The sequence below is a fragment of the Syzygium oleosum genome, unplaced genomic scaffold, assembly GCF_021117445.2.
Source record: "Syzygium oleosum isolate NSW1041296 unplaced genomic scaffold, Sole_v2.1 Sole_v2.04, whole genome shotgun sequence".
NCBI lineage: Eukaryota > Viridiplantae > Streptophyta > Magnoliopsida > Myrtales > Myrtaceae > Syzygium > Syzygium oleosum.
The window spans coordinates 2,597,982-2,739,117 of NW_026607488.1; the positions used below are offsets into that span (position 1 = coordinate 2,597,982).

Below are 141,136 nucleotides of genomic sequence, written 5' to 3' on the forward strand. Positions count from 1 at the left end.
AATGCAAAACAGTAAATGCTAGCAACAGACACAAGATGGTTAATAAGAAGGAAACAAATTAATCAAAAGATATCCGATTAGTCTAGTAGGTTACGAGTTGTTTCATTTATTTCTTTTTGGCATCATCATTAATGAAGAGCTACAACTGCAAAATTCATGCAGTACCTAATTCCTATATAATCCATTCGAAAGTAAATACAATCGCACACTGATAACAAAATCAAAAGAAAAGAAAAAATGACTTCACCGTATGCAACTCTTGTGGCATTCCTAGTTTTTGGCATTTTCTTTGCCCACAACCCATCCCAGACCCATGGCTTCAGCATCAACTTTATCCCAATAGACCAAATTGATAAATCTCTATATTCTGAAAACCTTACCCTAGAGGACAAATTCCGAAGAATTGCCGAGATATCTAGAGCTCGCATCCCACAACTTGAATCTGCCACTTCTTTGAGTTCGGTAGAGTGGAAGCGGATAGCTAAACATGAGCCTTATACCTTACAACCTCGAATTACTACTATTCATAAACTCGGTTACTTCGTAACATCTTTAACTGTTGGCTTGTGTTCTTATACTCCCTACTTGACAGTGGATACAGGTAGTGACGATACATGGATGCAATGCGAAGGGTGCTCCGAATGCTTCCGGGTTAGTCAACGTAACTTCAAGAGACGTGAATCACGATCGTACCGACCCTTACCTTGCAATGATACCCGATGTTATCCTAAAGTATGTATAGATGGTAGATGCATGTACAAAAAAAATTATTATGGATCTGGATGCTCTGATTGCTATAGCAAAGGAGCGGTTGGGTTGGAAACCTTGGGCTTCCAAGATAGAAGGGGAGTCAAAATGTTCCCAAATACCGCATTCGGTTGTGGCCTTGAAAGCCACAAATTTTCCTGGGAAAAGATCGGAGAATGTAACATCGTAGCTGGAATCCTAGGCTTAGGCACGGTCCACGGTCTATCCTTTGGCAGTATAGAAACGAGACTAAAATGCGTATGTCCCACTGCCTGCCTCCACATGATTCACCAACCGGCACCTCTGTGGTCTTACGTTTTGGGCACGAAGCTCAAATTAGAGGAAGTGTTTGGACGACGCGTCTACTTCCTAACATAAACAAGTATGCAATTAATGTCATAGACATCAGTGCGGCGCGAACGCGCCTAAGACTAAGCCCAGAGATATTTCGGTTGAAATCAGATCTCACAGGTGGATTTATTTTCGACTCGGGTTGCTTGCAAACTCTGCTTGTCCGTACTGCCTATAATGCCGTCAAAACGGAGATGATTCGGTATTTTCAGAGGAATTATCATTGGCTTCCTAAGTCTCCTGAACCAAGAGATTTCAACTTGTGCTATAATGCACCTCACGGCAATTATACATTTCCAACGATGACATACCATTTCGAAGGAGCCGATCTTTTTCTTGGCGTGAGTAATGTGTTCCAAAACTTCGACCAAGGTTTTTGCCTGATAATGATGCCAATAAATGAAGGTGCAACTAGCATACTTGGATCATTTCAACAGGCAAATCATCGATTTTTGTTTGATTTTAGAGCATTGACAGTTTCCTTTATCCCGGAAGTATGTCATTACAATTAAGAAGCGAGGGTCTAGAATAATGGAAAGGGAAATCCTATAAGTCACTGTCTTCCAGGTTGCTTTCTTCTTGTTGTTGGGTTGACAAATGCTTCATTTCAGTTTCGTTTTAGTTTACAACATCAATTTTGTAAAGTGGGATTGCAAAAATTTAATAATTTGCCATATGTCATGATCTTGAGTTATTTACAGTTGCTCTCACTATTGCTTTGTCTACTTATTTGAGGAATTCCTATACTACAAAACCAAAGAGCCATGATTTTCAAAAATGTCCGAGAGTTCCTATTAAAGCAACTAGTCAAAGCAATACCAAACTTGATTGACAAGATTTGGGTTTGAAACTAGTATCCACAATTTATAACATAATTAACGGTCCTAATGAAGAGGATTGAGTTACCATAGAGGAGTCAATGTTGCTCATTTCGACTCAGCGCGAACTTAAGCCTTATTATCATATTCACACCGTTATTATCTGTTGTTTCCTTTAATTATTACATGAAATTATTACATGCTGGTCATGATTGATATACACATGCAATTATTCATTTCCGGATTTTAATTTGAAAAATGATTTTATATCCAAATAAGGATTTGTTTTGATTAATTAGTTGAAAAGAAAATGGTGTGTCAAGTTACATTGAACAAATGACTTCTAATGCATTATAGCCTGCGTATCATTATCATGTCTTATATCTGATTTGTCATACCATGCCAAATGTGATTATTGTCATGTCATGTCGTTTCATCATTGTGTCTTGCATAGAAATGCCACACATTATTAGTGCCATGTCACACCATCTCATCATTGTGTCTTGGATAAGATTTGCCTTGTCATGCTGTATGTGATTATTGTCAAGTTATATCATCTCGTCGTTTTGTCTTGTATCAAATTTGTCATATTATACTACATTAATTATTACCATGTCATATCATTTTGTCATTATGTTATGCATCAGATTTGCCACAATATGTTGCATGTGATTATTGTAATATCTTGTCATCCAATCATTATGTCTTCCATCAGATTTACCATGTCATATTACATGCTATAATTGGCCCGTCATGTTATCTCATCATCATGTTTTGCATTAGATTTGTCATATTATATGTTATTATTGTCGTATCATTTCATCATCATATTTTACATCTAATTTGCCATGTTATGTTACATGCAATTATTGTCATGTTATCTCGCCATTATGTCCTGTATCCGATTTGTCATGTCATGTTGCATGTAAGTATTCGCATATCATGTCAATTCCTCGTCATGACTTGCAACCGATTTGTCACGCCATATTACATGTGATTATTGCCATGTCTTGTTGCATCATTCTCATACATCGATCAAGTTTTGCAGTTTGACCTAAATTTGCATACACACTTTCACACACAAACGGAGTCATGCTATCATACGCGAGAAGATGGCCTCGTCGATCAATAGCGAAGTCGAATAAGTATCCTGACGACATTTCATTCCAAGATTATAAACCTAAAATATCATGCATGAAAAAGAAATCATCAGATATAAAAACGAATTACACAGCAAAAAGCTCATGTTCGTTGCCTCCATATAGGCAATCTGATGTCACTGTAGGTGAAGATTTTGGGAGAAGCAGGAGTTCACAACGTGCTACATGCTCCATGGACATCCGTATTCATCATCAATATTCACTTTCAAGACAACTTACTTGCATAGGACACCAAGCAAACGTTAGAGCTCGATGTTAAGTGGACGGACCACAAAGATCATCGCAAGATCCGGCAACTTAAGCATTCCCCATGTGAAAATCGCAACCTACTTTTGCACGCAAACCCACATGATAAATCATGCGAGATCGCACGTTCTTGGTCCCCCTTCCCGTTCAAACCTACCCAGAACGTGATCGAGCTTACCGACAGGGCGACAACCAAATTCTCGAGTCGGTACGTAACTCAAGCTGGTCAGTTTTCGAGTCACTTCAGTCTGGACCTTTGACGAACGAGTCTGGTTTCACATTCAGATCGTTTCCCTTGGGGATTCAGGAAGTCAAAGAGAAAAGTGATGCTTTGCGATGTTCGAGGTGTGAAATGGGCACGAGGGATACATTTCAAAGCATATTCGCGAGTCCTTTTCCCCGAACATTGAAAACGTTTGCTGACTAAACTGTGGCTTCGACCGAGTCGGTCACACTAAACTTGAGAACAGGCGTGACTACGTACTCTATGTGTGATTCTAGAAAACCAGACATGTATGTAGACGCTCGAGTCCAAATGATGCCTCGCGAAAATTGGAGATGCATGGGGCGAATGCTGTTCGATTTTTTATGACAGGGCGGGTTGAGGCCATCGACCCATGACACCCCCCGCTTATGCCCGTTGTGAGTGTTCCGATGCTCGATGCGGATTAACGAGCCCTGTTCGGCAAGGTTTTCCGAGGAGAAGCGGTGGTCGTGAAAAAGGGGTGCTGATATATATACAAGGCAATTGACGATCTGTCCATCATAACTGCAATGCATTTACGGTCTTAGCAGCTTACAATTAAGTTTTGGAGATTCGCTCCGCTCATCTTCGGGGTTTTAAAACTTCAAAGAATGTAGTACATATCACACAACTTGTAATGCAGCATAGCCATGGTTATGTCGAACAAGCATGAGGTCCGATCATTGGTTGGCTTCAAATTATCCCGTTACATCGAGTGAGATGTGGCGAGACAATTCAACCTCATAAAAGCTGTGAACTCATTGCAAAGGAGGATCGAGTGCCAAATCAAGTACCCACGCAACAAAACTTTAGGTTGCTAAGACATTGTTTTTAAAAGACGAGGGAATAGTGAGCAAGAAGCAAACCTGTCCAACGGGGGGGTCGGGTCGAAAAATGTCCCGATCCAAATGAGCTCATTCAACTCGTTTCGACCCATTCTTATGCAATAAAAATCTAGTCACTTATATCCGATCCATATTGCCAAAATACTTCCATATATAACAAAACATAGGATAACTCATACACAAACCGAGGTGAGAGCGTGGAGTGAGTGAGGAAGAGAGAGTCGTAGAACTGAATTAGGTCTAAGTAAGCCGTGAACCCATTCGAATTCTACCGTTCCAAAAATCATTAATAATCTATTTACCGAATATAACTAACTTATGTAAAAACTCAATTCATTAAGCACGGGTTAAGAAATTGGTCCGCCACTCGTTCCGCGACCGGTTCGACGAGAACGGCCATGATTGTCAACGAGGAGGGGGGGGAGCGACTTCGCAATTTGAGGGAAACATCGGGGCTGCTTCCTGGGGAGGTGGGACCCCCACGAAAGAAAAACGCGGAGAGAGGCACACGAAGATCACGTGCCCCCACCCACCCTCCCACCCTCCCGAGAAAAAACACGAATCGAATCAAATCAAATCAAATCGAAACCGCAAAAAGCAAAAGAAGTCACGATTCGCCCGTGACCGCTCCACTCCCACTCCCCTCCCAACATTTCCGGTGATCTCCAGGGAATCCCTCGCTGCCACGTCACCCCCTCGCCTCTCCCCCACCACAACGACCCGAAACCGACCCTCCCGATCTCGCCACGTGTCGGAGCGCGGGCCGTTGGCGGTGCAGCATGCGTCTCCAGCTCCTCTCTCTCTCTCTCTCCGCGTTTTCCACACGGGTCAAAATCTTCGCGTGTTGCGAAAAGCGGAGGAGAGAGAATACTGAACAGTACGAACTCTCTCTCTCTCTCTCTCGTCTTGGCGCATCGATCGTGTGAAGGAAGAATTTTGCTTCCCAAGCAAGTCTCCTTTGTAAGTACACACGTTAGGCTAGTCCGACCCCTCCCCCCCAAAAAAAAAAAAAAAAGTGCACACATTTTAATTCTTAATTTTCGCGCATCGCGCTCGTTTTCAGATTAAACGATACTTTTGGACCGGCGGTTCTCGAGATAAAAATAACGTTGTATTTGCAAATAAGGCATGTGAACGTGGGTACGCTACATACCATACGTATTTGGAAGCTCTGTTGTCCTGCATGTGATTAGAAGGGTATTAGATGCTCTCGTATCATATAGGGGCTCGGAAGAGCTTTCATCGTGAAATTACTTTCGAGTTGTATGCGGCCACGGGACGAATGCTCCCGATAGTCCTTATTGCTAACGAGCAATGTAAGGAGAAATAAATTACTCGTGTCTAGATTGATTTGCTTAAATGATATATAGCAGTGCTATGGAGGATATGTCGAATATTATTGAATCGGTGCTTGAGCTAAAATCTCGTGTCTTTGTTCCATCCGACACTAATAGGGACTAGCTCGATTTTCTTGTTCCCTCGCATTATTACTCTATGGATAGGCATGTTTCACAACATTGACATTGTGTTTTTAGATTACTCGGTTCCCACCTTATTAATTAACATTATTTTTAATCGGGACGACTTTTCCCACGATTTAACACGTTCATACCCGGTTAAAGTGCAAACCCGAAAGAGACGTGAATGTAATGTGTAGAATTTATAGCATAGTTAGCGAAAATTATGGTGCTTCTTAATGACCGGACCTGATATAATTATAAAAATCCAATCATGATACGTGAACACGAATTGCCGATCCCGATTTTGCTTCCCGATATCATTCATATGATAAAATATCTAAAAAAGAAAACAAAAAGAGGGATTTAATTTCTAGCTCCGCATGCGCTGGCCAAATGCGATTGGACGCGAAGCGAGTGCATTTCAGGCGAACGTGCTCTGAGCCGCAGGCAATCTTCTCCCCCGACCGACGGCCGTCGCTGTCACCGGCTTTTCCATGCACGCGCGCCACGTTGCGGTTGACGAAAAATTTTAGGGTAACGTGGGCTTTTTTGCCGTGCCGCTCCGATTTTTCGAGCCGAGGAGAAAAAAAAAAAAAAAAGAAGAAAAAAAGGAACGGAATAAAAGAAGGAGTAAAATGGAGAAGGCGCGTGGGGCACACCCGACCCATCACCGTCGGTATCAACATCCCCACACGCGACACGGCAGCTCCGAACGCAACCGTCGCCGGTTAACGGAAGCCTGAGGCCGAACGATGAAATTACATTATTACCCCCGGCCCTTGGGGCTCCACGCTCGCTCCTGCTTAAATCGAGCTCTATCCAACATTGAATTTTCTATTCAAGCTCGACTGGAATTTAATTGAGCTGCAAACGAATTACAACCCGAGCTCAATTAATTTGTGTAATTTTTCCTCATGGCCAATACATGCTTGAATTGGGTGAATTTACGGATTTATCCTCCTACCTTTTTCAAACTAGCGAGTTTAAGTGAAAAGATTGATAGAAACTCGATGAGATTAGCAAGCCTCTCGTGTTTAATCTCATTGAATTGTGTATTGACGAGCTTGAACTCAAGCTTCATAAGAAACCCAAGTACCTCAAACTCGTGACGCGACTCCAAATCAGGCAAGCGATCTCGAACAGTCATCGAGTCCTGTTCGAGCAACTCGCAGATAATCTTACTTAATTCCACCCCTATAATTTTCCTAAATCATCCATCTTCCACTAAACAAAACACACCCTCGAACGAATTCCACGGCATCGAACTTTTGAAAACGGTCAAGTCATCTATAAAAAAAAAAAAGGAAATTTAAATATTGGGCTATAAAAAATGGAATCGTACAAAATTCAAAAAGTGGAGGAAAGCCGAGCGCAGGACGACTAAAAAAAGCCATTCAGAACAGAAAATTCAAAAGGGGCTGCGCATCGCAATTCGCAATTCGCAATTCGCATTCGCACCAAATTCAAAAGGGCAGTTTCGTAAATTCGGCCGCGGACGGCGTTAGCTCGGAGGACGGGACGGGACGGGAGAAAAAGGACCACGTGTTTTGCAATTCGTACAAAAAAAAAAGCACGAACACGCACCCCCCAACCCCCCAACGAAGACCAGACATTAAAAACATCAAACCCGCAAAAAAAAAATAGGAAAAAAAAACGTATTTCCAGAAAAAACCCAATTAAGAAAAGGCGACCTAGACAAAAAACAAACAAAGCACTAGAAAGGAGACCTCGGAAGCTACTAGGAAAAGGAACCCTGTCCTTCCCCCCACTCCCACACCCAACCAAAAAACGAATAAAAATAATAATTTAATTCAATTTAATTTAATTTAAATAATAATAATAATAAAAAAGGAAAAAAGCCTCCCACATATACCTCGTGCTGCTTACTACTCAACCAACCAACCAACACTCTCTCTCTCCTCCTCCTCCTCCAATAAATCACGTCCTTTAACTTCCCCTCCCCTCTCTCCTTCTCTCAGAGCATCACAGGAAAGACAACTGCTCCCTTGAACGCCCCACGCTTCCTCCCCCCCACCCCACGAAGGACGCGACTTTTTTCCCTCGTTCTCCGTTCTGGGGTGTTTACGTCCGGCGCCGTGCGCTGTTGTTCTCGGGGTTTCTCGTCGGATTTTGGGTAGGGACAAGATATGTCGTCGGCGACCTCGTCGGAGCTCTCGGATCCCGGCAGGCTCGCCGGGGGCCGGAACCCTTCCCCGTCGCCGGAGAAGCCCGCCCCCGCCGCCGCCGCCATCAACTTCTCCCAGACGTGCAGCTTGCTCAGCCAGTACCTGAAGGAGAAGGGCACTCTCGGCGATCTCACCCTCGGTACGCGCGCGACTCTATTTTACCAAGTTATCATCTGCGCGTCTGTTTCGACGTTGTGTGGAAATGATGGTGTTTTTATATTCCCTCGTGGGAAACAGATCGCAAAATGGGGTTTTGGGCTTTGAATTCCGAGCCATCTCCTTCGCTTTCTCGTTCTGTGTTCATGAGTCTTTCCGGCCTGCGAAAAGTTATCGTTCTCTCTCTCTCTCTCTCTCTCTCTCTCTCTCTGTGGCGTTCGCGTCGAGTGCGTCGTGCGCGGTGGAGGGGTTGCTTGCGAATGTTGGGCGCTGGTGGGTAAATTTTGATCAATGCGATGCGGTGATGATTTCTCCGTGGGGTCGGTTTAATGATTCAACACCCCTCTCCGACAAACACTCGCGGCTTTGAATTTGCCCTCCGCTGGTTTAGGCAACGTGAAGAAAGTGCCTGAGCGTATTCGTTTCTGTTGAGATTATCTCTCTTCTGTTGGCTGGAGAACCGGGCCTTGGGTTTTGCTTCTATATTTGCTCTTCCAAGATCATCGCTAGCGCTCCAAGCATGCTATATAAATTTGGCCTTGGAAGAGGTTTATGAAGCTGTTTATAGGATAAGGTTTTGTGGAGAGAGAGAGAGAGATGAATTATTTTATGATGTATCGACATTACTATGCAGGCGCGCCCGAGATGTTCCGTCGGGCTGCCGCGGCGAACCCGATGAGTTTCGCGGCGCCTCGGCCGGTGAAGTCCATGGATCTGTTCCCTCAGCAAGCCGGGTTCGGCTCCGCCAAGGGAGATGCCGCCGCGAAAGTTGCTGCTGCTGCTGCTGATTCGATGTAAGCTCGCGATTTGCCCTTCTTTTAGCGATGTTTTCTCTCGTAGGAACACGATATGATTGTTAAAAATGGAATTAACATGATGATGAAGTGATGTAGACGACAAGTTACTGTTGCTAAATTTGTGATCTCTTGTTGAAGAAGCTTATCCTCGAATGAAACTAATGATTAGTTTATTTAAAGTAAAGCAATAAAGAGCTTATCCATGTTTGAGCCATATCGACATTCCTTCCTTCAAGCGAAATGCAAAGTCTCTTCCTTAAATCGTGTAGGGACATGCGTAGATATTTGTCGAGCCTATCATTCGATTTATCGAAAGTATCGTGTTTTTATTATATAGATGATTCTCAAAGTTTTGTTCGTGGTTTTACAGCGGGGCCAAATCTGCTACTAAGGAGCCAGAAACTGCACAGATGACCATTTTCTATGCTGGACAAGTCATCGTGTTCAATGATTTCCCGGCCGATAAGGCGAAAGAGGTCATGCTCATGGCAAGCAAGGGAAGCCCGCACAATTACACCCCGCCGGGCACTCCCACTCTGTCCCCCGCGAAGAATGCCTATGCCCCTGAAACAGTAAAGAGTCGGGTCGATCCGGGCCCGAGCCGTGGTCTCCCCCCACATCATCCGGTTAATAACATGATCCAAGTGTGCATCCCCGGCCTCCCTGAGCCAACAGGTTCGGGTAATGATCTTATATACTGTTATCTGTCGATTATGGAAAGAACGACGAATCCTTATCGAGCCTTTTGCTGATGTTTCATTTCCCCGTAAATTGCAGATCTGCCTATCGCCCGGAGAAACTCGCTCCACCGCTTCCTGGAGAAGAGAAAAGATAGGTACGCATTCCGGTACACAATCCGAACATCGCGATCTTCGATGCGTCGTTTTCCATCTTCAAATCGGTTGATAATCTTGTCTTTCTGGTTGCATTTTTCACAGGATTACAGCAAGAGCACCGTACCCAATAGCCGGCTCAGCTGCAACCCCTTCCAAGCCTGCTGAGAGCAAGTCATGGCTCACTTTAGCTGCTCAATCGCAGTAGTTTTGAGCATTTTCTTTTTATTATTATTATTAGTTATTAATCTTAGCAATTATTAAGTTTTGTTAATGATGATTTCCTTAGCTCCAGACTCCAGCGCCCTTCTTGTTCTTTCAGCTTTGGCTCCACTGACCATTGAGCCAGGCAAAGCTGATTAGGCCTAACTGTCCATTAAATTCTACCATTATTTTGTATTTAACTGCAGCATCCCTCTTTCAATTACTACAATTATTATTAAAGCTACGTCAATGTAACTATATTTCTACTTTGCAGTTCTCTTTTTCTGCTTGCTTTCATTTGCGCCAAGTTTCTTTTTACGTTCAATCGCAACGTAACGTGGTGAACTCGACCAATCAAAAGAGTCGCGCTTTTTGTGACACGAAGGACCACTAAGGGATGTCTTGATACGAATAACGTCACGTTCGAATCGACGCGATGAGCGCCTACACGTGGGGCACGCTTGACTGCCAAATGAGAATCAAGTGTATTATTATTCGCGAAGACACCGAATCCGTCGATTGGAAAACCCTAGGAAAAGCATACGCGTCTTTGAAAGTTGAGCACGCGGGGGGGGGGGGCCTGTCCATTTCAAGAACATATGATAATGAAATACAAATTTAGGGCAGACAGATATCTCTATGGTCCATAAATTAAGAGGGCGAGGTCAATAAGTAGGAGGAGATTAGGTGCCCTAAAGAGCAGGGATGGAATAAAATAAACCCGACCCATTTTCGAGAATCATTTCAAATTAGGGCACATGGTTCACGTCTCTGTCCCTTTCTTGGTATGAATTGAAAAGAATCCATATCTTTCCAGGACAGGCATCGATTGGGTGTGTGTAGGGTTGGACAGACAGACCCCTTTTGGGGATAGGCATCGCATGCCATGTTTTAAATGGGTGTGGTAGGGTCGACCCCGATTTGACCCGATCCATCTCTATCTCGTGACTTGTGAAATGAAATGCAGTGCATGTGTCCTTTTTCCGTTTTTTTTTTTTTTTAAAGGAATGTGGGGTGCTCCTTCTTTTCTTTTATATCTTCTTGGTGGGGGTAACCAATGCTGACCCAGATAGGGCCTCTATCGGTTTCTGGTGGAAGAAGCCTTGTTTTTGGTTTGATTTGATTAGTCAATCTTTGGGGGACAGGGTAGTATAGAGCATGATTTGGGTTTGGTTAGCAGAGTCCTAGTGGGTTTTGCTATTTGAATGCCTCGCTTTGTTCTTTACATCAATTGGAATGGCTTCTCCTGTTTGAGGAGCAAATGCATGTTGTTCTCCCTATGCTTCTTTTCGTGGGGCGTAGCGCGTGCACAGGGTATAGCATCGATTGAATCGAGAGGTGGGTATGATTTTTGGTGGGTATGATTCCTTCGGGACAAAGAAAAGGAAAATAAATAACCGTTGAATTTTAGAATTTCGATGATGATTTGTCTTTGATAAAATGCGTGACATATCACGCGGCGATACCGCCAAAAAAGTAAATAAGAATGCCGCCAAAAAAGTAAATAAGAAAACTGTCGGACTCTTTAAGTTTTTTTTTGCGATCGTGGAGGTTTAATCATGGACTTGACGAATCACGTTATTATAAAATATGGAAAAACGATCTTTTTTGATGTGATGCCACTTGTTAATCAAACTGGTAACTTGTGATTCATCATTTCTTCTGCTCAAAAGCAAGCTGATGCATGCAGTAAAATCTCAATACGATCGCAAAAGTAAAGCTGGCCTATCCAGCCGCCCATGTTTTCCACGTGTGTTAATGTCTCTCGAGATTTTTCAACCTTACTTTAGTCGTTTTTTCTTCCTCGTGAATGATCATTATGCTTTACTTGAAGAACAAAATGATCATTTTGCTTTCTTCCAAGTTAGAAGGCGGCTTACGCTAACCCTGCCAAGTTAATTACAATCACACCAACCTCAGTCACTAAAGAAGATTGGTGTCGAATTCATCGTCAAAAGCAAGCTTCGTTCAGTAGTCATCAAGACAAATGAAAAGGTGATAAAGAAGCTTCGTTGTCGGAAGACTTGCGTAGGTTCATCAAGTAAAACTATGGGCGAGCAACCGGGCTGGTTCATGCTGTAATTTATGATGAGTTAATGGATCAATGAGAGTCAGCTGAACGAGATACGTCTCTTTAATTCATGTATTTCTTGAATTCATGTATATTTCGAGTTTATATATCTCTTGATTTCAAGTATTTACTTGGTACATGACTTTTCAAACTCTATAAATTGATTTGAACTATTCTTTATTCAAGGAAGAACGACAAGAACAAAAACCCCGTATCACTTCACTTCAATTTTTTTTTTAGTGTGCCGGTTTCGAAAAGTGTTTAACAGATTCCTATTTACATAGTGCTTACTCAAAACGGGTTCGAGGTGTTGTATCTTAGGTGGCATATTGCGTGAAGCTAGTTAACGCCGTTAGAAGGAATTGATAGCCTTAAAGAGATTTAGTTAGTGGTACCTCACCTCCTGTTTATTTTTGTTACAATTTTATGGCAATTTTGATAGTCTATATTTTTGGTAACATTAGTGTGCTCTTCACTTGTTGAGAAGATTTATTCAATATTGGTCATTATTAAAAATGTTACTGCTTTCTCGGAGTTATTATTTTTCTGGTTATAACAAATAGTGTTATGTATATTTCTTCCAATACGTACATTCTTTTTTTTTTTCCAATAGTTCAACCAAAAAATCGAATTGAACCGGCCTTACCCGACCGACTCTAGACCAGTTCACACGGGGATTGGTTCGGTACCCAAGTAAAAAATTTGAGGAACCTATCTTGAGCGATTCAGTTCCTAGTTTTATACTGAGAACCATCAGTGGAAGGCGGGTTTTGATTTGAATTTTAAATCTCTTGAGCACTTTCTCATTTCTCACTTTATTATTTGGTTTTATGTTGATCTGTTTTATGGGGAATTTTATATTACGACTTACAAAATAAATATGCTTGGTCGATCTTGGAACCGGCTAGTTCAATTTCAGGCCGATTCGAGAGGGAACCGGTTTAGTTCTCGATTTCAAAACAGTGAACCAATTCTGACAGTTAAGGAACTTACCAATTCTGAAACCAATTATCCTTAAGTAAAACATGGTAAAGTATGAAGCTAGTCCACATCTTTGATCTTAAAAAGTTAAATTGGCAATAATAATGGAAAAGGAAAAATTGCTTTTGCCAAAAAAAAGAAATAATTGGACAATTAACGAAGAACATAAAAGGAATTGAGAGATTATGGCTTTCAAAAGTTAAACCCTTAAACTTATAATTTAAGTGATACAAGCGATTATTTATAGGTAACTATTTTCCAAATCATTTATTTCCGAAAAGCAAACGGAAACATAACAAATACAAATAGAGTTACAAGCACGACGGTCAAATGTAAGGAGGTAAAATAAGGTAATTATTTGATGACACTAGATAACGGGGTGATGACAAGCTAAATAACATTAACAGAGCAAGTCTTTCGATCCATAGACATTTGAACGTATGATGTCCCGGGCGCAGCGATGAGACGAATCATAATCCGAAAATGGGCAAAGTTGGGCAGGACGAAACCACCGTCGCGCCACCGTTGCCGCCGTCCCTAGCTCGGACCTTCGGCTTCCGAAATAATGACCATATAGAAATATGCAAAAGACATGAATTTTGCCAAGTTTGGGATGGGCTTCTTCATCATCATCTGAAATGTCCATTTCACACAGCCTCAAGCCCAGTCTCTCTCATATGCACATCACCAAATCACTTTTTCTATGGAAAAAAGGCCTCCATCACCAACCTCGCATTGCAATGGCAAATTTGTCACAAAGTGGGCTAAAACTTCACAAAGGCTCATCCTCTTCTTTGTTCCCAATCGGGGTGGGCAGTTTGACATGTTCTGCATTGGGGCTTTGAGGTTTTCAAATAACCACATTCTCGCAGCATCGCCCTCGGAAAGGGTTTACGCCGACTACGAATCGAGCCTAAAATCCCGCGTTTCTTGAGCCACGTGGTCGTGTGGGCCAACGATATCGACTGAGTAAGGTTTGCTTCTACTCTATAAATTTCTTCAAATGTTTAGGGCCCAGTACCCGACCGGGCTCTTGCCCAAGTCCGATATGTAAACCTGACAAAATGGGTCATAAACCAATTTCTTAACCCATATTTGATGGGTGGGTTGTTATATGGGTTAGTTGTATTCATTGAATAAATCATAAATGAGTTTAGAATAGTAAGGCTCAAAATAATATAGGTGTGGATTAGGTTTACAACTTACTTGGACTAAACCCACCTCTATAACTCTTTCTTGTCCTCACTCGATTTCGTCTCCACTCACTCCGTGCACTCACCTTAATTTGGATACGAGTTTTCTCTGATTTGGTTACTATATGTAAGCGTTTTATCAAAATTAATTGGGTCGGGTACGAATCACTAAATTTGTATTGCATAGAAATGGGTTAATTTGGGTCGGACCATTTTTAGCCCGACTCGATTCACCCGTTTGACAGGTTTACCGATCCGGACGGGTCTACTTGGACTAGGGCACTCACGTCCGGCAAATATTGACCACCTGGCCCGTATGGAAGAATTTTGCATTGATGAAACGGGCGGGCCTCTTAAGCGGGCCATGGTCCATCATCAGGGGAATTAATGGATCCCCGATGCTGCAATTCAAATTTGCTAGTTAATGCCAATCATTTCCAACAAATCAAAATCCACCTTGAACCGATTCAATCGACAGAGACGAAACCGTTTGGTTCTTGTTCACCGATGGAGCAATTTTCTTACGTAACTCGATCCAAATCATAAACATCGCCACAATATACGTCACCATCACATGAAGGCACGACGATGCACGATAAGAATTTGCGGAGACTAAGGGCGCGCATGGAATCCATTCTGGAGCAGAAATTCTGCTCCAGAATGCATTCTGGAACAGAAATGCGTTAGTTAAAATAATTTTGGAATGCATTCTGGAGCAATTTTTGCATTCTGGAATAAAAACGCGTTTGGTAAAACTTCATTCTTTTTTTTGCTCTAGAATGAATTTTTGCTTCCAGAATGAGTTTTGGCCCAAAAAGAGAAGCTACTTTTTGTAGCTTCTCTCTTCCAGAATGCATTCTAGCCCAAATTTCCTTTTTTACAAGAAATAAAAAAATTCAAAAAATGAAAAAAATCAAAAATTTCAAAATTTCACAAAATGGCTTAGAATACCTGTGGCCATCCACTTTGAGTGAAATTTAAATTTTTTTGAGGTGCCAAAAAAATCAAAAAATCAAAAATTTCAAAATTTCACAGAATGGCTTAGAATACCTGTGGTCACTCACTTTCAGTGAAATTTAAATTTTTTTAGGTGCCAAAAAAAATCAAAAAATAAAAAATCAAAAATTTTACAGAATGGTTTAGAATACTTGTGGCCACCCATTTTGAGTGAAGTTTAAATTTTTTTAGGTGAAAAAAAAAAGAAAAATAATAAAAAACTAAAAATTTTCAAAACTTCACAAAATGGCTTAAAATACCTGTGGCCACCCACTTTGAGTGAAATTTAAATTTTTTGAGGTGCCTAAAAAAATAAAAAAATAAAAAATTTCAAAACTTCACAGAATGGCTTAGAATATCTGTAACCACCCACTTTGAGTAAAATTTAAATTTTTTGAGGTGCCAAAAAAATAAAAAAAATAAAAAAATTCAAAACTTCACAAAGTGGCTTAGAATACCTGTGGCCACCCACTTTGAGTGAAATTTAAAATTTTTTAGGTGCAAAAAAAAATAAAAAAAATAAAAAATTTCAAAACTTTACAGAATGGCTTATAATACATGTGGTCACCTACTTTGAGTAAAATTTAAATTTTTTTAGGTGTAAACAAAATCAACAAATCAAAATAGATTTCTGTTCCAGAAATCAATTTCTGGAGCAGAATTAGTCATGTTTTACCAAACAGATTTCTTCTCCAGAAATCAATTTCTAGCAAGAATTCCAGAAATCAATTTCTGGCAAGAATTTGATTTCTGGAGCAGAATGGTTACCATTCGCACCCTAAAATCTCGAACACGACGTAGCCGACTCGAGAAACTCGAGCCGACATGCCTTCTCGCGCTTTCTGTTCCCGTGAAAAATAAATTTATCGCGGCCATGTCGAATTGAACTTATATTATACTGCCATGTGCACGAACAAACGTCAAGAAGAAGAATACCATTACAAATACACGAGATGTACCATCGATCTAACTTACAAAATACAAAAAATAAATAAAGAATGAAAATAAAAATAAAAAATGAAAGCCCCTATATATATGCGCTGGCACAGAGTCCACCGTTGCTTTCGCCTTTGTCTTCCTCCTCCTTCCTCTGCTTCCTGCGATTGATCTTTGCTCTTTTTTTTTTTTTCTTTTTCCCTCTCTTTTTTTCGAGGGTTTTTTCTTCTTTTTCCTTCGAATTTTCCTCCTTTTCTTCTTCTTCCCCCCGTCGTTTTTTCGTCGATTTTTCATCTTCGTCTCAGCGTCTCCTGCGACACCGAACCCCAGTGGGGGGGGGAGGTTCGATCTTTTTTGTTGTTTTTTCTTGGGTTGGGTTTTTTGCAATAGATTAGACAATCTTTGATTCGAAGATGCAGCAGCAGCAGCAGCAGAGGCTTCTGAAGCAGCAGCACGCGATGATGCAGCAGTCGCTCTACCATCACGGTCTTCTTGCTGCTCCTCAGGTGCTTTTCTTGATTTTCTTTGTTTTGGGTGTTGCTGGTTTTCGCGGCTCGTTCTTTGCTCTGATTTTGGCGTCTTCGTCGGAGCTGGGCCGATGGGTTTGCGGCTGCGATGGCGGGCGCTTTAGGGTTTGGCTTTGGCCCGAGGAATTTCTCTGTGGAATGAGTCTCTGCCAAAGTGTAATGCGCGGGGTGGGTGTGATGACTTTGGGTGTCGGTCAATCCGAGTGTTTTTGCTGTGGGAGGAGCTTCTGTATGATAGTCTGTGTTTGGTTAAATTGTCGTGTTCCTTATGGTGTTGGCCAGGAAGACTGATTCCTATGATGGGTGTTAGAATTTCTTCTTTTTGGTTTTTATTGTATTTTTAAATTCCAAAGCTTTAGAGTGGATTGAAATGCTGGTGATGTTTATCTTATAGTTTAGCAATCATTGAAGGGAATGACTAATACACCGGCTATGTAGAGCTACTCTTGTCATTTTAGTGCAAGTTGCTTTTTTTTTTTTTTTTGGGGGGGGGGAGGAGGGGGGTGGGGTTGCAATTACACTGGATATAAATGTGATATTGAGGTTAAACGTTCAAGTGGCATCTTAATTAATTCTTCATTCAGGCATGTGAGCGGGAGGCACCACTTTGCACTGGGACTTTGTGTGGTTGAGTTTATTGTTTTTTTGCCTCTTTTTATGGTTCTGAAATTTTTGACATTTGGTCTTTTAGCAGATAGAGCCTATCTTGAGCGGAAATCTACCACCTGGGTTTGACTCGGCTACATGCCGCAGCGTGTGAGTGTCTGCGTATTATGTCCTTTAGTAGCTCCTTAGCTCTTCTTTTCTGCTTGTCAGCTATTGTTTTCTCTCATTAATGTCTTTCAGCATCTTTTGGTGGCTTCCACACTTGTATGTGCCCTTAAATTGGAGGAATGATTGTGCAATGAAAACTAAGTATGGTTATGCAGTTGAAAAAGTATTCCCAAGTCATGACTTGATTAATTTTTCAGCCCAAAGTGATCTTAGAGATTCTATTTCTCACTTATCTTGCTATGATGTATTGTTAAGTCATCTTTAAATTTGCACCCTTTCATTAGTAATCTATCTGGATTTCTCATTTTCTGTCTCTTTTTACCTGATGATCTATTGCAGATATGTTGGAAACATCCACCCCCAGGTCACAGAACCCCTTCTTCAAGAGGTTTTCTCAAGCACTGGTCCTATTGAAGGATGCAAGCTTATTAGAAAAGAGAAGGTTAGTTTTTGTTTTTCCATCCCAGTGGCAACATTTGCAACTTGAGGACGTTAAGAAGCGGACTTGCATATGTTCGCTTAGGGACTACTTCAGGGGTGTTGAACCCAGTGTAGTCAAAAGCGCACAAGGCACACGCCTAGGTGCAAAAAACGAGGCGAGGCGATGGCCTTTTGCCTCTGTGATGTCTAGACGAGGTTCCCTTAACAGGGTGCATGCGCCTAAGCCATAAGCGCACGAGGCGCTCGCCTGATGCAAATTGTATGGAAACCCTAAGGAGTCTTTCTTTTGAAAGAGATTTATCCTTCTATTTCAAAAAGATAAATGGAAAAAGGGACCCCAAAAAAATTTATAGAATTATGTAATTCTTAAACCTAGAAGAAAATGGTGTTTGACTTTGTTTTCTTTTGAGTTGTATGACATTATGTTCGGTTACTTTTCACTCCATCTCTATGGCTAAGTGCACGCTTTTCTTGCACACTATCTACACTTCAGATATAGTTTATATATTAGTATGTAAAGTTTATTCTTGTTTGAGACTGTTACTGCTCAAAAGTTTTGCTTTATAGTGCCTTGCTTTGCACGGGCGTGCGCTTTACCTTCCCCTTTCATTTTAGCCGTTTTAGGGTCGCAGCACCTTAATGCGCTTTTGCCTTTGACTACACTGGTTGTACCTGGATTCGGTTGTGGAAAATTTGTGGTATGGCTAGTGGCCATTGCTTAGCTTTTGTTTTATTTATTTATTTATTGAGGAGCTTTTCACGGTTTGATTTGTTGGTAGTGGCTCATTGTATTGATTTTTGGTTTAATCGTTGTACTTTTGTAGTCATCATATGGTTTTGTGGACTACTTTGATAGAAGATCTGCTGCCCTTGCCATTGTGACTCTCAATGGAAGGCATTTGTAAGTCCAGAAAGAAATAAAGCCCACTTTATTTCTTTTCTTTTTCCTTGTATGTTGATGATTTGTTTGCAGGTTTGGACAACCAATCAAAGTCAACTGGGCGTATGCTAGTAGTCAGAGAGAGGACACATCTGGTATGTAGTATAACCAATACATCCTGTACTTTGTATGTCCATAGCATAGGACACTGCAGACGGGTAGTATGTTTCTGGCGTGCAAATGATAAGTGTGCTCTTTCAATTCAGGGCACTTTAATATATTTGTTGGTGATTTGAGCCCAGAGGTTACAGATGCGACATTGTTTGCTTGCTTCTCTGTCTATTCAAGTTGTTCGTAAGCTCTCTGCTTTGCTCCCTTATATGTTCTTTTGTATGTTTGTAATCTTTTGGTGATTTCGAATTGGAAGATATCCACATTTGTGACCTATGATTGAAAGAATGTTGTATGTATATTGATGTTACTCAACTCTTTGCAGAGATGCAAGGGTCATGTGGGATCAAAAGACTGGGCGTTCCAGAGGATTTGGTTTTGTCTCGTTTCGTAATCAGCAGGTACATAGTTCAATTTCTTTGGCATTGTTTCTTTTGCTCTACAGATATACTCCATCCTTCTTAAAATGTGTACTTTCTAACCGCGGCGTAATTTTCTGTATACATGATTTGACACCTTGTGAACAGGATGCTCAGAGTGCAATAAATGATTTGAATGGTATGTGAATTCCTTGCCAATTCTTTTATATCATTCAATTTATTTTCTGTTCTGGCTTGTGTGTAAATTTTGTGATTGTTTCGAGGATGCATTCTTTATAGGAAGAGTAATCTTTTTGTCTTCGTACGATCATGGACCCTTAAATATTTTTCTAGGCTATGTTATTCAGATATGACTTGAATTAGCATCTCTTCCCTTAATGAATTTAGTGTTAAAAATTAGTTCTGGATTTTGTAGGATAGTTGGGGGAATGAAAAATAAGTCTCTGGTTGTTCGGTATTGACATTCAATTTATTCTCGGGTGTTCACTGATGGCAAAGCATCAAGTGTATATGATTGATTTATATACTTATTATCAAAATGCCTTACCCGCTTCTTTTATTCATACAACTGGAATGGTGGAGGGAGGGATGAAGGAGCATCTTATTAATCTTTGCTTTTGACTATTATGAGTATCACTTTGGAAAGTCAAACTGATAGTCTGTATATTGTGCTATCCTATACTTACATGTGATTTCTTTGCAATCGACCCATTTTTAGTTATATGTTTCTAATTTCTATTGAAAGCAATTCATCCATTTTAATAACGCAGGAAAGTGGCTTGGAAGTCGTCAAATACGTTGTAACTGGGCGGCGAAGGGTGCTAATTCTAATGATGATAAACAGAGTGATGCCAAAAGTGTGGTTGAGCTAACAACTGGAACATCAGGTAACTTCTTTGGATGGTGTGTATAATTCTATCAATTTTATGCGATACCTTTCACAATTTTTATTCTGGGTGGATTTAGCTAATCCTGAGATCTGGATAGCTATTTTGGGATCAGTATAGTTATACAGAAGTATGATTCATTTAGAAGCCAATGGACATTGGTTGTCAATTTGTGGTGCTTAATAAGATGTTCATGATTTGGTTCTTCTGCATGGCCGGGCCAAACATTTTGTCATTCTCCCCCTCCGCCAAACCACTAGGCCTGATGCCCTTTTAAGTTTGTCATGTTACTTTCCAAGTGTGAGGTGGCAAGTCTGTTTTTTGATTTATTTTTTTCTTTTTCATTCTCCTTCCACCATGCAGATGATGGTCAAGAGAGGAATAGTGATGATGCTCCAGAGAACAATCCCCAATATACAACTGTTTATGTTGGCAATCTTGCTCCTGAGGCAAGGATTTGGTCCCTTTTTCTTAGACCATTTTAAGTTTTTTTGTCTTCTCTTTTCCCCCTCTTTTCTTACTGATCCATTGACATTAGCTACATCTTTTTCATCTTTCTCTTGCTAATCTTTTTTTGTCTTTGGATAGAAAGCATTTGCTTTTGTTTGTGGCTAAGACCACATATCGGTCTGGATTCAGTTTGCTTATGTTTAGATCAAAATTTTCTGTTAGTAGGCTTATTCATATCAATGAAGCTCATGTAGTGTAGGACAACTAACCTCATGGGGATGACAGATCTAAAGGCAGTCAAAGGTTCTAGAAACTGACCCACCGTGTTGAGTTTTGCTTTGATTTCTCGGTCCAACTTGTGCGATATTGATTTCAGTTGTATTTGCTTGCCAATTGGATGGCAATCTCATGATTTACTAGATCTGTCAAACTAAAGGGTACTAGAGCTAAATCATCTGCTTTAAAATTTTTCTTTAACCTCACATTGGTGATTTTGCAGGTTACTTCACCTGATCTGCATCGTCATTTTCATTCCCTTGGTGCTGGGGTCATAGAAGATGTGCGGGTGCAACGCGATAAAGGTTTTGGGTTTGTTAGGTACAGCACACATGCTGAAGCTGCACTGGCCATACAGATGGGAAATGCTCGCATTCTCTGTGGTAAACCAATCAAGGTATTTAGATATAAAAGTTAGCTTTAATTTTGATGTATTTCTTACTTTTCCTATCCTTAACATTTTCTGGTAGGATAAATCAACATCTCATCCCCACACTTGAACTACTAGCCCATTTCATGGGTCCAAGCCTGTTGTTATTTTACAGCTGGATAATTTGTTGAGGCCTGTCTCTTATGCCAGTCATGCATTTATGAAAAAAGTTTTGAAGACATTGAAAGATTTCAATCTTTGAAGAATAGGAGCACTGCTACGATTGAGCAGGCAAGAATTGAAGAATAGGATCTTTTTTGTCGGGGGCTGTTGAATAGGAAAAGCTAGTTTCCTTGCATGCATAAGTACATGTATCCTCTTCCTTGGTGGACCTGTCCTATTTATCATCTGCAATATCCTACTGAGTTGAATGACAACTGGACTCTACTAACGCAACTGCCTTTCTTTCCCCAATATTTCCTAATGTGACGGCCACGATGGGTATGCATGGTACTTAAGAGATGGGGACAGAGATTGGTTTGTTTGTTATTGTGCTTTGCTTATGTTGCCTAACTTCTGATTGTGGAGCAGATATACGTTGTCGCTTTGCTTGACGTTAATGATGGTTTGATTAATTGACCTCTATTCCTCGCAGTGCTCGTGGGGTAACAAACCAACTCCACCGGGAACAAGTTCCGTTCCCCTTCCACCACCGGTTGCTGCACATATACCAGGTTTTTCAGCCGCTGAACTGGCTGCTTATGAGCGACAGATGGCTCTAAGCAAGATGGCAGGCATGCAAGCCCTTATGCACCCTCAGAGTCAACACATGCTCAAACAGGCAGCCATGGGAATGGGTGCTGCTGGAGCCAGTCAGGCAATCTATGATGGCGGGTTTCCGAGTGTCGCAACGACCCAGCAGCTCATGTATTACCATTAGATTATGAAATGTGATTTTTCCCTGCTGTATAATGATCCGGAAGCAGTAATAAGTCTCGGAAGAACAAAGAAATGTTCTGCGTTTTACTTTGTTAATACCGTACTTGCTCTTTGTAGGATTCAGATTGCTTAACTTATGCTTCGCCATGGTTGGTCGACTGTTGTGATCATCGCTGCTATTAACTCTGGCTTTGGCAGTTTAAATTTATATAGTTAAAATGCGTGCAACTTCCAAGTAAACTTTTACTATGATTCGCTGTTAATTTCCAAGCTCACTTTTGAATCAAAAGTTGTTTCTCTCTTTTTGGGCTGAAGGTGGATCGAAGTTTTTGATTGCTCCGTTTGTATCCTGTCATAAATGCAATGCGTTCGGGCAGCGAATTCCAGGCAAAAACAGAGCACCTCCCTTTTCTTAAAATGTCTATTAGATCAATCGTGATTCATCACTCCAAGGAACAACATCCCAAATTGATGAACCTCGCAATGTCCATCTCTGCGTTGATGAATATTGCTTCCATACGAGCCGATGCGACTAGAGATTGTTCTTCAAATATGTCATTAAGAGAGATCAGGAGCAATTGGTGCGGAGAAGGACACCGCCATACCGCGATGTATGTACACGAGTCTCTCGATCGCCATGAACAAGAACTTGTTTCGGGTGTGTTTGAAGGAGTCAATTGTATCTAAATTTCACGTTGACTAGGTCGACTGCACCAAATTGTGAGTACTCCTGCATCAGGAGTAAAGACAAAGAAGAAAGGCTCCCGGACATGTTTGGAAAGTTTCAAGTTCACTTTATTTTCTTCCTCGGAGCCCCCTGATTTCCATTACAGAAGTTGGAGCTCTACTCTTACATCCGGGCAAAATTTCCATCCTCTCCTCTCTCGTCTTTCTTCTCAAAAGCAAAGCTAAAGATCGATCTCTCGTATAGTAGTCATTTTATGCCGTCTATATGTACGAAACTGTTGAACCATCTTCCCGGTTTCATGCACTCATGCGCCTTACGCTCTAAATTGCAACGATCCCAGTTGAGAAGATCCGGTCCTTCGTGTACGGCGAGCTCGAAAGGTCCGCCGCCTTCGACGTTTCGTTCCTGCATTTCTGCTCTTTCCGCTCGTCCATCGTTATCTGCCTCGATCTGCACTCGGTGCTGCAGAATGCTTTCTCTCCCCTGCTCATCGCGGAAACGGGAAGAAAATACACATCAATTCACCCGAACCGGAAAGACTGAAAGGATCGATACTTCATTGCCCTTGACATCAACACTAGATTGGGAAACACGATAAGAGAAACGGTGGATCTATCATCTATGGTACCTGTACATGTAGATGTCTCTGTCATGCAGCTTCTTCCCGCACAAGTGACATGCGCTGAGGAAGTCCAGCGTCTGAAAAGCCGGAACACCCGCTTCTTCACTCGCGGTCCTCCACCACGGCGCTTTCGAAACACCGTAATCACCGCCGGCGACGGCGACGGCGACGGCGGCACCATCGCGGTGAGGCCTCTCGTGCTCGCTCGGCCAATCCAGACCCCCATCGTAGTACACCTTCGTGGAGGACCTGTCGGGTCCATGACAAGTCACGTACGTGTAGCTCTCCAGCCGATCCTCCGCCTCCATGTCCTCGAACCCTCCTCCTCCTCCTCCAACAACAATCCCGGCGCACCCCTTGCCCTTCCCGACGACGGGGGCGGCGGAGGCGCGGCCGGGCAGGCCCGGGCCGCACCGCACGCAGCGGCGCCGCCCCCGGGGACGACCTCGCCGGACCGCTCGAGCGCCGCCACGATGCCGAGCCCGACCCCGCAGCCGAGGTCGTAGCCCCTCGGGCCCCTCGGCGACTGGACCTTGAAGTCCAGCGGGGTCCTCGGGCTGGCCCCCCCCGCGGCGGCGGTTGGGTCGGGCGGCGGCCCGGCCCCCCGGCCGCCGGATATCAATAGGTCCGACAGCTTCCCGATGAACGGCCTCCTGCCCAACATGACCGCCGCCGCCTCTCTTCCGGCCTCGTCAAAGGTCGGGATTTCTCAAGAATCGGAGCGACCGGGCGTGGGTGTGTTCGATGAAAGGATCTTTGATTAGAGATTTCACGTGTGCGCGCCTGCGAAGCCCTTCGGAACTTCTTTGGAGTTATATGTGAGACGTGGGAGTGGTTTGGTGGTTAGACCGAGCCCATTGGTTTTAAAAAAAAATACATTTTTTAATAAGTTTTTTTTGTAATGAATTATTATTTAAAAAATCCCGGGGATTCGGACATTATTTTTAGTAAAAGGTCGCTTGTCAGTGTGGGGCCGGGTTTTCCATAACGTCTGTGTCCAATGATTGGGACGTTGTTTAATTTTATTTTTTACCTGCTCTATTTTAACTCTCGGCTTACTCTTAAATTTTTAATTCTGTCTCGTGAAAAGCGTAAAAATCGAAATTCACATCTAAAACTATACGTTTACATCTTTAATCTCTCCTAAAAATATGAAATTCGAACTCTTCACCTTCTCTTTTCAAATAAGAAGGGTGGTCGTTAAGGTAAACTCTCGTGGTTATTTGGGACGTAATTATTAAGGGGAGGGGGATTTGACCCGGTCCGGGCGGGGGGCCCCGCAGCGAGGCGCGCGCGACACAGGAAGGGAAGATGCCAAGTGCATCGGGACCGTCCGTCCGGCCCGGGGCGGGACGCGTGGCGGGGATCCGGGAGCTGAATGATTGCCCTGAGCCACTTGAGTAGGTAGGGAGTAGGCCCCCCCTAAGCCCACTGAAACGGTGGGCCCCCTTCTTTTCCTAAGGGAGGTTGTATCGTGGGGCCCAACCTGCTTAGCTTGTGGCCACTACTGGGAGTGTTTGGCTTTCGTGATGTGATTTTCTGCTTTTTTTTGATCAATGCTAGAAGAGTCCATGGGAATGAATGAATGCTCTTTGGAACCACATGGGATGGGGTTTGGCTTGTTTTGTTTGTTCAATCTGTGATTTATTTCTTTTCCACTATTTGCAGGACTCTCTATTTGTTGGACCCCGATGCTAGTAGAAAGCCATATCTTTACGCAACTTCTGCTTTTTAATCCGTCCCGGATGGCGATCTCAGGGTATGCTGTCGCGCGGGCGATTTGATGGCGCTCGGGAGGCGCCGTGCCCTTATGATGGATATCGATCTGAACGGTCGCCGCGATGTTCCGTGGAAGCCCCGGGAGGGTACCGCCGTGCCTTCTCGGGATCGCGGAACCACCTCCATGGGTATAATGGCCGTCTCTTTCGTGTGATTATGGATGGGAATTTCGAGGGGAGGAGGGAAATTGATTTCCTCGTGCCCTTTTCGTTCCTCTTTGCTTGATTTGCATGCTCTCCACATTTTTTCCTTTTTCTTGGCCATTTTCTTATTAGGCGTGAGGGCAGGGAAAGGAGCTTTTGCCTTTTTCCCCTTTTGGGAGCATGAAAGTAAGAGCCCTTTTTACAGTCCACATGAATGAATTGGCCTTTGTTGGGATTGGAAAAGTGGAAGGGGGGAAGCTTTGGTTTTAGCTTTGGTCATTGCTCTTTGGCTTTGGACATTGAATTTGAGAGTTAGAATTGCCCTTTGTTGGGATTAGAAAAGATTAAAGGGGGAAGCTTTGATTTTAGCTTTGGTTACTGCTCTTTAGCTTATGACATCGAATTTGAGAGTTAAATGTGCGAACTTTTTCTTTTTCTCTCTTTTGAATTGAAACACGTGTATTTTAAATGAATCGATCGAATTACTCTCGATTTCAAGATTTGATTCAATATTTACCAACCTCTTCTCTCTCTCTCCCTCTCAATAAAAGAATGTCTTTTCTGAGCAAAATCGGGTTTCAAAAAATGAAAAAAATAGTGTGAAAATAACTCCGCCCCTTTGTAGAAATATGTAAAAAAAATCAGTGTTTAAGATCATTTCAGAAGAATTTTTGTAATATCTCACAAATCGAAATATCGTTTTCTATCTTGACCAAAATCGATGAAAAGACCTGCGGGAGGGAAGTGGCTTAGCTTTACACGCAAGAAGCTAAGTAGGAAGAGTAATGTTGGACATTCTAGGATTAATTTACAAAATCGATAAATCAAATGATGCGACAAATTACAAGTTGACCATCACAGATCTCGATAGGAGCATGTCATATTTCCTTGTCAATAATTTTGGCAAGCTAGTCCTCATGGTCCCAGTACTATTGCCAATACTGATCTTTGACTAGAAGAGATGTATTCATGGTGATCTCATAGACGTCAAATTCACTCTGGCTTTGATTTTAGCTCTTACGGATCAAAATCAATTATGTTTTGACAATTCATCTAATTTCAATTTGCCCCCTCTTTTTTTCCCCATTTTTTTATGTCGGGGGCGAGAAAGAAAAAGGAGCTTTCGTTTTTTCTTTTAGGAGCACGAAAGTGATGGCCCTTGTACCATCCACATGGATCGATTTGCTTTTGTCGGTATTTTAGCAGAAAGAAAAGCACAAAGCTCCATTTCCAACTCCCCAAAAAACTCGTCTTGGAGGTCACTCAACGGGAACCTTCGTCTCATCCAATTGATAATATACTTGGACAGCTTCGTGACTGCGATGATATACGAGCGTAAGCCGGAACTGCTTACCAAACGTGACTCGGCCCGCTCGGAAACGGGCTTCCGATCTCTGAAAGGATCTGCCGGAGCCGCTCGATCTCGATCGAACGGCTCTCGATCTCTCTCTACATCTCGGCCACCGTACCCACCAAAAAAAAAAAAAACGGGTGCAATTGTGATGGCGATCGAGGGGCATTTGAGTCATTTCCGTGAATTCCGAGCAGGCAATAATGTCCAAACGGAATTATTATCGAATTTGTTGCTTTCATATTGGGCCCCCTACAATTGACCAAAAATAATAACAATAATATTGGACCCCTCCTACGGCCTCAGGTTGCTATCTAACAAGTCACCGACGGAGGTCCGCTCACGTGACGCTCGACAGGTGTGGGGAATCCGACGTCTAGTCCGGGGGGGAGGGGGGGGGGGGGGGAGGTAACCCGGTGGACAAGGCAAGGCGACCCGAGGGGAAAGCTACACCCCCACGACTAGTCATGGCCACGGGCCGGTTTTGGCCCGGAACCGGCCCGGTCAAACCCGGGCCCGCGGTTCGGAACCGGAACCGGCCCGTGACCTACGGGCCCGGTTTCGGTTCCAAATTATTTTAAAAATAATAATAATAATGAATTTTTTTTTTATAAAAAATTTCATTATTTAATTTTTTTTTATAAAACAAATTGAACTCTAATTGCCATACATTGTAAGTGCATTGATCTCCAATTGCAATACTTGGCTTGGGTGTATTGAACTCTAATTACAAGGCTTGGCTTGGGTTTTATAAACAACCCCTTTGATGGTCTCTTCATTCCCATTCGATGTGGGACTCTCGGTTTGCCTTGAACGCCTTCAATGTGAGACTCTTGGCTTGTCTTCATGCAAATGCCAAGAGTCCCACATCGAATGGGAATGAAGAGACCATAAAAGGGGTTGTTTATAAAATCCAAGCCAAGCCATGAGCATGTGAAGTTGTATGCCTTTTGTGACTACGATCCTTTGCTAGTTAAGAGCAAAGGGTTCCATTGGACTGCCTATAACCGGACCGGACCAATGGTCCGGTTCCCTGTTCTATGGTTTGCCGATCCAGTTCCTAGTTCTAAAATTAAAAGACCGGTCTTACGGTTCGGTTCCTGCTCCGACGGAACCGATCACCCCTACAATTTTCATTTTGATTATAATTTATATTGAATAATTCATTATTTCATATTTTTATAATTATTTATTTTTTTATTTCATAATTTATTTTTTTAATTTTTAAATTATGAACTGGAACCGGCCGGACCGGAACCGGAACCGCTAGGGGCGGTTCCGGTTCCGGTTCACACGTGGCCACAAACCGGAACCGCCGGTTCCGAACCGTGGCCATGACTACCCACAACACCGACTCGATTTATGATTCGGACAACGTAGAGATTTTGACAACATTCTTCCCCCATTCAATGTGTAACAAATTATTTTTGGCTAGTCCCCATGTCAAACGGACGAATCGGATTGATAATGATCCGATCCAAATTAACCTATTTTGATCGTTTCCATGCAATGCAAATCTAATGACACATATTCAACTCGACTCATATTGTTAAAACACCCATATTTAACCAATTCTTGAACAATTCATACCCAAACTGAGGTGCAAGCGTAAGATCGATTGAGGGCGAGAAAAAGTGAAGATATAGTCATAGAGGTAGGTTGAGTCTTTATTATTGTAAACTCATTTATTGAATATAACTAATTCATTTAACAATCCAACTCATCAAATACGGGTTAAAAAATTAGTTTACGACTCATTTTGACAGGTCTATATAATTAGGTGTCAAAGAAGCTAATGCAGATTTACATATTTTGAGTTCAGATCGACAAATCGGAAGTGGATTATTTAAATAAGTAAATCGTATGCAGCGTCAAACGGGGTTTGGTCCGATTATTCATAGTTTGATTGACTTATTGAAAACGAAAGCGCGAGAGATGATCTGAGTGCTTCCTCATCGATAATCTCCCCCTGTTTTATGCCGTTATCCTGCCCTAATCCTAGTCCCTAAAACCTCAAAGATTGAAAAGGAGTTCTATGGCAAGTTTCTAAAGCGATGTAATGGTAAACCCCATTGTTAGCGACTCTCTACCAATGACGAATGGGAAATTTTCGAGTGCCTCAAGAAGATGTCGTCGTGGCTTCACATGGTCTATCGTCACAAACCTTCGAGTGTCGCATACTCTCAAATCGACCTATTTTTCTTTTTCTTAAATGAAAAATTAAATAAGAAAATTCATCAAACATGTCATTAGATAGGTGCCATCGACATATCACGTGCCACGATGACGTTGTGCTCTAGGAGCACCTAACTATTCCTTGAATTTCATTGAGCCCCAAAGCGAAAGCATTCCATGAAAACATACGGAGTGGTCATGGGAAAGGCTAATCCATTGTAGAGAAGATGTACACATAATCTCAAAAATGCTAATGGAGGCCCTTTAGTGGAAAGATGATGTTGATTGAGGATGATGGAGCAATTGGGCTAAGAAGTTGCTCAAAATGGACACCACCCAAAAGTTACAAACCAGGTATGTATGACACCAAATTCTTGGTAAGTTACAGCTTGCATTTTCCATCTTGTCATTATCATTAGGAGGAAACTAGGGCTATTTCCAAATTATTGCATTTTGTAGGAAATGGTTATGTATTTCAAAGAAGCCCAGCCCAAATCCTGGCGACCTGTGGACCGACTAGAGAAGAGCCGGGCTGGGCTTTATCCGTAGATAAGAAAGGCCAAGTAAGTACAGCAGCGGGATCAGAATCGGGAACGGGACCGGCATCACGATGTTGCGACGTATTAGTATTACCTTGAAGGGAGTAAATTTTTCTTTCTGTTTTGACAGGGTAGAGTAAAGGTTTAGCGTGTCATGCAATATTTTGAATTAATATTAGTTGTAAAGATAAGAATGAATATGCCGAAGTGGAAAACGAATGCTATCTTTGTCAATGGTGAAATCAAACTTTAGAAATCATAAGGTGAGGTGTAGCTTGGCACTTGCATGAGCTGTGGAGAGAGCGCACATCAAGGTAAAACAAAAGTACCCGAGTGGCCTAAAATGTATGCAGCATCCATGACATGATAAATGAACTCCTTTCTTCTGGTTTAGATCACTTAACATGAACCATGCCACCTTTGAGAGATGTCTGTTTTTTCCCTTTGGCACTTCGGATGAGATACGGATGCGAAAACCAGACTCGTATCAAGACAGCTAATGCTTCGTACCAGCTTCGTCTGTTAGCATTGTTTAAGGTCGTAATACCGGAGTTTATAATGCGGCAAGCGGAGAAGTACTTCAATGTTGCCCTTCAAACATATTGCCATGTTCGTTATCTCAGCTTCTGTAACCAGATGAAAATGAATGATTTAGTTAAGTAGTCATCATGCAGGTGAATCCTCAAACTTCTCAACTAGCGCACAATCCATCTGAAATTGATAATCGACTAACATTCTTTTGCTGATAGGGATTGATAGTAAGTGTGACGTGACCAGGTTTATTGAACTTGAGTCACAACTGAGGCGATTCCTCAACCCGTCCGGTTCAGTTTGAAATTTTTTTAACTGCTATCTAGTTCAGATACAGCCCTATAATTAGCGAGCATCATTGCATAATGTGATCCTCACCCCATGGGTATATTAATCGGCCAAATATCGGTGTTCATTTTTGCATTAGCCTGCAGTTCTCTGCACTGATGTGGCGAGATGACGGTACAGTTTCTGAAGCATTTGCGTTTGCCTAGAATTTGACAATAACTGGAGTTAAAATGGGGCAGAATTGTCCGGCCAGGTTTCTTGGACAAGAAATCAGTGAATCCTAAAACTTCGATGAAAGCTATTGGTATACTCAATAGCGCCGTTTGCTTGGCAGTTTTTCGGTCTTAAGCCTACAAGAAATGGCATGATGACTATCGGCAATAACATAGTTAATAATCTGTATAGAACTTTCCTTTACAGATTTTGATGTAACATGTATTGTAAATTAGGTAAGAGATTTTGCTAATCGCATCGGAAAATTATTTATGCTATCGAAGCTGCTCGGTTCAGATCTCTCATTAATATGCTACGGGAGATTTGTCGGCAAAACCATGGTTTTATAAGGTAAGAATAGCTGAAACTGAGCAGAATCAGGATCAGCAATTGAGCTTTTGTTACTTCAGAATTGTTCCCAGACTCTCAATCAGTTGGAAAAACTTCAGTCCCTTCATGAAAACGAGATTCTTCTGGTTTAGAACTGGCCTAAAATATTTGCAGCATCAATGTCACGATGAGAAAATGAACTCATTTCTTTTGGTTTAGATCACTGTGAAAATGAACAACGCCACTACTGAGATTTTGTTTTTAACTTAGCACTTCAGGCAAGATATGGATGCGAAAGCCGACTTGCATCAAGACAGCTAATACTTAGTACCGGCTTCTTCTGTTAGCATTGTTTAAGGTTGTAATACCGGAGTTTATAACCCGGCAAAAGCGGAGGAGTACTTGTATGCTGCCCTTCAAATGTATTGCCAAGTTTGTCATCTCAGCTTCTGTAACCAGATGAAAATGAATGATTTAGTCAAGTAGTCATTATGCAAGTGTATTCTCAAACTTCTAGACTAGCGCGTAATCCAACTGAAATTCATAACCAAATAACATTCTTTCTCTGATAGGAATTGCTAGTAAGTGTAACGTCACCAGGTTTGTTGTACACGAGTCACGAATGAGGCAATTCCTCACCTCATATTGTTCAGTAAGAACTTCTTATTGCTATCTAGCTCAGATACAGCCCTAAATATGAGCCGTCATTGCACAATGCGATGCTCCATATAAATAAGAAAGTCATGTCCTTCATGGTTCCATTTATCTGCCAAATGTAAGTGTTGCGTTTTGCATTAGCATGCCGTTCTTTGTACTGATGTAGCAAGATGACAGTACTGCCTCTGAAGCATTTGCCTCGAATTTGACAATAACCGGAGTTAAAATGGGGAAGAAATGTCCGGTCAGGTTTCTCGTACGAGAAACTAGTTAATCCAAAAATTTTGGAGAAAACTATAGCAGAACGCAGTAGCACCGTTTGTTTGGCAGTTTTTTGGTCTCAAGCCTAGAAGAAATGGCATGATGACTATTTCGGCAATGAGGTAATTGATATTCTGTATAGAACTTTCCGTTACAAATTTTGATGCAATAAGTATTGCACTTCACATAAGAGTTTTTGCCAATCGCGTCGGAATGTCATTAACACTACTGAAGCTGGTAAAAGAAGTAACGAATTCCTCTAGAGTTCGTTCAAGAGCCACACTTTCTCACGCAAATTTTGGCTGTTGAGTCGTCCACCGATGTCATGATAGATGAATAACCACTTTCCTTGTAAATGGCTGAGTCTTGATACATTTATGTTTCGTCTCCTACTTTGTGGGCGGCTCGGTTCAGATCTCTCATTAATATGCTGCGCAGAATTTGTCGGCAAAACCATGTTTTATAAGGTAAGAACAACTGAAACTAAGCAGAATCAGTTGAGCTTTTGTCACTTCAGAATTGTTCCCAGACTAGCAATCAGTTGGAAAGAACTTATCGGTCCCCTCATGAAGATTGGATTCAGTGGCCAGGACAAAGAAGCTGCATAATCCCGATTCTTGCGTTAGGAGTATATCAAACTCGGAGAGAGTTCAGGTGTGACGTTGTAATGTACTTATCTTTAGTGCGACACACCGCCATTACCTCTTTAAGGTCCTTCTCTTCTTACCAAAACAGGGCTACATGTAAATTACCGGGGAAGACAATCATCGATACGTGAGGTTGCTGTCAATTTAAACCCATTTTAGGCCTCCTCCAGTCCAGGAAAAGACTCTGTGCTAGTGGAATTGAGAGCATGGAGTCCTTCCGGCCTTCCGGCCTTCCGTCCTGTCATGCCAAAGCATGCACCAACGTGTGCGATTACCATGGTCAATACACATCTAACAAATACTCGGCAAACTGCGACAATCCAATGCAAGGATCGTCGTTGTCGTTTTTTTTTTTTTTTTTTTTGCAATATACCTTGTGATCGGTTCCGTCTATTTGGTCATGGTGAGTTCATTTTTTCTTTGTCATGTACTTTGTCCCAAGATCATCCATAGGAAATGGTAGGAAAAACACCGATTATGTTTGAGAAATGAGCGGCGGTCCTCTCCGAGTCAAGTTTCAGGTCGTTCACAATAGGAACAGCGAGCACGAACAATTATGTAGTAAACACATTATAATGTAAGATTCATCATGCATCTACACAAAGTGTTATCAAGATCAGCAAGAGTCATATATATTGAGTTGAATCGGGAGTACTTTAGCTTGAGTTTTTGAATATTTTCTGTCCATCAATCTGCTCGTCTACTGACGTTAAGCACGAAGTATCTACGAGACAGTTTCATATGTCAACTGACATTACGATCCTTGATATGAGGCAAATACTTTGAGTTGATTCTAGGATGTTGGATCTCATACATCCATTGTTGTTTTAGGGTCGATCTACACAATAATCGTTACAAGTGTTCGACTCGAGGTTTTTTAAATTTCCCAGAGAATAAGATCAACGAGCAAGACGACAATTTACAATCGAACGATTCCTATCGAGCCTACGAGCCTGCCTCATGCAAGCCGCATACAATTCATTACAGACTATCTCTTATGCTTGGCTCGTAGACTTGCATGTAAATCTCATGATAAAACCAGCCAAAATGAGAAAAGCATGTATACTCGAGTTGTGGTCGCCATCCCTTGCGAGTAACAAGCGGCATATCGTGGTTCCCTGCCCGAACTTGATTATCACACGACTAGACATTTCTTGTCCGTTTATGATCGTAAGAAGATAGCAAGAAACTTTCCTCGGACAATCCAACTTGCTCATTACGAGTCTGAATATCACTTTCGATTCGATGCTTATCCACGCAATTCTGATCTGCTGTCTGTTGTTCAAGTGTCAATATGGTTTACACAGCTGAAATAATTAGAATAACTTCACAGTCCAGAGTCTTTACCAACAGAATCAATATCAACTTTCCGCTTTCAATTGAAATCCGATGAAGGAATGAACCGAAACAACAAAAGCTACGTCAATTTACACCCCAAAAGTCAGCTTTTGTATGATGACCGTACAAAATCGGGTCCATCCCAAGAACAAAAGGAAAAGAAAAGAAAAGGAAAATCTTATAGCAAATAAAATAGTCCGCTGTCTTCATCTATCAAGGCTCCTTCTTTCAGTCCACTTCAGAAACCCCAGAGCAAGAAATCTAGAGCCAAGAACACATCAAGATTCCCCAAACTTGGGAATTGCATCCCGTTGAAATCGCTGGGACACTCCTCAATGCCCGGGAACGCCCCGAGATCGAGCTCGCCGGAACCCGGCTCCGGACCCGCCGAATGATCCGAGGATGGTACGTCCAAGTACAGGTCGTTCTCGATCGTCAGGACGCTGCTCGCCTCCGAAACAGACGGCGAAGGCGGCAGGGCCGGCAATGCGGATCCGGACAGCTCGAGCCAGGCCGGCATGGGCCCCGGCTCGGCGTACCACGCCGCGGCCGCCTTGATCTCCGGGGGCGTGAGGGACCCGCCGCGGGGGATCTCTGGTGGGCTGTCGGGGAAGTTGAAATTCGCGGTGGGGCCGCGGATGCAGAAGAGCGCGGCGTCGAAGGCGCGGGCAGCCTTCACGGGGGAGTCGTAGGAGCCGAGCCAGAGCCTCTGGCGGCTGTTGGGGAAGCGGATCTCGGAGACCCACTTGCCCCACTCCCTCTTCCTCACCCCCTTGAACTTCGGGTCGCTCCTCGCCCCCGAGCCCCCGCGCACCGCGAGACCCGCCGCCGCCGCGCTGCGCCTCACCATTTCTTCTTCCTTCCTCCAGTCAAGATTCGGTTTTGACGATCTGGGTTGACTTGTTTTTTGGGCGTGTGTGCGCAGATGAGTTCTCGTTGCTGGTGTTGAAGCTCAGATGATTGAGACAAGGAAGCATTTTGCGGCTCTTTATATAGGTCTCCGTGCAGACAGACGAGGAAAGAGAGTGAGCTATGTCCAGTGCAGTGTGCGCGTGGGGGAGGAGTCAAAAGTGCGCGTTGTCCCCTGTCCTTCTAGAACTTCAAAGTAGACGAAAAAGGGAAACAGTGCCACGTGAGGAATGACATCGGCAGAATGTGTCTGGTTTTGTTCCATTTACGCGGTTGACCCTTTGCTTGGGGAGTGAGGTTGTGCTCGTGACACGACGATGAGAAAAGCCAAGTCTCAAACCCAACCAAAAAAAAATAAAATTGGGGGGGACTCGAGATCGGGGTCGAGACATGTCGCTGAAATGTTCGGTTTAAAAGCGGCCATATGAAGTATTGGCTTGGGAAGCATTATAAGAGTAACTCATGAGTTATTGCGATATTATAGTCACGTGTCTTTGCGGAGTTTCTTTCAATGGAAAAAAAGTAAATAAACTCGATCCGTTTGTTTTTTTTTCCGTAAACAGAACCCTAAGGGTGCGCATGATCACCATTCTGTTGGAACGAGTTCTCGAACCGAAATGATTTTTCTATTTCGCTTTCGGATGAGTTTCGAAAAAAAACCCGTTTGATAACGACTCAAAAATTTCTATTTCCGCAATGTAAACCCGTTTGATAACAAAGACAAAATTTCTATTTCGAAACAAAACCCGTTTGATAAACAAAGAAAATTCTATTTCCAGGAACAGAAATCCATTTTTTTAGAAATGGAATAAAAATAATTAAAAAATCCGAAAAATTCATAAAAATCTAAAAAAAAATCAGAAAATCCCAAAAAATTGAAAAATTCCATAAAAAATCATCAAAATGTCAAGAAAATAAAAAAAAATTAGATTTCGGGAAAATAGGAAATTTGTTGAATTTTTAAAAAAAAATCAAGAAATCAAAAATTTCTAAACTTCACAGAATTACTTAGAATACTTGTAGCCACCCACTTTGAGTAAAATTTAAATATTTTGGGGTGCCCAAAAAAATAAAAAAAAATTTCAAAATTTCACAGAATGGCTTAGAATATCTGTGGCCACCCACTTTTTGAGTAAATTTTAATTTTTTTGAGATACCCAAAAAAAAATTAAAAAAATTAAAAATTTCAAAACTTCACAGAATGGCTTAGAATACCTGTAGCCACCCACTTTGAGTGAAATTTTAATTTTTGGAGGTGAAAAAAAAAGCAAAAAATAAAAAATTTCAAAACTTCACAGAATGACTTAGAATACATGTGGCCATCCACTTTGAGTGAAATTTAAATTTTTTTAGGTGAAAAAAAACATAAAAAATCAAAAATTTCAAAACTTCACAGAATGACTTACAATACCTCTAGCCACCCACTTTGAGTAAAATTTAATTATTTTTAGATGCCCAAATGGTATTTTTGATTTTTTTTTTTTTTTGGCTCCTAAAGAAAATTAAATTTCACTCAAAGTGGATGTGCACATGTATTCTAAGCCACTCTGTGAAGTTTTGAAAATTTTTCTTTTTTGCTTATTTTTATTTTTTTTTCGACACCTAAAAAAAATTAAATTTCACTCAAAATGGGTGGCCACAAGTATTCTAAGCAATTATGTGAAGTTTTTTATTTTTTATTTTTTTATTTTTTCGGCACCTAAAAAAATTTAAATTTCGCTTAAAGTGGATGGCCATAGGTATTCTAAGCCATTTTGTGAAGTTTTGAAATTTTTTCTTTTTATTTTTTATTTTTTTCGGCAACTAAAAAAATAAAATTTCGCTCAAAGTGGGTGTGCAGGTATTTTAGCTATTCAGTAAAGTTTTGAAATTTTTACTTTTTTGCTTATTTTTATTTTTTTGGCATATAAAAAATTTAAATTTCATTCAAAGTGGGTGGCAATGTATTTTAAGCTATACATGAAGTTTTGAAATTTTTATTTTTTTTATTTTTTTCGGCAACTAAAAAAATTTAAATTTCACTCAAAGTGGATGGCCACAAGTATTCTACGCCATTTTGTGAAGTTTTGAAATTTTTGATTTTTGCTTTTTTTATTTTTTCGGCACCTAAAAAATAAAATTTATTTCAAATTGGGTGGCACGGGTATTCTAAGATATTTTGTGAAGTTTTTAAATTTTAGAATTTTTTATTATTTTTTATTTTTTTGGCAACTAAAAAAATTAAATTTTGCTCAAAGTGGGTGGCCATAGGTTTTCTAAGCCATTTTATGAAATTTTTTATTTTTTATTTTTTTTTTATTTTTTTTAATTTATTTTCGGTACCTAAAAAAATTTAAATTTCACTGAAAGTGGGTAGCCACAGATTCTAAACCATTCTGTTAAGTTTTGAAATTTTTGATTTTTTGATTTTTTTTCTCACCTCAAAGATCGTGATTTCCATATGAATATGTGTGTTGAAGAAAATGAATTCCTCAGAAATGGTTCTCACTTTTGTTCCAGAAATGAAAAATCAACTTTTTTTTGGTTCTTATTTCTGGTTTCAGAATCAGTTTTGGAAGTAAACTTGTTCCGGAAATAGAAAAATGAAATTGCGTTATTAAACGGGTTTCTGGTCCAAAACTAATTCTGGGAACAAAAAATCAGTTCTGGACAGAACCAGAATGATTTTCATGCAGCACCTAAGCTTCCACGCGTGCTACACCTCTCGAGTCTTTCTTTCTTTTTTGACCGAGAACTACAAATAGTAGGAACATTACTCGAGCCAACCCGAGATATTATCTCAAAAATCGGCGCGCTTAACAGGGGGGATCCTTGACCCAATTCCTGTAAGCTCGATCGAATTGCGGCGATTTTTGATGCATGGGTTCCAAGCCTAGTTTAACGTACATATATCGGGAAAAATATTGGGTTTTTCCCTATTATAAAGTTCGAGTAAATGTGTTTTCTCTTAATATAAGACGAATCGATGGTCTTGACGAATCCACAAAATTACTATAATAAATTCTTTTTTCTTTTCGTTTAGTTTTATAAAGTCACTGATATACATTTCCCTAATTTACATTCTTCAGAAGTGGTATATTCATAAGGTTCTTTGGGTGATGATGTTGGCAAATTTGGTTCAAGTGTCGAGATAATTGCCAAATAAGGTACCAAATCTCGAAATCTTTGTCCTAATCCGAGATTAAGATTAGGATTAGGAGAAGATGGTAGGCCAGCCATGGCTGTACCAGGCAACAAGACATGCCTGCCTTTTCTGTGATATTAGTAAGTGTGATAAGCACAAGCCAAAGATGGTAAGCCAGCCATTGTTTAGTCCAACCGAAAAGCCAAGAAAGGTCATGAAAACCCTGGAATTGCTGGCTTCCTGGAAACAAGCGAGTGGCAAGTCTTCTTCTAAGGAAAAAAACAATGGCTGCGTCACCATACTCATCAACATCAAAGTTTCTGTCAAACCCACCTTTGGTAAGTAAAAACAAAAAAATATGCATCATTGCATGCCGACATGCATCTCGTTAGAAACTCACATGATTAAACCATTGGAATACATTGGACTTTCGTGTATTGAAAATAGTATCAAGAGAGTTTTTAAACTTATTGCATTGGCCATCGTACGTTGCATGGTCAGCACTGATATGGACATTTATAATAATATTTTAATAAATATTTTATAATTTTTTTAAGAATTTTTTGTTCTTTTCTTTATTTATTTATTTTTTTGGGTCAATACCACGAAAAACCCAAAACTGATACATCTATGACAGATTTACCTCGAACTAAAGTTTTGACCACCAAAAACCTTCAACCGGTATACCTATGATAAATTTACCGTAAATTAAATTTTTGACCACTAAAAACCCCAAACTGATACACTTGTGATAAATTTACTTTTCGTAAAATTGGATTAATACCACAAAAAAATCACAAATTGGTAAACCTGTGATAAACGGAGAGGTAAAACTCTAAACTGTTACACCTGTCAATTGTTACGTGTCATCCAACTTAGAAATTCGACGGTAAAATTTGACAGAAATTGATTAAAAGGTAAATTTGTTACAGGTGTACCAATCTGGGATTTTTGTGGTATTAACCCTATTTTTTTCGTTCATTTTGGCTGGCGACACTAGGTGAGGTCCTTCATGGCCTCACTGGCCGCAGGCGAGGCTGCAATGGCCCTAGATGAGGGCTTGCTGGCCCTCGCCAGCTAAAATGAAGGAAAAAGAGAAATGAAAAAGAAAAAATAATAATAAAAGAAATAAAGGAACAAAAAAATCATAAAAATTCAAAAAAATTATGTAAAAATGTCCACATCAGTGTCAGCCGTGCCACATAGGACGGCTCGCATCCACGTCAGTGATTACCGGAAGGACTGAATTGGTATTAATGTGAAAATATTTAAAACTAAATTAATCTAATTGAAAGATTTAGAACTGAATTGATACCAAAATAATAGGTATAAAACTTTTTTTTGTACTTTTTCCCACATGCATTCGAAGGATAGCTTCTTCTAACCCTTCAAGCTTAGTTGGAAACACGCAAACATCTTAAGTACTATTGAAGTAAATATTTTTTGTTTCTCCTTAAGCGATCACAATTGTTGGTTTTCAATTTTTCTGTGGGTCTCGGTGCGTTTCTCTTTGGAAATTGGTGACGACTATCCAACGACTGACCAGCCTAGGATACTGAATATTTGTCGAAACTTGCCCCTCAAAAAATTACATGCGTGTTTTTTTCTCTCCAAGTAGACGAACTCAGACACCGTTCAAAATCCCATTAACCGCGCGAATCTCGTAAGGTTTGGAATAAAAAAAAAGGGGTTGAACGTCGGAACTTCAGTACTTGGCGACGCAGAAAACCGAACACACATCACGTGACCCGATCGATACGTACAAGTCCGTTCCTTAATTGTTCGGTCCGACTCCAAGATTATTAGTATATTTTTGTCATTGATCAGTCAATGCCGGTTCAGGTCAGTCGACCATGAAAAGGCAAACTGATAAGCGCACATGCGCAAAAGGCAAATTCCAAGTCAACCCAAGAAATCATAAGTTCCAAAAAAAACATCGTCACCTCCATCATCAGCAAAACCCACTGCTGCGCCCAAGTCAACTCGCTACTCAAATTTTCGAAATAAAGAGTCAAAGACTCCAAACTTTTATTATTTTATTTTCTTAAGGGTCCCCGTCTTCTGTACCAAATGAACAGTAAATATGATATGCGAATACTATTTTTTAATTTCGAATTAGCATACGAGCATTTCTAATTGACCAGGTTTAAGTTGAGGTTCTATGGGATAATACCAATGTTGTAGTATTACTAGGTTCAAGTGTGGGAAATAAGCGGGTTGAATGCCCGAATTGAATAGCGCCGCATGCCACGAAAGGTCTATACGTTCAATGCCATTAGTAATGATTATGTTTCGAGTATATGTGAAACCATGTAACATGTATTTCATCGGCATCTTTCTACATTGAAGACCCTTTTAAATTACGTATACTCAAAACTTAATCGTTACGGTTGCAACCACATAGCATATATTTAATCGGCATATATCTAAATTGTCGAACATTGAAAACCTTTTAGAACACACGTATACTCGAAACTCGATTGTTCCTTTGTGGTGCCCACGAGGCTTCTTGGAAAGGGAAATTAAGGGTGATCGCCGGGTCCTGTTACATGCCGAAGAAGCGGGCTGTGTACCTCTAGGGTGACAACGCGCACTTCATATGCTCTGAGAAGGGCACGATCAGCATGTCGGACAGGGTCAGGAGTTGGGTTCGGTTCAGCATTGACCCCGGGGAGTATGCCCGGGGGCTCATGATGAGCTGTACCGACTAAGTCTGGAAGCAGGAGGCCGGACACGTGGACCTCAAGTCGGTCCTCGGCACGGCCTTTGACAGGGCCTCTGTCAGGGGATTGGCCACGGTGGGCTTATTGATGCTGGCCAATAATGTACGTTCCTTTTTCCTTGCAAGCCTCCAAGTCAGACTAATTAGTGTTACTAAACTTTGTGAAGATGTGGACTACGTGCACCTGGATGTGAACTTTTGCTGTGTTTTCTCGTCATAATACCATTTGCGGGTCATGAACGTGGGCAATAGCGGATTTGTGCGGATCCGAAAGGGTTAGGGCGTTATCCGATTGCCGGTCCAAGAATAAGGTTTCAACTAGCCATATTGACTTGGAGAAAGCTGGGGTACAATACTGTTGGGAATGCGCAGCAGAAACTCGATATCTTCACATGGAGAGATCGCCAAGAAGGAACTCAAGTTTGAGCCCGTCAATATATCCAGTTGAACCAACATTTACTCAAAAGCTTAAACCAATGAGTTATGGGCCAACTAGGATATATTAACTATTCAACACTACATCAATTATCCGATGTGAGACTTCTCTAACACAACTCACACATGTATATCAACAATCTCCCCTCACGTGCGATCTTAGTGTTAGGTTTGCTCATCCTTAATTTAGGTATTATTTTGCATAAACTTATTTCAACTTGAATTTACAAGTCATTGCAATGCACCTGCAACTATGCACAATAACCATCATTAATTGCTAACTTAGGATTATATCACCCATGTTCTCTATCTCGCGTCACCAAACCTAGGGGTGTGCAAAAGAACAGGGAACCACCCGGACCGCCCGAAACCGCCCGGAACTAGACTAGAACCGGCAGTTCCTAAGGGAATCAGTCCGGTTCCCACTTCTAATTTTTGAGAACCAGTGGGTATCGATCCGGTTCCCTGTTCCAGGCATGGAAACACCCGCCCATTTGCCCACCCGGACCGAACCGATAATATAATATAAAATATAAAATATTTATTTAATTTTTAATTTTTTTTTAAAAAAAAATCCTAAATCCCTAAACTAAACCTAACTTGCTCGACGTTTACAGCCTCACATTGAGCCGAAAAACACCTTCTTTCACTTTCACCTCACGCTCACTCTCATTCTCTCACTCTTCTCGGTTGATGCTTACCTCACCGTCTTCGACTTTCCATCTCCGTTCTTAGCTAGTGGGATCAGTTCCATGGACCCACCCAGGAACCGGACTGGACCGACAGTCTGGTTCTCGGGTGGATCCATGGAACCAACGGGCAGTTCCCGGTTCCAATTTTTCGGAACCGGTCCTTAGTGAGCGGTTCTCGATTTTAGGGTGAGAACCACCCACTTGAACCATGCTCACCCCTAACCAAACCAACTGTCCATGGTCACTTCTCGCCAGACCAACCGTCCATGGTCATTTCTCGTCAGACCAACCGTGATGGCAATTTCCACCCAAAACAAACGTTAATTCTTTGTTGAGATATTCACCAAACACCTGAACAGATTGAAGGCCCACCAATCAGCCATTGGCTCTGATACCATTTGTTGGAAATGCGCAGTAGAAGCCCGATACCTTCACATGGGAAGATCGCCAAGAGGAAGCTCAAGTACGAACCTGTCAACATATCCAGTTGGACCCACCTTCACACAAAAGCTTAAGCCAATGAGTTATGGGCCAATTATGATATATTAAATGCTCAACACCACATCAATTATCCGATGTGGGATTTTTCTAACACAACTCACACGTGTATCTCAACAAGTACGCCAAGCTCAACACGGGTGAAAGAGCTTGAATTTACAGATTGGAGATTTGCATCAGAAGATTTCACGTGCTTTGTTCACTAACTGAGACTATTGAGCGGTTTTAACGTTGGACATGTTGAAAAGGCAGTCCGGGTTTCGCGTGCGAAGACCACCGGAAACCGAATAAAGAGACAAAACATGAATCATAACATGATATAATCTGTAGGAACCTAATGTTTATCGTGAATCTTTATGTTTTTTTATCGACTTGAGATCAGGGTTGGGACATGTCGAGCTTGCCACTGAAATGTTCGGTTTAAAGTGGCCATATGAAGCATCGACTTGGGAGGCATTACAATAGTAACTTGTGAGTTATTACGATGTGATGTCGCATGGCTTTGCGGAGTTTCTTTCGATGGAAAATAAATAAATAAACTCGAAGTGTTTTTTTTTTCTGTAAATAGAACCCTAAGCTTCCAGGCGCGCTACGCCTCTCGAGTCTTTCTTTCTTTTTTGACCAAGAACTCCAAATAGTAGGAACATTAGTCAAGCCAACGCGAGACATTCTCCCAAAAATTGGCGCGTGTTTGGCAGGGGGATCCTTGACCAAAATCCTGTAAGCTCGATCATATTGTGGCGGTTTCCAATACATGGGTTTCATGCACAGCTTAACATACATATTTCGGGGAAAATATCGAGTTTTTCCATATTATAAAGTTTGAATAAATGTGTTTTCTCTTAATATAAGACAAATCGATGTTCTTGACAAATCCAAAAATTACAATAAATAATTCTTTTTTCTTTTCGTTCAGTTCTTTGGGTGATGACGTGGGCAAATTTGGTTCAAGTGTCGAAATAATTGCCAAATGAGGTACCAAATCTCGAAATCTTTGTCCTAATCCGAGATTAAGATTAAGATTAGGAGAAGATGGTAGGCCAGCTTCAGCTTGGGCTGGACCAGGCAACAAGACATGCCTTTTCTGTGGGATCAGCAGTTGTCATCTGATTAGTAAAGTAGCGTGATAAGCACAAGCCGCAGATGGGAAGCCAGCCATTTTTCAGTCCAACCAAATATACCAAGGAAGGTCATGAAACCCTGGAATTGCTGGCTTCCTGGAAACAAAGCGAGTGGCAAGTCTTCTTCAAAGGAAAAAAATAAAAATAGCTACGTCACCATACCAATACTTTAGGCGAGATATGGATGCAAAAACCGACTCGCATCAAGACAGCTAGTACTTAGTACCGGCTTCTTCTGTTAGCATTGTTTAAGGTTGTAATACCGGAGTTTATAACCTAGCAAAAGCGGAGAAGTACTTGTATGTTGCCCTTCAAACATATTACCAATAGTTCGTCATCTCACCTTCTGTAACCAGATGAAAATGAATGATTTAGTCAACTAGTTTATAACCCGGCAATCGCATTGGAATGTCATTAACACTACTGAAGCTGGTAAAGGGAAAGTTTTCTTGCTAACGAATTCCTCTAGATTTTGTTCAAGAGCCACACTTTCTCATAGCAAATTTTGGCAGTTCAGTCGTCCAACGATGTCATGATAGATGAATAACTACTTTCCTTGTAAATGGCTAAGTCTTGGCGCATTGATGTTTTCATCTCTTACTTTGCGGGCGGCTTGGTTCAGATCTCTCATTAATATGCTGCGAGGGATTTGTCGGCAAAACCGTTGTTTTATAAGGTAAGAACAGTTGAAACTGAGCAAAATCAGTATCAGCAGTTGAGCTTTTGTCACTTCAGAATTGTTCCCTGATTTGCATTCATTTGGAAATAACTTGTCGGTCCCCTCATGAAGATTGGATTCAATGGCCAAGACAAGAAGCTGCATAATCCCGTTCTTGTATTAGGAGAATATCAAACTTGGAGGGAGTTCAGGTCTCTGGATCAATGAAAATCATGATGTTATAATGTATTCATCTTTAGTGCGACGCACCGCAATCACCTCTCTTCTTACCAAAAAAGTCTCAATTCTTGTAGACAAATCATACTTTTGCATGTAAATTACCAGGGAAGACTATCATCAACACATGAGGTTGCTGTCAATTTAAACCTATTTCAGGCTTCCTCCAGGAAAAGACTCAGTGCTGATGGAATTGAGAGCATGGGCAAAGGCGTCGGTCACCGGTTAGAGCATTGAGGTCCTTCTGGTCTTCCGTCCTGTCATGCCAAAGCATGCACCAACGTGTGCGATTACCATGGTCAATACACATCTAACAAATGCTTGACAAACTGCGACAGTCCAATGCAAGGATTGTGGTCATTTTTATTTGCAATACACCTTGTGGTCGGTTCTGTCTATTGTGGTCGTATGTTCATGTTTTATTTGTCATGTACTTGCCCCGAGACCATTCATAGGAAATGGTAGAAAAAACACTGATTCTGTTTGTGAAATGGGCGGCGGTCCTCTCCGAGTCAAGTTTCAGGTCATTCGCAATAAGAACAGCGAGCACGAATAATTATGTAATAAACACATTATAATGTAGTAAGATTCATCATTTATCAACACAAAGCGTTATCAAGATCAACAAGAGTCATGTTGTGTTGAATCGGGAGTAACTTTAGCGTGAGCTTTTGAGTTTTGGAATATTTTCTGTTTATCAATTTGCTCGTCTGCCGATGATAAGCACAAAGTATTTGGGAGACAGTTTCGTATGTCAACTGACATTACAATCCTTCATATGAGGCAAATCCATTGAGTTGATTCTAGGATGTTGGATCTCATACATCCATTGTTGTTTTAGGGTTGATCTACACAATAATTGCTACAAGCGTTCGACTCGAGGTTTTTTAAATTTCCCAAAGAATAAGATCAACGAGCAAGACTACAGTTTACAGTCGAGCAATTCCTATCGAGCCAGCCTCAGGCAAGCCACTTACAATTCATTATAGACTATCCCTTACGCTTGGCTCGTAGACTTGCATGTAAATCTCATGAAAAAACCAGCCAAAATGAGAAAAGCATGCATACGCCAGTCATGGTCGCCATCCCTTGCGAGTAGCAATCGGTATATCATGGTTCCCTGCCCAGTCTTGATTAACACACGACTGGACTTTTCTCGTTTGTTGATGATTGTAAGGAGATAGCAAGAAACTTTCCTCGGACAATCCAACTTGCTCGTTACGAGTCTGAATATCACTTTCGATTCGATGCTTATTCGCGTAATTTTGATCTGCTGTATGTTGTTCAAGTGTCAAGATGGTCATACAGCTGAAATAATTGGAATAACATCACAGTCCACAAACTTTACCAACAGAATCAATATCAACTTTCCGCTTTCAATTGAAATCCGATGAAGGAATGAACCAAAACAACAAAAGCTACGTCAATTTACACCCCAAAAGTCAGCTTTTGTTGTCTGTATCATCCTAAAGACTAGGATGATGACCCTACAAAATCTGGTCCATCCCAAGAACAAAAGGAAAAGAAAAGAAAAGGAAAATCTTATGGCAAAATAAAATAATCCGCTATCTTCATCTATCAAGGCTTCTTCCTTCCGTCCACTTCAGAAACCCCACAGGAAGAAGAAATCCAGAGCCAAGGACACATCAAGATTCAGATCCAAACTCCCCAAACTTGGGAATTGCATCCCGTTGAAATCGCTGGGACACTCCTCGATGCCCGGGAACTCCCCGAGATCGAGCTCGCCGGAACCCGGCTCTGGACCCGCCGAAAGATCCGAGGATGATACGTCCAAGTACAGGTCGTTCTCGATCGTCAGGACGCTGCTCGCCTCCGAAACAGACGGCGAAGGCGGCGGGGCCAGCGATGCGGATCCGGGCAGCTCGAGCCAGGCCGGCATGGGCCCCGACTCGGCGTACCACGCCGCGGCCGCCTTGATCTCCGGGGGCGTGAGGGACCCGCCGCCGGGGATCTCTGGGGGGCTGTCCGGGAAGTTGAAATTCGCGGTGGGGCCACGGATGCAGAAGAGCGCGGCGTCGAAGGCGCGGGCAGCCTTCACCGGTGAGTCGTAGGAGCCGAGCCAGAGCCTCTGGGGGCTGTTGGGGAAGCGGATCTCGGAGACCCACTTGCCCCACCTCCTCTGCCTCACCCCCCTGAACTTCGGGTCGCTCCTCGCTCCCGAGCCCCTGCGCACCGCGAGACCCGCCGCCGCCGCGCTGCGCATCACCATTTCTTCTTCCTTCCTTCCTCAAGTCAAGATTCGATCTTTAGGATCTGGGTTGACTTGTTTTTTGCGTGTGTGCGCATATGATTGCTCGTTTCTGGTGTTGAGGCTCAGATGCTTGAGACAAGGAAGCATTTTGCGGCTCTTTATATAGGTCTCTCTGCAGACAGATGAGGAAAGAGAGCGAGCTGTGTCCAGTGCAGTGTGTGCGTGGGGGAGGGGCCAAACGTGCTCTGTTCTTCTAGAACTTCAAAGTACACGAAAATGGAACACAGTGCCACGCGTGGGATGACTTCAGCAGATTGTGTCTTGTCTTGTTCAATTTACGCGGTTGACCCTTTGCTTGGGGCGGAGTCAGGACAGGTCTCAAATCTACAAAAAAGTAAAAATAAAAATAAAAATAAAAATAAAAATAAAAATAAAATGGTGGGACTAGCTGAAATGTTCGGTTTAAAGCAGCCATATGAATTATCGGCTTCGGAGGCATTATATTAGTAACTCTAAGCTTCCATGCGCGTTACGTGTCTCTAACTCGAGACGTTTTCCCGTGCACTGAAATTCTCCCCAAATGGCGGCACGTGCTTGACGTGTGTATTTCGGGGAAATTATTGGATTTTTCCCTATGACAAAGTTCAAATAAATGTGTCTTAACATGAGACGGAATCGATCGTCTAGACAAATATGAAAATTACTATAGGTAATTCCTTTTTCTTCTTATTCAGTTCTATACGGTCACTGATATACAATCTCCGGAATTGGAATATGCATAAGGTTGTTTTGGTGATGATGTGGGCAAATTTAGTTCAAGTGTTGAGATAATTGCCAAATGAGGCACCAAATCCTGAAATCTTTGTCCTAATCCTAAATTTAGGATTAGGATTAGGAGAAAATGGTAGGCCAGTTAGGGCTGGACCAGGCAACACCACATGCCTTTTCTGTGATATTAGTATGTAAGTAAGTAAGTAAGTGTGATAAGCACGAGCCAACGATGGTAAGCCAGCCATTGTTTAGTCCAACAGAAAAGCCAAGAAAGGTCATGAAAACCCTGGAATTGCTGGCTTCCTGGAAACAAAGCAACGTCTTAAGTCTTCTTCAAAGGAAAAAATAAAAATGGCTGCGTCACCATACTCATCAGAATCAATTCTGTGCCTAAATTCAGCTTTGGTAAGTGAAAAAAAGTACATCACCGTCAGTATGAGTCTCGTTAGGAACTCACATGATTTAAAAATTGAAATTTACTGAACTCACAGGCATCCGATGCACCTAAAAATGTCTCATGTCGCAATCATTACCATGAACTGTACGTCGTCCATTATAACCATGGAACGCTCCTTTGAGCGTAGCCGAAAATACGTAAATAGCTGAATTACTATTGAACTAAATATTTTTTGTTTCTCCGGAAGTGATCCAAATTGTTGATTTTTAATTTCTCTATTGGCCTCGGTGCTTTTCTCTTGAGAAATTGGTGATTGCTATGCAACGACTAACCAACCCCGAGTATAGAATATGCGTCAAAACTTGTCCTGCGAATTTTACATCCACGTTTTTTCCGAAGCCTTCACCATCCTAAAGTCTCGCAACATTAATGTCTGCTATTGCTATTGAACTAATTAAAAACAAAAAGGGGATGACGGGAATGGGCAGGTAAAAAGGAAAGTTTTCTTGCTAACGATTTCCTCTAGAGTTTGTTCAAGACCCGCACTTCCTCACAGCAAATTTTGGCAGTTCAGTCGTCCACCCATTTCATGATAGATGAATAACTACTTCCCTTATAAATGGCCGAGTCTTGGCGCATCTATGATTTGTCTCCCACTTTGCGGGAGGCTCGGTTCACATCTCTCGTTTATTTGCTGCGGGGTATTTGTCGGCAAAACCATGGTTTTATAAGGTAAGAACAGCTGAAACTGAGCAGAATCAGGGTCAGCAGTTGAGCTTTTATCACTTCAGAATTGTTCCCAGACTTGCAATCATTTGTAAACAACTTGTCAATCCGCTCATGAAGATTGGATTCAATGGCCAGGACAAGAAGCTGCTTTATCCTGATTCTTGCGTTAGGAGAATATGAAACTCGGAGGGAGTTCAGGTCTCTGGAACGATGGCAATCACGACATTATAACGTTCTTTCATCTTTAGTGCCACACGCACCGCAATTACCTCATTAAGGCCCATTTCTTCTTTCCAAAAATTGCCTAATTTTTATATACAAATCATACTTTTGCATGTAAATTACCGGGGAAGACTATCATCAACTCGTGAGGTTGATGTCAGTTTAAACCCATTTCGGGCCTCCTCCAGGAAAAGACTCGTGGTTCGTTTTTTGGAGAACTTTAGGGAAATGCAATTGCATTTACAAAAGCCTTCAGCCCAAGACAAATTCGGAGGTACTTTGGAAAGTAGCATTCTTGGAATGCAAATAAACTTTTTTTTCTTCAAACTTTGCCATCGCTCAACTTTCAGAATTTGGGAAATGTCCTTGAAAACCCTAATTTGCTAGAGAAGGCCTCAGCTATCGACAAGCGGCCAATGAGCCACCAACGAGCCACCGCCACCCTCGCCTAAGGTCGCCCGACCTCAAGAGAGACTAGCCAGCGGCAGATTTGGCTCGCCAGCAATTGAATTCCATAGGAAAATAGTTTGAGATTTTTTTTAAAAGAAATTAGCAAAAGTCCCTTACAAAGTGTAGTTTTTACCAAATAGCATTTATGCCAAAGTTGCTTCCCAATGTGTTTTTAAAATACACTTTATCAAACACTGTTTGCATTTTTAAAAATCCTTTTGGCCCAAAAGTCTTTGCATTTCCCATGGATATTTCCCCAAATCCAAACCAAACGGGGCCTCAGTGCTGGTGGAATTGAGAGCATGGGCAAAGGCATCGATCACCGGTTAGAGCATTGAGGTCCTTCTAGCCTTTCGTCCTGTCATGCCAAAGCATGCACCAGCATGTGCGATTACAATGGTCAATAAACATCTAACAAATGCTTGACAAACTGCGACAATCCAATGCAAGGATTGTGGTCATTTTTATTTGCAATACACCTTGTGGTCGGTTCTGTCTATTTGGGGTTAATTCCAAAAAAAAAAAATACCAACTTTAGGTTGAGGGAAAATTTTGGCCTGAACTTTTTTTTTGTCCCGTAAAAAAGCACTAACTTTAGGTCGAGAGACAATTCTAATCCGAACTTTTTTTTGTTCCGTAAAAAAGCATAAACTTTAGGTCAACTGACAATTCTAGCCCCAACTTTTTTTTGTCTCTTAAAAAAACACCAACTTTCACCCTGATCCCAAATCTGGGCCCCCGTTAACTTAAAACCATTGATTATGCAACTTCACTGTTCCACTTTAGCAATAAATCCATGTGACTTGCTGACTTGATTTAAAGTACCGTTCATTGTCTTATTCTCTAAGCCACAGCTTGAAGAATAATGTTAAAACTGTTCGCCTCCTTCACTTCACCGACAAATCAAAAATATCTCCAGATTGAATCTCTCTGACTAGACTTCATCGTCTTGTCATAATCTGAAGCTGTAGACCACTGCCCGTCGACAAACGCCATGGATGAGATTCGTCAGGTTCACCACCATAACCTTTTTTCTCAAACAAGGGTGAATTCAGACAGAAAGTCAATGGGGGGGCTAGATTTGGGATCAAAGTGAAAGTTTGTGATTTTTTATGAGATAAAAAAAAGTTCGGGTTAAAATTGTCACTCGACCTAAAGTTGATGCTTTTTTACGGGACAAAAAAAAGTTTTGACCAAAATTGTCACTCGACCTAAAGTTGGTACTTTTTTACGGAACAAAAAAAAGTTCAAGCCAGAATTGTCCCTCGATATAAAATTGGTGCTTTTTTTTGGAATTAACCATGTCTATTTGGTCATAGTTTGTTCATTTTTTCTTTGTCATGTACTTGTCCCAAGATCATCCATAGGAAATGGTAGGAAAAACACAGATTATGTTTGAGAAATGAGCGGTGGTCCTCTTCGAGTGAAGTTTCAAGCCGTTCACAATAGGAACAGCGAGCACGAATAGTTATGTAGTGAACACATTATAATGTAAGATTCATCGCACATCTGGACAAAGTGTTATCAAGATCGGCAAGAGTCATATTGAGTTGAATCAAGAGTAACTTTAGCGTGAGATTTTGAGTTTTGGAATATTTTCTGTCCATCAATATGCTTGTATGCCGATGTTAAGCACAAAGTATATGTGAGACAATTTCATATGTCAATATGTCAACTGACATTGCAATCCATGACATGAGGCAAATACTATGAGTTTATTCCTGAATGTTGGATCTCATACATCCACTGTTGTCTTAGGGTCGATCTACACAATAATCACAACAAGCAGATGACTAGGTTTTTATATTTTCCGAAGAAAAAGTTCATCGAGCAAGGTAAGAGTTTATAGTCGAGCGATACCTCTCAAGCCTGCATCATGCGAGCCGCATACAATTCATTATAGACTATCTCTTACGCTTGGCTCGTAGACTTGCATGTAAATCTCATGATAAAACCAGGCCAAAATGAGAAAAATACGCATATGCGATTTGTGGTCGCCATCCCTTGCGAGTAGCAAGCGGCGTACCGAGGTTCCTTGCCTAGTCTTGATTATCACGCGACTAGACTTTCCTTGGTTGTTTATGACCGAAAGGAGATGGCGAGAAACTTTCCTCGGACAATCAAACTTGCTCGTTACGAATTGGACATCACTTTCGATTCGATGTTTATCCGCGCGATTTTTGATTTGCTGTTTCAAGTGTCAATATGGTTTACACAGCTGAAATAATTGTAATAACTTCACAGTCCGCACACTTTACCAACAAAATTAATATCATCTTTCCGCTTTCAATTGTAATCAATTGAAGGAATGAGCCGAACAACAAAAGCTACGTCTATTTACACCCTAAAAGTCAGTTTTTGTTGTCTGTATCATCCTCAAGTGGATGATGACCTTACAAAATCTGGTCCATCCAAAGAATAAGAGGAAAAGAAAAGGAAAGGAAAATCTTATGGCAAAATAAAATAGTCCCGCTGTCTTCATCTATCAAGGCTTCTTCCTTCAGTCCACTTCAGAAACCCCATAGGAAGTCATCCGGAGCCAAGAACACATCAAGATTCAGTTCCATACTCCCCACGCTTGGGAATTGCATCCCGTTGAAATCGCTGGGAAACTCCTCGATGCCCGGGAACGCCCTGATATCGGGCTCGCCGGAACCCGGCTCCGGATCCACCAAAAGATCCAAGAACGATACGTCCAAGTACAGGTCGCTCTCGCTCGTCAGGACGCTGCTCGCCTCCGAAACCAACGGCGAAGGCAGCGGGCCCTGCGATTCGGATCCGGACAGCTCGGGCCGGGCCGGCACGCCCCCCGACTCGGCATACCTCTCCGCGGCCGCCTTGATCTCCGGGGTTGTGAGGGACCCGCCGCCGGGGATCTCCGGGGGGTTGTCGGGGAAGTTGAACTTCGCGGTGGGGCCGCGGAGGCAGAAGAGCGCGGCGTCGAAGGCGCGGGCGGCCTTCACGGGGGAGTCGTAGGAGCCGAGCCAGATCCTCTGGCGGCTGTTGGGGAAGCGGATCTCGGAGACCCACTTGCCCCACTTCTTCTGCCTCACCCCCTTCAACTTCGGGTCGCTCCTCGCCCCAGAGCCCCCGCGCACCGCGGGACCCGCCGCTGCTGCGCTGCGCTTCACCATTTCTTCTTCCTTCCTCGGGTCAAGATTCGATTTTGACGATCTGGGTTGACTTGTTGAGCTTGCGAATCGATTCTGGAGAATGTTTTTTGGGTGTGTGTGCTGATGATTTTCTCGTTGCTAGTTTTGAGGTTCAGATGCTTGAGACAAGGAAGCATTTTGCGGCTCTTTATAAATAGGTCTTCCTGCAGACAGACGATGAAAGAGAGTGAGCCGTGTCCAGTGCAGTGTGCGTGGGGGGCCAGGGTCAAACGTGCGCGTTTTCCTCTGTTCTGCTAGAACTTCAAAGTAGACGAAAAAGGGCAACAGTGCCACGTGAGGGATGACATCAGCAAAGTATGTCTGGTTTTGTTCAATTTACGCGGTTGATCTTTGCTTGGGGAGTGAGGCTGTGATCGTGACGCGACGATGCGAAAACCCAAGTCTCAAACCCAACAAATTGGGGTTGGGACATGTCGCGCTGGCCACTGAAATATTCGGTTTAAAGCGGCCATATAAAGTATCGGCTTGGGAGGCATTATAGTAGTAATTTGTGAGTTATTGCGATGTAAGAGTCAGGTGGCTTTGCGGAGTTTCTTTTCATGGAAAATAGGTAAATAAACTTGACCCATTTTTTTTTCGGTAAACAGAACCCTAAGCTTCCACGTGAGCTATGCGTCTCGAGTCTTTCTTTCTTTTTGGACCGAGAACTCCAAATAGTAGGAACATTACTTGAGCCAACCCGAGACATTCTCCCAAAAATCGTCACGTGTTTGGCAGGGGATACTTGACCCAAATCCTGTAAGCTCGATTGTATCGCGGCGGTTTCTGATACATGGGCTGCAAGCCTAGCTTAACGTACGTATTTCGGGAAAAATATCGGATTTTTCCCTTTTTTTTTGTTAGATGGTTTTTCCCTATTATAAAGTTTGAATAAATGTGTTTTCTCTTAATAGAAGACGGAATTGATGGTCTTGACGAATCCGCAAAATTGCCATATGTTGACATCTAAATTTTGGTGATACAGTTAGTCATTTGTTGCATATAAAAATTAGGGATCGACCCTTACTCCTAAACAAAAAATTATAGTAAATTGCATAGCATATAGTATTAGGAGCATTTACAGCTAAGCCCATGTAGTTTGCGTATTAATTGGATCGGCAACAAATAGAAAAGTTGAACTTTTTGAACTTAATAATTGGACTGGTGCAAATGAACTTTTGAGCTCAATTGATTTGTTTGGCCCGTGAAATAGAATTAATTGAATCAAGCCCTTAACCGAAATTGATATGTTTTGCTCATGTGATACTTCAAGAAAACAGAATCGGTCAATGTGGGGCATATATATTTGGAATTACATTCTGACGTCATGGGCACAAGCAAAAAGGAAAGAAGCCAAAGCGTAATATGTTTTAAATATTCTTGGGAGGGTCTCTTTCTAAAAAAGGCCTAGGCATTCTCACCTACAAAAGGACCTCCTACAACGGTAAAGAAAGAGGGGCTCTTTCTTCCGTCTTTCGTTCAATAGCGTTATTCATATTAATATATAAGTGGAGAGAGAATTAAGAGCACAAGAATGGAGGAAGAAAATACGAAGAGCAATCCACGAGTCCATCTCTCGGTCGTGACGTTTATCACCAATCACAGAGTTGGCTTTCACGACTACCAACAATCATCACCGTCCTTCCTCAGAGTCCGGCGACGGGTCAATCTCACTACATCTTCCTCTATGTTCTAACGAAAACTCGGCGTCCATAGGCCTATCTCGGCGTCCTCGAAGTGCATCCTGCGGTTTGTTCCGATTAGTCCAACTTAGCACCAGTCCATGACAATTCCCTGTTTGGCGAAGTTCTCTGTGTTTGCAGGTTAATAGAAGCCTTAAAACTTTGCTCTGTTCCCTGCATTGTGAGCACCACGAAAACTGACGCTGCAGCCCACGTAGCCCTTGCTGCCACCCCCCTGCTGCCGTAGCTCACACCGCGTTCTTCCTCGGTCAGATGCTCTCATAGCCTCAAAGCGAAGCCACGACGTTCCCTGCAGCGAGTCCCATGGCCTCGTCGTCATCACATGCAGAAGACGCCACCTTTTGATTTCTTTTGAGATATAGTGGTGGTCAAAGTAGATTGCCTGGTCGAAGTATCAAGTCTTCAGTGGAAGCTCGGACAAATAGACCCACGAAGGGATTTGCAAACTGACTTGGTGGCTCAACCGTGATCCCCAGGCTCAAAAGCCGTCGTCCTAGCTGTCACAGTGATCGTTCATTGTCAGTCTTTGCTCCTCCACCGTCCAGTACCGCGAGCCACCATCTGCCGGTCCAAACTTGGAAAGTAAATATTCGAATTAGGTAAAAAGCTCATCTAATTTGACTTTCGAGTATATTGCTTCCTTGTTTGAAATATTGCAATCTTATGCGAATCTTTGAGTAATATTATCATATCCAATAAGTTCCTGAATAACCTTTAAATTATGAATTATTTCCTAATTTCATAACGTGCTATAGTCTACAGTTCGATTTCATGCCCGAAATATGGCTCGCGATTGCACGGAAAATCGTTAATCCAATCTCCCGCCCGAGATATGATTCGCAATTATGCGAAAGATTGGCCAATCCGATCCTCATGCCCAAGATATGATTCGTCAATCTATTGTTTCTAAATTTAAAGGGACATGGATAATATTTCTTGTCATTGGATGTCGTATTCATTGCTATTTTTCTGTCTTTTGTTTGAATTGAATTGATTGTCTTTCCATAAAAAAAAAATACAAAAAAGATTAGGTAAAATTTGAGTAGATAATATATTGCACGTTTAGGATAAATTTTAATTATTTTCTTAGAATAAATTAGTTTCTTTTCTTAGATATTATTATTACATGTTCAAATTAGGTTAATTATTTATTCCGAATTTAAACTAAAAAAATATAAAAAATACCACGTGCATGTCATATTAGAGTAGTTGCATATTAATTAATTCTCGTCATTAGAAATCTCACGTCTAAGTTCATTTGCGTGACATATTAGAGATAGTGCATTTAATTGTTGTTAGAATTAGGACATTTAAATAAATCGTATGTCGCATGTCATACTAGACGTAGAATGCATTGCAAAAAGTTTAGTTTTCATTAAATCAAAGAAAATCCTAAAAAAAAGGATTTGAGTGAATTTGTGTGTTAATTAGAAATCATATTAAAGTTGTCAATGTGATTTTCTAACTAATATTGCAGATGCTTTCGTTGCTCTGAGGTAAGTCCCTATTTTGCAATTTATTTATTGCTTTGCATTGTTGAGTGTTATATTATTGGTTGCACACCCGCATGTTCACCTCGCATGTTAGTGGATAGGTTTAAAATCAATCCAAGATGCCTGCAAATATTTTTTTGAAATAAAAGAGAAAATGTACCGAAAGGGCATTAGAGTAATCTAGTGTAATCAAATTCCCGAATCCATAATCTCTGGTTCGTAGGAGTAAAGTAATTCTCCCGATACTTTACTTGGGTTTCTTATTGATCCACCAAAAAATTGATTAGTAGTGACTCTTGATTGAAATGATTTGCATGTTAAGAACTTAAACCTTAAGTCGCGAATTGATAAGGGCTTGGGAGAGCCTGAGTTAGGCCTTGACTTAATAATCCATTAGCCGAACCCCTAGGTGGTGCACCCCGAGAGTAGGTCGCGACACTATAATAATTTTTTTTTGTTTTTGTTTTGTACAGTCACCGATATATATTATCCTAATATATATTCTCCTGAAGTGGAATATTCATAAGGTTCTTTGGATGACGATGTGGGCAAATTTGGTTCAAGTGTCGAGATAATTGCCAATTGAGGTACCAAATCTCGAAATCTTTGTCCTAATCCAAGATTGAGATTAGGATTAGGAGAAGATGGTAGGCCAGCTTCAGCTTGGGCTGACCAGGCAACAAGACATGACTTTTCTGTTATATTAGTAAGTGTGATAAGCACAAGCCAAAGATGGTAAGCCAGCCATTTTTTAGTCAACCTAAAACCCAAGAAAGGTCATGAAACCCTGGAATTGCTCGCTTCCTGGAAACAGAGAGTGGCAAGTCTTCTTCAAAGGAAAACATAAAAGTGGCTGCGTCACCATACTCATCAGCATCAAGTTTCTGTCAAACCCAACTTTGGTTAGTAAAAAAAAAGTACATCATTGCATGCGTCAGCATGAGTTTCGTTAGGAACTGACATGATTAAAACATTGAAATATACTGCACTCACATACATCCGATACACCTAAAAATGTCCCATGTCGCAACCATCGCCATGAACTGGGCGTCGTCCATTGTTACCATGAAACGCTCCTTTGAGCTTAGTCAGAAATACGTGAATATCTTAATTACTATTGAAGTAAATATTTTTTGTTTCTCTAGAAGCGATCGAGATTGTTTGATTTTCAATTTCTCTATCGGCGTCGGTGCTTTTCTCTTTGGAAAACGATGATTGCTATGCAACGACTGACCAGGCCCGGGTATAGAATATGTGTCAAAATTTGTCCTGCGAAATTTACATACACGTTTTTCCTGAAGCCTTTACTGTCCTAAAGTCTTGCGACATTAATGTCGCTATTGCTATTGAACTAATTAAAAACAAAAAAAAAGGAGATGATGGGAAAGGACAGGTGGAGAGTTCGAAACTCCCCTCCTCTAGAGAGGCGAGTTTTTGGGTTTATAGGGTTTGCCCAGGTGGGCTCACTAGAAGCCCGCTTGAGAAAGTTTCAAAATCCGGGAATACACGAAGATGACCAAAAAAGAAAAGCAAATAGGGCTACTATTTCTCTCCAAGCAGATAAACCTGGACGCCATTCAAAATCCTATTACCCTCGTGAATTATGTGAGGTTCGGAATCGAAGATGGGGTTGAATGTCGGAACATCAGTACCTGGCGACGTGGGGAAACTGAACACATGTCACATGCCCCGGTCGATACACACAAATCCGTATCTGTTCCTTAATCGGTTGGACCGGTTCCAAGTCCACTACTATTTCTTCGTCACTGATCAGTCAATGCTAGTTCAGGTCAGTCGACCATGAAAAGGCAAACTGATAAGCACACACGCGCAAAAGGCAAATTTCGAGTCAACCCAAGAAATCATAAGTTCCAGAAAAAAACATCGTCACCTCCTTCATCAGCAAAACCACACACTCTTTTGTCTGAGTCAACTCGCTACTAGCTTGTTGCCACCACTGAACAGGTGATTAATTTTTCAAAATCAAAACATTCTCTCTCGCTTGAAAAGAATCTCTCTATCACCTGGATAGCTTTGCCCTAATTCCCAACCTTTATCAACACCCAAGAATTCATTTCCACATCACAGCCATCATTTTCACATTCTCTCTACCTAGACATAATTCCCCAACCCTAAGTTCAGCTCCATATGAAAATTTTGGATGTACACGGCAAAAATCGCTCAGTATGTCAAGGTTCAAAAGCAAAAGAAACGACTTTGAAGAGGAAGGACAAGAGCACAGCCAAATGTCAAAGATCTGAGTCCGGTTGCAGGTTCTGGTAGTTCTCCCCCTCCTCTTGGTGACGCGATATTCCGGGTGTACACAATGATCATATTTTTATGTCAAGGTTCAACGGCAGAAGAAACGACTTTGAAGAAGAAAGCCACGATCACAACCTAATGCCGAAGAGCTGAGTCCAGTTGCAGTTTCTGGTAGGTTTCCCCCTCCTCTTGGTGATGAGATTTGTTGGGTACCTGTGTTAGAAGAAGAGATGTAAGGAAATAGCATGCTAGATACGTTAGGTCGACTTAGTCACAGAAGTTCAGCATTATGGAAGATAATAGAGAACAGGAGCTTAGAATGGCTGCCTTGTGTAAAAGGTTAGGACATCTCTGGACAGGCAGGAACATTGCTGTGTTAGATAATGTAGTGACTGAAGAGAAATTACAAGAGTGTGAACGTATTGTCTTTGGTAAACTTCATGGAAGTCCTTCCGTCAACTTCCAAGCGTTTCAAGCCACAATGAAGAAAGCTTGGAAAACAAATACTGTCATCTGCAAGCACCTAGAGCCTGGTCTATTTTCCTTTGAGTTCGAGTCGGTCGAGGAAAGAGACAAAATATTGTATTCTGGACCATGGTCCTTCTCAAGCCATTTGTTGGTGATTAAGCTATAAAAACCAAGTACGCCTCCAGACTGCATCATTTTTTACTCTTGTACATTTTGGGTTCAAATTCATGGCCTACCTATTGAGGGGAGAACTGAAGAAGCGATTCGAGAAATTGCTGAAAATGTAGGTGAAGTTTCAGAAGTGCGCATAGAAACCAAAAAAAATGCATCCATTGTGGTGGGGAGAGCTAGAGTTCTGTTAAAATTGTCTACTCCTCTCGCATTGGGCATGCTTTCCAGCTTTAGAGGTAAGGAGCATTGGCTAGACTTTTGGTATGAAAAACTTCCCCACTTTTGCTACTTGTGTGGGAAAATAGGGCATTATGCAAAGAATTGTGAACTCGTGCCTTATGATGAAGACCTTCTTTCCACAAATGAAAAAGTACTATACGGGTCCTGGCTGAAAGCAGAAGAGAACTCAAATAGCCCCTTTTGGAAGGCCTTTTATGGGGAGAGTTTGGAGGAGGAAGTAGAGTAAGAGATGGTGCCAAAAACCCCAGAAAACTCTAGACAAATTACTTTGGTTCAGAATAACGCTAATAGCACACACACCAGTCTGAACAACATACAAGAGGATAGGGGAAAGAGGAAACTAACTGAAAAGGAGCATATGGCTTTATCGAGTACTCGGGAATTCGTAGATGATGCTGATCCTGATTCAGCCGTTCCGTTGCAGATTCAGCTATCTTCATCACAGATAATGGGTGAAATACTGCAAAGCAAAAACAGAAAATTGAAGGCACGAAACTCCAAGAAGGGCAGAAGGTATGGACCTTATGATCAGAAGAGTTCGAAAGGACAAATGCTAGATGAAACACATCTCTTAGAAACTCCGGTGCACTTTGCAAAAGAACCCAAACAATGGGCTTTGGTGGCTAGCCCTAATAAGCCACCGGGTTACAAATGAGGATTTTGTGTTGGAACTGTCAGGGGTTGGGCACACCTTTGACAGTTCAAGCCTTAAGGGCCATTATGGCCCAAGAAAGGCCCGATGTGGTATTTTTAATGGAGACTAAGAATCAAGAAGCTCTAGTGCGTCGAGTAAGCAGAAATTTAGATTTTCAGAACTGTTATGTCGTTAATCCAATAGGGATTGGGGGGGGGGGGGTGTTTGGCTTTGTGGTGCAAGGTTGGGATTTCCTTGACTGTCAATTTATCCACAAATGAGTTTATCGACATTACTCTTCAAGTTGATGCGATGGGAAAACAATTCAAGGCTACTTTTGTCCATGCTCCAACAATGTTTCAGGAACAAAATGAAATTATGGGAAGAGCTAAAGCTACTGAGAATCCAGAATACCTTGCCTTGGGTATGCATAGGGGACTTCAATGAAACGTTGCATTATTGGGAAAAGGTGGGGAAGCGGCCTCCTGAACTATATAGAATGAACGCATTTAGGCTGCGCATGACAACTTGCCAAACAGTGTTTGATTCTGTTCTTTTGTTCCCAGAATCAGTTTGGGAACAGAAATGCGTTTGTTTAATTTTTTGATTCTGGGCACAATTTTGTCAAAAATTGTTCCCAGAATCAATTTTGTCCAAAATTGTTTGGAGCAGAATCAAGAATAAAAAAAAAGTAGCTTCTTGATTCTGGGAACAATTTTGAGAATCAATTTTTTTTTCTTCTTCTTTTCTTGGTTTTTAATTTAGCTTCTAATATCCGGCCCGAGGACTGCCCTCGCCGGATCTGACGAGAATAAAATATTTTAATAAAAAATATTATTAATAAAAAATATTTTACCGGCCATGGCCGGCGACCAGGCCATGGCCATAAAAAAGAAAATATATATTTTTAATAAAAATATTTTAATAAAAAATATTATTAATAAAAAAAATATTTTACCTACCATGGCCGGTGACCAGACCATGGCAAAAAAAGAAAAAAATATATTTTAATGAAAAATATTATTAATAAAAAAAATATTTTACCGGCCATGGCCAGCGACCAGGCCATGGCTAAAAAAAATAAAAATGTATATTTTTAATAAAAAAATTTTAATAAAAAAATTTATTAATAAAAAAAAATATTTTACAGGCCATGGTCGGCGATCAGGCCATGGCAAAAAAAAAAGAAAAATATATATTTTTAATAAAAATATTTTAATAAAAAAAATATTTTACCAGCCATGGCCGGCGACCAGGCCATGGCCAAAAAAAATAAAAATATATATTTTTAATAAAAATATTTTAATAAAAAAATTATTTTACCGGCCATGGCCGGCGACCAGGCCATGGCCCAAAAAAATAAAAATGTATATTTTTAATAAAAATATTTTAATAAAAAATATTATTAATAAAAAAATATTTTACTGGCCATGGCCAAAAAAAATAAAAATATATATTTTTAATAAAAATATTATTAATAAAAAAAATATTTTACCGATCATGGCCGGCGACCAGGCCATGGCAAAAAAAAAGAAAAAATGCTTTTAATAAAAATATTATTAATAAAAAAATATTTTACCGGTCATGGCCGGCGAGCAGGCTATGGCCAAGAAGGAGAAAAAGAAAAAAAGAAAAGAAAAAAGAAAGAAATATTAAAATATTTAAAAATATTATTAATAAAAAGAAATTTTGTGGCGTTACCAAACGCATTTCTGTTCTTTTTCTATTCCAGGGATGGAATTTTGGGACGTTAACAAACGCCTTAAAATGCTCATAATCAATTCCGGGCACAGAATAAAAAAAAATCATTTTTGAGCAGAATCTGTTCCCAGGCACAGAATCGTTGTCATGCGCAGCCTTAGAGATTTCCTTAATGCTTATGGTTTAATGGATTTAAAGAGCAAAGGTTGCGCGTTTGCAATATTGATTGGAGAGTATCATTCCCTCAAGCTGAGGCATTTGTTTTACCAGCCATCGGATCTGATCATAGCCTTATTTTATTGCTCCTATCAGCTGAACCTCTTAGGAGAAACAAAATGTTTAAATTTGAAGCTTTTTGGATACTAAATGAAGACTGTCAGAGGATAATCAAACAAACCTGGAATCATGATAGGCTACAAGAATATGATCTTGTGCAGAAAATACAAGAAGTTTCAATAGAATTGGCAAGATGGAGTAGGCAAAAATTTCAAAACAGCCAGAAGCAAATTAAGTTGTTGAAAGAAGAGCTGCTGGGCATAACTAACAACTAGAACTTGCATGCTGATCAGAATAGAAAGAGGGCCATTACTGAATAGATTGAAACATTGTGGAGATAGGAGGAAATGTATTGGGGACTAAGGTCTCGAATCAATTGGTTGAAATGGGGAGATAAGAACACAAAATATTTCCATGCCACAACGATTCAAAGAAGACAGAGAAACAGAATGTCTATGCTTAAAAATGCTGAAAATATATGGATTCGAGATCCGGACAGGTTAAAAGAAATGGCAGTGGGCTTTTTTCAAGAGCTTTATACATCAGAAGGCCCCCGAGACTTTGAACTTGTATTGCAACAATGCCCTGCTCTTGTCACGGCTGAGATAAACCAAAATTTGACAGCTTAAGTCACAACGGAGGAGGTTCATACTGCAGCTTTTCAATTGGGCTCACTGAAGGCACCAGGATTTGATGGTTTGAATGGTTAGTTTTATCAAAGCCATTGGGATGATATAAAGAATGGGGTTTTTGATGAAGTGAAGAAATTTTTCTATTCTGGAAGTTTAAATCCAAAACTAAACAGAACTTTTATCATCTTGATCCCGAAAGTTCCTAACCCAGAAGGATTGGATCTGTTTAGACCAATCAACCTATGCAATTTTGCATACAAAAGCATCTCGAAAATCTTGGCAAATAGATTGAAACAGTGGCTCCCGGGTTTAATAGAAGGAGAACAAAGTGCATTTGTGGGTGGTAGACAAATCCAAGACAATATTCGATTGTTCAAGAAGTCTTTCATCAATTGAGAATCAGAAAAAGGAAGAGGAAATTTCAGGCAGTGCTAAAACTTGATATGAAAAAAGCCTATGATAGAGTAAAGTGGGATTTCCTTGAGGCTTGTATGTTGAAAATGGGGTTCAGTGATTGGTGGGTACAGAGAGTAATGAATTGTGTCACTTCAGCTTCTTTCAGTGTAAAATTCAATGGGGAACCATTGCCCTACTTTCAGCCAACACGAGGGATAAGACAAGGGGACCCTATATCTCCCTATTTGTTCATTATGGTAGCCAACACACTCTCGATATTGATGACAAAAGCAGTCCAGGATGGAACAATCTTCGGCATTAAACTAAATAGGTACTGTCCAATCCTATCTCACCTCCTTTTTGCGGATGATTCCATCTTTTTCTTAGATGGTAAGGTCAATGAATGTCAGAATCTTGCATTAATCCTTACTCAATATTGCTATGCATCTGAGCAAGCAATTAACTTAAACAAATCGGAATCTACTTTAGCTCGTGCTGTCCACAAAACTTAAGAAACAACATGGTAGCTCAACTCGAGTCCCGAAATTCGAAGACGAGAAATATTTAGGGATTCCTTCGGATTGGGGTGCATCTAAGAAACAAATCTTTGGCTGGATTTTGGCAAGAGTCAATATGAAATTAGAGGGGTGGAAGGAAAAGTTAATCTCAAAGGCAGGAAAGGAAACTCTGATTAAAACTATTGTTCAAGCTCTCCCTCAATATGCAATGTCTATATTCAAAATACTAGTTTCAATTTGTCAGTCCATAGAGAAAAAGATTGTAGCTTTTTGGTGGAGAAATAGTGAATCGAGGGCTGGCCTACATTGGAAGAGATGGGAAGTTCTCAAAACCAGAAAAGATCATGGGGGAATGGGATTTAGAGACCTCATATCTTTTAATAGAGCTATTCTTGGTAAACAAGCATGGAGACTCTCTCAAAACTAGTCATCATTATGGAGCTAAATTCTAAAAGGAATTTATTTCCCTACAAGATCCTTCTGGCAGGCTGGGAAGGGGTCTCGGCCCTCTTGGGGATGGCAGAGCATTCTGATGGGGAGAGAGAAGATAGCAAATTCAGTCAGATGGTCGATTGGCACAGGGGAGAAAATCAACATTGGGGAAGATAGATGGCTAAAAAGAGGAATAATTGGAGGACCGACAACCGTTGAAGAACCAGCCACAGTTGCAGACCTCATCCAACATGAGGACAAAAGATGGGATGAAGCTATGCTTACAAGGCTATTTGATGAGCAGATAATTAAGGAGGTGTTAGCAATGCCAATATGCAGTCATGCAACACCAGACAAACTAGTGTGGACAGCTACAAAGTCGGGGCTTTTCTCGGTGAAGAGTGCGTATAATCAAATTCGTGAAGAGGAACACCTACAGAATGTAATGCAAGCATCATCATCCTTCCGGCCAACTCGCAAACTGTGGTGCAAAATCTGGAATCTAAAAATCCCCCCCAAGGTAAGAATATTTCTGTGGAGTGTATGCCAAAATGCTCTCCCCACAATAGAAAATCTTTATAGGAGGAAAATCTTACCTTGACCAGCATGCCCTTTCTGTGATCAAGAAGCTGAAACGGTGGAGCATCTCTTCCTCCTTTGTCCTTGGACAAATGCAATTTCGAAAAACCCCTCAATTCAGATCAAAATCGCACCTCAGGACCTAACACGAATTGAGGTATGGATTCAAAACTATCAAGTACAGCCACATAAATTGCTTACTCCAGATGAAATTGCCATCCTCCTGTGGTTTATTTGGAAGGCCATAAATGAATTTATGTTTCGAAGAAAACCCCCAAATCCGAGAACCTTAATCGAGTCGGCAAGGATTATGATTCAAAACTATAGCAAGTGGAATCATCAAAGCTTCAATCTGCATGCGCAAAAGAGCTTCTTACCTCTGAAATGGAACCCGCCGCAGAGTAATTCCTTCAAAATAAACATAGATGGCTCCTTTCTTGAAGGTGAAGCAGAAGGAGCAGTGTCGGGAATCCTCAGAGACGAAGCTGGAATCCTGTTGGACAGCTTCGCCATGACAGTTCCAGCAACTTCGCCATTACACACGGAATTGCAAGCTCTGCTACAAGCTCTGGAATTCTTCGTCGACAGGAGAAAGGAAAGAATTGAACTGGAGACGGACAGCCTTCAAATGGTAAAGATGCTACAACAACAAAGTCAAGTCAGCTGGGAAGTGGAAGCATTCGTTCGGGAAGCTCACATTGGGATGGCCCAATTCACTAACCTAACCGTGGTCTGCTGTAACCGATCTGCGAATCAAGTTGATGATTGGGTCGCCAAAACGCAACATAGGAAGTTGTTATGTTTTGATGCCCCTATGTCGGGTTGTGGTTCCAAGAACTCTTAAGTTTCAATCGAAGTGCTCTCTTTCGACCAAAAAAAAAATACTCGCTACTCAAACTCCATCCGAGTCAAAGTTCCTTTTGCCAAACGTCAACATCCAGGCGACGTCATCCGTGATCTCCCTCTATTGTTCGTAATGAATACTCCAAACTTTTGTTATTTGATTTTCTTGAGGGTCCCCATCTTCTGTACCAAATGAACAGCAACATATATGCAAATTTGATGTGCGGATATTATTTTTTAATTTGCCAAATTACTAAGCATGTGAGCATTTCTAATTGACCAGTTTTAAGTTGAGGTCCTATTGGATAATACCAATGTTGTAGTTTTACTAGGTTCAAGTGTGGGAAATAAGCAGGTTGAATGCGCGAATTAAATAGCGCCGCACGCCACGAAAGATCTATAAGTTCAATGCCATTAGTAATGATTACGTTTCGAGTATATGTGAAACCATGTAACATGTGTTTAATCGGCATCTTTCTACATTGTCGATCGTTGAAGACCCTTTTAAATTATGTATACTCAAAACTTAACCGTTACGGTTGCAACCACATAGCATATATTTAATCGGCATCTATCTAAATTGTCGAAAATGGAAAAACCTTTTAGATCACATATACTCGAAACTCGACCATTCCTTTGTGGTGCCCACGGGGCTTCCTAGAAAGGAAAATTAAGGATGATCACCGGGTCATGTTACGTGCCGAAGAAGCAGGCCATGTACCCCTAGGGTCATGATGCACCCTTCACATGCTATAAGAAGGGCACGATCGGCATGTCAGACAGGGTCGGGAGTTGGGTTCGGTTCAGCGTCGACCCCAAGGAGTATGCCTGGGGGGCTCATGATGAGCTGCGCCGACGAAGTCTAGAAGCAGGAGGCCGGCCACGTGGACCTCAAGTCGGTCCTCGCCGCGGTCTCCGTTAGGGGATTGGCCATGGGGTGCCTGTTGATGCTGGCCGATAATGTACATTCCTTTTTCTTTGCAGACCTCCAAGTCGGACTAATTAGCGTTACTAAACTTTGTGAAGATGCAGACTACGTGCACCTGGACGTGAACTTCTGCCATGTTTTCTCGTCGTAATACCGTTTGCAGGTTATGAACATGGGCAATAGCGAGTTTGTGTGGATCCGAAAGGGTGAGGGCGTTATCCAGTCGCCGGTCCAAGAATAAGGTTTCAACTGGCCATATTAACTTGTAGAAAGCCGGGGTACAGTACTATTGGGAATGCGTAACAGAAGCCTGATACCTTCACATTGAGAGATCGCTAAAAGGGAACTCAAGTTCGAGCCTGTCAACATATCCAGTTGGACTTACCTTCACTCAAAAGCTTAAGTCAATGAGTTATGGCTCAACTAGGATATATTAACTACTCAACACCACATCAATCATCCAATGTGGGACTTCTCTAACACAACTCACGCGTGTATCTAAACAATCTTTCCTCACGTGTGAGCTCGATGTTAGGTTTGTTCCTCCTTAATTTAGGTATTTTTCTCCATCAGTTTATCTCAATCTCCAAGTCATTGCAATAGATTAGAGGCCCACCAATCAACCATTGGCTCTGATACCTTTTGTTGGGAATGCGCAGCAGAAGCCCGATACCTTCACATGGGAAGATCGCCAAGAGGGAGTTCAAATACGAGCCCGTCAACATATCCAGTTGGATCCACCTTCACTCAAAAGCTTAAGCCAATGAGTTATTGGCCAATTAAGATATATTAACTGCTCAACACCACATCAATTATCCGATGTGGGACTTCTCTAACACAACTAACACGTGTATCTCAACAAGTACTCTGAGCTTAGCATAGGTAAAAGAGCTTGAATTTACAAATTGGAGATTTGCATCAAAAGATTTCACGTACTGCTCACCGCATACCGAGACTATCGAGCGGCTTTAACGTTAGACTTGTCGAATAAGGCGATCCGGGTTTCACGTGCGAAGACCGCCGGAAACCGAATAAAGAGACAAAACCCGAATCATAACATGATATAATCTGCAAGAGCCTAATGTTTATCATGAATCTTTATGTGTTTTTATCGACTCGAGATCGGAGTTGGGACATGTCGGGCTCGCCACTAAAATTTTCAGTTTAAAGCGGCCAAAGTATCGGCTTGGGAGGCATTACAATAGTAACTTGTGAGTTATTACGACGTGATGTCGCATGGCTTTGCGGAGTTTCTTTCGATGGAAACAAATAAATAAACTCGACGCGTTTTTTTTTTCCGTAAACAGAACCCTAAGCTTCCACGTGCGCTACGCCTCTCGAGTCTTTCTTTCTTTTTTGACCGAGAACTCCAAATAGTAGGAACATTACTCAAGCCAACTCGAGACAATCTCCCAAAAATTGGCGCGTTTTTGGCAAGGGGATCCTTGACCCAATTCCTGTAAGCTCAATCATATTGCGGCAGTTTCTAATACGTGGGTTCCATGCACAACTTAATGTTTCAATAAATGTGTTTTCTCTTAATATAAGACGAATCCGAAAATTAAAATAAATAATCCTTTTTTTCTTTTTGTTCAGTTCTATATAGTCACTTATATACATTCTCCTAATATACATTCTCCAAAAGTGGAATATCCATAAGGTTCTTTGGGTGATGATGTAGGCAAATTTGGTTCAAGTGTCGAAATAATTGCCAAATGAGGTACCAAATCTCGAAATCTTTATCCTAATCCGAGATTAAGATTAGGATTAGGATTAAGATTAAGATTAGGATTAGGATTAGGATTAGGAGAAGATGGTACGCCAGCTTCAGCTTGGGCTGGACCAGGCAACAAGACATGCCTTTTCTGTGGGATCACCAGTTGTCATCTGATTAGTGAAGTAGCGTGATAAGCAGAAGCCAAAGATGGTAAGCCAGCCATTTTTTAGTCCAACCGAAATATACCAAGGAAGGTCATGAAAACCTGGAATTGCTGGCTTCCTGGAAACAAAGCGAGTGGCAAGTCTTCTTCAAAGGAAAAAAATAAAAATAGCTGCGTCACCATACCAATACTTCAGGCGAGATATGGACGCAAAAACCGACTCGCATTAAGACAGCTAGTACTAAGTACCGGCTTCTTCTGTTAGCATTGTTTACGGTTGTAATACCGGAGTTTATAACCCGGCAAAAGCGGAGAAGTACTTTTATGTTGCCCTTCAAACATATTGCTACATTCGTCATCTCAGCTTCTGTAACCAGATGAAAATGAATGATTTAGTCAAGTAGTTTATAACCCGGCAATCGCATTGAAATGTCATTAACACAACTGAAGCTGGTAAAGGGAAAGTTTTCTTGCTAACGAATTCCTCTAGAGTTTGTTCAAGAGCCACACTTTCTCACAGCAAATTTTGGCAGTTCAGTCGTTCAACGATGTCATGATAGATGAATAACTACTTTCCTTGTAAATGGCGGAGTCTTGGCGCATTGATGTTTCGTCTCTTACTTTAAGGGCGGCTCGGTTCAGATCTCTCATTAATATGCTGCGAGGGATTTGTCGGCAAAACCGTTGTTTTATAAGGTAAGAACAGCTGAAACTGAGCAAAATCAGTATCAGCAGTGGAGCTTTTGTCACTTCAGAATCGTTCCCTGATTTGCATTCAGTTGGAAAGAACTTGTCGGTCCCCTCATGAAGGTTGGATTCAATGGCCAAGACAAGAAGCTGCATAATCCCGTTCTTGTACTAGGAGAATATCAAACTTGGAGGGAGTTCAGGTCTCTGGATCGATGACAATCATGATGTTATAACATACTCATCTTTAGTGCGACGCACCGCAATCACCCCTCTTCTTACCAAAAAAAGTCTTAATTCTTGTAGACAAATCATACTTTTGCATGTAAATTACCGGGGAAGACTATCATCAACACATGAGGTTGCTGTCAATTTAAACCTATTTCAAGCCTCCTCCAGGAAAAGACTCGGTGCTGATGGAATTGAGAGCATGGGCAAAGGCGTCGGTCACCGGTTAGAGCATTGAGATCCTTCTGGTTTTCCGTCCTGTCATGCCAAAGCATGCACCAACGTGTGCGATTACCATAGTCAATACACATCTAACAAATGCTTGACAAACTGCGAAAGTCCAATGCGAGGATTGTGGTCATTTTTATTTGCAATACACCTTGTGGTCGGTTCTGTCTATTGTGGTCATATGTTCATGTTTTATTTGTCATGTACTTGCCCCGAGACCATTCATAGGAAATGGTAGAAAAAACACTGATTATGTTTGTGAAATGGCCGGCGGTCCTCTCCGTGTCAAGTTTCAGGTCATTCGCAATAGGAACAGCGAGCACGAATAATTATGTAGTAAACAAATTATAATGTAGTAAGATTCATCATTTATCAACACAAAGCGTTATCAAGATCAACAAGAGTCATGTTGTGTTATATTGGGAGTAACTTTAGCGTGAGCTTTTGAGTTTTGGAATATTTTCTGTTCATCAATCTGCTCGTTTGCCGATGTTAAGCACAAAGTATTTGGGAGACAGTTTCATATGTCAACTGACATTACGATCCTTCATATGAGGCAAATACATTGAGTTGATTCTAGGATGTTGGATCTCATACATCCATTGTTGTTTTAGGGTTGATCTACACAATAATTGCTACAAGCGTTCAACTCGAGGTTTTTTAAATTTCCCAGAGAATAAGATCAACGAGCAAGACGACCGTTTATAGTCGAGCGATTCCTATCGAGCCTGCCTCATGCAAGCCACATACAATTCATTATAGACTATCTCTTACGCTTGGCTCGTAGACTTGCATGTAAATCTCATGATAAAACCAGTCGAAATGAGAAAAGCATGCATACGCGAGTCATGGTCGCCATCCCTTGCGAGTAGCAATCGGCATATCGTGGTTCCCTGCCCAGTCTTGATTAACACATGACTGGACTTTTCTCGTTTGTTGATGATTGTAAGGAGATAGCAAGAAACTTTCCTTGGACAATCCAACTTGCTCGTTACGAGTCTGAATATCACTTTGGATTCGATGTTTATCCGCGTAATTTTGATCTGCTGTCTATTGTTCAAGTGTCAAGATGGTTTACACAGCTGAAATAATTGGAATAACTTCACAGTCCACAGACTTTACCAACAGAATCAATATCAACTTTCCGCATTCAATTGAAATCCGTTGAAGGAATGAACCGAAACAACAAAAGCTACGTCTATTTTACACCCCAAAAGTCAGCTTTTGTAGTCTGTATCATCCTAAAGTGGATGATGACAGTACCAAATCTGGTCCATCCCAAGAACAAAAGGAAAAGAAAAGAAAAGGAAAATCTTATGGCAAAATAAAATAATCCGCTGTCTTCATCTATCGAGGCTTCTTCCTTCGGTCCACTTCAGAAACCCCATAGGAAGAAGAAATCTAGAGCCAAGGACACATCAAGATTCAGATCCATACTCCCCAAGCTTGGGAATTGCATCCCGTTGAAATCGCTGGGACACTCCTCGATGCCCGGGAACGCCTCGAGATCGTGCTCGCCGGAACCCGTCTCCGGACCCACCGAATGATTTGAGAACGATACGTCCAAGTACAGGTCGTTCTCGATCGTCAGGACGCTGCTCGCCTCCGAAACAGACGGCGAAGGCGGCAGGGCCGGCTATGCGGATCCGGACAGCTCGAGCCAGGCCGGCATGGGCCCTGACTCGGCGTACCACACCGCGGCCACCTTGATCTCCGGGGTCGTGAGTGACCCACCGCCGGGGATCTCTGGTGGGCTGTCCGGGAAGTTGAAATTCGCCGTGGGGCCGCGGATGCAGAAGAGCGCAGCGTCGAAGGCGCGGGCAGCCTTCACGGGTGAGTCGTAGGAGCCGAGCCAGAGCCTCTGGGGGCTGTTGGGGAAGCGGATCTCGGAGACCCACTTGCCCCACCTCCTCTGCCTCACCCCCTTGAACTTCGGGTCGCCCCTCGCTCCCGAGCCCCCGCGCACCGCGAGACCCGCCGCCGCCGCGCTGCGCATCACATTTTCTTCTTCCTTCCTTCCTCAAGTCAAGATTCGATCTAGAGGATCTGGGTTGACTTGTTTTTTGGGTGTGTGTGCATATGATTGCTCGTGTCTGGTGTTGAGGCTCAGATGCCTGAGACAAGGAAGCATTTTGCGGCTCTTTATATAGGTCCCCATGCAGACAGACGAGGAAAGAGAGCGAGCTGTGTCCAGTGCAGCGTGTGCGTGGGGGAGGGGCCAAACGTGCTCTGTTCCCCTAGAACTTCAAAGTAGACGAAAAAGGAACACAGTGCCACGTGGGGTGGAGTCGGGACAAGTCTCAAATCCACAAAAATAAAAATAAAATGGTGGACCAGCTGATGTACTAAATTAAACATGTATCAAAAGTTGAGGAACCATATTGAACAAATCAAAAGTTCAGAGACCATATTGAACATTGGGTTAAAGTTCATGGACTACATTGCAAATTAAAAGTTCAAGGATCAAATTGCACATTGAGCCAAAGTTCAGGGACTGTTTGTGTCATTATCCCCCGGTGCTGAGTATAGAATATACGTCAAAACTTGTCCTGCGAATTTTACATCCACGTTTTTCCCGAAGCCTTCGCCGTCCTAAAGCCTTGCGACATTACTGTCGCTATTGCTATTGGACTAATTAACAACAAACAGGGTATGACGGGAATGGGCAGGTAAAAGGAAAGTTTTCTTGCTAACGATTTCCTCTAGAATTTGTTCAAGAGCGACACTTCCTCGCAGCAAATTTTGGCAGTTCAGTCGTCCACCCATTTCATGATAGATGAATAACTACTTCCCTTATAAGTGGCCGAGTCTTGGCGCATCTATGATTTGTCTCCTACTTTGCGGGAGTCTCGGTTCACATCTCTCATTTATATGCTGCGGGGGATTTGTCGGCAAAACCATGGTTTTATAAGGTAAGAACAGATGAAACTGATTAGAATCAGGATCAGCAGTTGAGCTTTGGTCACTTCAGAATTGTTCCCAGACTTGCAATCATTTGTAAAAAACGTCCGCTCATGAAGATTGGATTCAATGGTCAGGACAAGAAGCTGCTTTATTCCGAATCTTGCGTTAGGAGAATATCAAACTCAGAGGGAGTTCTGGTCTCTGGAACGATGGCAATCACGACATTATAACGTTCGTTCATCTTTAGTGCCACACGCACCGCAATTTACCTCATTAAGGCCCATTTCTTCTTACCAAAAATGCCTAATTCTTATATACAAATCATACTTTTGCATGTAAATTACCGGGGAAGACTATCATCGACTCGTGAGGTTGCTTTGTCAGTTTAAACCATTTCGGGCCTCCTCTAGGAAAAGACTCATGGTTCGTTTTTTGGAAAACTTTAGGGAAATGCAATTGCATTTACAAAGGCCTTTGGCCCAAGATAAGTTTGGAGGTGCTTTGAAAAGTTGCATTCTTGGAATGCAAATAAACTTTTTTTCCTTCCAACTTTGGCATCGCTCAACTTTCATAATTTGGGAAATGTCCTTGAAAATCCTAATTTGCCAAAGAAGGCCTCAGCTACCTGCAAGCATCCAGTGAGCCACTGTAGAGCCACCGCCACTCTTGCCTGACCTTAGGCGAGACTGGCCAGCGGCAAATTTGGCTTGCCTGCAGCTGAATTCCACAGGAAAATAGTTTGAGATTCTTTTTTAAAAAAAATTAGCCAAAGTCCCTTACAAAGTGTAGTTTTTACCAAACAGCATTTATCCTAAATTGCTTCCCAATGTGTTTTAAAATATACTTTACCAAACACTATTTGCATTTCAAAAATTCCTTTTGGCCCAAAAGTCTTTGCATTTCCCCAACATATTTCCTCAAAGCCAAACCAAACGAGGCCTCAGTGCTGGTGGAATTGAGAGCATGGGCAAAGGCGTCGATCACCGGTTAGAGCATTGAGGTCCTTCTAGCCTTCCGTCCTATCATGCCAAAGCACGCACCAGCGTGTGCGTTTACCATGGTCAATACACATCTAACAAATGCTTGACAAACTGCGACAATCCAATGCAAGGATTGTGGTCATTTTTATTTGCAATACACCTTGTGGTCGGTTCTGTCTATTTGGTCATAGCTTGTTCATTTTTTCTTCATCATGTATTTTTCCCAAGATCATCCATAGGAAATGGTAGGAAAAACACTGATTATGTTTGAGAAATGAGCGGCAATCCTCTCCAAGTCAAGTTTCACACTACAAAAAAACTGATTTTTTCCGACGAAATTTCCAACGAAAAGTTTGGAAAAATTCGTTGGAAAACTAATTTCCAACGAAAAAAAATTCGTTGGTAATAGGTCGTCGGAAATTTTTCCAACGAAAAATTTCAATTTTTGTTGGAAATTTGCGATGAATTTTATTTCGTTGGAAAACTCGTGGCTAAATTCGTTGGAAAAATTACAAAAAAAATTTTTTGGTCGAAAAATCGTGGAAATTTTTTTTCCAACGAAAAATTTTTCGTTGGAAAAATTACAATTTTTTTTTGGTCGAAAAATCGTTGAAATTTTTTTTCCAACGAAATTTTTTTTTTTTTTGAAAAATCGCCCTCGCCGCCGGCAAGGCCCAGCCTCGTCGCGGTCGGCGACGAGGAGGCGGTCGAGAAAAGGAGGGGGAGAGGCGGGCGACGAGGGGCTCGGGGAGCCGAGGAAGGGGTGGCGGCCGGGGAGGAGGCGGAGGCCGGAGGCGCGGGGACGGGGAGTCGGGGCGAGGAGGAGGCGGTCGAGGTGGACGAAGTGGCCGAGCTGGAGGCGGTTGGAGAGGATGAGGTCGGCGTCGCGGTCGGAGAGGGAGACGTAGGTGGAGTGGAGGGAGTCGGAGAGGTGGAGGAAGAAGCCGTGGTTGGGCCAGAGGTCATCGGGGGTGGCGAGGGCGGGGACGATGCCGACGACCTGGAGGAGGGCGGAGCAGTGGTCGCCGGCGACGCGGGCGTTGGACGAGTTCATGGACTGGAGGAGCTTCAGGAGGATGCCCTGCGTGAGGGTCGCCATCTTCCCCGGTCTGCTCTCTTTGCTCTTCTGCTTCTGCTTCTCTGTCTCTGCGTGTGTACGTGTGTGGTGAAGAAGGTGAGGGACGCGACGATAGAAGAGAGAGGAGAGAGAGAGAGTGACTCTGTCACGAGATTCAAATTCAAAATCCCGCGAATATTACTAATTTTTCAGTGTGTATAATTTTCGTTGGAAAATTCGTTGGACATTTCCAACGAAAAAAATTTCGTTGGAAATTTCCAACGAATTTTCCCACGAAAATAGTACACACTGAAAAAATTCCCCGGAAAATTGAAATTCGTTGGAAATTTCCAACGAATTTTCCAACGAATATAAAAAATGCCGAACAGGACCGATTTTTTTGAATTCGTCGCAAAATTCGTTGGAATTTCCAACGAAAATAGTACACACTGAAAAAATTCCCCGGAAAATTGAAATTCGTCGCAAAATTCGTTGGAAATTCCAACGAAGTTTGCAACGAAAAAATTTTCGTTGGAAAACTCGTGGCTAAATTCGTTGGAAAAATTACAAAATTTTTGAATTGCAAACTTCGTTGGAAAATTACAAACTCGTGGCTAAACTCGTGGCTAAATTTCCAACGAATTTTCCAATGAATATAAAAAATGTAGACTAATACCGGGTTTTTTTGAATTCGTAGCAAAATTCGTTGGAAAATTTGTTGCAAATTTGCGACGAAAATTTTTTCGTCGTAAATTTTCGTGGCAAAAATCCGGTTTTTTTGTAGTGTCAGGCCGTTCACAATGGGAACAGCGAGCACAAATAATTATGTAGTGAACACATTATAATGTATGATTTATCATGCATCTGCACCAAGTGTTATCAAGATCGGCAATAATCATATTGAATTGAATCAAGAGTAACTTCAGCGTGAGCTTTTGAGTTTTGAAATATTTTCTGTTCATCAATCAACAATTCTACCAATGTTAAGTACAGAGTATCTGTGAGACAGTTTCATATGTCAATATGTCAATTGACATTGCGAACCTTGACATGAGGCAAATACTTTGACTTGATTCCAGACTTTTGGATCTCATTCTTCCACTGTTGTTTTAGAGTCGATCTACGCAATAATCACAACAAGCGGACAACTAGGTTTTCATATTTTCGGAAGAAAAAGATCATCGAGCAAGGCGACAGCTTACAGTCAAGCGATTCCTCTCGAGCCTGCATCAGGCTCGTAGATTTGCATGTAAATCTCATGATAAAACCAAGCCAAAATGAGAAAAGTACGCATACGCGATTTGTGGTCGCCATCCCTTGCGAGTAGCAAGCGGCATACCGACGTTCCTTGCCCAGTCTTGATTATCACGCGACTAGACTTTCCTTGGTTGTTCATGACTGAAAGGAGAAGGCGAGAAACTTTCCTCGGATAATCGAACTTGCTCATTACGAATCGAACGTCACTTTCGATTCTATGCTTATCCGCACGGTTTTTGATTTGCTGTTTCAAGCCTCAATATGGTTTACACAGCTGAAATAATTGTAATAACTTCACAGTCCGCACACTTTACCAACAAAATTAATATCATCTTTCCGCTTTCAATTGTAATCCATTGAAGGAATGAGCCGAAACAACAAAAGCTACGTCTATTTACACCCTAAAAGTAAGTTTTCGTTGTCTGTATCATCCTCAAGTGGATGATGACCGTAAAAAATCTGGTCCATCCAAAGAATAAGAGGAAAAGAAAAGGGTAGGAAAATCTTATGGCAAAATAAAATAGTACGCAGTCTTCATCTATCAAGGCTTCTTCCTTCAGTCCACTTCAGAAACCCCATAGGAAGTCATCCGGAGCCAAGAACACATCAAGATTCAGTTCCATACTCCCCACGCTTGGGAATTGCATCCCGTTGAAATCGCTGGGAAACTCCTCGATGCCCGGGAACGCCCCGATATCGGGCTCGCCGGAACCCGGCTCGGGATCCACCAAAAGATCCAAGAACGATACGTCCAAGTACAGGTCGCTCTCGCTCGTCAGGACGCTGCTCGCCTCGGAAACCGACGGCGAAGGCAGCGGGGCCTGCAATTCGGATCCGGACAGCTCGGGCCGGGCCGGCACGGCGCCCGACTCGGCGTACCTCTCCGCGGCCGCCTTGATTTCCGGGGGCGTGAGGGACCGGCCGCCGGGGATCTCCGGGGGGTTGTCGGGGAAGTTGAACTTCGCGGTGGGGCCGCGGAGGCAGAAGAGCGCGGCGTCGAAGGCGCGGGCGGCCTTCACGGGTGAGTCGTAGGAGCCGAGCCAGATCCTCTGGCGGCTGTTGGGGAAGCGGATCTCGGAGACCCACTTGCCCCACTTCTTCTGCCTAACCCCCTTCAACTTCGGGTCGCTCCTCGCCCCAGAGCCCCCGCGCACCGCGGGACCCGCCGCTGCTGCGCTGCGCTTCACCATTTCTTCTTCCTTCCTCGGGTCAAGATTCGATTTTGACGATCTGGGTTGACTTGTTGAGCTTGCGAATCGATTCTGGAGACTGTTTTTTGGGTGTGTGTGCTGATGATTTTCTCGTTGCTGGTTTTGAGGCTCAGATGCTTGAGACACGGAAGCATTTTGCGGCTCTTTATAAATAGGTCTTCCTGCAGACAGACGAGGAAAGAGAGTGAGCCGTGTCCAGTGCAGTGTGCGTGGGGGGGCAGGGTCAAACGTGCGCGTTTTCCTCTGTTCTGCTAGAACTTCAAAGTAGACGAAAAAAGGGTAACAGTGCCACGTGAGGGATGACATCAGCAAAGTATTTCTGGTTTTGTTCAATTTACGCGGTTGATCTTTGCTTGGGGAGTGAGGCTGTGATCGTGACGCGACGATGCGAAAACCCAAGTCTCAAACCCAACAAATTGGGGTTGGGACATGTCGCGCTCGCCACTGAAATATTCGGTTTAAAGCGGCCATATAAAGTATCGGCTTGGGAGGCATTATAGTAGTAATTTGTGAGTTATTGCGATGTAAGAGTCAGGTGGCTTTGCGGAGTTTCTTTTCATGGAAAATAGGTAAATAAACTTGACCCATTTTTTTTTTCCGTAAACAGAGCCCTAAGCTTCCACGTGAGCTATGCGTCTCGAGTCTTTCTTTCTTTTTTGACCGAGAACTCCAAATAGTAGGAACATTACTTGAGCCAACCCGAGACAATCTCCCAAAAATCGTCACGTGTTTGGCAGGGGATACTTGACCCAAATCCTGTAAGCTCGATTGTATCGCAGCGGTTTCTGATACACGGGCTGCAAGCCTAGCTTAACGTACGTATTTCAGGAAAAATATCGGATTTTTCCCTTTTTTTTTTGTTAGATGGTTTTTCCCTATTATAAAGTTTGAATAAATGTTTTAACCAAAAAAAAAAGTTTGAATAAATGTGTTTTCTCTTAATAGAAGACGAAATTGATAGTCTTGACGAATCCGCAAAATTACCATATGTTGACACCTAAATTTTGGTAATCCAGTTAGTCATTTGTTGCATATAAAAATTAGGGATCGACCCTTACTCCTAAACAAAAAATTATAGTAAATTGCATAGCATATAGTATTAGGAGCATTTACAGCTAAGCCCATGTAGTTTGCGTATTAATTGGATCGGCAACAAATAGAAAAGTTGAACTTTTTGAACTTAATAATTGGACTGGTGCAAATGAACTTTTGAGCTCAATTGATTTGTTTGGCCCGTGAAATAGAATTAATTGAATCAAGCCCCTAACCGAAATTGATATGTTTTGCTCATGTGATACTTCAAGAAAACAGAATCGGTCAATGTGGGGCATATATATTTGGAATTACATTCTGACGTCATGGGCACAAGCAAAAAGGAAAGAAGCCAAAGCGTAATATGTTTTAAATATTCTTGGGAGGGTCTCTTTCTAAAAAAGGCCCAGGCATTCTCACCTACAAAAGGACCTCCTACAACGGTAAAGAAAGAGGGGCTCTTTCTTCCGTCTTTCGTTCAATAGCGTTATTCATATTAATATATAAGTGGAGAGAGAATTAAGAGCACAAGAATGGAGGAAGAAAATACGAAGAGCAATCCACGAGTCCATCTCTCGGTCGTGACGTTTATCACCAATCACAGAGTTGGCTTTCACGACTACCAACAATCATCACCGTCCTTCCTCAGAGTCCGGCGACGGGTCAATCTCACTACATCTTCCTCTATGTTCTAACGAAAACTCGGCGTCCATAGGCCTATCTCGGCGTCCTCGAAGTGCATCCTGCGGTTTGTTCCGATTAGTCCAACTTAGCACCAGTCCATGACAATTCCCTGTTTGGCGAAGTTCTCTGTGTTTGCAGGTTAATAGAAGCCTTAAAACTTTGCTCTGTTCCCTGCATTGTGAGCACCACGAAAACTGACGCTGCAGCCCACGTAGCCCTTGCTGCCACCCCCTGCTGCCGTAGCTCACACCGCGTTCTTCCTCGGTCAGATGCTCTCATAGCCTCAAAGCGAAGCCACGACGTTCCCTGCAGCGAGTCCCATGGCCTCGTCGTCATCACATGCAGAAGACGCCACCTTTTGATTTCTTTTGAGATATAGTGGTGGTCAAAGTAGATTGCCTGGTCGAAGTATCAAGTCTTCAGTGGAAGCTCGGACAAATAGACCCACGAAGGGATTTGCAAACTGACTTGGTGGCTCAACCGTGATCCCCAGGCTCAAAAGCCGTCGTCCTAGCTGTCACAGTGATCGTTCATTGTCAGTCTTTGCTCCTCCACCGTCCAGTACCGCGAGCCACCATCTGCCGGTCCAAACTTGGAAAGTAAATATTCGAATTAGGTAAAAAGCTCATCTAATTTGACTTTCGAGTATATTGCTTCCTTGTTTGAAATATTGCAATCTTATGCGAATCTTTGAGTAATATTATCATATCCAATAAGTTCCTGAATAACCTTTAAATTATGAATTATTTCCTAATTTCATAACGTGCTATAGTCTACAGTTCGATTTCATGCCCGAAATATGGCTCGCGATTGCACGGAAAATCGTTAATCCAATCTCCCGCCCGAGATATGATTCGCAATTATGCGAAAGATTGGCCAATCCGATCCTCATGCCCAAGATATGATTCGTCAATCTATTGTTTCTAAATTTAAAGGGACATGGATAATATTTCTTGTCATTGGATGTCGTATTCATTGCTATTTTTCTGTCTTTTGTTTGAATTGAATTGATTGTCTTTCCATAAAAAAAAATACAAAAAAGATTAGGTAAAATTTGAGTAGATAATATATTGCACGTTTAGGATAAATTTTAATTATTTTCTTAGAATAAATTAGTTTCTTTTCTTAGATATTATTATTACATGTTCAAATTAGGTTAATTATTTATTCCGAATTTAAACTAAAAAAATATAAAAAATACCACGTGCATGTCATATTAGAGTAGTTGCATATTAATTAATTCTCGTCATTAGAAATCTCACGTCTAAGTTCATTTGCGTGACATATTAGAGATAGTGCATTTAATTGTTGTTAGAATTAGGACATTTAAATAAATCGTATGTCGCATGTCATACTAGACGTAGAATGCATTGCAAAAAGTTTAGTTTTCATTAAATCAAAGAAAATCCTAAAAAAAGGATTTGAGTGAATTTGTGTGTTAATTAGAAATCATATTAAAGTTGTCAATGTGATTTTCTAACTAATATTGCAGATGCTTTCGTTGCTCTGAGGTAAGTCCCTATTTTGCAATTTATTTATTGCTTTGCATTGTTGAGTGTTATATTATTGGTTGCACACCCGCATGTTCACCTCGCATGTTAGTGGATAGGTTTAAAATCAATCCAAGATGCCTGCAAATATTTTTTTGAAATAAAAGAGAAAATGTACCGAAAGGGCATTAGAGTAATCTAGTGTAATCAAATTCCCGAATCCATAATCTCTGGTTCGTAGGAGTAAAGTAATTCTCCCGATACTTTACTTGGGTTTCTTATTGATCCACCAAAAAATTGATTAGTAGTGACTCTTGATTGAAATGATTTGCATGTTAAGAACTTAAACCTTAAGTCGCGAATTGATAAGGGCTTGGGAGAGCCTGAGTTAGGTCTTGACTTAATAATCCATTAGCCGAACCCCTAGGTGGTGCACCCCGAGAGTAGGTCGCGACACTATAATAATTTTTTTTTTGTTTTTGTTTTGTACAGTCACCGATATATATTATCCTAATATATATTCTCCTGAAGTGGAATATTCATAAGGTTCTTTGGATGACGATGTGGGCAAATTTGGTTCAAGTGTCGAGATAATTGCCAATTGAGGTACCAAATCTCGAAATCTTTGTCCTAATCCAAGATTGAGATTAGGATTAGGAGAAGATGGTAGGCCAGCTTCAGCTTGGGCTGACCAGGCAACAAGACATGACTTTTCTGTTATATTAGTAAGTGTGATAAGCACAAGCCAAAGATGGTAAGCCAGCCATTTTTTAGTCAACCTAAAACCCAAGAAAGGTCATGAAACCCTGGAATTGCTCGCTTCCTGGAAACAGAGAGTGGCAAGTCTTCTTCAAAGGAAAACATAAAAGTGGCTGCGTCACCATACTCATCAGCATCAAGTTTCTGTCAAACCCAACTTTGGTTAGTAAAAAAAAAGTACATCATTGCATGCGTCAGCATGAGTTTCGTTAGGAACTGACATGATTAAAACATTGAAATATACTGCACTCACATACATCCGATACACCTAAAAATGTCCCATGTCGCAACCATCGCCATGAACTGGGCGTCGTCCATTGTTACCATGAAACGCTCCTTTGAGCTTAGTCAGAAATACGTGAATATCTTAATTACTATTGAAGTAAATATTTTTTGTTTCTCTAGAAGCGATCGAGATTGTTTGATTTTCAATTTCTCTATCGGCGTCGGTGCTTTTCTCTTTGGAAAACGATGATTGCTATGCAACGACTGACCAGGCCCGGGTATAGAATATGTGTCAAAATTTGTCCTGCGAAATTTACATACACGTTTTTCCTGAAGCCTTTACTGTCCTAAAGTCTTGCGACATTAATGTCGCTATTGCTATTGAACTAATTAAAAACAAAAAAAAAGGAGATGATGGGAAAGGACAGGTGGAGAGTTCGAAACTCCCCTCCTCTAGAGAGGCGAGTTTTTGGGTTTATAGGGTTTGCCCAGGTGGGCTCACTAGAAGCCCGCTTGAGAAAGTTTCAAAATCCGGGAATACACGAAGATGACCAAAAAAGAAAAGCAAATAGGGCTACTATTTCTCTCCAAGCAGATAAACCTGGACGCCATTCAAAATCCTATTACCCTCGTGAATTATGTGAGGTTCGGAATCGAAGATGGGGTTGAATGTCGGAACATCAGTACCTGGCGACGTGGGGAAACTGAACACATGTCACATGCCCCGGTCGATACACACAAATCCGTATCTGTTCCTTAATCGGTTGGACCGGTTCCAAGTCCACTACTATTTCTTCGTCACTGATCAGTCAATGCTAGTTCAGGTCAGTCGACCATGAAAAGGCAAACTGATAAGCACACACGCGCAAAAGGCAAATTTCGAGTCAACCCAAGAAATCATAAGTTCCAGAAAAAAACATCGTCACCTCCTTCATCAGCAAAACCACACACTCTTTTGTCTGAGTCAACTCGCTACTAGCTTGTTGCCACCACTGAACAGGTGATTAATTTTTCAAAATCAAAACATTCTCTCTCGCTTGAAAAGAATCTCTCTATCACCTGGATAGCTTTGCCCTAATTCCCAACCTTTATCAACACCCAAGAATTCATTTCCACATCACAGCCATCATTTTCACATTCTCTCTACCTAGACATAATTCCCCAACCCTAAGTTCAGCTCCATATGAAAATTTTGGATGTACACGGCAAAAATCGCTCAGTATGTCAAGGTTCAAAAGCAAAAGAAACGACTTTGAAGAGGAAGGACAAGAGCACAGCCAAATGTCAAAGATCTGAGTCCGGTTGCAGGTTCTGGTAGTTCTCCCCCTCCTCTTGGTGACGCGATATTCCGGGTGTACACAATGATCATATTTTTATGTCAAGGTTCAACGGCAGAAGAAACGACTTTGAAGAAGAAAGCCACGATCACAACCTAATGCCGAAGAGCTGAGTCCAGTTGCAGTTTCTGGTAGGTTTCCCCCTCCTCTTGGTGATGAGATTTGTTGGGTACCTGTGTTAGAAGAAGAGATGTAAGGAAATAGCATGCTAGATACGTTAGGTCGACTTAGTCACAGAAGTTCAGCATTATGGAAGATAATAGAGAACAGGAGCTTAGAATGGCTGCCTTGTGTAAAAGGTTAGGACATCTCTGGACAGGCAGGAACATTGCTGTGTTAGATAATGTAGTGACTGAAGAGAAATTACAAGAGTGTGAACGTATTGTCTTTGGTAAACTTCATGGAAGTCCTTCCGTCAACTTCCAAGCGTTTCAAGCCACAATGAAGAAAGCTTGGAAAACAAATACGTCATCCGCAAGCACCTAGAGCCTGGTCTATTTTCCTTTGAGTTCGAGTCGGTCGAGGAAAGAGACAAAATATTGTATTCTGGACCATGGTCCTTCTCAAGCCATTTGTTGGTGATTAAGCTATAAAAACCAAGTACGCCTCCAGACTGCATCATTTTTTACTCTTGTACATTTTGGGTTCAAATTCATGGCCTACCTATTGAGGGGAGAACTGAAGAAGCGATTCGAGAAATTGCTGAAAATGTAGGTGAAGTTTCAGAAGTGCGCATAGAAACCAAAAAAAATGCATCCATTGTGGTGGGGAGAGCTAGAGTTCTGTTAAAATTGTCTACTCCTCTCGCATTGGGCATGCTTTCCAGCTTTAGAGGTAAGGAGCATTGGCTAGACTTTTGGTATGAAAAACTTCCCCACTTTTGCTACTTGTGTGGGAAAATAGGGCATTATGCAAAGAATTGTGAACTCGTGCCTTATGATGAAGACCTTCTTTCCACAAATGAAAAAGTACTATACGGGTCCTGGCTGAAAGCAGAAGAGAACTCAAATAGCCCCTTTTGGAAGGCCTTTTATGGGGAGAGTTTGGAGGAGGAAGTAGAGTAAGAGATGGTGCCAAAAACCCCAGAAAACTCTAGACAAATTACTTTGGTTCAGAATAACGCTAATAGCACACACACCAGTCTGAACAACATACAAGAGGATAGGGGAAAGAGGAAACTAACTGAAAAGGAGCATATGGCTTTATCGAGTACTCGGGAATTCGTAGATGATGCTGATCCTGATTCAGCCGTTCCGTTGCAGATTCAGCTATCTTCATCACAGATAATGGGTGAAATACTGCAAAGCAAAAACAGAAAATTGAAGGCACGAAACTCCAAGAAGGGCAGAAGGTATGGACCTTATGATCAGAAGAGTTCGAAAGGACAAATGCTAGATGAAACACATCTCTTAGAAACTCCGGTGCACTTTGCAAAAGAACCCAAACAATGGGCTTTGGTGGCTAGCCCTAATAAGCCACCGGGTTACAAATGAGGATTTTGTGTTGGAACTGTCAGGGGTTGGGCACACGTTTGTCTGGTTCAAGCCTTAAGGGCCATTATGGCCCAAGAAAGGCCCGATGTGGTATTTTTAATGGAGACTAAGAATCAAGAAGCTCTAGTGCGTCGAGTAAGCAGAAATTTAGATTTTCAGAACTGTTATGTCGTTAATCCAATAGGGATTGGGGGGGGGGGGGGGGGTGTTTGGCTTTGTGGTGCAAGGTTGGGATTTCCTTGACTGTCAATTTATCCACAAATGAGTTTATCGACATTACTCTTCAAGTTGATGCGATGGGAAAACAATTCAAGGCTACTTTTGTCCATGCTCCAACAATGTTTCAGGAACAAAATGAAATTATGGGAAGAGCTAAAGCTACTGAGAATCCAGAATACCTTGCCTTGGGTATGCATAGGGGACTTCAATGAAACGTTGCATTATTGGGAAAAGGTGGGGAAGCGGCCTCCTGAACTATATAGAATGAACGCATTTAGGCTGCGCATGACAACTTGCCAAACAGTGTTTGATTCTGTTCTTTTGTTCCCAGAATCAGTTTGGGAACAGAAATGCGTTTGTTTAATTTTTTGATTCTGGGCACAATTTTGTCAAAAATTGTTCCCAGAATCAATTTTGTCCAAAATTGTTTGGAGCAGAATCAAGAATAAAAAAAAAGTAGCTTCTTGATTCTGGGAACAATTTTGAGAATCAATTTTTTTTTCTTCTTCTTTTCTTGGTTTTTAATTTAGCTTCTAATATCCGGCCCGAGGATCGCCCTGCCGGATCGACGAGAATAAAATATTTTAATAAAAAATATTATTAATAAAAAATATTTTACCGGCCATGGCGCGACTGGCCATGGCCATAAAAAAGAAAAATATATATTTTTAATAAAAATATTTTAATAAAAAATATTATTAATAAAAAAAATATTTTACCTACCATGGCCGGTGACCAGACCATGGCAAAAAAAGAAAAAAATATATTTTAATGAAAAATATTATTAATAAAAAAAATATTTTACCGGCCATGGCCAGCGACCAGGCCATGGCTAAAAAAAATAAAAATGTATATTTTTAATAAAAAAATTTATTAATAAAAAAAAATATTTTACAGGCCATGGTCGGCGATCAGGCCATGGCAAAAAAAAAAGAAAAATATATATTTTTAATAAAAATATTTTAATAAAAAAAATATTTTACCAGCCATGGCCGGCGACCAGGCCATGGCCAAAAAAAATAAAAATATATATTTTTAATAAAAATATTTTAATATTTTACCGGCCATGGCCGGCGACCAGGCCATGGCCCAAAAAAATAAAAATGTATATTTTTAATAAAAATATTTTAATAAAAAATATTATTAATAAAAAAATATTTTACTGGCCATGGCCAAAAAAAATAAAAATATATATTTTTAATAAAAATATTATTAATAAAAAAATATTTTACCGATCATGGCAGCGACCAGTGCCATGGCAAAAAAAAAGAAAAATGCTTTTAATAAAAATATTATTAATAAAAAAATATTTTACCGGTCATGGCCATGAGAGGCTATGGCCAAGAAGGAGAAAAAGAAAAAAAGAAAAGAAAAAAGAAAGAAATATTAAAATATTTAAAAATATTATTAATAAAAAGAAATTTTGTGGCGTTACCAAACGCATTTCTGTTCTTTTTCTATTCCAGGGATGGAATTTTGGGACGTTAACAAACGCCTTAAAATGCTCATAATCAATTCCGGCACGAGAATAAAAAAAAATCATTTTTGAGCGCAGAATCATTCCCAGCACGTAATCGTTGTCATGCGCGCCTTAGAGATTTCCTTAATGCTTATGGTTTAATGGATTTAAAGAGCAAAGGTTGCGCGTTTGCAATATTGATTGGAGAGTATCATTCCCTCAAGCTGAGGCATTTGTTTTACCAGCCATCGGATCTGATCATAGCCTTATTTTATTGCTCCTATCAGCTGAACCTCTTAGGAGAAACAAAATGTTTAAATTTGAAGCTTTTTGGATACTAAATGAAGACTGTCAGAGGATAATCAAACAAACCTGGAATCATGATAGGCTACAAGAATATGATCTTGTGCAGAAAATACAAGAAGTTTCAATAGAATTGGCAAGATGGAGTAGGCAAAAATTTCAAAACAGCCAGAAGCAAATTAAGTTGTTGAAAGAAGAGCTGCTGGGCATAACTAACAACTAGAACTTGCATGCTGATCAGAATAGAAAGAGGGCCATTACTGAATAGATTGAAACATTGTGGAGATAGGAGGAAATGTATTGGGGACTAAGGTCTCGAATCAATTGGTTGAAATGGGGAGATAAGAACACAAAATATTTCCATGCCACAACGATTCAAAGAAGACAGAGAAACAGAATGTCTATGCTTAAAAATGCTGAAAATATATGGATTCGAGATCCGGACAGGTTAAAAGAAATGGCAGTGGGCTTTTTTCAAGAGCTTTATACATCAGAAGGCCCCCGAGACTTTGAACTTGTATTGCAACAATGCCCTGCTCTTGTCACGGCTGAGATAAACCAAAATTTGACAGCTTAAGTCACAACGGAGGAGGTTCATACTGCAGCTTTTCAATTGGGCTCACTGAAGGCACCAGGATTTGATGGTTTGAATGGTTAGTTTTATCAAAGCCATTGGGATGATATAAAGAATGGGGTTTTTGATGAAGTGAAGAAATTTTTCTATTCTGGAAGTTTAAATCCAAAACTAAACAGAACTTTTATCACCTTGATCCCGAAAGTTCCTAACCCAGAAGGATTGGATCTGTTTAGACCAATCAACCTATGCAATTTTGCATACAAAAGCATCTCGAAAATCTTGGCAAATAGATTGAAACAGTGGCTCCCGGGTTTAATAGAAGGAGAACAAAGTGCATTTGTGGGTGGTAGACAAATCCAAGACAATATTCTGATTGTTCAAGAAGTCTTTCATCAATTGAGAATCAGAAAAAGGAAGAGGAAATTTCAGGCAGTGCTAAAACTTGATATGAAAAAAGCCTATGATAGAGTAAAGTGGGATTTCCTTGAGGCTTGTATGTTGAAAATGGGGTTCAGTGATTGGTGGGTACAGAGAGTAATGAATTGTGTCACTTCAGCTTCTTTCAGTGTAAAATTCAATGGGGAACCATTGCCCTACTTTCAGCCAACACGAGGGATAAGACAAGGGGACCCTATATCTCCCTATTTGTTCATTATGGTAGCCAACACACTCTCGATATTGATGACAAAAGCAGTCCAGGATGGAACAATCTTCGGCATTAAACTAAATAGGTACTGTCCAATCCTATCTCACCTCCTTTTTGCGGATGATTCCATCTTTTTCTTAGATGGTAAGGTCAATGAATGTCAGAATCTTGCATTAATCCTTACTCAATATTGCTATGCATCTGAGCAAGCAATTAACTTAAACAAATCTGGAATCTACTTTAGCTCGTGCTGTCCACAAAACTTAAGAAACAACATGGTAGCTCAACTCAGAGTCCCAGAAATTCAGAAGACTGAGAAATATTTAGGGATTCCTTCGGATTGGGGTGCATCTAAGAAACAAATCTTTGGCTGGATTTTGGCAAGAGTCAATATGAAATTAGAGGGGTGGAAGGAAAAGTTAATCTCAAAGGCAGGAAAGGAAACTCTGATTAAAACTATTGTTCAAGCTCTCCCTCAATATGCAATGTCTATATTCAAAATACTAGTTTCAATTTGTCAGTCCATAGAGAAAAAGATTGTAGCTTTTTGGTGGAGAAATAGTGAATCGAGGGCTGGCCTACATTGGAAGAGATGGGAAGTTCTCAAAACCAGAAAAGATCATGGGGGAATGGGATTTAGAGACCTCATATCTTTTAATAGAGCTATTCTTGGTAAACAAGCATGGAGACTCTCTCAAAACTAGTCATCATTATGGAGCTAAATTCTAAAAGGAATTTATTTCCCTACAAGATCCTTCTGGCAGGCTGGGAAGGGGTCTCGGCCCTCTTGGGGATGGCAGAGCATTCTGATGGGGAGAGAGAAGATAGCAAATTCAGTCAGATGGTCGATTGGCACAGGGGAGAAAATCAACATTGGGGAAGATAGATGGCTAAAAAGAGGAATAATTGGAGGACCGACAACCGTTGAAGAACCAGCCACAGTTGCAGACCTCATCCAACATGAGGACAAAAGATGGGATGAAGCTATGCTTACAAGGCTATTTGATGAGCAGATAATTAAGGAGGTGTTAGCAATGCCAATATGCAGTCATGCAACACCAGACAAACTAGTGTGGACAGCTACAAAGTCGGGGCTTTTCTCGGTGAAGAGTGCGTATAATCAAATTCGTGAAGAGGAACACCTACAGAATGTAATGCAAGCATCATCATCCTTCCGGCCAACTCGCAAACTGTGGTGCAAAATCTGGAATCTAAAAATCCCCCCCAAGGTAAGAATATTTCTGTGGAGTGTATGCCAAAATGCTCTCCCCACAATAGAAAATCTTTATAGGAGGAAAATCTTACCTTGACCAGCATGCCCTTTCTGTGATCAAGAAGCTGAAACGGTGGAGCATCTCTTCCTCCTTTGTCCTTGGACAAATGCAATTTCGAAAAACCCCTCAATTCAGATCAAAATCGCACCTCAGGACCTAACACGAATTGAGGTATGGATTCAAAACTATCAAGTACAGCCACATAAATTGCTTACTCCAGATGAAATTGCCATCCTCCTGTGGTTTATTTGGAAGGCCATAAATGAATTTATGTTTCGAAGAAAACCCCCAAATCCGAGAACCTTAATCGAGTCGGCAAGGATTATGATTCAAAACTATAGCAAGTGGAATCATCAAAGCTTCAATCTGCATGCGCAGAAGAGCTTCTTACCTCTGAAATGGAACCCGCCGCAGAGTAATTCCTTCAAAATAAACATAGATGGCTCCTTTCTTGAAGGTGAAGCAGAAGGAGCAGTGTCGGGAATCCTCAGAGACGAGCTGGAATCCTGTTGGACAGCTTCGCCATGACAGTTCCAGCGACTTCGCCATTACACACGGAATTGCAAGCTCTGCTACAAGCTCTGGAATTCTTCGTCGACAGGAGAAAGGAAAGAATTGAACTGGAGACGGACAGCCTTCAAATGGTAAAGATGCTACAACAACAAAGTCAAGTCAGCTGGGAAGTGGAAGCATTCGTTCGGGAAGCTCACATTGGGATGGCCCAATTCACTAACCTAACCGTGGTCTGCTGTAACCGATCTGCGAATCAAGTTGATGATTGGGTCGCCAAAACGCAACATAGGAAGTTGTTATGTTTTGATGCCCCTATGTCGGGTTGTGGTTCCAAGAACTCTTAAGTTTCAATCGAAGTGCTCTCTTTCGACCAAAAAAAAAATACTCGCTACTCAAACTCCATCCGAGTCAAAGTTCCTTTTGCCAAACGTCAACATCCAGGCGACGTCATCCGTGATCTCCCTCTATTGTTCGTAATGAATACTCCAAACTTTTGTTATTTGATTTTCTTGAGGGTCCCCATCTTCTGTACCAAATGAACAGCAACATATATGCAAATTTGATGTGCGGATATTATTTTTTAATTTGCCAAATTACTAAGCATGTGAGCATTTCTAATTGACCAGTTTTAAGTTGAGGTCCTATTGGATAATACCAATGTTGTAGTTTTACTAGGTTCAAGTGTGGGAAATAAGCAGGTTGAATGCGCGAATTAAATAGTGCCGCACGCCACGAAAGATCTATAAGTTCAATGCCATTAGTAATGATTACGTTTCGAGTATATGTGAAACCATGTAACATGTGTTTAATCGGCATCTTTCTACATTGTCGATCGTTGAAGACCCTTTTAAATTATGTATACTCAAAACTTAACCGTTACGGTTGCAACCACATAGCATATATTTAATCGGCATCTATCTAAATTGTCGAAAATGGAAAAACCTTTTAGATCACATATACTCGAAACTCGACCATTCCTTTGTGGTGCCCACGGGGCTTCCTAGAAAGGAAAATTAAGGATGATCACCGGGTCATGTTACGTGCCGAAGAAGCAGGCCATGTACCCCTAGGGTCATGATGCACCCTTCACATGCTATAAGAAGGGCACGATCGGCATGTCAGACAGGGTCGGGAGTTGGGTTCGGTTCAGCGTCGACCCCAAGGAGTATGCCTGGGGGGGCTCATGATGAGCTCGCGCCGACGAAGTCTAGAAGCAGGAGGCCGGCCACGTGGACCTCAAGTCGGTCCTCGCCGCGGTCTCCGTTAGGGGATTGGCCATGGGGTGCCTGTTGATGCTGGCCGATAATGTACATTCCTTTTTCTTTGCAGACCTCCAAGTCGGACTAATTAGCGTTACTAAACTTTGTGAAGATGCAGACTACGTGCACCTGGACGTGAACTTCTGCCATGTTTTCTCGTCGTAATACCGTTTGCAGGTTATGAACATGGGCAATAGCGAGTTTGTGTGGATCCGAAAGGGTGAGGGCGTTATCCAGTCGCCGGTCCAAGAATAAGGTTTCAACTGGCCATATTAACTTGTAGAAAGCCGGGGTACAGTACTATTGGGAATGCGTAACAGAAGCCTGATACCTTCACATTGAGAGATCGCTAAAAGGGAACTCAAGTTCGAGCCTGTCAACATATCCAGTTGGACTTACCTTCACTCAAAAGCTTAAGTCAATGAGTTATGGCTCAACTAGGATATATTAACTACTCAACACCACATCAATCATCCAATGTGGGACTTCTCTAACACAACTCACGCGTGTATCTAAACAATCTTTCCTCACGTGTGAGCTCGATGTTAGGTTTGTTCCTCCTTAATTTAGGTATTTTTCTCCATCAGTTTATCTCAATCTCCAAGTCATTGCAATAGATTAGAGGCCCACCAATCAACCATTGGCTCTGATACCTTTTGTTGGGAATGCGCAGCAGAAGCCCGATACCTTCACATGGGAAGATCGCCAAGAGGGAGTTCAAATACGAGCCCGTCAACATATCCAGTTGGATCCACCTTCACTCAAAAGCTTAAGCCAATGAGTTATTGGCCAATTAAGATATATTAACTGCTCAACACCACATCAATTATCCGATGTGGGACTTCTCTAACACAACTAACACGTGTATCTCAACAAGTACTCTGAGCTTAGCATAGGTAAAAGAGCTTGAATTTACAAATTGGAGATTTGCATCAAAAGATTTCACGTACTCTGTTCACTGCATACTGAGACTATCGAGCGGCTTTAACGTTAGACTTGTCGAATAAGGCGATCCGGGTTTCACGTGCGAAGACCGCCGGAAACCGAATAAAGAGACAAAACCCGAATCATAACATGATATAATCTGCAAGAGCCTAATGTTTATCATGAATCTTTATGTGTTTTTATCGACTCGAGATCGGAGTTGGGACATGTCGGGCTCGCCACTAAAATTTTCAGTTTAAAGCGGCCAAAGTATCGGCTTGGGAGGCATTACAATAGTAACTTGTGAGTTATTACGACGTGATGTCGCATGGCTTTGCGGAGTTTCTTTCGATGGAAACAAATAAATAAACTCGACGCGTTTTTTTTTTCCGTAAACAGAACCCTAAGCTTCCACGTGCGCTACGCCTCTCGAGTCTTTCTTTCTTTTTTGACCGAGAACTCCAAATAGTAGGAACATTACTCAAGCCAACTCGAGACAATCTCCCAAAAATTGGCGCGTTTTTGGCAAGGGGATCCTTGACCCAATTCCTGTAAGCTCAATCATATTGCGGCAGTTTCTAATACGTGGGTTCCATGCACAACTTAATGTTTCAATAAATGTGTTTTCTCTTAATATAAGACGAATCCGAAAATTAAAATAAATAATCCTTTTTTTCTTTTTGTTCAGTTCTATATAGTCACTTATATACATTCTCCTAATATACATTCTCCAAAAGTGGAATATCCATAAGGTTCTTTGGGTGATGATGTAGGCAAATTTGGTTCAAGTGTCGAAATAATTGCCAAATGAGGTACCAAATCTCGAAATCTTTATCCTAATCCGAGATTAAGATTAGGATTAGGATTAAGATTAAGATTAGGATTAGGATTAGGATTAGGAGAAGATGGTACGCCAGCTTCAGCTTGGGCTGGACCAGGCAACAAGACATGCCTTTTCTGTGGGATCACCAGTTGTCATCTGATTAGTGAAGTAGCGTGATAAGCAGAAGCCAAAGATGGTAAGCCAGCCATTTTTTAGTCCAACCGAAATATACCAAGGAAGGTCATGAAAACCTGGAATTGCTGGCTTCCTGGAAACAAAGCGAGTGGCAAGTCTTCTTCAAAGGAAAAAAATAAAAATAGCTGCGTCACCATACCAATACTTCAGGCGAGATATGGACGCAAAAACCGACTCGCATTAAGACAGCTAGTACTAAGTACCGGCTTCTTCTGTTAGCATTGTTTACGGTTGTAATACCGGAGTTTATAACCCGGCAAAAGCGGAGAAGTACTTTTATGTTGCCCTTCAAACATATTGCTACATTCGTCATCTCAGCTTCTGTAACCAGATGAAAATGAATGATTTAGTCAAGTAGTTTATAACCCGGCAATCGCATTGAAATGTCATTAACACAACTGAAGCTGGTAAAGGGAAAGTTTTCTTGCTAACGAATTCCTCTAGAGTTTGTTCAAGAGCCACACTTTCTCACAGCAAATTTTGGCAGTTCAGTCGTTCAACGATGTCATGATAGATGAATAACTACTTTCCTTGTAAATGGCGGAGTCTTGGCGCATTGATGTTTCGTCTCTTACTTTAAGGGCGGCTCGGTTCAGATCTCTCATTAATATGCTGCGAGGGATTTGTCGGCAAAACCGTTGTTTTATAAGGTAAGAACAGCTGAAACTGAGCAAAATCAGTATCAGCAGTGGAGCTTTTGTCACTTCAGAATCGTTCCCTGATTTGCATTCAGTTGGAAAGAACTTGTCGGTCCCCTCATGAAGGTTGGATTCAATGGCCAAGACAAGAAGCTGCATAATCCCGTTCTTGTACTAGGAGAATATCAAACTTGGAGGGAGTTCAGGTCTCTGGATCGATGACAATCATGATGTTATAACATACTCATCTTTAGTGCGACGCACCGCAATCACCCCTCTTCTTACCAAAAAAGTCTTAATTCTTGTAGACAAATCATACTTTTGCATGTAAATTACCGGGGAAGACTATCATCAACACATGAGGTTGCTGTCAATTTAAACCTATTTCAAGCCTCCTCCAGGAAAAGACTCGGTGCTGATGGAATTGAGAGCATGGGCAAAGGCGTCGGTCACCGGTTAGAGCATTGAGATCCTTCTGGTTTTCCGTCCTGTCATGCCAAAGCATGCACCAACGTGTGCGATTACCATAGTCAATACACATCTAACAAATGCTTGACAAACTGCGAAAGTCCAATGCGAGGATTGTGGTCATTTTTATTTGCAATACACCTTGTGGTCGGTTCTGTCTATTGTGGTCATATGTTCATGTTTTATTTGTCATGTACTTGCCCCGAGACCATTCATAGGAAATGGTAGAAAAAACACTGATTATGTTTGTGAAATGGCCGGCGGTCCTCTCCGTGTCAAGTTTCAGGTCATTCGCAATAGGAACAGCGAGCACGAATAATTATGTAGTAAACAAATTATAATGTAGTAAGATTCATCATTTATCAACACAAAGCGTTATCAAGATCAACAAGAGTCATGTTGTGTTATATTGGGAGTAACTTTAGCGTGAGCTTTTGAGTTTTGGAATATTTTCTGTTCATCAATCTGCTCGTTTGCCGATGTTAAGCACAAAGTATTTGGGAGACAGTTTCATATGTCAACTGACATTACGATCCTTCATATGAGGCAAATACATTGAGTTGATTCTAGGATGTTGGATCTCATACATCCATTGTTGTTTTAGGGTTGATCTACACAATAATTGCTACAAGCGTTCAACTCGAGGTTTTTTAAATTTCCCAGAGAATAAGATCAACGAGCAAGACGACCGTTTATAGTCGAGCGATTCCTATCGAGCCTGCCTCATGCAAGCCACATACAATTCATTATAGACTATCTCTTACGCTTGGCTCGTAGACTTGCATGTAAATCTCATGATAAAACCAGTCGAAATGAGAAAAGCATGCATACGCGAGTCATGGTCGCCATCCCTTGCGAGTAGCAATCGGCATATCGTGGTTCCCTGCCCAGTCTTGATTAACACATGACTGGACTTTTCTCGTTTGTTGATGATTGTAAGGAGATAGCAAGAAACTTTCCTTGGACAATCCAACTTGCTCGTTACGAGTCTGAATATCACTTTGGATTCGATGTTTATCCGCGTAATTTTGATCTGCTGTCTATTGTTCAAGTGTCAAGATGGTTTACACAGCTGAAATAATTGGAATAACTTCACAGTCCACAGACTTTACCAACAGAATCAATATCAACTTTCCGCATTCAATTGAAATCCGTTGAAGGAATGAACCGAAACAACAAAAGCTACGTCTATTTTACACCCCAAAAGTCAGCTTTTGTAGTCTGTATCATCCTAAAGTGGATGATGACAGTACCAAATCTGGTCCATCCCAAGAACAAAAGGAAAAGAAAAGAAAAGGAAAATCTTATGGCAAAATAAAATAATCCGCTGTCTTCATCTATCGAGGCTTCTTCCTTCGGTCCACTTCAGAAACCCCATAGGAAGAAGAAATCTAGAGCCAAGGACACATCAAGATTCAGATCCATACTCCCCAAGCTTGGGAATTGCATCCCGTTGAAATCGCTGGGACACTCCTCGATGCCCGGGAACGCCTCGAGATCGTGCTCGCCGGAACCCGTCTCCGGACCCACCGAATGATTTGAGAACGATACGTCCAAGTACAGGTCGTTCTCGATCGTCAGGACGCTGCTCGCCTCCGAAACAGACGGCGAAGGCGGCAGGGCCGGCTATGCGGATCCGGACAGCTCGAGCCAGGCCGGCATGGGCCCTGACTCGGCGTACCACACCGCGGCCACCTTGATCTCCGGGGTCGTGAGTGACCCACCGCCGGGGATCTCTGGTGGGCTGTCCGGGAAGTTGAAATTCGCCGTGGGGCCGCGGATGCAGAAGAGCGCAGCGTCGAAGGCGCGGGCAGCCTTCACGGGTGAGTCGTAGGAGCCGAGCCAGAGCCTCTGGGGGCTGTTGGGGAAGCGGATCTCGGAGACCCACTTGCCCCACCTCCTCTGCCTCACCCCCTTGAACTTCGGGTCGCCCCTCGCTCCCGAGCCCCCGCGCACCGCGAGACCCGCCGCCGCCGCGCTGCGCATCACATTTTCTTCTTCCTTCCTTCCTCAAGTCAAGATTCGATCTAGAGGATCTGGGTTGACTTGTTTTTTGGGTGTGTGTGCATATGATTGCTCGTGTCTGGTGTTGAGGCTCAGATGCCTGAGACAAGGAAGCATTTTGCGGCTCTTTATATAGGTCCCCATGCAGACAGACGAGGAAAGAGAGCGAGCTGTGTCCAGTGCAGCGTGTGCGTGGGGGAGGGGCCAAACGTGCTCTGTTCCCCTAGAACTTCAAAGTAGACGAAAAAGGAACACAGTGCCACGTGGGGTGGAGTCGGGACAAGTCTCAAATCCACAAAAATAAAAATAAAATGGTGGACCAGCTGATGTACTAAATTAAACATGTATCAAAAGTTGAGGAACCATATTGAACAAATTAAAAGTTCAGAGACCATATTGAACATTGGGTTAAAGTTCATGGACTACATTGCAAATTAAAAGTTCAAGGATCAAATTGCACATTGAGCCAAAGTTCAGGGACTGTTTGTGTCATTATCCCCCGGTGCTGAGTATAGAATATACGTCAAAACTTGTCCTGCGAATTTTACATCCACGTTTTTCCCGAAGCCTTCGCCGTCCTAAAGCCTTGCGACATTACTGTCGCTATTGCTATTGGACTAATTAACAACAAACAGGGTATGACGGGAATGGGCAGGTAAAAGGAAAGTTTTCTTGCTAACGATTTCCTCTAGAATTTGTTCAAGAGCGACACTTCCTCGCAGCAAATTTTGGCAGTTCAGTCGTCCACCCATTTCATGATAGATGAATAACTACTTCCCTTATAAGTGGCCGAGTCTTGGCGCATCTATGATTTGTCTCCTACTTTGCGGGAGTCTCGGTTCACATCTCTCATTTATATGCTGCGGGGGATTTGTCGGCAAAACCATGGTTTTATAAGGTAAGAACAGATGAAACTGATTAGAATCAGGATCAGCAGTTGAGCTTTGGTCACTTCAGAATTGTTCCCAGACTTGCAATCATTTGTAAAAAACGTCCGCTCATGAAGATTGGATTCAATGGTCAGGACAAGAAGCTGCTTTATTCCGAATCTTGCGTTAGGAGAATATCAAACTCAGAGGGAGTTCTGGTCTCTGGAACGATGGCAATCACGACATTATAACGTTCGTTCATCTTTAGTGCCACACGCACCGCAATTTACCTCATTAAGGCCCATTTCTTCTTACCAAAAATGCCTAATTCTTATATACAAATCATACTTTTGCATGTAAATTACCGGGGAAGACTATCATCGACTCGTGAGGTTGCTGTCAGTTTAAACCATTTCAGGCCTCCTCTAGGAAAAGACTCATGGTTCGTTTTTTGGAAAACTTTAGGGAAATGCAATTGCATTTACAAAGGCCTTTGGCCCAAGATAAGTTTGGAGGTGCTTTGAAAAGTTGCATTCTTGGAATGCAAATAAACTTTTTTTCCTTCCAACTTTGGCATCGCTCAACTTTCATAATTTGGGAAATGTCCTTGAAAATCCTAATTTGCCAAAGAAGGCCTCAGCTACCTGCAAGCATCCAGTGAGCCACTGTAGAGCCACCGCCACTCTTGCCTGACCTTAGGCGAGACTGGCCAGCGGCAAATTTGGCTTGCCTGCAGCTGAATTCCACAGGAAAATAGTTTGAGATTCTTTTTTAAAAAAAATTAGCCAAAGTCCCTTACAAAGTGTAGTTTTTACCAAACAGCATTTATCCTAAATTGCTTCCCAATGTGTTTTAAAATATACTTTACCAAACACTATTTGCATTTCAAAAATTCCTTTTGGCCCAAAAGTCTTTGCATTTCCCCAACATATTTCCTCAAAGCCAAACCAAACGAGGCCTCAGTGCTGGTGGAATTGAGAGCATGGGCAAAGGCGTCGATCACCGGTTAGAGCATTGAGGTCCTTCTAGCCTTCCGTCCTATCATGCCAAAGCACGCACCAGCGTGTGCGTTTACCATGGTCAATACACATCTAACAAATGCTTGACAAACTGCGACAATCCAATGCAAGGATTGTGGTCATTTTTATTTGCAATACACCTTGTGGTCGGTTCTGTCTATTTGGTCATAGCTTGTTCATTTTTTCTTCATCATGTATTTTTCCCAAGATCATCCATAGGAAATGGTAGGAAAAACACTGATTATGTTTGAGAAATGAGCGGCAATCCTCTCCAAGTCAAGTTTCACACTACAAAAAAACTGATTTTTTCCGACGAAATTTCCAACGAAAAGTTTGGAAAAATTCGTTGGAAAACTAATTTCCAACGAAAAAAAATTCGTTGGTAATAGGTCGTCGGAAATTTTTCCAACGAAAAATTTCAATTTTTGTTGGAAATTTGCGATGAATTTTATTTCGTTGGAAAACTCGTGGCTAAATTCGTTGGAAAAATTACAAAATTTTTTTTTTGGTCGAAAAATCGTGGAAATTTTTTTTCCAACGAAAAATTTTTCGTTGGAAAAATTACAATTTTTTTTTGGTCGAAAAATCGTTGAAATTTTTTTTCCAACGAAATTTTTTTTTTTTTTGAAAAATCGCCCTCGCCGCCGGCAAGGCCCAGCCTCGTCGCGGGCTGGCGACGAGGAGGCGGTCGAGAAAAGGAGGGGGAGAGGCGGGCGACGAGGGGCTCGGGGGAGCCGAGGAAGGGGTGGCGGCCGGGGAGGGGGCGGAGGCCGGAGGCGCGGGGGACGGGGGAGTCGGGGGCGAGGAGGAGGCGGTCGAGGTGGACGAAGTGGCCGAGCTGGAGGCGGTTGGAGAGGATGAGGTCGGCGTCGCGGTCGGAGAGGGAGACGTAGGTGGAGTGGAGGGAGTCGGAGAGGTGGAGGAAGAAGCCGTGGTTGGGCCAGAGGTCATCGGGGGTGGCGAGGGCGGGGACGATGCCGACGACCTGGAGGAGGGCGGAGCAGTGGTCGCCGGCGACGCGGGCGTTGGACGAGTTCATGGACTGGAGGAGCTTCAGGAGGATGCCCTGCGTGAGGGTCGCCATCTTCCCCGGTCTGCTCTCTTTGCTCTTCTGCTTCTGCTTCTCTGTCTCTGCGTGTGTACGTGTGTGGTGAAGAAGGTGAGGGACGCGACGATAGAAGAGAGAGGAGAGAGAGAGAGTGACTCTGTCACGAGATTCAAATTCAAAATCCCGCGAATATTACTAATTTTTCAGTGTGTATAATTTTCGTTGGAAAATTCGTTGGACATTTCCAACGAAAAAAATTTCGTTGGAAATTTCCAACGAATTTTCCCACGAAAATAGTACACACTGAAAAAATTCCCCGGAAAATTGAAATTCGTTGGAAATTTCCAACGAATTTTCCAACGAATATAAAAAATGCCGAACAGGACCGATTTTTTTGAATTCGTCGCAAAATTCGTTGGAATTTCCAACGAAAATAGTACACACTGAAAAAATTCCCCGGAAAATTGAAATTCGTCGCAAAATTCGTTGGAAATTCCAACGAAGTTTGCAACGAAAAAATTTTCGTTGGAAAACTCGTGGCTAAATTCGTTGGAAAAATTACAAAATTTTTGAATTGCAAACTTCGTTGGAAAATTACAAACTCGTGGCTAAACTCGTGGCTAAATTTCCAACGAATTTTCCAATGAATATAAAAAATGTAGACTAATACCGGGTTTTTTTGAATTCGTAGCAAAATTCGTTGGAAAATTTGTTGCAAATTTGCGACGAAAATTTTTTCGTCGTAAATTTTCGTGGCAAAAATCCGGTTTTTTTGTAGTGTCAGGCCGTTCACAATGGGAACAGCGAGCACAAATAATTATGTAGTGAACACATTATAATGTATGATTTATCATGCATCTGCACCAAGTGTTATCAAGATCGGCAATAATCATATTGAATTGAATCAAGAGTAACTTCAGCGTGAGCTTTTGAGTTTTGAAATATTTTCTGTTCATCAATCAACAATTCTACCAATGTTAAGTACAGAGTATCTGTGAGACAGTTTCATATGTCAATATGTCAATTGACATTGCGAACCTTGACATGAGGCAAATACTTTGACTTGATTCCAGACTTTTGGATCTCATTCTTCCACTGTTGTTTTAGAGTCGATCTACGCAATAATCACAACAAGCGGACAACTAGGTTTTCATATTTTCGGAAGAAAAAGATCATCGAGCAAGGCGACAGCTTACAGTCAAGCGATTCCTCTCGAGCCTGCATCAGGCTCGTAGATTTGCATGTAAATCTCATGATAAAACCAAGCCAAAATGAGAAAAGTACGCATACGCGATTTGTGGTCGCCATCCCTTGCGAGTAGCAAGCGGCATACCGACGTTCCTTGCCCAGTCTTGATTATCACGCGACTAGACTTTCCTTGGTTGTTCATGACTGAAAGGAGAAGGCGAGAAACTTTCCTCGGATAATCGAACTTGCTCATTACGAATCGAACGTCACTTTCGATTCTATGCTTATCCGCACGGTTTTTGATTTGCTGTTTCAAGCCTCAATATGGTTTACACAGCTGAAATAATTGTAATAACTTCACAGTCCGCACACTTTACCAACAAAATTAATATCATCTTTCCGCTTTCAATTGTAATCCATTGAAGGAATGAGCCGAAACAACAAAAGCTACGTCTATTTACACCCTAAAAGTAAGTTTTCGTTGTCTGTATCATCCTCAAGTGGATGATGACCGTAAAAAATCTGGTCCATCCAAAGAATAAGAGGAAAAGAAAAGGGTAGGAAAATCTTATGGCAAAATAAAATAGTACGCAGTCTTCATCTATCAAGGCTTCTTCCTTCAGTCCACTTCAGAAACCCCATAGGAAGTCATCCGGAGCCAAGAACACATCAAGATTCAGTTCCATACTCCCCACGCTTGGGAATTGCATCCCGTTGAAATCGCTGGGAAACTCCTCGATGCCCGGGAACGCCCCGATATCGGGCTCGCCGGAACCCGGCTCGGGATCCACCAAAAGATCCAAGAACGATACGTCCAAGTACAGGTCGCTCTCGCTCGTCAGGACGCTGCTCGCCTCGGAAACCGACGGCGAAGGCAGCGGGGCCTGCAATTCGGATCCGGACAGCTCGGGCCGGGCCGGCACGGCGCCCGACTCGGCGTACCTCTCCGCGGCCGCCTTGATTTCCGGGGGCGTGAGGGACCGGCCGCCGGGGATCTCCGGGGGGTTGTCGGGGAAGTTGAACTTCGCGGTGGGGCCGCGGAGGCAGAAGAGCGCGGCGTCGAAGGCGCGGGCGGCCTTCACGGGTGAGTCGTAGGAGCCGAGCCAGATCCTCTGGCGGCTGTTGGGGAAGCGGATCTCGGAGACCCACTTGCCCCACTTCTTCTGCCTAACCCCCTTCAACTTCGGGTCGCTCCTCGCCCCAGAGCCCCCGCGCACCGCGGGACCCGCCGCTGCTGCGCTGCGCTTCACCATTTCTTCTTCCTTCCTCGGGTCAAGATTCGATTTTGACGATCTGGGTTGACTTGTTGAGCTTGCGAATCGATTCTGGAGACTGTTTTTTGGGTGTGTGTGCTGATGATTTTCTCGTTGCTGGTTTTGAGGCTCAGATGCTTGAGACACGGAAGCATTTTGCGGCTCTTTATAAATAGGTCTTCCTGCAGACAGACGAGGAAAGAGAGTGAGCCGTGTCCAGTGCAGTGTGCGTGGGGGGGCAGGGTCAAACGTGCGCGTTTTCCTCTGTTCTGCTAGAACTTCAAAGTAGACGAAAAAAGGGTAACAGTGCCACGTGAGGGATGACATCAGCAAAGTATTTCTGGTTTTGTTCAATTTACGCGGTTGATCTTTGCTTGGGGAGTGAGGCTGTGATCGTGACGCGACGATGCGAAAACCCAAGTCTCAAACCCAACAAATTGGGGTTGGGACATGTCGCGCTCGCCACTGAAATATTCGGTTTAAAGCGGCCATATAAAGTATCGGCTTGGGAGGCATTATAGTAGTAATTTGTGAGTTATTGCGATGTAAGAGTCAGGTGGCTTTGCGGAGTTTCTTTTCATGGAAAATAGGTAAATAAACTTGACCCATTTTTTTTTTCCGTAAACAGAGCCCTAAGCTTCCACGTGAGCTATGCGTCTCGAGTCTTTCTTTCTTTTTTGACCGAGAACTCCAAATAGTAGGAACATTACTTGAGCCAACCCGAGACAATCTCCCAAAAATCGTCACGTGTTTGGCAGGGGATACTTGACCCAAATCCTGTAAGCTCGATTGTATCGCGGCGGTTTCTGATACACGGGCTGCAAGCCTAGCTTAACGTACGTATTTCAGGAAAAATATCGGATTTTTCCCTTTTTTTTTTGTTAGATGGTTTTTCCCTATTATAAAGTTTGAATAAATGTTTTAACCAAAAAAAAAAGTTTGAATAAATGTGTTTTCTCTTAATAGAAGACGAAATTGATAGTCTTGACGAATCCGCAAAATTACCATATGTTGACACCTAAATTTTGGTAATCCAGTTAGTCATTTGTTGCATATAAAAATTAGGGATCGACCCTTACTCCTAAACAAAAAATTATAGTAAATTGCATAGCATATAGTATTAGGAGCATTTACAGCTAAGCCCATGTAGTTTGCGTATTAATTGGATCGGCAACAAATAGAAAAGTTGAACTTTTTGAACTTAATAATTGGACTGGTGCAAATGAACTTTTGAGCTCAATTGATTTGTTTGGCCCGTGAAATAGAATTAATTGAATCAAGCCCCTAACCGAAATTGATATGTTTTGCTCATGTGATACTTCAAGAAAACAGAATCGGTCAATGTGGGGCATATATATTTGGAATTACATTCTGACGTCATGGGCACAAGCAAAAAGGAAAGAAGCCAAAGCGTAATATGTTTTAAATATTCTTGGGAGGGTCTCTTCTAAAAAAAAAAAGGCCCAGGCATTCTCACCTACAAAAGGACCTCCTACAACGGTAAAGAAAGAGGGGCTCTTTCTTCCGTCTTTCGTTCAATAGCGTTATTCATATTAATATATAAGTGGAGAGAGAATTAAGAGCACAAGAATGGAGGAAGAAAATACGAAGAGCAATCCACGAGTCCATCTCTCGGTCGTGCCGTTTATCACCAATCACAGAGTTGGCTTTCACGACTACCAAAAATCATCACCGTCTTTCCTCAGAGTCCGGCGACGGGTCAATCTCACTACATCTTCCTCTATGTTCTAACGAAAACTCGGCGTCCATAGGCCTATCTCGGCGTCCTCGAAGTGCATCCTGGGGCTTGTTCCGATCAGTCTAACTTAGCACCAGTCCATGACAAATCCCTGTTTGGCGAAGTTCTCTGTGTTTGCAGGTTAACAGAAGCCTTGAAACTTTGCTCTGTTCCCTGCATTGTGAGCACCACGAAAACTGACGCTGCAGCCCACGTAGCCCTTGCTGCCACCCCCTGCTGCCGTAGCTCACACCGCGTTCTTCCTCGGTTAGATGCTCTCATAGCCTCAAAGCGAAGCCACGACGTTCCCTGCAGCGAGTCCCATGGCCTCGTCGTCATCACATGCAGAAGACGCCACCTTTTGATTTCTTTTGAGATATAGTGGTGGTCAAAGTAGATTGCCTGGTCGAAGTATCAAGTCTTCAGTGGAAGCTCGGACAAATAGACCCACGAAGGGATTTGCAAACCGACTTGGTGGCTCAACCGTGATCCCCAAGCTCAAAAGCCGTCGTCCTAGCTGTCACCGTCCAGTACCTCGAGCCACCATCCGCCGGTCCAAACTTGAAAAGTAAATATTCGAATTAGGTAAAATGCTCATCTAATTTGACTTTCGAGTATATTGCTTCCTTGTTTGAAATATTGCAATCTTATGCGAATCTTTGAGTAATATTATCATATCCAATAAGTTCCTGAATAACCTTTAAATTATGAATTATTCCCTAATTTCATAACGTGCTATAGTCGACAGTTCGATTTCATGCCCGAAATATGGCTCACGATTGCACGGAAAATCGTTAATCCAATCTCCCGCCCGAGATATGATTCGCGATTGTGCGAAAGATTGGCCAATCCAATCCTCATGCCCAAGATATGATTCGTCAATCTATTGTTTCTAAATTTAAAGGGACATGGATAATATTTCTTGTCATTGGATGTCGTATTCATTGCTATTTTTCCGTCTTTTGTTTGAATTGAATTGATTGTCTTTCCATAAAAAAAAAATACAAAAAAGATTAGGTAAAATTTGAGTAGATAATATATTGCACGTTTAGGATGAATTTTAATTATTTTCTTAGAATAAATTAGTTTCTTTTCTTAGATATTATTATTACATGTTCAAATTAGGTTAATTATTTATTCCGAATTTAAACTAAAAAAATATAAAAAATACCACGTGCATGTCATATTAGAGTAGTTGCATATTAATTAATTCTCGTCATTAGAAATCTCATGTCTCAGTTCATTTGCGTGACATATTAGAGATAGTGCATTTAATTGTTGTTAGAATTAGGACATTTAAATAAATCGTATGTCGCATGTCATACTAGACGTAGAATGCATTGCAAAAAGTTTAGTTTTCATTAAATCAAAGAAAATCCTAAAAAAAAGGATTTGAGTGAATTTGTGTGTTAATTAGAAATCATATTAAAGTTGTCAATGTGATTTTCTAACTAATATTGTAGATGCTTTCGTTGCTCTGAGGTAAGTCCCTATTTTGCAATTTATTTATTGCTTTGCATTGTTGAGTGTTATATTATTGGTTGCACACCCACATGTTCACCTCGCATGTTAGTGGATAGGTTTAAAATCAATCCAAACTGCCTGCAAATATTTTTTTAAAAGAGAAAATGTACCGAAAGGGCATTAGAGTAATCTAGTGTAATCAAATTCCCGAATCCATAATCTCTGGTTCGTAGGAGTATAGTAATTCTCCCGATACTTTACTTGGGTTTCTAATTGATCCACCAAAAAATTGATTAGTAGTGACTTTTGATTGAAATGATTTGCATGTTAAGAACTTAAACCTTAAGTCGCGAATTGATAAGGGCTTGGGAGAGCCTGAGTTAGGCATTGACTTAATAATCCATTAGCCGAACCCCTAGGTGGTGCACCCCGAGAGTAGGTCGCGACACTATAATAATTTTTTTTTGTTTTTGTTTTGTACAGTCACCGATATATATTATCCTAATATATATTCTCCTGAGGTGGAATATTCATAAGGTTCTTTGGATGACGATGTGTGCAAATTTGGTTCAAGTGTCGAGATAATTGCCAATTGAGGTACCAAATCTCGAAATCTTTGTCCTAATCCAAGATTGAGATTAGGATTAAGAGAAGATGGTAGGCCAGCTTCAGCTTGGGCTGACCAGGCAACAAGACATGACTTTTCTGTTATATTAGTAAGTAAGTGTGATAAGCACAAGCCAAAGATGGTAAACCAGCCATTTTTTAGTCAACCTAAAACCCAAGAAAGGTCATGAAACCCTGGAATTGCTTGCTTCCTGGAAACAGAGAGTGGCAAGTCTTCTTCAAAGGAAAACATAAAAGTGGCTGCGTCACCATACTCATCAGCATCAAGTTTCTGTCAAACCCAACTTTGGTTAGTAAAAAAAAGTACATCATTGCATGCGTCAGCATGAGTTTCGTTAGGAACTGACATGATTAAAACATTGAAATATACTGCACTCACATACATCCGATACACCTAAAAATGTCCCATGTCGCAACCATCACCATGAACTGGGCGTCGTCCATTGTTACCACGAAACGCTCCTTTGAGCTTAGTCAGAAATACGTGAATATCTTAATTACTATTGAAGTAAATATTTTTTGTTTCTCTAGAAGCGATCGAGATTGTTTGATTTTCAATTTCTCTATCGGCGTCGGTGCTTTTCTCTTTGGAAAACGATGATTGCTATGCAATGACTGACCAGGCCCGGGTATAGAATATGTGTCAAAATTTGTCCTGCGAAATTTACATACACGTTTTTCCTAAAGCCTTTACTGTCCTAAAGTCTTGTGATATTAATGTCGCTATTGCTATTGAACTAATTAAAAACAAAAAAAGGAGATGATGGGAAAGGACAGGTGGAGAGTTCGAAACTCCCCTCCTCTAGAGAGGCGAGTTTTTGGGTTTATAGGGTTTGCCCAGGTGGGCTCACTAGAAGCCCGCTCGAGAAAGTTTCAAAATCCGGGAATACACAAAGATGACCAAAAAAGAAAGGGAAAAAACCACCAAAAACCCCAAACTTTGCCATCTGTGACACATTTACCCCGAACTTTTTTTTGTGACACCAAAAACCCCGAACTTTGCTTTTTGTGACACATTTACCCCAATGTATTTAGTCCATGGGCATTTTCGTCTTTTCTGCTTTTTCTTTTTTTTTTTCTTTTTTTTTCCCTTTCCGGCGAGGGGGCCTCGCCGCGTCGTCGCTCGCCGGATCCGGCGAGGGCCCTCGCCGGCGTCGAGCGAGGGCGGCCCTCGCCGAGATCCGGCGAGGGCGGCCCTCGCCGGCGTCGGGCGAGGTTCGCCCTCGCCGGGCGAGCGAGGGCGGCCTCGCCCGACTCGGGCGAGGTCGACCTCGCCGACGCCGGCGAGGGTCGACCTCGCTGAGTCGGGCGAGGCGGCCCTCGCTCGCCCGGGCGAGGCGACCCCGCCCGGCGTCGGGCGAGGTTCGCCCTCGCCGGGCGAGCGAGGGCCGCCTCGCCGACTCGGGCGAGGTCGACCCTCGCCGGCGTCGGGCGAGGGTCGACCTCGCTCGAGTCGGGCGAGGCCTCCGCGCCGGATCCGGCGAGGGCCGCCTCGCTCGGCCGGCGAGGGTCGACCTCGCTAGATCGGGCGAGGGCCGCCCTCGCTCGCCCGGGCGAGGCGGACCTCGCCGCGCGGCGAGGCCGCCCTCGCCGGGCGAGCGAGGCGGCCCTCGCCCGACTCAGCGAGGTCGACCCTCGCCCGACGCCGGCGAGGGTCGACCTCGCCAGACGGGCGAGGCGGCCTCGCTCGCCCGGGCGAGGCGGCCTCGCCGGCGTCGGGCGAGGTTCGCCTCGCTCGGGCGAGCGAGGCGTCCTCGCCCGACTCGGGCGAGGTCGACCCTCGCCCGACGCCGGCGAGGGTCGACCTCGCTCGAGTCGGGCGAGGTCCGCCTCGCTCGCCCAGCGAGGCGACCCTCGCCGGGGTCGGGCGAGGTCCGCCTCGCCCGGGCGAGCGAGGGCGGCCCTCGCCCGACTCGGGCGAGGTCGACCTCGCCGGCGTCCTCGTCGGATCCGGCGAGGGCCGCCTCGCTCGGACGCCGGCGAGGCCCCCTCGCCGAATCCGGCGAGGCCGACGCCGGCGAGGCCCCCCCCTCGCCGGAAGGAAAAAAAAAAGAAAAAAAAAAAAGAAAAAGCAGAAAAGACGAAAATGCCCATGAACTAAATACATTGGGGTAAATGTGTCACAAAAAGCAAAGTTCGGGGTTTTTGGTGTCACAAAAAAAAGCTCGGGGTAAATGTGTCACAGATGGCAAAGTTTGGGGTTTTTGGTGATTTTTTCTCAAAAAGAAAAGCAAATAGGGCTACTATTTCTCTCCAAGCAGATAAACCTGGACGCCATTCAAAATCCTATTACCCTCGTGAATTATGTGAGGTTCGGAATCGAAGATGGGGTTGAATGCCGGAACATCAGTACCTGGCGACGTGGGGAAACTGAACACATGTCACATGCCCCGGTCGATACACACAAATCCGTATCTGTTCCTTAATCGGTTGGACCGGTTCCAAGTCCACTACTATTTCTTCGTCACTGATTAGTCAATGCTAGTTCAGGTCAGTCGACCATGAAAAGGCAAACTGATAAGCACACACGCGCAAAAGGCAAATTTCGAGTCAACCCAAGAAATCATAAGTTCCAGAAAAAAACATCGTCACCTCCTTCATCAGCAAAACCACACACTCTTTTGTCTGAGTCAACTCGCTACTAGCTTGTTGCCACCACTGAACAGGTGATTAATTTTTCAAAATCAAAACATTCTCTCTCGCTTGAAAAGCCTCTCTCTATCACCTGGATAGCTTTGCCCTAATTCCCAACCTTTATCAACACCCAAGAATTCATTTCCACATCACAGCCATCATTTTCACATTCTCTCTACCTAGACATAATTCCCCAACCCTAAGTTCAGCTCCATATGAAAATTTCGGATGTACACGGCAAAAATTGCTCAGTATGTCAAGGTTCAAAAGCAAAAGAAACGACTTTGAAGAGGAAGGACAAGAGCACAGCCAAATGTCAAAGATCTGAGTCCGGTTGCAGGTTCTGGTAGTTCTCCCCCTCCTCTTGGTGACGCGATATTCCGGGTGTACACAATGATCATATTTTTATGTCAAGGTTCAACAGCAGAAGAAACGACTTTGAAGAAGAAAGCCACGATCACAACCTAATGCCGAAGAGCTGAGTCCAGTTGCAGTTTCTGGTAGGTTTCCCCCTCCTCTTGGTGATGAGACTTGTTGGGTACCTGTGTTAGAAGAAGAGATGTAAGGAAATAGCATGCTAGATACATTAGGTCGACTTAGTCACAGAAGTTCAGCATTATGGAAGATAATAGAGAACAGGAGCTTAGAATGGCTGCCTTGTGTAAAAGGTTAGGACATCTCTGGACAGGCAGGAAAATTGCTGTGTTAGATAATGTAGTGACTGAAGAGAAATTACAAGAGTGTGAACGTATTGTCTTTGGAAAACTTCATGGAAGTCCTTCCGTCAACTTCCAAGCGTTTCAAGCCACAATGAAGAAAGCTTGGAAAACAAATACTGTCATCTGCAAGCACCTAGAGCCTGGTCTATTTTCCTTTGAGTTCGAGTCGGTCGAGGAAAGAGACAAAATACTGTATTCTGGACCATGGTCCTTCTCAAGCCATTTGTTGGTGATTAAGCTATAAAAACCAAGTATGCCTCCAGACTGCATCATTTTTTACTCTTGTACATTTTGGGTTCAAATTCATGGCCTACCTATTGAGGGGAGAACTGAAGAAGCGATTCGAGAAATTGCTGAAAATGTAGGTGAAGTTTCAGAAGTGCGCATAGAAACCAAAAAAAATGCATCCATTGTGGTGGGGAGAGCTAGAGTTCTGTTAAAATTGTCTACTCCTCTCGCATCGGGCATGCTTTCCAGCTTTAGAGGTAAGGAGCATTGGCTAGACTTTTGGTATGAAAAACTTCCCCACTTTTACTACTTGTGTGGGAAAATAGGGCATTATGCAAAGAATTGTGAACTCGTGCCTTATGATGAAGACCTTCTTTCCACAAATGAAAAAGTACTATACGGGTCCTGGCTTAAAGCAGAAGAGAACTCAAATAGCCCCTTTTGGAAGGCCTTTTATGGGGAGAGTTTGGAGGAGGAAGTAGAGTAGGAGATGGTGCCAAAAACCCCAGAAAACTCTGGACAAATTACTTTGGTTCAGAATAACGCTAATAGCACACACACCAGTCTGAACAACATACAAGAGGATAGGGGAAAGAGGAAACTAACTGAAAAGGAGCATATGGCTTTATCGAGTACTCGGGAATTCGTAGATGATGCTGATCCTGATTCAGCCGTTCCGTTGCAGATTCAGCTATCTTCATCACAGATAATGGGTGAAATACTGCAAAGCAAAAACAGAAAATTGAAGGCACGAAACTCCAAGAAGGGCAGAAGATATGGACCTTATGATCAGAAGAGTTCGAAAGGACAAATGCTAGATGAAACACATCTCTTAGAAACTCCGGTGCACTTTGCAAAAGAACCCAAACAATGGGCTTTGGTGGCTAGCCCTAATAAGCCACCGGGTTACAAATGAGGATTTTGTGTTGGAACTGTCAGGGGTTGGGCACATCTTTGACAGTTCAAGCCTTAAGGGCCATTATGGCCCAAGAAAGGCCCGATGTGGTATTTTTAATGGAGACTAAGAATCAAGAAGCTCTAGTGCGTCGAGTAAGCAGAAACTTAGATTTTCAGAACTGTTATGTCGTTAATCCAATAGGGATTGGGGGGGGGGGTGTGTTTGGCTTTGTGGTGCAAGGTTGGGATTTCCTTGACTGTCAATTTATCCACAAATGAGTTTATCAACATTACTCTTCAAGTTGATGCGCTGAGAAAACAATTCAAGGCTACTTTTGTCCATGCTCCAACAATGTTTCAGGAACAAAATGAAATTATGGGAAGAGCTAAAGCTACTGAGAATCCAGAATACCTTGCCTTGGGTATGCATAGGGGACTTCAATGAAACGTTGCATTATTGGGAAAAGGTGGGGAAGCGGCCTCCTGAACTATGTAGAATGAACGCATTTAGAGATTTCCTCAATGCTTATGGTTTAATGGATTTAAAGAGCAAAGGTTGCGTGTTTGCAATATTGATTAGAGAGTATCATTCCCTCAAGCTGAGGCGTTTGCTTTACCAGCCATCGGATCTGATCATAGCCCTATTTTATTGCTCCTATCAGCTGAACCTCTTAGGAGAAACAAAATGTTTAAATTTGAAGCTTTTTGGATACTAAATGAAGACTGTCAGAGGATAATCAAACAAACCTGGAATCATGATAGGCTAAAAGAATATGATCTTGTGCAGAAAATACAAGAAGTTTCAATAGAATTGGCAAGATGGAGTAGGCAAAAATTTCAAAACAGCCAGAAGCAAATTAAGTTGTTGAAAGAAGAGCTGCTGGGCATAACTAACAACCAGAACTTGCATGCTGATCAGAATAGAAAGACGGCCATTACTGAATAGATTGAAACATTGTGGAGATAGGAGGAAATGTATTGGGGACTAAGGTCTTGAATCAATTGGTTGAAATGGGGAGATAAGAACACAAAATATTTCCATGCCACAACGATTCAAAGAAGACAGAGAAACAGAATGTCTATGCTTAAAAATGCTGAAAATATATGGATTCGAGATCCGGACAGGTTAAAAGAAATGGCAGTGGGCTTTTTTCAAGAGCTTTATACATCAGAGGGCCCCCGAGACTTTGAACCTGTATTGCAACAATGCCCTGCTCTTGTCACGGCTGAGATAAACCAAAATTTGACAGCTCAAGTCACAACGGAGGAGGTTCATACTGCAGCTTTTCAATTGGGCTCACTGAAGGCACCAGGACCTGATGGTTTGAATGGTTAGTTTTATCAAAGCCATTGGGATGATATAAAGAATGGGGTTTTTTATGAAGTGAAGAAAATTTTCTATTCTGGAAGTTTAAATCCAGAACTAAACAGAACTTTTATCACCTTGATCCCGAAAGTTCCTAACCCAGAAGGATTGGATCTGTTTAGACCAATCAGCCTATGCAATTTTGCATACAAAATCATCTCGAAAATCTTGGCAAATAGATTGAAACAATGGCTTCCGGGTTTAATAGAAGGAGAACAAAGTGCATTTGTGGGTGGTAGACAAATCCAAGACAATATTCTGATTGTTCAAGAAGTCTTTCATCAATTGAGAATCAGAAAAAGGAAGAGGAAATTTCAGGCAGTGCTAAAACTTGATATGAAAAAAGCCTATGACAGAGTAAAGTGGGATTTCCTTGAGGCTTGTATGTTGAAAATGGGGTTCAGTGATTGGTGGGTACAGAGAGTAATGAATTGTGTCACTTCAGCTTCTTTCAGTGTAAAATTCAATGGGGAACCATTGCCCTACTTTCAGCCAACACGAGGGATAAGACAAGGGGACCCTATATCTCCCTATTTGTTCATTATGGTAGCCAACACACTCTCGATATTGATGACAAAAGCAGTCCAGGATGGAACAATCTTCGGCATTAAACTAAATAGGTACTGTCCAATCCTATCTCACCTCCTTTTTGCGGATGATTCCATCTTTTTCTTAGATGGTAAGGTCAATGAATGTCAGAATCTTGCATTAATCCTTACTCAATATTGCTATGCATCTGGGCAAGCAATTAACTTAAACAAATCTGGAATCTACTTTAGCTCGTGCTGTCCACAAAACTTAAGAAACAACATGGTAGCTCAACTCAGAGTCCCAGAAATTCAGAAGACTGAGAAATATTTAGGGATTCCTTCGGATTGGGGTGCATCTAAGAAACAAATCTTTGGCTGGATTTTGGCAAGAGTCAATATGAAATTAGAGGGGTGGAAGGAAAAGTTAATCTCAAAGGCAGGAAAGGAAACTCTGATTAAAACTATTGTTCAAGCTCTCCCTCAATATGCAATGTCTATATTCAAAATACTAGTTTCAATTTGTCAGTCCATAGAGAAAAAGATTGTAGCTTTTTGGTGGAGAAATAGTGAATCGAGGGCTGGCCTACATTGGAAGAGATGGGAAGTTCTCAAAACCAGAAAAGATCATGGGGGAATGGGATTTAGAGACCTCATATCTTTTAATAGAGCTATGCTTGGTAAACAAGCATGGAGACTCTCTCAAAACTAGTCATCATTATGGAGCTAAATTCTAAAAGGAATTTATTTCCCTACAAGATCCTTCTGGCAGGCTGGGAAGGGGTCTCGGCCCTCTTGGGGATGGCAGAGCATTCTGATGGGGAGAGAGAAGATATCAAATTCAGTCAGATGGTCGATTGGCACAGGGGAGAAAATCAACATTCGGGAAGATAGATGGCTAAAAAGAGGAATAATTGGAGGACCGACAACCGTTGAAGAACCAGCCACAGTTGCAGACCTCATCCAACATGAGGACAAAAGATGGGATGAAGCTATGCTTACAAGGCTATTTGATGAGCAGATAATTAAGGAGGTGTTAGCAATGCCAATATGCAGTCATGCAACACCAGACAAACTAGTGTGGACAGCTACAAAGTCGGGGCTTTTCTCGGTGAAGAGTGCGTATAATCAAATTCGTGAAGAGGAACACCCACAGAATGTAATGCAAGCATCATCATCCTTCCGGCCAACTCGCAAAGTGTGGTGCAAAATCTGGAATCTAAAAATCCCCCCCAAGGTAAGAATATTTCTGTGGAGTGTATGCCAAAATGCTCTCCCCACAATAGAAAATCTTTATAGGAGGAAAATCTTACCTTGACCAGCATGCCCTTTCTGTGATCAAGAAGCTGAAACGGTGGAGCATCTCTTCCTCCTTTGTCCTTGGACAGATGCAATTTGGAAAAACCTCTCAATTCAGATCAAAATCGCACCTCAGGACCTAACACGAATTGAGGTATGGATTCAAAACTATCAAGTACAGCCACATAAATTGCTTACTCCAGATGAAATTGCCATCCTCCTGTGGTTTATTTGGAAGGCCATAAATGAATTTATGTTTCGAAGAAAACCCCCAAATCCAAGAACCTTAATCGAGTCGGCAAGGATTATGATTCAAAACTATAGCAAGTGGAATCATCAAAGCTTCAATCTGCATGCGCAGAAGAGCTTCTTACCTCTGAAATGGAACCCGCCGCAGAGTAATTCCTTCAAAATAAACATAGATGGCTCCTTTCTTGAAGGTGAAGCAGAAGGAGCAGTGTCGGGAATCCTCAGAGACGAAGCTGGAATCCTGTTGGACAGCTTCGCCATGACAGTTCCAGCGACTTCGCCATTACACACGGAATTGCAAGCTCTGCTACAAGCTCTGGAATTCTTCGTCGACAGGAGAAAGGAAAGAATTGAACTGGAGACGGACAGCCTTCAAATGGTAAAGATGCTACAACAACAAAGTCAAGTCAGCTGGGAAGTGGAAGCATTCGTTCGGGAAGCTCACATTGGGATGGCCCAATTCACTAACCTAACCGTGGTCCACTGTAACCGATCTGCGAATCAAGTTGATGATTGGGTCGCCAAAACGCAACATAGAAAGTTGTTATGTTTTGATGCCCCTATGTCGGGTTGTGGTTCCAAGAACTCTTAAGTTTCAATCGAAGTGCTCTCTTTCGACCAAAAAAAAAATACTCGCTACTCAAACTCCATCCGAGTCAAAGTTCCTTTTGCCAAACGTCAACATCCAGGCGACGTCATCCGTGATCTCCCTCTAATGTTCGTAATGAATACTCCAAACTTTTGTTATTTGATTTTCTTGAGGGTCCCCATCTTCTGTACCAAATGAACAGCGACATATATGCAAATTTGATGTGCGGATATTATTTTTTAATTTGCCAAATTACTAAGCATGTGAGCATTTCTAATTGACCAGTTTTAAGTTGAGGTCCTATTGGATAATACCAATGTTGTAGTTTTACTAGGTTCAAGTGTGGGAAATAAGCAGGTTGAATGCGCGAATTAAATAGCGCCGCACGCCACGAAAGATCTATAAGTTCAATGCCATTAGTAATGATTACGTTTCGAGTATATGTGAAACCATGTAACATGTGTTTAATTGGCATCTTTCTACATTGTCGATCGTTGAAGACCCTTTTAAATTATGTATACTCGAAACTTAACCGTTACGGTTGCAACCACATAGCATATATTTAATCGGCATCTATCTAAATTGTCGAAAATGGAAAAACCTTTTAGATCACATATACTCGAAACTCGACCATTCCTTTGTGGTGCCCACGGGGCTTCCTAGAAAGGAAAATTAAGGATGATCACCGGGTCATGTTACGTGCCGAAGAAGCAGGCCATGTACCCCTAGGGTGATGATGCACCATTCACATGCTATAAGAAGGGCATGATCGGCATGTCAGACAGGGTCGGGAGTTGGGTTCGGTTCAGCGTCGACCCCAAGGAGTATGCCTGGGGGGCTCATGATGAGCTGCGCCGACGAAGTCTAGAAGCAGGAGGCCGGCCACGTGGACCTCAAGTCGGTCCTCGCCGCGGTCTCCGTTAGGGGATTGGCCATGGGGTGCCTGTTGATGCTGGCCGATAATGTACATTCCTTTTCTTTACAGACCTCCAAGTCGGACTAATTAGCGTTACTAAAATTTGTGAAGATGCAGACTACGTGCACCTGGACGTGAACTTCTGCCATGTTTTCTCGTCGTAATACCGTTTGCAGGTTATGAACATGGGCAATAGCGAGTTTGTGTGGATCCGAAAGGGTGAGGGCATTATCCAGTCGCCGGTCCAAGAATAAGGTTTCAACTGGCCATATTAACTTGTAGAAAGCCGGGGTACAGTACTATTGGGAATGCGTAGCAGAAGCCCGATACCTTCACATTGAGAGATCGCTAAAAGGAAACTCAAGTTCGAGCCTGTCAACATATCCAGTTGGACCTACCTTCACTCAAAAGCTTAAGCCAATGAGTTATGGCTCAACTAGGATATATTAACTACTCAACACCACATCAATCATCCAATGTGGGACTTCTCTAACACAACTCACACGTGTTTCTCAACAATCTTTCCTCACGTGTGAGCTCGATGTTAGGTTTGCTCCTCCTTAATTTAGGTATTTTTCTCCATCAGCTTATCTCAATCTCCAAGTCATTGCAATAGATTAGAGGCCCACCAATCAGCCATTGGCTCTGATACCTTTTGTTGGGAATACGCAGCAGAAGCCCGATACCTTCACATGGGAAGATCGTCAAGAGGGAGTTCAAGTACGAGCTCGTCAACATATCCAGTTGGATCCACCTTCACTCAAAAGCTTAAGCCAATGAGTTATTGGCCAATTAAGATATATTAACTGCTCAACACCACATCAATTATCCGATGTGGGATTTCTCTAACACAACTAACACGTGTATCTCAACAAGTACTCTGAGCTTAGCATAGGTAAAAGAGCTTGAATTTACAAATTGGAGATTTGCATCAAAAGATTTCACGTACTCTGTTCACTGCATACTGAGACTATCGAGCGGCTTTAACGTTAGACTTGTCGAATAAGGCGATCCGGGTTTCACGTGCGAAGACCGCCGGAAACCGAATAAAGAGACGAAACCCGAATCATAACATGATATAATCTGCAAGAGCCTAATGTTTATCATGAATCTTTATGTGTTTTTATCGACTCGAGATCGGAGTTGGGACATGTCGGGTTCGCCACTAAATTTTTCAGTTTAAAGCGGCCATATAAAGTATCGGCTTGGGAGGCATTACAATAGTAACTTGTGAGTTATTACGACGTGATGTCGCATGGCTTTGCGGAGTTTCTTTCGATGGAAACAAATAAATAAACTCAACGCGTTTTTTTTTTCCGTAAACAGAACCCTAAGCTTCCACGTGCGCTACGCCTCTCGAGTCTTTCTTTCTTTTCTGACCGGGAACTCCAAATAGTAGGAACATTACTCAAGCCAACTCGAGACAATCTCCCAAAAATTGGCGCGTGTTTGGCAAGGGGATCCTTGACCCAATTCCTGTAAGCTCGATCATATTGCAGCGGTTTCTAATACGCGGGTTCCATGCACAACTTAATGGTTGAATAAATGTGTTTTCTCTTAATATAAGATGAATCGATGGTCTTGACAAATCCGAAAATTAAAATAAATAATCCTTTTTTTCTTTTTGTTCAGTTCTATATAGTCACTTATATACATTCTCCTAATATACATTCTCCAAAAGTGGAATATCCATAAGGTTCTTTGGGTGATGATGTAGGCAAATTTGGTTCAAGTGTCGAAATAATTGCCAAATGAGGTACCAAATCTCGAAATCTTTGTCCTAATCTGAGATTAAGATTAGGATTAAGATTAGGATTAGGATTAGGAGAAGATGGTACGCCAGCTTCAGCTTGGGCTGGACCAGGCAACAAGACATGCCTTTTCTGTGGGATCAGCAGTTGTCATCTGATTAGTGAAGTAGCGTGATAAGCACAAGCCAAAGATGGTAAGCCGGCCATTTTTTAGTCCAACCGAAATATACCAAGGAAGGTCATGAAAACCTGGAATTGCTGGCTTCCTGGAAACAAAGCGAGTGGCAAGTCTTCTTCAAAGGAAAAAAATAAAAATAGCTGCGTCACCATACCAATACTTCAGGCGAGATATGGACGCAAAAACCGACTCGCATTAAGACAGCTAGTACTAAGTACCGGCTTCTTCTGTTAGCATTGTTTAAGGTTGTAATACCGGACTTTATAACCCGGCATAAGCGGAGAAGTACTTTTATGTTGCCCTTCAAACATATTGCCACATTCGTCATCTCAGCTTCTGTAACCAGATGAAAATGAATGATTTAGTCAAGTAGTTTATAACCCGGCAATCGCATTGGAATGTCATTAACACAACTGAAGCTGGTAAAGGGAAAGTTTTCTTGCTAACGAATTCCTCTAGAGTTTGTTCAAGAGCCACACTTTCTCACAGCAAATTTTGGCAGTTCAGTCGTCCAACGATGTCATGATAGATGAATAACTACTTTCCTTGTAAATGGCGGAGTCTTGGCGCATTGATGTTTCGTCTCTTCCTTTGCGGGCGGCTCAGTTCAGATCTCTCATTAATATGCTGCGAGGGATTTGTCGGCAAAACCGTTGTTTTATAAGGTAAGAACAGCTGAAACTGAGCAAAATCAGTATTAGCAGTGGAGCTTTTGTCACTTCAGAATCGTTCCCTGATTTGCATTCAGTTGGAAAGAACTTGTCGGTCCCCTCATGAAGATTGGATTCAATGGCCAAGACAAGAAGCTGCATAATCCCGTTCTTATATTAGGAGAATATCAAACTTGGAGGGAGTTCAGGTCTCTGGATCGATGACAATCATGATGTTATAACGTACTCATCTTTAGTGCAACGCACCGCAATCACCTCTCTTCTTACCAAAAAAGTCTTAATTCTTGTAGACAAACCATATTTCTGCATGTAAATTACCCGGGATGACTATCATCAACACATGAGGTTGCTATCAATTTAAACCTATTTTGGGCCTCCTCTAGGAAATGACTCAGTGCTGATGGAATTGAGAGCATGGGCAAAGGCGTCGGTCACCGGTTAGAGCATTGAGGTCCTTCAAGCCTTCCGTCCTGTCATGCCAAAGCATGCACCAACGTGTGCGATTACCATGGTCACTACACATCTAACAAATGCTTGACAAACTGCGACAATCCAATGCAAGGATTGTGGTCATTTTTATTTGCGATACACCTTGTGGTCGGTTCTGTCTATTTGGTCATATGTTCATGTTTTCTTTGTCATGTACTTGTCCCGAGTCCATTCATAGGAAATGGTAGAAAAACACTGATTATGTTTGTGAAATGGGCGGCGGTCCTCTCCGAGTCAAGTTTCAGGTCATTCGCAATAGGAACAGCGAGCACGAATAATTATGTAGTAGATTCATCATTTATCAACACAAAGCGTTATTAAGATCAACAAGAGTCATGTTGTGTTGAATCGGGAGTAACTTTAGCGTGAGCTTTTGAGTTTTGGAATATTTTCTGTTCATCAATCTGCTCGTCTGCCGATGTTAAGTACAAAGTATTTGGGAGACAGTTTCATATGTCAACTGACATTACGATCCTTCGTATGAGGCAAATACATTGAGTTGATTCTAGGATGTTGGATCTCATACATCCATTGTTGTTTTAGGGTTGATCTACACAATAATTGCTACAAGCGTTCGACTCGAGGTTTTGAAATTTCCCGGAGAATAAGATCAACGAGCAAGATGACCGTTTATAGTCGAGCGATTCCTATCAAGCCTGCCTCATGCAAGCCACATACAATTCATTATAGACTATCTCTTACGCTTGGCTCGTAGACTTGCATGTAAATCCCATGAGAAAACCAGCCAAAATGAGAAAAGCATGCATACGCGAGTCATGGTCGCCATCCCTTGCGAGTAGCAATCGGCATATCGTGGTTCCCTGCCCAGTCTTGATTAACACACGACTGGACTTTTCTCGTTTGTTGATGATTGTAAGGAGATAGCAAGAAACTTTCCTCGGACAATCCAACTTGCTCGTTACGAGTCTGAATATTACTTTCGATTCGATGCTTATCCGCGTAATTTTGATATGCTGTCTGTTGTTCAAGTGTCAAGATGGTTTACGCAGCTGAAATAATTGGAATAACTTCGCAGTCCACAGACTTTACCAACAGAATCAATATCAACTTTCCGCATTCAATTGAAATCCGTTGAAGGAATGAACCGAAACAACAAAAGCTACGTCTATTTTACACCCCAAAAGTCAGCTTTTGTAGTCTGTATCATCCTAAAGTGGATGATGACAGTACCAAATCTGGTCCATCCCAAGAACAAAAGGAAAAGAAAAGAAAAGGAAAATCTTATGGCAAAATAAAATAATCCGCTGTCTTCATCTATCGAGGCTTCTTCCTTCGGTCCACTTCAGAACAGAAACCCCATAGGAAGAAGAAATCTAGAGCCAAGGACACATCAAGATTCAGATCCATACTCCCCAAGCTTGGGAATTGCATCCCGTTGAAATCGCTGGGACACTCCTCGATGCCCGGGAACGCCTCGAGATCGTGCTCGTCGGAACCCGTCTCCGGACCCACCGAATGATTTGAGAACGATACGTAGCGGCAGGGCCGGCTATGCGGATCCGGACAGCTCGAGCCAGGCCGGCATGGGCCCTGACTCGGCGTACCACACCGCGGCCGCCTTGATCTCCGGGGCCGTGAGGGACCCGCCGCCGGGGATCTCTGGTGGGCTGTCCGGGAAGTTGAAATTCGCGGTGGGGCCGCGGATGCAGAAGAGCGCAGCGTCGAAGGCGCGGGCAGCCTTCACGGGTGAGTCGTAGGAGCCGAGCCAGAGCCTCTGGGGGCTGTTGGGGAAGCGGATCTCGGAGACCCACTTGCCCCACCTCCTCTGCCTCACCCCCTTGAACTTCGGGTCGCCCCTCGCTCCCGAGCCCCCGCGCACCGCGAGACCCGCCGCCGCTGCGCTGCGCATCACCATTTCTTCTTCCTTCCTTCCTCAAGTCAAGATTCGATCTTGAGGATCTGGGTTGACTTGTTTTTTGGGTGTGTGTGCATATGATTGCTCGTTGCTGGTGTTGAGGCTCAGATGCCTGAGACAAGGAAGCATTTTGCGGCTCTTTATATAGGTCCCCATGCAGACAGACGAGGAAAGAGAGCGAGCTGTGTCCGGTGCAGTGTGTGCGTGGGGGAGGGGCCAAACGTGCTCTGTTCCCCTAGAACTTCAAAGTAGACGAAAAAGGAACACAGTGCCACGTGGGGTGGAGTCGGGACAAGTCTCAAATCCACAAAAATAAAAATAAAATGGTGGACCAGCTGAAATGTTCGGTTTACGGCGGCCATATGAAATATCGGCTTCGGAGGCATTATAATAGTGACTCGTGAGCTGTTGCGATGTGACGTAGCGTGGCTTTGCGGAGTTCCTTTTGGTGGAAAATAAATAAATAAACTCGAAGCGTTTTTATTTCTTTTCCGTAAACAGAACCCTAAGCTTTCACGCACGCTAGGTCTTTCTTAATCTTTCTCTTTTTTCTGACCGAGAACTCGAAATGGTAAAATCGTTACTGAATCGACCCGAGACGTTTTCCCCGTGCACTGAAATTCTCCCCAAATGGCGGCGCGTGTTTAGCACAGGGATCCTCGACCCAAATCCTATAAGACCGATCATATCGCGAGGGTGTCCGATATGCGGGTTCCAAGCCCAGCTTGATGTTCGTATTTTGGGGAAATTATTGGATTTTTCCCTATTACAAAGTTCAAATAAATATGTTTTTCTTAATATGAGACGGAATACGATCACCTCGACGAATTTGAAAATTACTATAGTTAATTCATTTTTCTTCTGGTTAAGTTCTATACAATCACTAATATACACTCTCCGGAATTGGAATATGCATAAGGTTGTTTCGGAGATGATGTGGGCAAATTTGGTTCAGGTGTCGAGATAATTCCCAAATGAGGCACCAAATCCTAAATTAGGATTAGGATTAGGAGAAGATGGTAGGCCAGGTTGGGCTGGACCAGGCAACAAGACATGCCTGCCTTTTCTGTGATATTAGTAAGTAAGTGTGATAAGCACAAGCCAAGGATGGCAAGCCAGCCATTGTTTAGTCCGACCGAAAAGCCAAGCAAGGTCATGAAAACCCTGGAATTCCTGGCTTCCTAGAAACAAAGCAAAGTGGCAAGTCTCTTTCGAAGGAAAAAAAAAAGGCTGCATCACCATGTTCATCAGCATCAATTCTGTGCCAAAATTCAGCTTTGGTAAGTAAAGAAAGAACATCATTGCATGCGTTAGCATGAGTCTCGTTAGGAACTCATGATTTAAAAATTAGAATATACTGAACTCACAAGCATCCGATGTACCTAAAAATGTCTCTGTCACAAACATCACCATGAATTGTGCATCATCCGTTATAACCATGGAACGCTCCTATGAGCTTAGCCGAAAATACGTAAATATCTTAATTACTATTGAAGTAAATATTTTTTGTTTCTCGAGAAGTGATCCAAATTGTTGATTTTTAATTTCTCTATCGGCCTCGGTGCTTTTCTCTTTGGAAATTGATGATTGCTATGCAACGACTAACCAGCCCTAAGGAAAATGACATAAACAGTCCATGAACTTTGACTTAATGTGCAATTTGATCCCTGAACTTTTAATTTGTTCAATATAGTCTCTGAACTTTAACCCAATGTTCAATGTGGATGTGATCCTTCGACTTTTGGTACATGTTCAATATAGTCCATGAACTTTATAAAATGTTCAATGTAGTCCTTCAATTAATTTAAGTTCATGAACTATATTGTACATTTTCATATAGTTCAAGGACTAAATTAAACATGTATCAAAAGTTGAGGAACCATATTGAACAAATTAAAAGTTCAGAGACCATATTGAACATTGGGTTAAAGTTCATGGACTACATTGCAAATTAAAAGTTCAAGGACCAAATTGCACATTGAGCCAAAGTTCAGGGACTGTTTGTGTCATTATCCCCCGGTGCTGAGTATAGAATATACGTTAAAACTTGTCCTGCGAATTTTACATCCACGTTGTTTCCCGAAGCCCTCGCCGTCCTAAAGCCTTGCGACATTACTGTCGCTATTGCTATTGGACTAATTAACAACAAACAGGGTATGACGGGAATGGGCAGGTAAAAGGAAAGTTTTCTTGCTAACGATTTCCTCTAGAATTTGTTCAAGAGCGACACTTCCTCACAGCAAATTTTGGCAGTTCAGTCGTCCACCCATTTCATGATAGATGAATAACTACTTCCCTTATAAGTGGCTGAGTCTTGGCGCAACTATGATTTGTCTCCTACTTTGAGGGAGTCTCGGTTCACATCTCTCATTTATATGCTGCGGGGGATTTGTCGGCAAAACCATGGTTTTATAAGGTAAGAACAGATGAAACTGATTAGAATCAGGATCAGCAGTTGAGCTTTGGTCACTTCAGAATTGTTCCCAGACTTGCAATCATTTGTAAAAAACGTCCGCTCATGAAGATTGGATTCAATGGCCAGGACAAGAAGCTGCTTTATTCCGAATCTTGCGTTAGGAGAATATCAAACTCAGAGGGAGTTCTGGTCTTTGGAACGATGGCAATCACGACATTATAACGTTCGTTCATCTTTAGTGCCACACGCACCGCAATTTACCTCATTAAGGCCCATTTCTTCTTACCAAAAATGCCTAATTCTTCTATACAAATCATACTTTTGCATGTAAATTACCGGGGAAGACTATCATCGACTCGTGAGGTTGCTGTCAGTTTAAACCATTTCGGGCCTCCTATAGGAAAAGACTCATGGTTCATTTTTTGGAAAAATTTAGGGAAATGCAATTGCATTTACAAAGGACTTTGGCCCAAGATAAGTTTTGAGGTGCTTTGAAAAGTTGCATTCATGGAATGCAAATAAACTTTTTTTCCTTCCAACTTTGGCATCGCTCAACTTTCATAATTTGGGAAATGTCCTTGAAAACCCTAATTTGCCAAAGAAGGCCTCAGCTACCGGCAAGCAGCCAGTGAGCCACTGTAGAGCCACTGCCACTCTTGCCTGACCTTAGGCGAGACTGGCCAGCGGCAAATTTGGCTTGCCTGCAGCTGAATTCCACAGGAAAATAGTTTGAGATTCTTTTTTAAAAAAAATTAGCCAAAGTCCCTTACAAAGTGTAGTTTTTACCAAACAGCATTTATCCTAAATTGCTTCCCAATGTGTTTTTAAAATATATTTTACCAAATACTATTTGCATTTCAAAAATTCCTTTTGACCCAAAAGTCTTTGCATTTCCCCAAGGATATTTCCTCAAAGCCAAACCAAACGAGGCCTCGGTGCTGGTGGAATTGAGAGCATGGGCAAAGGCGTCGATCACCGGTTAGAGCATTGAGGTCCTTCTAGCCTTCCGTCCTATCATGCCAAAGCACGCACCAGCGTGTGCGTTTACCATGGTCAATACACATCTAACAAATGCTTGACAAACTGCGACAATCCAATGCAAGGATTGTGGTCATTTTTATTTGCAATACACCTTGTGGTCGGTTCTGTCTATTTGGTCATAGCTTGTTCATTTTTTCTTCATCATGTATTTGTCCCAAGATCATCCATAGGAAATGGTAGGAAAAACACTGATTATGTTTGAGAAATGAGTGGCAATCCTCTCCGAGTCAAGTTTCAGGCCGTTCACAATGGGAACAGCGAGCACAAATAATTATGTAGTGAACACATTATAAATGTATGATTCATCATGCATCTGCACAAAGTGTTATCAAGTTCGGCAATAATCATATTGAATTGAATCAAGAGTAACTTCAGCGTGAGCTTTTGAGTTTTGAAATATTTTCTGTTCATCAATCTACTCGTCTGCCAATGTTAAGTACAGAGTATCTGTGAGACAGTTTCATATGTCAATATGTCAATTGACATTGCGAACCTTGACATGAGGCAAATACTTTGACTTGATTCCAGACTGTTGGATCTCATTCTTCCACTGTTGTTTTAGAGTCAATCTACACAATAATCACAACAAGAGGACAACTAGGTTTTCATATTTTCCGGAGAAAAAGATCATCGAGCAAGGCGACAGCTTACAGTCAAGCGATTCCCCTCGAGCCTGCATCAGGCTTGTAGATTTGCATGTAAATCTCATGATAAAACCAAGCCAAAATGAGAAAAGTACGCATACGCGATTTGTGGTCACCATCCCTTGCGAGTAGCAAGCGGCATACCGACGTTCCTTGCCCAGTCTTGATTATCACGCGACTAGACTTTCCTTGGTTGTTCATGACTGAAAGGAGAAGGCGAGAAACTTTCCTCGGATAATCGAACTTGCTCGTTACGAATCGAACGTCACTTTCGATTCTATGCTTATCCGCACGGTTTTTGATTTGCTGTTTCAAGCCTCAATATGGTTTACACAGCTGAAATAATTGTAATAACTTCGCAGTCCGCACACTTTACCAACAAAATTAATATCATCTTTCCGCTTTCAATTGTGATCCATTGAAGGAACGAGCCGAACAACAAAAGCTACGTCTATTTACACCCTAAAAGTCAGTTTTTGTTGTCTGTATCATCCTAAGTGGATGATGACCTTACAAAATCTGGTCCATCCAAAGAATAAGAGGAAAAGAAAAGGAAAGGAAAATCTTATGGCAAAATAAAATAGTCCCGCTGTCTTCATCTATCAAGGCTTCTTCCTTCAGTCCACTTCAGAAACCCCATAGGAAATCATCCGGAGCCAAGAACACGTCAAGATTCAGTTCCATACTCCCCGCGCTTGCGAATTGCATCCCGTTGAAATCGCTGGGAAACTCCTCGATGCCCGGGAACGCCCTGATATCGGGCTCGCCGGAACCCGGCTCCGGATCCGCCAAAAGATCCAAGAACGATACGTCCAAGTACAGGTCGCTCTCGCCCGTCAAGACGCTGCTCGCCTCCGAAACCGACGGCGAAGGCAGCGGGGCCGGCGATTCGGATCCGGACAGCTCGGGCCGGGCCGGCACGGCGCCCGACTCGGCGTACCTCTCCGCGGCCGCCTTGATCTCCGGGGGCGTGAGGGACCGGCCGCCGGGGATCTCCGGGGGGTTGTCGGGGAAGTTGAACTTTGCGGTGGGGCCGCGGAGGCAGAAGAGCGCGGCGTCGAAGGCGCGGGCGGCCTTCACGGGTGAGTCGTAGGAGCCGAGCCAGATCCTCTGGCGACTGTTGGGGAAGCGGATCTCGGAGACCCACATGCCCCACTTCCTCTGCCTCACCCCCTTCAACTTCGGGTCGCTCCTCGCCCCCGAGCCCCCGCGCACCGCGAGACCCGCTGCCGCTGCGCTGCGCTTCACCATTTCTTCTTCCTTCCTCGGGTCAAGATTCGATTTTGACGATCTGGGTCGACTTGCTGAGCTTGCGAATCGATTCTGGAGAATGTTTTTTGGGCGTGTGTTGCTGATGATTTTCTCGTTGCTGGTGTTGAGGCTCGGATGCTTGAGACAAGGAAGCATTTTGCGGCTCTTTATAAATAGGTCTTCCTGCAGACAGACGAGGAGAGAGAGTGAGCCGTGTCCAGTGCAGTGTGCGTGGGGGGGCAGGGTCAAACGTGCGCGTTTTCCCCTGTTCTGCTGCTAGAACTTCAAAGTGGACGAAAAAGGGGCAACAGTGCCACGTGAGGGATGACATCAGCAAAGTGTATCTGGTTTTGTTCAATTTACGCGGTTGATCTTTGCTTGGGGAGTGAGGCCGTGCTCGTGACGCGACGATGCGAAAACCCAAGTCTCAAACCCAACAAATCAAGGGTTGGGACATGTTGCGCTCGCCGCTGAAATGTTCGGTTTAAAGCGGCCTTATAATTTCTGACCAAAAAAAAGCGGCCTTATAAAGTATCGGCTTCGGAGGCATTATAATAGTAATTTGTGAGTTATTGCGATGTCGGAGTCACGTGACTTTGCGGAGTTTCTTTCGATGGAAAATAAGTAAATAAACTCGACCCGTTTTTTTTTTTCCGTAAATAGAGTCCTAAGCTTCCGCGTGCGCTATGCCTCTCGAGTCTTTCTTTCTTTTTTGACCGAGAACTCCAAATAGTAGGAACATTACTCGAGCCAACCCGAGACATTCTCCCAAAAATCGGCAAGTGTTTGGCAGGGGGATACTTGACCCAAATCATGTATGCTCGATTGTATCGCGGCGGCTTCTGATACATGGGTTCCATGCCCAGCTTGACGTACATATTTTGGGAAAAATATCGGATTTTTCCCTATTTTGTTTGTCAGATAATCTTTCCCTATTATAAACTTTGAATAAATGTGTTTTCTCTTAATATAAGACGGAATCGATGGTCTTGGCAAATTCGTAAAATTACTATAATAAATTCTTTTTTTTTGTTCTATACTATCACTGAGATACATTCTCCTAATACATATTCTTCTAAAGTGGAATATTCATAAGGTTCTTTGGGTGACGACGGGGGCAAATTTGGTTCAAGTATCGAGATAATTGCCAAATGAGGTACCAAATCTTGAAATCTTTGTCCTAATCCGAGATTAAGATTACGATTAGGAGAAGATGGTAGGCCAGCTTCAGCTTGGGCTGGGACCAGGCAACAAAACATGACTTTTCTGTTATATTAGTAAGTAAGTAAGTGTGATAAACACAGGGCAAAGATGGTAAGCCAGCCATTTTTTAGTCAACCGAAAACCCAGGAAAGGTCTTGAAGCCCTGGAATTGCTGGCTTCCTGGAAACAAGGGAGTGGTAAGTCTTCTTCAAAGTTAAAAAAAAAGGGCTGCGTCACCATACTCATCAGCATCGAGTTTTCTGTCAAACCCAACTTTGGTTGGGACAAAAAAAAAAATTACATCATTGCATGCGTCAACAAAAGTCTCGTCAGAAACTCACATGATTAAAATATTAAAATATACTGAACTCACACGCATCCGATACACCTGATAATGTCTCCCGTCGCAGTCAGAAACTCACATGATTAAAATATTGAAATATACTGAACTCACACGCATCCGATACACCTGATAATGTCTCACGTCGCAGTCAGAAACTCACATGATTAAAATATTGAAATATACTGAACTCACACGCATCCGATACACCTGATAATGTCTCCCGTCGCAATCATCACCATGAACTGGACGTCGTCCATTGTTACCATGAATCGCTCCTTTGAGCTTAGTCGGAAAGACGCAAATATCGTAATTACTATTAAAGTAAATATTTTTTGTTTCTCCGGAAGCGATCGAGATTGTTTGATTTTCAATTTCTCTATCGGCCTCGGTGCTTTTCTCTTCGGAAATCGATGATTGCTATGCAACGACTGACTAGCCCCCGGATATAGAACATATGTCGAAATTTGTCCCGCAAAATTTACAGCCACGTTTTTGCCCGAAGCCTTTGCCATCCTAAAGTCTTGCAACATTAATGTCGCTATTTCTATTGGACTAATTAAAAACAAAAAAAAAAGGAGATGACGGGAATAGGCACAAATCCGTTCCTTAAACGGTCGGACCGGTTCCAAGGTCATTGCTAGTTCTTTCTCACTGATCAGTCAATGCTGGTTCAGGTCGGCCGACGATGAAAAGGCAAACTGATAAGCACACGCGCGCAAAAGGCAAATTCCGAGTCAACCCAAGAAATCATAAGTTCCAAAAAAAAACATCGTCACCTCCTTCATCAGCAAAACCACACACTGTTTCGTCCGAGTCCAACTCGCTACTCAAACTCCATCCAAGTCAAAGTTCCTATTGCCAAAACGTCAACATCCAGGCGACGTCATCCATGATCTCCGTCTAATGCTCGTAATGAATACTCCAAACTTTTGTTCTTTTATTTTCTTGAGGGTCCCCATCTTCTGTACCAAATGAAACAGCGACATATATGCAAATTTGATATGCGGATATTATTTTTAAATTTGCCAAATTACTAAGCATGTGAGGATTTCTAATTGACCAGGTTTAAGTTGAGGTCCTATTGGATAATACCAATGTTGTAGTTTTACTAAGTTCAAGGGAGCAATTGCCCGTCGCCAAGAGAAGCGGGTTGAATGCGCGAATTACTATAGCGCCGCATGCCACGAAAGATCTATAAGTTCGACGCCATTCGTAATGATTACATTTCGAGTATGTGTGAAACCATGTAGCATTTATTTAATCGGCATATATACAAATTGTCGATCATGGAAGACCCTTTTGGATCACGTATACTCCAAACTTAATTGTTACGGTCGCGACCACGTAGCATCTATTTAATCGGTATCTATCTGAATTGTTGAACATTGGAAAACCTTTTAGATCACGTATGCTCGAAACTCGACCATTCCGGTGGCAATTATCGTCTTTAATTAACACATACAATCTTTTGGAAATTTTTAAAGCTAGCCCATTTAAAACGAGTAATGTCACTTTTTTCCGGGATATACAACATGAAAAGAAAATTATTACGACATCCTTTTCGGAAGAGAGAGCACCAAAGAGGGAACTATTGTTTTGGGTTAATTTTATTAATCAAGATATTGTTTTGGCTGCTGAGAAATTTCACATTTTCTTTGTATAATTATCATTTTTTTTGGTCGAATATTTTTATAATTATTTCAAAATATAGTTTTTTGCCTTCCTTATGTTTTATATATTTTGTCCTAAGTGCATATTATGGGCCTGATCCAAAACATCATGCAAGGCTTTTACATCAACGTTTCTCAGTTGACTTTTGATTTTTGGCTTATTGTCGGATCATGAGGCCCATACTTGTCAGTACTAAGTTACTAATCCTCTTGTTGGCCTTTTGGGCTTTTGGTTGGATTTTATTTTTGACTTTTGATTTTGGGCTTTGTAATCCAAAGCTGGATGTGTGATTTTAATTATTTTTCCCCCTTTCCATGTCGAAAAAATTAACTCGTGATTTTAGTAATTAAAGTCACCCAAAATATCTTCAAGTTTTTCCATATTCATTATGGGATTTGTTAATAAGTGCCCTTAGAGCACTAATTAACTTTACTAAAGATGGAAATGACACTTTTCAAGATGCTTATCAAATAGAAAAAATTACATATTTTAATAAAGATGCTGGCCTCAAATAGTAGATTTTAAATTTTCAAAGCATATTTAATAAGATTAAACAAGTGCACAAGTTGCACTCTTCAACATTTTTCATTTAAAACTCTGTCAAGATTGAATATTAAAGAATGCAACACATTTATATGCGTCGTGTTTAATATGTGCAAAACTATTTTTGTATGTCTATATTCACAATTAGAATTGCTGCCACTTGACAAGATCATTCCGTAATGTTCTGCTAGCATGTCGCATAACAAATATGTATACATCACTACTAATAGGTAGCCGTTATTTTCACCTAATTTATTACTGGATTCACTCCTTTTCTAAATTGCTGACTATATATCCTTTAACATAAAAGTTTAACGTTTGAACTATTCTCCCTCTATCTCCTCGTGGCAGGATTTCACTTTCTCTTTTTCAAGTTGATGCTTTTGCTGCAACTCGAAGTATTTTTTTTTTTTTGGTCAACCGAAATGAGCAAATAGGTGCAAAAGAAAAAAAATGTCACTTGCTATTGATGCCACCTTTGATGAAACCATCACTTGCCACCGCCTGAAGTCCTCACAATTGCCGCCGCTCTTCACTTTTCTCTTTTCTAACTCATGTCCTTGCATGCCCCCTTTTCTCTCTCATGTCTTTGTTGTGGTGGCACGAGCTTTGAACTAGAGGCAGGGAGGAGCGGCGGTCGAGGGCCAAGGCAACAATGCGAGAGAGAGATACGCAGACGCAGCAAATCAGATTTGAAGAAGAAGAGGGATGATCGCGCTGTGATAGCAGAGACGAGTGACTGAAGAGGGACGCATACAATGGTGACGGCGTGTGAAAGCTAAGGGATGGCGGTGGCGTGCGGTAGTGGGCTCCGCATGGGGTAGGGGCAAGAGCAAGTCCCATTTGATGTATCGAGGCATTAAGAGAGTCTAATAATTGTTTTGGGAGAAGGTAAAATCAACGAAGTTCTCTTATGCACCTCTTTGCTCATCTTGGTCGAGAAAAAAAAAAAAACAAAGAACAATTCAAGTTGCAGCAAAAGCATGACCTTAATCAAGGAGGGACTCAACCAAAAAAGAAATATGGAAGAGGGAGAGTGAGATCCCGCCACAAGAAGACATGGGGAGAACAAGAAGAAGGTTGGATTTTTAATTTGAAAGGTACATTGCTCAACTATCTACATAGGAGTGATTTTAGCAAATAAATGGATTGGAAAGTGCAATTGCAAGCTCTGTTTATTTTGTAAAAAATGAACGATTTAGAAAATATTTTCTTAAAATTGATAATTTGTATTGCTTGAAATAATTAGCCAATGAAAAAATATTTTCAATACCAACAATAATTTGTGTCTAAATATTTTCGTGGACGATGAAAATATTTTTTTGTTTATTTATTTCCATAATCGTTATAAACAATTATTTTTTAAGAAATATTTTCCGCGAAACAAATTGGCCTCATAGGAAGTAAGGGTGATCGATTTTCAGTCCGGTCCGGTTCCACCCATGAATCAGGAACTAGACCACCCTAGTCTGGTCCAATGAAACCGGTCACTTATTGTAATTTGTATTCACATCAAGTTTCGTTCTGCGGCTAGATATGTACCTTTTCGTCTTTGAAATCAGTCCGAAAGTCTCTAGTGGAGAATAGCTCCGAGATGAGTTAAATTTGTTTGTGTCACTATTGAAGATGGTGTAACCTTTGGAAAGTTTTGGGATAGGAGGACTAAAGTTCACTTAGGGTTTTACTTTACTTTATTTAATTTTTTGAAGGAATTAAATAAATTTATATATACATAGTCGGTCTGATAACCCGCCTGGACCCCGATTTCACTTTCAGGAATCGAGAACCGGACCGTCACTCTTGAGAACGGGACCAACCGGCCAGTTCGGTTTGATCCGGTCCGGATGGTCTCCGGTTCGATCGATCTGCCCTGCTCAGTGCTGTTAGGAAGGGGGCGTGGGGCGCGTGCACTCTTCTAAAACGCTGGCGAAAATTCTAGAAGTCTCCCTTATCAAACTTTATAATAAAACCTCTCATCGCCAACCCCAGTACACACTACTAGGGTTTTTATCTTCAAGCTTCCATCCATCATCACCTACTCTGAACAATCCACCACCCCATCTTCTTCTTATCTCCGGAGTCCCACGCCAACCCTCAATTCTTACAAGGTACTTGAATCTGAAAGTTGCAATCTTTTTTTGTCCTTCTTGCAAGCTCAGATGGAGCTCTCTCTTTGATTAAATCTTGAAAAAGCGACTGACTTGTTGCGAGTTCTTGAAATTTGGGGCAGAGAGAAATGGCGAGCGGTCAGCTCACTGCACCCGCGTTCTCTGCTAGGCTGGTCCCTTCCTTTGAAGGGCTGAGGCCGTCCGCGGCGAAGTTTGCTTCCGTGGGTCCTTTCAAAGCTGGGTCCTTGGCGCAGAGGTCCTTCAGGGGGCTCGTCGTGAGAGCTGCCACCGTGGTTGCTCCTAAGGTGGTTTCTTGTCTTTTTGTTCTCCCTGTTTGTATGTTCCATTGCTTATTGTTTGAATGGCCTGTATCTTGATGATGATGAAGTAGAGGATGTTGCTGTTAGTTGGGGTGGCTTATTGGTCGTCTGATGTGATTAGTTCAAATCGCAATGATTTCCAGTACTTTTGCTCTCCAAGAGAGTACACGGGTTTTTGGTTTCATCTGGGTAGAAGCAGATACTGATGTGTTGTTAAGAGTGATATTTTCGTGACTGCCCCAGGTAGGAATTTACAGAGTTTTGACTGTTGAATTGGCTGTGAAGTGAGTCGTGCTATTTGCGGAGAGTATCTCATGCTGTTATTGTTTAGCTTGGCTTAGGAGAACTAAACGAGAGACCTAACGAGTGGGGAAAGTAGTGGCAAGTGCTGGTTGGTGGTTCTTGGATTATGGGGTCAGTTGTGTTGTATAATTGGATGCTGCTTCTATGGAGTAGGTTGCTGCATTATTCTCTCGACTTTGGTATATGCATTTAACCGTTCTTGACTGACCCCATACTGTGATAATTCAGTACACTTCTCTTAAGCCCCTGGGTGACAGAGTGCTGATCAAGATCAAGACTGCTGAGGAGAAGACACAGGGTGGTATACTGCTTCCAACAACAGCTCAAACAAAGCCTCAAGGAGGAGAAGTGGTCGCGGTTGGTGAGGGTAGGACAATTGGAAAGTCACAAATTGAAATCAGTGTGAAGGTAATTATGCGATTCAAATACTGAGCCAATAGTACTATGCTGTTATTACTTAGTTAAACATTAACATCGTGCTAAGAAAGATAAAAAGAATTCGTGGCAACGCTATCTGAGCCTAGTCTGGATTTGTTGTGTTATGTATGCAGACTGGCAGCCAGGTTGTCTATTCCAAGTACGCAGGGACCGAGTTGGAATTCAGTGGTTCGAATCATCTTATTTTGAAGGAGGATGACATTCTCGGTATCTTAGAGACTGATGATGTAAAGGACCTGAAGCCCCTGAATGAGAGAATCCTAATTAAGGTTTGTCACATGACCATGTGTAAATGCTCAGTAGCAATTACCACCTTAAATTGTAAATTGATTGCCATGTATCATCAATTCTATCTGGTAAAAGTATAAATTCCAAATCGGCATATATTGTGCTTGGGTAATGGGGAAAAGAAAATTCTGAGTGCTTATAATAAACACTTAATTGGTTTTTATTCACGTAGCACATATTTTTGTTGCTTGTTAGGATTAAAATGATGTCTTCTATAATGTCTTATCATTTCATGAAGGTTGCCGAGGCTGAGGTAAAGACTGCCGGAGGCCTTCTACTGACTGAAGCTAGCAAGGAAAAACCTTCTATTGGAACGGTATGTCCCATGTGTCCCTTTAGTCCCACATCACATGACTAGCAATTTGCCTATTGCTGCTTGCATGCAGTGCAGTGTATGATGCCAATGACCTATTACCAATAGCAATGCTTTTCTGTTGGTTATTGTTTGCTAATTTTACATGTGCCACTTACGATCGGACAGGCGATTGCTGTCGGACCTGGTCCTCTTGATGACGAAGGGAACAGGAAACCGCTCTCAGTCTCTGCAGGAAACACAGTGATGTACTCCAAGTACGCAGGCAATGACTTCAAGGGTAGTGATGGTTCGGATTACATTGTCTTGAGGGCTTCTGATGTAATGGCAGTGCTCTCCTAGTAATTTTCTGTTCAGGTCTAGTTTCTAATTGTGCCATAAATGTAACTGAGAACTTTTGCGGCGAAACGGGTTCAGGTTTCAATTTTGATTTCAACGAAAGTGAAATATAATTTTGAAGATGGTTTTGCAGCATTGCAATTATCTGTGGGGTATCTTGTTATAACTTTTCTTTGGCGAAGTGAATCGAGTTATTACAGTTAGTCTTGGGTGAAGATGAATAGCCCGTGTGATAAATCTTTTTATAGCTTTTGCTTCTAGACCATATCTGGCAACTTTTAACAGCTATCTATTCAAGTTATAAATCAAATTGCCTGTGATGTAATCGGACCTCCTTCCTCTAGAACCCGTGAGCTTCAGCACCCTCATGATAGAATTGAAGCAACTGGCAAGCTTTAAGTAGCTTAACATTTTGCAATTCCTCGAGATCAGCTCGATTTGGATGAAAATCCGAAACACTTGTTGCTATGTTGAAATAGAAATGCTAAATCTATCGAGAGGAGTCAAGAATTTGGATATACCATGGCATATAGTATGGTAGAATATTATAGAAATAAATTATGACATCAGAAAGCTCTGCTAGAATTCTCCATGGTTTTGCCTCTGCTGGGGACTACTAGCCCGTCCTAACCATCGCCGGCCATCTCCTCTCCGGTGCAGCATTCTTTGGGATCCTCCGTCTCCTCTTCCTTTTCTCTTCTTCTTTTTCATCTCTTGTTCCTTCTAGTTCTTCTCTCTCCTTCGTTTCTTGCTGACCCACGCACAAGTCACCTCCTCTGTTGTCCGGCAACCTCTATGTGGTGGTCAGCGACCTTTGCCGGACCTTGCCAGCTTTCTTCCTCTTTGTCCTGACTCTTTCTTTCTCTGTTTTTTTATTCTCTGTTTTCTCTCCCTGTCATCTCACCGGTGATTGCTTTGCTCCTCTCGTCCAGTTTTCATCATCTTCTTTTTTTTCCTTTGGATGGCTTGCTTAGGAGTTCTTGTCTGTGGCTGTTGAGAGGAAAGTGTTCGGTCTGGTTTTTGAAGGAGAGTCGGACACTTGTTGTGGGTAACTGAGACAACCGGTCGTCGACGCATCTCTATCTTCCCTGGCAAAGACAGCTTCCTCTGGTTTAAGAACTCCCTGAAGCTTTTCTGACGGTCTAAAAAAAAGTCTCCCTAGTTCCGAGGGCATAGGAGCAACGATCGAACTCTCATGCTTTCCCTTTAATGAAATAGATTGTGGAGATTTCTTGTTGTAATGGAGATTAATAGAGGGGGTTCTCTGTTTATCTTTTTTTCCTGGGGGACTGAAGCAAGAGTTTGGTGGAAGGTGTTTAGTTGCATTATGCTTTGGGTAAGTCCTTGGCTCTTGGAGGTTTGTCCAAGTCCGGGAGTGACTCTGGCTCTGGGAATCCTTGTCTATCAGCAACGAGAGACTCTCCTCTGCAGCTGGTTGGAAAATGTCCAGGTTGCGGGTGTTTCTCAGACGGGAAGTTTGTTCGAAGTCTCTTTTGAGGTTGTATAGGGTGGTAATAACGAGGAGAAGCTTCCTTTTGCTGGGTTGGAAGTTTTTCGCCCTCCTCCTTGCGTACAGGGAGCATTCCTGGAGGTTGAGTAACAGACCGCAACTGTTTCGAGCTAGTCCTAACGGCAGATTCTTTTCCCAGAGGTTTTCGATTAGTTCAACAAATGCTAAGGCTGGAAGCTATACAAAATAGATTTTCGTGGGGGGATTACGATGAGTCACATAAATTTCATCTGATTAATAGGAAAGCAGTTCAGCAACCTTCTTATAACGGCGGTCTTGGCATCAAATCTCTTTTCTTGCTTAACAAGGCTCTTCTTGGCAAATAATTGTGGCGTTTCACTAATGAAAAGCAACATCTTTGGAGGAAAGTGGTGGTTGCTAAATTTGGCCTTGGAAGAACTGATTGGATTTCCAAAAGTAGAAGAATAGCTCACGGGTGCCGTGTTTGGAGGCGGGTGAGAGCCAAGTGGGATGAGTTTTTCAATCGGACGAAATCTATTGTGCGAAATGGTAAGCAGATACTCTTTTCGCTTGACCCTCAGTGCAGGAAAATGTCATACAACGATTGTTTGCCTGACCTCTTTGACGTCGCCGGGAAAAAAGAGGCTCTTCTGTTGGATTGTTATCGCATCTCCGAAGGGGGAATCACTTGGGAGATCGACTTTATGAGACAACCCCAAGATTCTGAACTTGAATCTGTCGCAGCTTTTTGTTTTGCTGTGTGACTCCAAGAGTTCCCTCTCTACTGTGATACTCTCTCTAGGAGTAGTGGCAGAGATGGATTTTGTTCTCTAGAGTCTTATTATAGTTTATTTGAAAAGATTGTTGGTGGAATGGAAGCTTTTCCACGGAGAGCCATTCGGGTACCAACTAGAGTTTCATTTTTTTGTTTGGGAATGTGTTCTCACATTAGACAGTCTGCAGAAATGAGGGACTGCGTTGGTCAATAGTAGCTTTTTTTGCAAGAGGCAGGGACGGTGAGACATCTCCTCCCTTACCGTCCGCGGACAAGAACGATCTGGACGGCACTCGTGCACTAGGCTATCCTGGGTTATAGGAGGACCTACTGAACAACAGTTATGGGCATGGCAAGATCTGTTTTTAGCCTAGATCTTTTGACTGAATATTATCGGACGATGGATATAACCCACTTACTTAAATGTCCGTTGACAATGCCGCGTCGTTTAGTATATCAATTCGGTAAATTAGTCTTTAAACCCAATATTGCTCATGTGGAAATGTCTATGTTTTAATTTTGATATTTCGCTGAATAAAATGCATATTAAAAACCTTTCCAAATGACCGGAAAGAAGGAATGAATGCAGTTTGGTGAGTCCAGATCAATCCTACATTAGGACAATAGTGAACCTGACCTTGATTGAACATCAACTTCAAGTCTAAGTCGAGATGGCGCCATATTAACTTGTTTTAGCTGGCAAGAGGGTGCCAGCTGCAGATCCCATATGGTCCTGTTAAGATCACCATACAATTTACAGAGGGAAACTACGGTCAGCTTTCCAAAGTATATATACTTTCACTCCTCTTTTTCGCAAAGTGTCAAAGAACAACTTCTTGCCACATCTATTGCCTGAATCTTCATATCTACTTCTACAATCCACAAAAAGAAAGTCATAAAAAAGACAGCCACTCTGGGTTAGCTATAAGATCAATTTCACGCCGATATATGATGTGAGATAATGAAGTGATCACCAAATTATGGCTCCTCATCCGCTTGAAACTGAAAACAGCTTTCTTGGCCCTGAATGTAACCGCGTGATTCTCTTTGGTCACAGTTCTAGCAAGCGGTCAATCTCCCTCTGCCAACACGAGGGCAAAAGCATTGGCACTATCTAATAATCAATATTTCAGCGGCAAATCTTATCGGTTAAATGAGGCAGCCGAGTTATCGTCGCAGTGACCTCTCCATGCGTTTCCACTGTCGGTTCCACTAGACGCTTGGTTCGGGATGGGTACATGACCCAAGTCCCCATCCAAGCTCATTTGCTGTACTTCAACAGATGACAGAATCTTTATGCTCTGAACACATGTTACGAATTCCCTGCAAGAGACAGGAAATTTTAACGGTTTAGAAAATACAAAGCACTTCAATGCAAAGCTGGAAAAACTTGAGGATATCACTTACTCCCAAGGATCATCACCAACAAGCAGTATGTCATTTTCATGATCCATGTAGACTAGCTTCCAGTCTGTCCGATGTGGGTCTTCTAACTGTCCTTCAATTCCAAACATGCGAGCCAAGTCCCGCCTAAGTTCGTCATAACCTCTATAACGGGTTATGTCGATGGATCTCCCGACGGAACCACGCTTTTGAACCTACAAGAATTTGAACCACTTTTAGTACCAAGAGAGGTGATGCAGAAAGAAAGTATGACTTGCAAAATACCACTTGTAACGAGGGAAAAGGAGGGAAAATAATTTAAACTGACTTGACAGAGGAAAGCCAGGAACTCTCTTCAATAAATAATCTAAGGATAGAGCATCCCATAACACTCGTGATACTATAGTGGGAGTGGAACATTTATAATAACACTCATAGGGATTCTTCTTCTTTTCTTTTTTGGTGAGTGGGGGAGTTTGTTTGACGAGATGAACTAGTTTTTTTAGCCATTTGCATATCGAGGAAAGCACGTTAGCGCACCGGATTAGACTATTAGGAGGTGCCCCTATGCATGCATAAAGATACATGTAGAATCTAATCTTGTTGGTGTAACATGTAATTTCAATGCAACATCAAGATGTCCGGGAGGATATAATGCCAAATATATATTTTCTCTCAGATGGATTGACTAGCTTGCCTTCTCCTTCGTATGTGCGGGTGCTCTAATAGAAAGTTGTTTCCACCAAAACTAAAGAATGTACATGGTACAGACCTTGGTATATGTCCTCATACGCTGAGTCTGATTAGACCACATTCCACCATTCAAAACCCCAGCGTCATTGATTGCAACATCGTTTGAACAGCCTGCCTTGAAAGGCATGCTTGGCACCCCAAATGACTGTGAACTGATTGCAGCAGTGGATAACTCGGTCTCGATATCTCTTGGAGTACCACCATAAGTTGAAAGCAAGTTTTGAAGATCCTTCTGAGAATCAAAACCCCTCGAAAGCAATGTATCAGGTGCCAAATTGTCAATATTAGCAGAAAAAGGCGAGGTGTTCCGAGGTTGGGATTGAACATCACTGTCCAAACAAAATGTCGGAAGCGAATAATTCTGCTGAACTGTGGTAGCATCTAGGCAATATGATGTAGCTGATGATGACACTTCTAGAGGATCAGTAACAGATGCCTTATATTTCAGTTGATCATGCACCTTTGAGCTTGGCCATTCATACTTGATGCGGGCTTCGGGCTTCATTTGACGCTCTTGAATTAGATCTACTAAAGATGAATCCCCAACTAATACAGGTTGCACTGCTTGATTCTTGCTGAGAAAGTTAGATGAGGGGATGTGACAGTTATTAGTAGAAGGAGAGGTCGAGCATGAAGGAGCATCTCCATCTGTGAGCCCAGAGAGAGCTCTAACAGCAGTAAGTGCCTTCTGCTGTCCATGGAGGTGGTTGGGAGTTGATTGTTGGGGCGGCAAGAGAGCAGGAGTGGGAAGGCTGTTGCAGACGAGATGTTGTTGAGACAAAGGCATCTGATTCTGTGGAACAACTTGCTGCTGCTGCTGCTGTTGCTGTTGCTGTTGCTGTTGCTGTTGCTGCTGCTGTTGCTGTTGCTGTTGCTGTAGCTGTTGTTGTTGCTGTTGCAATTGAGGCTGCAAATGCGGGCCCGCAGGGTTGGGCAGTTGTTGCTGATGCTGCTGCTGCTGCTGCAATTTCTGCAGTAGTTGTAGTTGAATCTGCTGCTCTGATAGATTCTGCTGCAATACCTGCGGAAGCTGTGGCTGCGGTTGCGGCTGTGCCCTCTGAGTCCAGCTCTGTTGCAGAAGTGAGGAAGGTTGCATCTGCACCGGCTGCTGCTGATGCCTCTGTAAGAGGTTAGGTTGCTGCTGCTCCATCTGTAACTGAAATTTTGAATCTTGTGATACAGATGTTGGATGCACAGGAACTTTATTGATACCAGGTATGCTTGGCTGGGACGGTGCATTTTGGGTGGTCAGCAGTTGCTGCTGCTGCTGCTGTAGTTGAGAGTATAAAGCTGATTGCTGCACTATCTGGCTGGGAAACTGATTAGATGTGACCACCCCGCCATTTCCAATAGGCGTTTGTGCTACTTGTTGCTGTTGTGATGTTTGTTGTGATGACTGATGAGGCGATTGCTGTTGAAACTGTTGTGGCTGCAGTGGCTGCTGTTGAGGTGGTTGTGATTGCGGCAGCTGTTGGGGTGTCTGCTGCTGCGATGGCTGCAATTGCTGCTGTGGTTGGCGCTGCAGCTGCTGCTGCTGCTGCTGGTGGCTCAGAGGATTCTGCAACAGTTGCTGAAGCTGGTGCTGTTGAGACCAAGCCACAGACGGTTGCAGCAATTGATTGACTTGGTTTTGTGGATTTGTTTTATTAAACTGGAGACCTTGGGTGGGCGATTGGAAACTTAGCAATTTGGAAGGGTCATCAATGCCGAGGTTATTGTGTAGACCAGTGGAAGAAAGCATTGGAGGTAGAAGTCCGGATTGAGTGGCTTGAAGCGGATTATTCTGCTGCATGCTCATCCACTGCATCAAACTCAAGCCAGGGAAGATTGAGCTAGGCGTGTCCTTGATGCCAAACTCATCTCCGAGCCAAGGCATGGCCCTCTTGAAAGCGTTTTCTACGTCAGACTCATCATCTGCCGAAACATGTCAGTGATCAGAAGGGAGATTGGTAGAGGGGCAATTGAATGGAATATCTTCCATGCTCGGGATAAGTAGTAAGTACGTCATATGGTACTTAATTTCACCCAACGTTGATATGGTAATTATGTTATAACATATGGACTAGTTTATAGGTTCTGAAAAAATTGGAAGGTCCATTTTCCAACATAATTGCAAGAGACCCTACTACTCAATCTTTTTGAGTCACAAGAAGCTAATGAACCTAAACAAAGCTGACAGGATACAAGCTTTCATTCTTTCTAGATTCACAATAATGACCACAGATTCTAAAGCTACATTTATCAGTAGTGGCGAGTATATAATAAAACAGTAATATCTGGGTTGTTTAAAGCTCGTTTAGATAAATTGTTTAGCTTTAGTCAAAATAGAATGTAAGTGCTATGAATTTACCTGGTATACCAGGCTGCCTAGGAAACTTGGGCCGAAAGAAAGGAGGTGGACATATGTAAAAAGGAGTTACAACAGGCTCTATTTCCCACATTGAAACTCGGCTTGGTCGTTCACCGGCCGTCGACTCGTCCCACCCCACCTACAAAATAACAAATTAGGAGATGTAAAATTGCCAGAAATATGAGCCATGACAAGACCGGCAGCTGCATCAAGATGTTAAAGAGTCAAAGTAAGAGACACAAACAAAATCTAAAGTTAGACTCGCCTTAAGGTATCTAGAGTCACCCGATGAAGAATTTGCTACATGAATCTAATGGGAAGATAAACTTAAGCAACACTATATATGATCTCTCTTACACTTCCCAGCTCTCACTACTTGAACTCACCCATCACATAAAAAGCAAATGGCAACAAATCGATGAGCCAGGGAAAGGCATTCCAATAGCTAATTGAACAAAAATGATCCACCCAATCTTGAACTGAAATAATAGTAGCCTAAGGATTCAAAAGCTAAGATGTTACACAACCTGGCTAAAAGCACCTTCAAAAAAGAATGGTTACCTGGAGATTGCGCCACTGGGAGTTTTTCCATCTCACAGGATCCAATTCGCTAATTCCAGTGATTGTACCCATGTATCTACGGACTCCTGACTCCTCGGTTTCGAACATCATTCTGAACCTCATCCCAAGAGAAACTTGAGTATAAAATGCTTTATTGTACTTAGCCAAGGGGATCACGAATTCAGAAGGACTTGCCCTATTGCAAATGAGATAAAGCATTAACCGTTAGATGCTGTCATTGGCAGAACATTTCTCATAGGAGGACAACCATATTTTAGAATTGGGTATCTGTACCACCTTGGATTGTAAAATATAGTGAACGGGCTGTTGTTCGCTGCAGCATGAGCTGCAGCCGCAAGAATTCCAATATGCATGCTATCGCTAGATATGACAGATGAGGAGAGAGCGGGCTGCTGCCTATTAGCTCGCCTTATCCCCAGTAGAAGCTGTGACTTTTCATCCCTTCAAAACCAACAACATGCTTTTGGCTCAGAAACCAAAGCTATAGTAATTCATCTTGAATTCATATTCCTAACCATCTTAGATATACCTAATGAAGAGAACAGAATCGCCAGCAAAGAGCCTCTTTGTGCTGACAAAGACACTCCAACCAGTAGTGAGCAAGTGCCTCTTTGGCTGGCCTGTAGGTATGAAGCACGCAATTCAGTCTATATCTCGACAGTTGACATATTCCCTTTCACGGTTTATACACCAAAAATCAAATTTCATCGCCATAATTGGTTTATAGCTTCATGATAAGTACACATTTTTTTGTACCCTTAAATTTCATGCATTTATAGCAGCGTAGGTCCAACTACTGAGAAGCTGACTCAAAATTCAAAGATTAGACACAGAAAACTGGAACAGACTGCTAAAGTGGAAAGGCTTCCTATTTCAGCATCATAAATCACACGTTTAGGTTGACCAGCTGGTCCTCGTTATTCTCATCAAGAAAGGCTACAATTACATGCTACAAATTGTTGAGAAATGTAGTAATGATATTAAATATATCTAAAAGGAAATAGCTTTGGGAAAAAGACAGACACAAAATGAAGAATTTTTGCGTGTCTTAAGACAAAATTTATTGTCACAAATGCAAAACAGTAGGAGAGAAATTGGAAGACAACTCAACCTATCTTCACTGTCAAACTGAAAACAGAAGCATAAAGAGAAGATCAAAGAAATTGCAGAGTCAGCTAAAAGGGAGGAATACCTCGGTAAATATGTCTGAATGTCCATGAATTATCATGCAAATCTCTAGCCATTAGCTCCTGGCAAGGTGGCTGCATAGAAAAATCCTGGAAAGAGAGCAAAAGGATCTGAGGTAAGCACCTAACCTTTCACCAGTGAACATACTGCATTTCCAAATAAAAGCACCATACGCACTAGTGGTGGGAAGATCTTCTCAGCAGCTCGACGAGGAACAGAAAATCCACCGTGGGTACTTGTGTCGCTAGCTGTAAGCGTCTTGCAGAAAAACTCTGCAGGCTGCCTGCTTTGCTTGAGGCCCATATCAGATGCCAGTAACGCCTCCTGATCATACTGTAGTTGAAATTAGTCTCTAAGCACATTATAAAGCAAGGCCAAATAAATGCCCTCAAGCATTGTACTCAGTGCTCTACTATAATAGCTGACCTACTTTGCTTACGGGTTGAAGGGTCATTTGTGCATAGACTTCATCAGTTTCAGGATCAGCCTGTTTCAATCAGCACAAAGGATAAAGATCATCGCGTATTAGTATCGAAGGAACATGGATTCACAAATATATATCCGGTTTAAATGGCTATAAACCAACAGAGATATCCACTCCCACAAGAACTGAAGACATGTAATGAAAGAGTGGTTAACTTCAGGCACACAAGGGTCCGAAAAATTACACGATCATGCCTATCTACAGCCTTAATCCCTCATAGCTAATGATTTGCTCCAGATAGCAAGAGAGAATCACATACATGCAATGTCACATTGTGAAGCATGCAGATCAACTTTGAGGGCAGATTAGGGTAGCTGGGTACACAAGTAGTCTCCTTCTGCATTGATGCTGCAACCTGAAATATTAAACAGCCAATAAACACCATTAGCTTAACATCATCAAGAAATTGAATCACCAGTCAATATTCAGAGAAGAAACTGCATACTTGCTCACTGTGGCCTTGGGGAAAGTAGACCACAAGACTTCCAACTGGAGGCAAAGACACCAATGGCCCCGCACAAGCATGCCATAACTCTGAATTTATACTCTTCTTTTCACCTATTCCGAAAGAAAGCCCAAGTTCTTAGAAAAACGTAGATAGGTTGTTGAAGAAAAGAAAGGGGTGTACGCTCTAAGAGACACTTTAAAGAGGTGTCTGGAAATTGCAGCGATTGATGAGACAGAAAGAAAATAAACGCAAATGCGGCAACTCTACCATGATCATTTGGCCCTATAGTACTCGAACAGAAGTCAGCAGGTGCCATTTTTCATTAGGTTTAGTTTGATAGAATCTTCTGAAACTATAGCCCAAGAAACTTGATTAATTCTATTAAAAGTAGAGCATCTTGTATCATGAGAGTGTTGTGCACACACATATAAGGAAGCACACAATCTTTAGCAAATGAATATGAAGAATAATCTGTCGTATTTTCTAGGCAGCAAGTAAAGGAAGTAGAAGACAATTAACATCTGAGACCAAGGAATCTTCTTTTATCCTCAGATCCTGCTGCTCTATGTTAGAAACTTTGAGAAGCAATCATCGTCCACCAACCTCATTCCAACTACCTTCACCCCATGCTCTTAGGCGGGGAAGG

The 141,136-nt window shown here is 42.1% G+C and overlaps 13 protein-coding genes and 1 pseudogene across 17 annotated transcripts in view; 3 read left to right on the plus strand and 11 right to left on the minus strand.

Moving 5' to 3' along the window:
- Positions 1-7,943: 7,943 nt before the first annotated feature.
- LOC115688168 (protein TIFY 10a-like) lies at positions 7,944-10,291 on the plus strand. Of its 2 annotated transcripts, none has more exons than XM_030613926.2 (5): positions 7,944-8,196; positions 8,848-9,007; positions 9,381-9,691; positions 9,788-9,845; positions 9,949-10,291. In XM_030613926.2, exons 1-5 carry the CDS (start codon positions 8,019-8,021, stop codon positions 10,049-10,051), a joined length of 810 nt encoding a protein of 269 aa, XP_030469786.1. In that variant the 5' UTR covers positions 7,944-8,018; the 3' UTR covers positions 10,052-10,291. The 2 variants fall into 2 exon arrangements, with proteins under 2 accessions (XP_030469786.1, XP_056166554.1); XM_056310579.1 differs by having other exon boundaries at positions 9,381-9,685.
- A 6,277-nt stretch (positions 10,292-16,568) lies between these two features.
- On the plus strand, positions 16,569-22,582 carry LOC115688181 (oligouridylate-binding protein 1-like). 2 transcript variants are annotated; one of them, XM_030613948.2, is made up of 12 exons: positions 16,569-16,730; positions 17,446-17,507; positions 17,865-17,967; positions 18,791-18,867; positions 18,940-19,001; positions 19,113-19,200; positions 19,343-19,418; positions 19,545-19,575; positions 20,168-20,284; positions 20,648-20,733; positions 21,234-21,407; positions 22,036-22,582. In XM_030613948.2, exons 1-12 carry the CDS (start codon positions 16,638-16,640, stop codon positions 22,318-22,320), a joined length of 1,254 nt encoding a protein of 417 aa, XP_030469808.1. In that variant the 5' UTR covers positions 16,569-16,637; the 3' UTR covers positions 22,321-22,582. The 2 variants fall into 2 exon arrangements, with proteins under 2 accessions (XP_030469808.1, XP_030469807.1); XM_030613947.2 differs by having other exon boundaries at positions 16,576-16,730; positions 17,443-17,507.
- A 479-nt stretch (positions 22,583-23,061) lies between these two features.
- On the minus strand, positions 23,062-25,534 carry LOC115688170 (FCS-Like Zinc finger 14-like; annotated as a pseudogene).
- An 8,351-nt stretch (positions 25,535-33,885) lies between these two features.
- LOC115688190 (ethylene-responsive transcription factor ERF017-like) lies at positions 33,886-34,885 on the minus strand. Its single transcript, XM_030613962.2, has one exon. It carries the CDS (start codon positions 34,729-34,731, stop codon positions 34,120-34,122), a length of 612 nt encoding a protein of 203 aa, XP_030469822.1. The 5' UTR covers positions 34,732-34,885; the 3' UTR covers positions 33,886-34,119.
- A 10,785-nt stretch (positions 34,886-45,670) lies between these two features.
- LOC130138032 (ethylene-responsive transcription factor ERF017-like) lies at positions 45,671-46,677 on the minus strand. The gene has a single exon (XM_056310943.1). It carries the CDS (start codon positions 46,505-46,507, stop codon positions 45,881-45,883), a length of 627 nt encoding a protein of 208 aa, XP_056166918.1. The 5' UTR covers positions 46,508-46,677; the 3' UTR covers positions 45,671-45,880.
- A 4,697-nt stretch (positions 46,678-51,374) lies between these two features.
- LOC130137930 (ethylene-responsive transcription factor ERF017-like) lies at positions 51,375-52,344 on the minus strand. Its single transcript, XM_056310537.1, has one exon. The coding sequence runs from the start codon at positions 52,190-52,192 to the stop codon at positions 51,569-51,571; it is 624 nt and encodes a 207-aa protein (XP_056166512.1). The 5' UTR covers positions 52,193-52,344; the 3' UTR covers positions 51,375-51,568.
- Positions 52,345-69,626: 17,282 nt separating this feature from the next.
- Positions 69,627-70,565, minus strand: LOC130138068 (ethylene-responsive transcription factor ERF017-like). Its single transcript, XM_056311023.1, has one exon. The coding sequence runs from the start codon at positions 70,503-70,505 to the stop codon at positions 70,146-70,148; it is 360 nt and encodes a 119-aa protein (XP_056166998.1). The 5' UTR covers positions 70,506-70,565; the 3' UTR covers positions 69,627-70,145.
- Positions 70,566-75,016: 4,451 nt separating this feature from the next.
- Positions 75,017-76,055, minus strand: LOC130138007 (ethylene-responsive transcription factor ERF017-like). Its single transcript, XM_056310851.1, has one exon. It carries the CDS (start codon positions 75,895-75,897, stop codon positions 75,274-75,276), a length of 624 nt encoding a protein of 207 aa, XP_056166826.1. The 5' UTR covers positions 75,898-76,055; the 3' UTR covers positions 75,017-75,273.
- Positions 76,056-93,343: 17,288 nt separating this feature from the next.
- Positions 93,344-94,278, minus strand: LOC130138017 (ethylene-responsive transcription factor ERF017-like). Its single transcript, XM_056310885.1, has one exon. The coding sequence runs from the start codon at positions 94,220-94,222 to the stop codon at positions 93,863-93,865; it is 360 nt and encodes a 119-aa protein (XP_056166860.1). The 5' UTR covers positions 94,223-94,278; the 3' UTR covers positions 93,344-93,862.
- A 4,458-nt stretch (positions 94,279-98,736) lies between these two features.
- LOC130138016 (ethylene-responsive transcription factor ERF017-like) lies at positions 98,737-99,776 on the minus strand. Its single transcript, XM_056310884.1, has one exon. The coding sequence runs from the start codon at positions 99,615-99,617 to the stop codon at positions 98,994-98,996; it is 624 nt and encodes a 207-aa protein (XP_056166859.1). The 5' UTR covers positions 99,618-99,776; the 3' UTR covers positions 98,737-98,993.
- Positions 99,777-117,469: 17,693 nt separating this feature from the next.
- On the minus strand, positions 117,470-117,924 carry LOC130138070 (ethylene-responsive transcription factor ERF017-like). Its single transcript, XM_056311037.1, has one exon. The coding sequence runs from the start codon at positions 117,833-117,835 to the stop codon at positions 117,470-117,472; it is 366 nt and encodes a 121-aa protein (XP_056167012.1). The 5' UTR covers positions 117,836-117,924.
- A 4,446-nt stretch (positions 117,925-122,370) lies between these two features.
- Positions 122,371-123,342, minus strand: LOC130138002 (ethylene-responsive transcription factor ERF017-like). The gene has a single exon (XM_056310826.1). It carries the CDS (start codon positions 123,185-123,187, stop codon positions 122,564-122,566), a length of 624 nt encoding a protein of 207 aa, XP_056166801.1. The 5' UTR covers positions 123,188-123,342; the 3' UTR covers positions 122,371-122,563.
- A 5,551-nt stretch (positions 123,343-128,893) lies between these two features.
- LOC115688689 (20 kDa chaperonin, chloroplastic) lies at positions 128,894-131,200 on the plus strand. Its single transcript, XM_030614592.2, has 6 exons — positions 128,894-129,055; positions 129,178-129,360; positions 129,907-130,086; positions 130,230-130,385; positions 130,643-130,720; positions 130,886-131,200. The coding sequence occupies exons 2-6, from the start codon at positions 129,184-129,186 to the stop codon at positions 131,057-131,059; spliced, it is 765 nt and encodes a 254-aa protein (XP_030470452.1). The 5' UTR covers positions 128,894-129,055; positions 129,178-129,183; the 3' UTR covers positions 131,060-131,200.
- A 2,880-nt stretch (positions 131,201-134,080) lies between these two features.
- LOC115688688 (auxin response factor 19-like) overlaps positions 134,081-141,136 on the minus strand; it is an 8,663-nt gene continuing 1,607 nt past the window's right edge. Inside the window, exons 2-13 of one of the 3 annotated variants that reach the window (XM_056310975.1) lie at positions 140,488-140,600; positions 140,302-140,397; positions 139,989-140,045; positions 139,736-139,891; positions 139,563-139,647; positions 138,900-138,990; positions 138,647-138,811; positions 138,350-138,545; positions 137,798-137,927; positions 135,458-137,352; positions 134,710-134,900; positions 134,081-134,625 (exon numbers count right to left, since the gene is read on the minus strand). In XM_056310975.1, the coding sequence (XP_056166950.1) occupies positions 134,445-134,625; positions 134,710-134,900; positions 135,458-137,352; positions 137,798-137,927; positions 138,350-138,545; positions 138,647-138,811; positions 138,900-138,990; positions 139,563-139,647; positions 139,736-139,891; positions 139,989-140,045; positions 140,302-140,397; positions 140,488-140,600 (3,356 nt within the window). In that variant the 3' untranslated portion in view covers positions 134,081-134,444. Of the gene's footprint in view, positions 134,626-134,709; positions 134,901-135,457; positions 137,353-137,788; positions 137,928-138,349; positions 138,546-138,646; positions 138,812-138,899; positions 138,991-139,562; positions 139,648-139,735; positions 139,892-139,988; positions 140,046-140,301; positions 140,398-140,487; positions 140,601-141,136 lie in introns of all 3 variants that reach the window. The other 2 variants (XM_056310974.1, XM_030614584.2) reach the window with 2 other exon arrangements.

Bases quoted from the DNA above. Each gene is read 5' to 3' on its own strand.
- LOC115688168 (XM_030613926.2), top strand. From the start codon at position 8,019: ATGTCGTCGGCGACCTCGTCGGAGCTCTCGGATCCCGGCAGGCTCGCC. The intron at 8,197-8,847 runs GTACGCGCGCGA...ATTACTATGCAG, and splicing joins TCTCGGCGATCTCACCCTCG to GCGCGCCCGAGATGTTCCGT. The intron at 9,846-9,948 runs GTACGCATTCCG...CATTTTTCACAG, and splicing joins CTGGAGAAGAGAAAAGATAG to GATTACAGCAAGAGCACCGT.
- LOC130138017 (XM_056310885.1), bottom strand. From the start codon at position 94,222: ATGCGCAGCGCGGCGGCGGCGGGTCTCGCGGTGCGCGGGGGCTCGGGA.
- LOC130138002 (XM_056310826.1), bottom strand. From the start codon at position 123,187: ATGGTGAAGCGCAGCGCAGCGGCAGCGGGTCTCGCGGTGCGCGGGGGC.
- LOC130138068 (XM_056311023.1), bottom strand. From the start codon at position 70,505: ATGCGCAGCGCGGCGGCGGCGGGTCTCGCGGTGCGCGGGGGCTCGGGA.
- LOC115688190 (XM_030613962.2), bottom strand. From the start codon at position 34,731: ATGGTGAGGCGCAGCGCGGCGGCGGCGGGTCTCGCGGTGCGCGGGGGC.
- LOC115688689 (XM_030614592.2), top strand. From the start codon at position 129,184: ATGGCGAGCGGTCAGCTCACTGCACCCGCGTTCTCTGCTAGGCTGGTC. The intron at 130,087-130,229 runs GTAATTATGCGA...TTATGTATGCAG, and splicing joins AAATTGAAATCAGTGTGAAG to ACTGGCAGCCAGGTTGTCTA. The intron at 130,386-130,642 runs GTTTGTCACATG...CATTTCATGAAG, and splicing joins ATGAGAGAATCCTAATTAAG to GTTGCCGAGGCTGAGGTAAA.
- LOC130138016 (XM_056310884.1), bottom strand. From the start codon at position 99,617: ATGGTGAAGCGCAGCGCAGCAGCGGCGGGTCCCGCGGTGCGCGGGGGC.
- LOC130138032 (XM_056310943.1), bottom strand. From the start codon at position 46,507: ATGGTGATGCGCAGCGCGGCGGCGGCGGGTCTCGCGGTGCGCAGGGGC.
- LOC130138070 (XM_056311037.1), bottom strand. From the start codon at position 117,835: ATGGTGATGCGCAGCGCAGCGGCGGCGGGTCTCGCGGTGCGCGGGGGC.
- LOC130138007 (XM_056310851.1), bottom strand. From the start codon at position 75,897: ATGGTGAAGCGCAGCGCAGCAGCGGCGGGTCCCGCGGTGCGCGGGGGC.
- LOC130137930 (XM_056310537.1), bottom strand. From the start codon at position 52,192: ATGGTGAAGCGCAGCGCAGCAGCGGCGGGTCCCGCGGTGCGCGGGGGC.
- LOC115688181 (XM_030613947.2), top strand. From the start codon at position 16,638: ATGCAGCAGCAGCAGCAGCAGAGGCTTCTGAAGCAGCAGCACGCGATG. The intron at 20,734-21,233 runs GCAAGGATTTGG...GTGATTTTGCAG, and splicing joins TTGGCAATCTTGCTCCTGAG to GTTACTTCACCTGATCTGCA. The intron at 21,408-22,035 runs GTATTTAGATAT...TATTCCTCGCAG, and splicing joins TCTGTGGTAAACCAATCAAG to TGCTCGTGGGGTAACAAACC.